General features: G+C 34.8%; 14 protein-coding genes and 2 long non-coding RNA genes across 23 annotated transcripts; 10 read left to right on the plus strand and 6 right to left on the minus strand.

Annotated features, from left to right (window-relative positions):
* The first annotated feature begins 6,724 nt into the window (after positions 1 to 6,724).
* On the plus strand, positions 6,725 to 10,527 carry LOC109180572. Its single transcript, XM_019330215.1, has 5 exons — positions 6,725 to 7,022; positions 7,115 to 7,188; positions 8,193 to 8,325; positions 8,445 to 8,759; positions 10,047 to 10,527. Exons 1-5 carry the CDS (start codon positions 6,885 to 6,887, stop codon positions 10,314 to 10,316), a joined length of 930 nt encoding a protein of 309 aa, XP_019185760.1. The 5' UTR covers positions 6,725 to 6,884; the 3' UTR covers positions 10,317 to 10,527.
* A 313-nt stretch (positions 10,528 to 10,840) lies between these two features.
* Positions 10,841 to 14,132, minus strand: LOC109180571 (annexin D7-like). Its single transcript, XM_019330213.1, has 5 exons — positions 13,989 to 14,132; positions 13,275 to 13,420; positions 12,919 to 13,137; positions 12,435 to 12,650; positions 10,841 to 11,277 (listed from the first exon to the last, which is right to left on the minus strand). The coding sequence occupies exons 1-5, from the start codon at positions 14,062 to 14,064 to the stop codon at positions 10,987 to 10,989; spliced, it is 948 nt and encodes a 315-aa protein (XP_019185758.1). The 5' UTR covers positions 14,065 to 14,132; the 3' UTR covers positions 10,841 to 10,986.
* Positions 14,133 to 25,028: 10,896 nt separating this feature from the next.
* Positions 25,029 to 29,093, plus strand: LOC109180591 (CMP-sialic acid transporter 5-like). The gene is made up of 7 exons (XM_019330255.1): positions 25,029 to 25,392; positions 26,328 to 26,376; positions 26,486 to 26,712; positions 27,562 to 27,766; positions 27,859 to 28,002; positions 28,311 to 28,385; positions 28,718 to 29,093. The coding sequence occupies exons 1-7, from the start codon at positions 25,262 to 25,264 to the stop codon at positions 28,877 to 28,879; spliced, it is 993 nt and encodes a 330-aa protein (XP_019185800.1). The 5' UTR covers positions 25,029 to 25,261; the 3' UTR covers positions 28,880 to 29,093.
* Positions 29,094 to 29,850: 757 nt separating this feature from the next.
* LOC109180592 lies at positions 29,851 to 30,916 on the plus strand. The gene is made up of 2 exons (XM_019330256.1): positions 29,851 to 30,102; positions 30,255 to 30,916. The coding sequence occupies exons 1-2, from the start codon at positions 29,980 to 29,982 to the stop codon at positions 30,672 to 30,674; spliced, it is 543 nt and encodes a 180-aa protein (XP_019185801.1). The 5' UTR covers positions 29,851 to 29,979; the 3' UTR covers positions 30,675 to 30,916.
* Positions 30,917 to 34,771: 3,855 nt separating this feature from the next.
* On the plus strand, positions 34,772 to 38,763 carry LOC109180601 (ras-related protein RABH1e-like). Of its 2 annotated transcripts, XM_019330272.1 has the most exons (6): positions 34,772 to 35,184; positions 36,557 to 36,627; positions 37,030 to 37,118; positions 37,323 to 37,434; positions 38,007 to 38,097; positions 38,313 to 38,763. In XM_019330272.1, exons 1-6 carry the CDS (start codon positions 35,068 to 35,070, stop codon positions 38,454 to 38,456), a joined length of 624 nt encoding a protein of 207 aa, XP_019185817.1. In that variant the 5' UTR covers positions 34,772 to 35,067; the 3' UTR covers positions 38,457 to 38,763. The 2 variants fall into 2 exon arrangements, with proteins under 2 accessions (XP_019185817.1, XP_019185818.1); XM_019330273.1 differs by lacking the exon at positions 37,030 to 37,118 and having other exon boundaries at positions 35,078 to 35,437.
* Positions 38,764 to 39,943: 1,180 nt separating this feature from the next.
* On the plus strand, positions 39,944 to 41,502 carry LOC109180246. Its single transcript, XM_019329733.1, has 2 exons — positions 39,944 to 40,781; positions 40,924 to 41,502. Exons 1-2 carry the CDS (start codon positions 40,092 to 40,094, stop codon positions 41,500 to 41,502), a joined length of 1,269 nt encoding a protein of 422 aa, XP_019185278.1. The 5' UTR covers positions 39,944 to 40,091.
* Positions 41,503 to 41,714: 212 nt separating this feature from the next.
* LOC109180602 lies at positions 41,715 to 44,703 on the minus strand. 6 transcript variants are annotated; one of them, XR_002054090.1, is made up of 5 exons: positions 43,514 to 43,534; positions 42,799 to 43,071; positions 42,619 to 42,715; positions 42,295 to 42,403; positions 41,715 to 41,993 (listed from the first exon to the last, which is right to left on the minus strand). XR_002054090.1 is itself a non-coding variant. In XM_019330275.1 (5 exons), the coding sequence occupies exons 1-5, from the start codon at positions 44,563 to 44,565 to the stop codon at positions 41,918 to 41,920; spliced, it is 597 nt and encodes a 198-aa protein (XP_019185820.1). In that variant the 5' UTR covers positions 44,566 to 44,703; the 3' UTR covers positions 41,715 to 41,917. The 6 variants fall into 6 exon arrangements, 5 of the variants coding, with proteins under 5 accessions (XP_019185820.1, XP_019185819.1, XP_019185822.1 ...); XM_019330275.1 differs by lacking the exon at positions 43,514 to 43,534 and adding an exon at positions 44,512 to 44,703 and having other exon boundaries at positions 42,619 to 42,703; XM_019330274.1 differs by lacking the exon at positions 43,514 to 43,534 and adding an exon at positions 44,512 to 44,701.
* On the plus strand, positions 42,683 to 50,363 carry LOC109180604. Its single transcript, XR_002054091.1, has 3 exons — positions 42,683 to 42,769; positions 47,541 to 47,545; positions 50,353 to 50,363. It is a non-coding gene; the product is annotated as an uncharacterized LOC109180604 (long non-coding RNA).
* Positions 50,364 to 53,302: 2,939 nt separating this feature from the next.
* Positions 53,303 to 56,581, minus strand: LOC109180174 (RNA-binding protein 48-like). Of its 2 annotated transcripts, none has more exons than XM_019329659.1 (9): positions 56,475 to 56,581; positions 56,306 to 56,389; positions 55,901 to 55,981; positions 54,611 to 54,750; positions 54,416 to 54,524; positions 54,264 to 54,333; positions 54,055 to 54,117; positions 53,859 to 53,972; positions 53,303 to 53,465 (listed from the first exon to the last, which is right to left on the minus strand). In XM_019329659.1, exons 1-8 carry the CDS (start codon positions 56,534 to 56,536, stop codon positions 53,898 to 53,900), a joined length of 684 nt encoding a protein of 227 aa, XP_019185204.1. In that variant the 5' UTR covers positions 56,537 to 56,581; the 3' UTR covers positions 53,303 to 53,465; positions 53,859 to 53,897. The 2 variants fall into 2 exon arrangements, with proteins under 2 accessions (XP_019185204.1, XP_019185203.1); XM_019329658.1 differs by having other exon boundaries at positions 53,303 to 53,539.
* A 709-nt stretch (positions 56,582 to 57,290) lies between these two features.
* LOC109180247 (zinc finger BED domain-containing protein RICESLEEPER 2-like) lies at positions 57,291 to 60,187 on the minus strand. The gene is made up of 4 exons (XM_019329735.1): positions 58,093 to 60,187; positions 57,966 to 58,016; positions 57,755 to 57,878; positions 57,291 to 57,405 (listed from the first exon to the last, which is right to left on the minus strand). The coding sequence occupies exons 1-4, from the start codon at positions 60,185 to 60,187 to the stop codon at positions 57,291 to 57,293; spliced, it is 2,385 nt and encodes a 794-aa protein (XP_019185280.1).
* Positions 60,188 to 64,873: 4,686 nt separating this feature from the next.
* Positions 64,874 to 68,638, plus strand: LOC109180560 (probable mitochondrial adenine nucleotide transporter BTL3). The gene is made up of 4 exons (XM_019330200.1): positions 64,874 to 65,641; positions 66,307 to 66,610; positions 67,492 to 67,959; positions 68,112 to 68,638. Exons 1-4 carry the CDS (start codon positions 65,148 to 65,150, stop codon positions 68,178 to 68,180), a joined length of 1,335 nt encoding a protein of 444 aa, XP_019185745.1. The 5' UTR covers positions 64,874 to 65,147; the 3' UTR covers positions 68,181 to 68,638.
* Positions 68,639 to 69,075: 437 nt separating this feature from the next.
* Positions 69,076 to 74,662, minus strand: LOC109180561 (ubiquitin carboxyl-terminal hydrolase 4). Its single transcript, XM_019330201.1, has 6 exons — positions 74,313 to 74,662; positions 72,688 to 72,804; positions 71,645 to 71,743; positions 70,494 to 70,682; positions 69,844 to 70,025; positions 69,076 to 69,697 (listed from the first exon to the last, which is right to left on the minus strand). Exons 1-6 carry the CDS (start codon positions 74,427 to 74,429, stop codon positions 69,292 to 69,294), a joined length of 1,110 nt encoding a protein of 369 aa, XP_019185746.1. The 5' UTR covers positions 74,430 to 74,662; the 3' UTR covers positions 69,076 to 69,291.
* A 19,047-nt stretch (positions 74,663 to 93,709) lies between these two features.
* On the minus strand, positions 93,710 to 106,021 carry LOC109180273. The gene is made up of 2 exons (XR_002054047.1): positions 105,983 to 106,021; positions 93,710 to 93,763 (listed from the first exon to the last, which is right to left on the minus strand). It is a non-coding gene; the product is annotated as an uncharacterized LOC109180273 (long non-coding RNA).
* On the plus strand, positions 94,629 to 96,398 carry LOC109180272 (transcription factor MYB39). Its single transcript, XM_019329763.1, has 3 exons — positions 94,629 to 94,950; positions 95,051 to 95,180; positions 95,273 to 96,398. Exons 1-3 carry the CDS (start codon positions 94,815 to 94,817, stop codon positions 96,102 to 96,104), a joined length of 1,098 nt encoding a protein of 365 aa, XP_019185308.1. The 5' UTR covers positions 94,629 to 94,814; the 3' UTR covers positions 96,105 to 96,398.
* A 3,613-nt stretch (positions 106,022 to 109,634) lies between the features above and the next one.
* On the plus strand, positions 109,635 to 110,989 carry LOC109180138 (protein SENSITIVE TO PROTON RHIZOTOXICITY 1-like). The gene has a single exon (XM_019329606.1). The coding sequence runs from the start codon at positions 109,794 to 109,796 to the stop codon at positions 110,898 to 110,900; it is 1,107 nt and encodes a 368-aa protein (XP_019185151.1). The 5' UTR covers positions 109,635 to 109,793; the 3' UTR covers positions 110,901 to 110,989.
* Positions 110,990 to 122,914: 11,925 nt separating this feature from the next.
* On the plus strand, positions 122,915 to 123,343 carry LOC109180248. The gene has a single exon (XM_019329736.1). It carries the CDS (start codon positions 122,915 to 122,917, stop codon positions 123,341 to 123,343), a length of 429 nt encoding a protein of 142 aa, XP_019185281.1.
* The last annotated feature ends 20,337 nt before the right edge of the window (positions 123,344 to 143,680 follow it).

Consider the following 143,680-nt stretch of genomic DNA (forward strand, 5'->3'; position numbering starts at 1 on the left):
CGGTACTCCCGGTTAGAGAAGGTCGTCTACGCCTTATACATTGCCGCGAAGAAGTTGGCTCCCTACTTCCAGGGTCGAGCAATTCGCGTGTTGACCGATCGGGCCAGTCCTCCGAACTGCTTCATCGTCCGGTCGCCTAGTCAAGTGGGCGTTGATGCTGACCCAGTACGCGATCGAATACCGACCGAGACCAGCTATCAAAGGTCAAGCCTTGGCTGATTTCTTGGTCGAGTGCACCGCCCGGGATACCCGACCCCCCGAGGTTGCGGATCCTGAGGCTGAGTGGTGGTCGTTGGCTACTGACGGGTCGAGTAGCAAGAAAGGAGCAGGAGGAGGAGTGGTGATTACGAGCCCGGAAGGATTCAAAGTCTATTTTGCTCTCATGTATCAGTTCCATCCGACCAATAATGAAGCCGATTACGAAGCCTTTGTTAATGGCTTACAGTGCGCTCGGGACTTGGGGGCTGAATACATTCGGGCTCAAACAGATTCCGCGCTCGTGGTCGGGCAGGTTCTAGGAGATTATGAAGTCAATGGAGAGCGTCTGCAGTTATACCGAGACCTAGCCATGGAGAAGCTTGCTCAGTTCCGGGGGTATACCGTCCGGCACATACCCCGATTGGATAATGTCGACGCGGACATCTTGTCAAAGTTGGCTCAAAACGCCCCGGAACATATGTCGAAGATAGCACGAATTTTGGTGATCCCGAGACATAGCATCCATCGCCTACCGGTCAATCCGATCCAACCGGTAGAAGACAATTGGATCACCGATTTAAAGGAGTTCCTCGAGCACGGTCGACTCCCAGACGACCCACTGCGTGCTCGAAAGGCTAAGCTTAGAGCCCCAAGGTTCCAAGTCTTGGACGGTCGTCTCTACAGGCGATCGTACGGAGGACCTCTTATGCGTTGCTTGACCGCATTTGAGGCCGATCTGGTCATGAAGGAATTGCATTCAGGAATTTGTTCTTCACATCAAGGAGGCCGATCGTTAGCCCGTCGTATCATGCTGATCGGATACTATTGGCCGTCCCTCCAGCTAGACTGTGAAAAGTTAGCTCGGGAATGTGAGACGTGCCAACTGTTTGCCCGAATGCCTGGATGACCGGCAACCTTCTATCAGCCGGTCACGACTGCAGTTCCCTTCGCTAGGTGGGGGGTAGACATCTTGGGCCCTTTCCCTCAGCTCTCCGGTCGGAGAAAGTTCGTGATTGTCGCCATCGATTACTTTTCCAAGTGGATAGAAGCCGAGCCCTTAGCCACGATCACATCTCAGCAGTGTGCTCGGTTCCTTTGGAGCAATGTGATTTCCCGCTTTGGTGTGCCCGTGCATCTCATCAGCGACAACGGCCGCCAATTCGTAAGCCAGTATTTCCAGAACTTCTTGGCCACGATCGGGACGACCCACGTCCGGTCGTCGGTGGCTTACCCACAGGGAAACGGACAAGTGGAGAACGTTAACCAGACGATTTTGGAAGGTCTAAAAAAGAAGCTACACTCGGCTGGTCGTAGTTGGGCCGATGAGTTGCCATATGTGTTGTGGACTTATCGGACGACCCCGAGGGAAGCTACTTTGGAGACCCCTTTCGCCCTGGTTTATGGAGCAGAAGCCCGACTCCCGATCGAGGCTTGGATCCCGACCGATCGAGAGAGAACCTACAATGCGGAGGAGAACGAACATGCGATGGTCGTGGATCTCGACGGGGTCGAGGAAAAAAGAGAGCTAGCCGCTCGGCGTATGGCCGAGTATCAGAAGCGGGTCAAGAGTTCGAAGGATGTTTGGGTCAACCCTCGTTATTTCCAGGTGGGAGATTATGTTCTACGACGAAGGGAGGCCAGTCAACCTTTGGAAGGCGGAAAGCTAGCTCAAAACTGGGAAGGGCCGTACATCATCAGCGCTATCATACGGCCGGGTACATATCGACTGGAGACGACAACCGGTCGGATAATCGAGGGGACTTGGAATTCCGAGCACCTCGTTATGTTTAGGCACTAGCCTATTTTTTGTAATCTTTGGACGAAGTGGGGGCTCGACCTGCGAGTCGGTCCCGGTCGTCATTTGTAATTAAATTTATTATTGTAAATACTTGTTAACCGCCTGCGAGCGGGGAGGTTTAATGTATATACGATCGGTGATTGCTCGACCGCTTGCATGCGGCGGCCTGGTCGGTTATTTTCTATACCTATTAGTACATGCAGATCAAGTTACATCGACCGAGCGAGTTTAGCGACCGGTCAAATACGCTCCTCTTCGGCGGACATTCGGGTCACGCCATTTGATCGGGGAAGCCAGGAGCATTCAGCATAATTCCCCGATCTATTCAACTTCTTTACACAATCGCACTCACTCGTGCCTCGAGAGCACAATAGTGTGGGGGCTGGGATAAGGAAGTGTCTGTAGGCCCGTCGCTCGGGAAAGACCCGACCGCGGGGGCTTACTTATTTTCAAAATTTCGTCAAGGCCAGGAGATCGGGTAAACCTGATCAGGTTGGCCAGTATGACGTTACATAGGTCCGTCGTTTGGAGATATCCCGAACGTGGAGGCCTACCTATTCTCACTCGGTCGGTTAGGCCAATGTGACGTCGAAATCTTGGATGCACGACTAGGCCATAAGGCCACAAGGTCGGATATATTGAGTGAGCGGAGTAGTGTGCGACCGGGCTAAACGGCCGTGAGGTCGAGCATTTACGATCGGTATACGCGCTTTGAAAACAAAAACGTAAAGCAAAAACGAACGGAACAAGTTAAATAACCGATAAGTTTATTGATTGTCGGGAAGAGTGCCCGGTACAAATTCGGGACCGGGCTCCCGATTAAGTTCATTACAAAATAACCACTACTTCGCCTCCTTCGCTTCATCCTTCTTAGAAGTACCCGCCTTGCTCGGGGTGGTTCCCGTTGACGTGGTCGGGTTGGCAGTAGTCTCCTTTGAGGCAAAAGGGGAAGGATCGAGATCAGCCAAGTCGGGAGGGAGTGCAGACAGTACGAGTTGGAGGTCGTCTCCTTCGAGAGCTTGCCCCAATCGCTTTTGAGCTTTCTCCAGCATCTTCCTTTGGCCGGCCTTGAAGGCCCACCGACCAAAGGATAGAATTAGATCCTCCCCGACCTTCGTCCGTCGAGCGGCTGTGAGGAAGGCTGAGCCTACTTTGTCATCCTTGAAAGCTGATTGGGCCAGCTCGTTCGGATTATCCAATCGGGTTTTCAGGTCCTTGTTTTCCCCGATCGCCCGTTGGGCGACCTTCTCCGCCAGGACCCGGTCCTCCTCACTCTTCTTCAAGGCCTTTTCGACCTTCTCCAGCTCGGCCTGGATGTCCTTAACCTCCTGAAGACGTCAAGCAGCTATCTTCTTGTGACGGTCGGCTTCCTCGGCTAGCATGGCCCGACCTTGTAGAACTTGAGCCGCTCGGGAGATCTGCAATGGAAAAATATTTAGTTAGCTTGATCAGAAGCACTTGCATAAAGTTTAGAAGAAGAAGGTGCTTACCTCGGCCAGGTCGTGGCCAATCCGTTCAGCCACTTGAGTGGGGGTCATCTTCCCCAAGTCTACTTTAACTGGCCCGGCGTTGCTGATACGGGCCAGTATGGACGACTCGTCCTTGTTTCGCCCGGTCGACGGGCTCGGGCTATGCTGTTCTCGGCGGCGTTTGATACCGCCCACCTCAGTTACGCCCCGCTCCGGCGCTTTTTCTTTGCCCCGGGCGACTTCCACCCGGGTGATCAGTACGTCGCTCGGCTCGACCACAAAGCCCTAGGCCGTTGTAATGGGCGAGGTCCCCAGGGGTCGGGCCACCGGGACTTCCTTTTGCCCGGTTGGCTTCGCCTTCGCTTTCTTCTTACCGCCAAGGGAAATCTTGGCGGGTGGGGGAAGGGAAGTGTCGTCATCTCCGAATTCGGCCATTTCTGCAAAATAGAAAATAAACAGTTAGGTCGGGAAGATAAAGAGCAGTCAGAATATAAAGGGTCGGGGAAAGTAGTTAGCCTCGAACCTTTACCCTTCCTTTTGCCCCGAGCGGGCATCCTTGCAATTGTTACACCCGCCGGCTCGGGTTTGTATTTTTCGGCCAGGTCGTAAACCGGGTCGGGGAGCTGGGCCGCTTCGTAGCACTCGGGCGATTTGAAGATGCGATACTCGTAAATCTCGCTCGAGATCTTGGTCACAGCATCTATGAGGGCCTGAGTCTCGACTGGGATGACTTGCCTTCGAAAATGTTGGCTCCAGACCCTCTCGACCGGGAGGATCCACGGATCATATTTTACTGAAAAGATCTGGTTCTTCTACCCCCGGTTGTTCCCGGGCAGCCCCTCAATCGAGCATTTATCCGCTCGGGACTGGGTCATCAAAAATCCACCCCCGTACGCGGCCGCCAGCACCTTCACTTGGTAGATGAAGTTGAAGAGCTCCATGGTGCAGGCTAAGTTGTGCCGACTGCAGATCTGGGGGAAACACGCGATCATACGGTGCGCGTTCGGGCAAATCTGCCCGGGCATAACCTGGTAGTAGCCCAGGAATGCGGTGAGGAGGCTGGAGAATGGGAACGTGATCGGGGCCATTAACGAATCGTAATGCATCCCGATCCACCTCCCCTGATGCCGCTCGATGATATTCCCGAGCTGCCTGCTGGTGTCGAATTCGACCCGACCAGCGAGAGTTGCCGCGATTCTGCTTGCTTCTCCTTTCGTTAGCAAGCTCATCTGGCCTTCGACGCTCTCGCTGTTGAGGAACTCAAATCCGTCCCCGCTTGGCGTCGCCGGCCCGGCCAGGTCCTCCTCGACCGCTTCCGTTTCGTTTGCCCGGTGTCCCACCTCGGGCTCAGCTTGAGGGTAATCCCCTATTACCCTCGTAGGCGTTTCCCTAACGCCTGCATCCGGGGAATTTCGTCCGCTCCTGGACGTCTCATCGCTCCCCGACCCGCTAGAGCTCGACCCGGATGTCCCCGACGAGCTCGATGACCCTTCTGGCCCGGGGGCTCGGTCGGGTATGTGCTGTGGTCGTTGCTCGACCTCTGGAGAGTAGGACATGATGTCCACCTCCTCGCTGCTCTGCTCGATCGTGTTGTCGTAGTCTGCGACTGAAGCGTTCTGGCTATCCGAGTCCGACATATTTTTCTACCTAAAGGTCGGTCGGGGTTAGTACAGAGTTCGGGAAGTTAGTTCGAAGTTAGTTCTACCCTACTCCTACGCAAAGTTAAGAACGGAGGAAAATATAAGGGATTGAGAGCTTACCGGTTGATGATACTTTGGAAGAAAACTTGAAGCTTGGTTTGCTCGACTGGTTCGCTGAACTGCTGCTCGGGACTCTCTGAGGGTACCGATTGCTTCAGTGGATTGATGAAAGTTCAAATGAAGGCCTCAAGGGCCTATTTATAGGAGAGCGTTTAGGCGGGAAAACGAGTCCACTTGCGTGACACGACCCGCATTGATTCCGAGGCGACCGTTGCAGTCGCCGAGGCCGGCAGTAGCCGACACGTGGCGAGGGAAGGAATGACAGCTGGCCGGTCGGTTTGATGGCCGACGTTTGGGCTTCTTCATCCCGTCCCGTTTTTTTCCGGACGGTCAAAAAGGCCCGGGCTGGGGGGCTTTTGGTAGGGAATATCCCGACCGCCATAGCTCTACCACGACCGAGGTGCCTTTGTCTTTGTCTTTTTGTCTTTGCAGGTAGCAGGTCGGGCTCTTTATGAAGAACCTGGTCGGGAAGCGACCGGGAATTGCCCGAGCGGTAATGTCAACCACCGAGCGGTAGCCCTTTGGCGAGGGAGCTGATAAAGGACACGTGGCGGCTCTCTATGGCGACAGATAGGGCACCCGGGAGGATGACACGTGGTGGCTACGTGGAGAGCATGCCGAACGACCGGATTTGTGTCTCCGGCGCAGCGGCTATAAATACCCACAGTAGCTACAGTGTAGAGGACTTTTGGACGATCGATAGGTTGTAACTAGAGAATCCCGACCGCAGTCAGTCGGCACTCAGGGCAACCAAGTAGATTGTACTTAGGGCCTTTACCGTGATCAATAAAGATTTTTACTTGCTTTAATTGGTTTCGGGTTTATTTTATATTACTTACGTAGAATTAGCAGTATCAATATTCATTGCAAATTCACTATACGAACACCCCTAATATTAAGCTAGTTACTCAGTTCCAGTGAAGGGACCAAATTAACATTTTAAAGATGGAAGGACCACGTTTATTCAAAAATAAAAATAATTAAAATATAAAATATAACTTTTTCATTAAAATTAGTTAAAAAAAACTCTACTATAATGTTTTTAACATCACGAAATTTTAAAAAAAAAAAAAAAAAAAAAACTCATAATGTTGCATTGGACAAAGTATATGTCTCTTACAATGACTACATATTATGTGGGTCAAAAACTTACCAAATATTTTTATTCACCTAATGACCTTATAATTGAAAAATAAAATCAATATAAACATGTTTTATTAAACAAATAGTGAATAGTTTGCTTATCCTACAAACTAAAAAGCATTTGGTTGTACACTTGTACTTGAGATTTTTTAAAAAAGAAATGAAAGAGGAGTAAACAGTAGATCCTCACATGGGTTGTTATTGCACGTGGCTGAACCACATCATTTCCAATGGGTCCCGCGCACCTTAAAAATTTTAAAAAGAAAATATCTAAAAGATTCAGTGCGACAACTTCTCCTGTACGCCACTGCATGTGAATTGCTGAGTCTCTGTCTAAGTTTTTTTTTCAAATTTCCACTTTATCCCATAAAAATAAAGAGAGAGAGAGAAAGAGAAGAGAGAGCAAAGTAGCGTTTCAATTTTCAAATAAAAGCATACTCACAGGCAGAAGCAGACTAAATCTATCTTTCACCGCTCTTATCTACACACTATACTATTAGCTCAAGCATCAAAGCAATGGCGGAGAGAGCGACGCCTGTTCGGAAGCCGCACACTTCCACCGCCGATCTACTCACCTGGTCCGAGACGCCGGCATCCGACTCCTCCCTCGCCGCCGGCAACGCTTCTCGCTCCGCCTCCCGTACTTCTCATCAGGTAGTTATTTACTTCGTTTCGCGGCTACTTATGCCTTTTTGTTCCTCCCTCAGCTGACTGACTTGATCTCTGTGTTTCTATTTTTCTTATAGCCTTCTGACGGAGTCGGCAAGGTGCTCTTTGGAGGTCAGATTACTGATGAGGAAGCTCAGAGCCTGAACAAACGGTAAAATATTCAGATTTAAACGAAAATGGACAAATGTCCGTTTTAATAATACAGTAATTTCTTCGCTTTTTTTGGTTGTGTATTTGTTTAACATTGTCCCTGCGGCGCATGTGAACTTTTTGTTCATAAAGTTCGGATCCTTGCTTATGTATTCATGTTTTGCTTTTTTCCACTTGATTAGTGTTTGGATATTCTCATTATCTCATAGATCTGTTTGTAAATCTTTGATTATTGTTTTTCTTTTGCGAAATTTGATTTCCTTTACTCTTGTTTAGTACTTTAGCTAATGTTCTTCTCTAGATTCTTGACTACACGCGAAATCATTAGTAACTGGTTATTACTTATAAGCTCATGCATGTAAGGAAGATGGAGAAAGATCTTTGCCTACTCCAATGCAATTAGTAACTTAAAAGTATAAATTTGGCTTTAATAATTTTCCCTGTAATGGCTGAAGGCTTTTGCTGATATTCTGTAGTTCTTCATTAGATTTGAACTTGGAGGTCCTCCTGTATCAATTTTTGTTTTTTTTTTTTATTCAAATTTATTGGATTCAATGGCAAAAAGTTAATACTTGAGGTGAAATTGACAGTTCAAATAATAATATTAAATTTAAAAAGTCATTATGTTTCTATTACAATCACTATCACCATAAGTAGTTTTCTCCTTTGAGATCATTGTCATTTTTATTGGAGAGGTTATGTTGTTACATGCATAAGCAACTACTTTGCAGTGGATGATCTCTCTGCCAAAATATAGCATTTTAAAGAACAGAAAGCATTAGATTTAGGAAGTTGCCTGATCTGAATCTTGTTGGTAACTGAACTTCATGATATTATTACCTCACTATGAAGTTCCAACTTGCACTTTGTAATAGCATTGAATTTTTAAAAAATTTTGAAAGAAAAATGAAGGGGCTTTGACAACAGGGCTAAAAAGGCAAGCGTTTACAAATTTGAACTCCTTTCATTTCTCAATCAATGCTTGTTTGTATTATGGTATTTCAGGAAACCTTGTTCAGGGTATAAATTGAAGGAGATGAATGGCAGCAATATATTTTCTGCTGACAGTGAGAATGATGCCTCAGAATCTGGAACTAATGGCAATTTGAGTAATAGAACATCAGTGCGTATAGTTCAGGTACTTCTTCCTCTTTACCTGTAAAATACATGTACATATATCTCAGTGGATGTAAATTCCAGCATGTTAAATAAAGAGAATCCAAAGATTTTTGCTGAATTATCATATTCCATTTCTAGCAAACTGCGAATGGAATAAGCCAGATTTCATTCAGTACTGAAGAAAAAATTTCCCCGAAAAAGCCTACCACTATACCTGAGGTGGCAAAACAGCGTGAATTGAGTGGAACTCTTGAAAGTGAATCAGATCTCAAAAACAAGAAGCAGCTGTCAGATGCAAAGTGCAAGGAACTTAGTGGAAACGACATATTTGGTCCTCCTTCTGAAGCTCCTCCTAGATCATTGACTGTTGCGCGCTCAATGGAATCAAAAGAAAGCAATTTTATGGGTGAGCCTGCTCCTCGTAATGTCCGCACGTCTGTCAAGGTTTCTAATGTGAGTTGTCTTTGGTTCTCATTTATACTTTTGCCTTCCCTTACTCAATTACACTTTTTTCCTGCTATCTTCAGAGCATGGACACCAAATTTGAGGAAATGTGCCTCTGTTGGGCACTCCCTGCACATACAGACATGTAGAACACTATACATTTCATCTTGCAATTTTTTAATCTTATGTTCTATAGGATAGAAGTGTCCTCTTATCTTGACACAATTTTGATACAAATTTTTAATTTTCAATCAAGTTTGAGATCAAACTTAAAAATTAATTGAACTAAGTTGTGATGACCATAAATTACCATTTCTTTGAAATGCCATACTCATGGTATAATTTCTTTTCTATTTTTTGGGAAAAGCCCCAAATAAGCCTTTGAACTATTTAGGAAAAGTTCAATTGCACCCTTGAACTAGAAGTCTAGAACAAACTTCATATAAATACCTGGACTTGAAAAGAGGAGTAATTAGCCCCTTTTTACTCGTAGCATTTTAGGTGACCTATTGTAGCAGGTTATCGTTGACATGGCTTTTATGTGTAACATTCTCTGTTTATATGGATGCCACATGTATCATTTTTTTTCCCTTTGACCGAAGTTATAAAAATTGGAATGCACCGGAGAAGGATAGTCATGTTTGTCAATTTGGATGGCCCATGGCTGTCTCTTCAAGGTCTCAGATGGCCATGGCAGTTGATCTAGCTGTCCAGATCTGGACAACCAAATTGACATCCATGACTGTCCTCTGATGTGTTCTAGTTAGTTTGTTTTTGTTTTTATTTTTTAAAACTTTGGTCAAAAGAAAAAAAAAAATATAAAAATGATATATCTAGCATCCATGTAGTCAAAGAATGTTACACACGAAAGCCATGTCAACCATAAGTTCCATAACCTACTATAGCAAGTCACTTACTAAAGTGGCTAATTGTTCTTTTTTGTTAAGTTTAGGTTTTTTTTTTGCTAATTCCAAGTGTGCAATTGAAGTTTCCCAAATGGTTTTGAGAGCTTATTTGGCCCTTTTCCCTGTTTTGTTATATTGTTCCATTGTGTTGCTACTTCATATATACACATTAACACACTAATAAACTATACCAATAATAAACATATAACATATGTTTGACCCCCCCTGAGATTTCATCCAGGGACATGGATAACTATAAAACTTGAATGCCTTTGAAATAGAATCAGTGATCCTTTTATCAATATTTTTGTTCCTTGCAATTTGTAGTACACCCTTCTTTGAACATTTTAACTATAGCTATTTTGGACTAACATTTTGTCTTCTTTTACAGCCTGCTGGAGGCCAAAGCAATATCATGTTTGGTGACGAACCTGTTGTGAAAACAACAAAGAAAATACACGACCAGAAGTTTGCAGAGTTGACTGGCAACGACATTTTCAAGGGAGATGTCCCAGGGTCTGCTGAGAAGCATCTTAGCAGGGCAAAGCTGAAAGAAATGAGTGGCAATGACATATTTGCTGACGGAAAAGTTCAATCCAGGGATTACTTTGGTGGTGTCCGCAAACCACCAGGTGGTGAGAGCAGCATTTCACTTGTTTAACTTTTAACTCTCATCAAACTGGTTTTAAGTTTTATAGTAAATTATGATCCTTCTAAGGCTGCTGGTTTTAACTAATGAAGTACACTTAACGGTTCATGAGAATGACAAGTGAGGCTGGTAGATTCGAGATGCATGAGCCATGGTGTAAGAACAATTCTAAAGACTTGAATATTTCTTGGTAATGTATGAATTAGTGCTAATTTAGTTCCCATTGGCCATTGCTAGTACCTAGTAGCTTATCACTGACATTTTATGTTTCCCTTTCTGATTTTGTTACATCCCATGCACTATTGCTAATACTACCTGGATTACTACTAAAGATTCCTGTTAATTAAGCAGAATATTTTAGAACTTATGATCATTGTGGGTTTCGGATTTTATGCTTGTCCTTCTCAACTCAGCAAACAATTTATGTCCCAAAAATGTATAGTATTGAAAATTTTCATTTTCATGTTTACTGGGGGAGGAAAATATGCTGCTAAGTATTTCTTAGTTTTCAAAGCTGACTGGTTAACCCCAACAAATGTATGTTGAAATGGTGATCAAGTTTTATTGCAAATCAAACTTGAGTCCAATACAGAATTATTCTGACAAAGTAATGAAAGGATCAGGAAACGAGCACAGCACAAACTCCAGGCAGAGAGCTAGGTTCCATCCAGGATAAGGAATACTATTCATGGCCGATCAAAGCTAAAAGGATCCTTTCATAGTCTCCAGAGGTGTCTCCAGCAATATCACGTTCCAGAGTAACGCTGTTCCTCTTCTGATACTCAATTTTAATACGCTCCATGTCAACCTCAGCTCTGGTTGTCACTACTCTTGTAAGGGCCCATTCGTCTGTTCCCAGCTTCTTGATCGCCATTCGAAGAGCCTTCTCAAAGTACTTCTCAGGGCATGTCAAGCAGTTGATTGCTGCTCTTAGTAAGGTGAGGTACTCATCTTTAGAGTCTTCCTTCAGATCCTGCACGCATGTCAAATGAAATTACCCAGCAACCTATAACTACTTAGTAACTATTAAGTTGAGGTAGTTTGGACAACCAATTCAGAACTCACAAGGTTGTGGGATGGGTCAAAATGGATTCTAGAAAAAAAAAATTGAAGACATTTCAATCCGCTCAAATTAACTATGGACTATTTTGGATGGGTCTAAACTGATTTGGAGTATAGGTTATTTGAGCGACTTATCCATTCTGACCTGTTATAAAATTTTGACTTTGTGTTAACAATTGTTTTTAAAAAAGTGAATTTCAAATAGCATATGCTATTTCAAATACAAAACGGTTATGGTAGATGAGTTAAATTTCATTAACCCATTATTGACTCAATCCATCACTCCCATTCCTTCTTTTAGTGGCTCTAAAAACAAATTTCAACCAGTTGGGATTATTATCCCAACTTATCAAGACATGATTGTCTTAATGATTCGAGTGATTTACCGGTCCATGAAAATTGGCCCCAAAAAATGGATTCCACTCAAACCTCATTTGAAACCTAAGAAGAGCAACTTCCCTATTTAACCCTTCTAGCTTTCACTTTTAAAATGGAGTAAAGACCGCCGCTCTAATCATTCTTGCCAACTTACCCAAAATTTCCCTCACTCTTGCCAAGAATAACCTCATTCAACCCCTTAGTCTTTACTACACCTTATTTATAGATAAAAAGCTCCATTAATGGCTTCCAATCAAAGTCTAGTCATAATTATACATATACTATTGCATCAAATAGTGGAATCCTTGGCTTGAGGTCCAAAAAGACATGTGATTTTTCTTTTTTGGGTTTCCATGTTAAAATTTTGTCTCAATCTATTTCTTTACATGGGAGTGCTTGAGGGAAGGTCATAGGATCGAACCCCGGTGATGGGATATTGACTCTTTGAGTTGCAATAGATAGAGAAAGTATAGAACATATACTACCTTGTAATAGAGTCAATAGTACTCAAAAAATATTCTATTTCTTTACATTATTAATGCTCAACCTAGAGGTTATGTTGTGCCCCTAGGTTTAATTAACACCAACATTGACCAAATTGAATTGTAGTATAAAGTGTATGGTTTGGCCGAGTTAAAATGTAAACCATTCAAAGAACTATGTACTTGTGAATAAGAGATTGAGTTTTACCTTGTTGATTAAAGTCCCAAATTGATCCTTATACTGATTCAGGGTTGCATTCAGCTGTGCTTTACTCCTAGTAGTGATGATCCTGATGATCTCATCATCATTATAAGCCTTTTTGTCACAGATCTTCTCATGAAGTATCTTAGCCTCGTTTCTTGCCAATGTCAAGTTGACCTCAACTCCCTCATACCTGAATGCAGTCACAAGAGGAACCAAAAGCTGTTTGGATATTAGTTAGGGTAATAATTAACCTGCCTATGCATCAGTTTCACTTTCATGAAGGAGGACAAACAAAATGTACATAATTTCCAAATTCTTCACAATTTCTTATGTCAGGGCGATAGTTATTTATCCATCTTTACTCTAGGAAGAAAAAGATCAGGCAACATTGAGACCCCAAATATAGATACTCAATAACTTTTCATTGAGACACCAAATTTAAATAATGAAAATTACAAGATCCAGAGTACACAAAAATGCAAAATACCTTCCGGATGTCCCCAGATGTGTGATATGCAACATCTTCTTCAAGGGATTTCTTGTAACGATCATGGTACATCTGCCTGACCTTAAAGAGATCATAGGAAGACCTACTGCAAGCAACTTCCATTATAACCCAGTTGCTAGCCGTTAGCCGTTTTGTGGCTTCATTAATCAGGAATGCATCTCGCTCTGCTGGTACCAATGTCCATATCAGCACTGCACGCTGTTATGTCACGCAAATAATAGCATATATACACGCTAATTAGATTTTGGAACTCTAGCCAATTTAAAGGAGGATGAAACAATGACCAGAAAACTAAGTCAACAAAGTATATCAGAGTAGAAGCACTCAAAATAAACCTGGAAGTGACTTGAAAGTTCGGCATCCAAGTCCTTGAGAAGATCCTCCTTATAAGTCGCAGCATAAGCTTCACGAATCAACTTGCGCTGTGCTGCATTCCTGTGAGCCAATATCTGAATAATGAGTGCCTCATTTGTTCCCCATCCTGCAAATTTTAAAATCAAAATTACATATATTATCAGTTCATTCCAACTGTAAATAAGATATGCATATTAACATCTTGTGATTCCACTGTATTTAAACATTTTGTACAGGAAATCACAAGCCTCATCGAAATCGTAATTAAGCTCTTTCACGTGACATAATTGCTTGGAAAAAAAAAAAAAAAAAAAAAACAATACAGATTGACAAGATTTCTGAAAACCTTGTACAAAGTCAAACTTCTCTAAGATAAATCGAGTGTGAAGAAGGAAAAACAAAACAACACCGCAGGACCTCATTTCCACATCCTTGTTCGGTGGATGTATACATAATCGATTTAAAAGCAAAAGGTATCTAACAATCAGAAACAGTGATCAAGGATTACAGATCAAAATAATTCCATAATGCAAATATTAAGGGAGATCGACGTTGATGAACACATGCGTCTCAAGGATAATTAACGATGAGAGAATGAGAGATGCAAAAGGTCAGAATCGGACGTTACTAACGCATAAACACACACATTTCATCATTACAGCAAAGATCTGAATGTAATTGTATGATCAGCCAACCTGCGAAAGCCTTCCGGAGTTGCTCGGCGTCCTCGGTCGGAGAAGGAACAGATGCTGGAACTTTCAGACTCGCCATTCCTCTTCTTCTTATTCTGACTCTCTGAGTGCTGGTACGATCTATGAGTGTATATGAATGTGAATTCGCTACTCGGTATGGTTTGTAACTTTGTATAAGCTGCTAGCGCATTTGGTGTGTGCGTAAAATGGGGCCCGCGCTTTTAATTGCATTGGTAATTTGGTGTCCACATTTTTTTATTGCTGATTTTTTGCAAAATAAGAATAATTGTTTTCCAAAAAAAATAATAATAATAATAATTGTGTCCAAATTTGGTGAATAAAGTTATTTTTCATTCTTAAATTTATTTCGTTGAATTAAATTTTTTGTTTTAACACTATTGACTCTATTACAAAGTAATATATCTATTCTATAATTCACTGCGAATTATTAGTTAAAACTTAAATTAATCAATAAAAGAGTTAATACCCGTTTTGATCTCTCGATTATTATAATTTCACCACTTTGGTCATTAATTTTCAAGCATGTTCAATTTCATTCTTAATTATGTAATTGTTAACTAAAATGGCCATAATCATAACTATTTTGGTTTGGACAAAAGATTATTTTAGATAAAAATTGCATAATTTGAGATGAAATTAAACAAATTTAGACATCGAGCACCAAAATGACGAAATCCTAATAATCGAGCATCAAATTAGATATTAACTCCCAATAAAATTATAAAAATTTACAAAATAAATGACAGTTTTGCCTTCAATTATATTTGAACTCTTAACCTTCTATAAAATGTATTATCATTATCATTCTATTTTACTCCATTTTACTATGTATTCACTTTGGTATTATTCTACAAAATGTAATAAAAGAGCATCTTATGATAAGAGCGGTAGAGATTTTTTTTTTTTTTTTTTTAAACAGCGGTAAAGAAATTTATTTATATATTTTTTAAAAAGTTCCATACACATTACAATACATTTAAATTTAATTTTTAAAAAATTTATATTGACAGAAAAAAAATTATAAAAATGATTAAAATTTTAAATTTCAAACTATTAGCACATGTAAAATATTGTTTTAAAAAAAACATATATGTGTTTTGAATATTTTTTTAAGTTAATTTTTTTAATAAACCGAGTGACACGTATTTTAAAACAAAATTTAAATATGTTAATTGTTAAAATATTATAGGTAAGAATAAATTGAACATTTTTAAACTTTTATTTTTATTTTTCTATCAATATAAATGTTTAAAATTTAAATTTATGTTTATATATATATATATATATATATATATATTAATTAATAATAATAAAATTCTCCACAACTCACATCCTAAAATAGACTTCAATTAATTTTCTCAAAAGCAACACCAAAGTGGTTGTATAGTAAGGTGGAGTGGAGTAACAATAGTTCTAAAAGAGATTAAGAATTTAAGTTGAAGTTGTTACGAGACAAGCGGATCAATTTAATTATTAGATCTAAATGGTTCCTGTTAGAGTTGTTGCCAATTATTTCAATAGATAATAGTCCAACTTTGGCTAAGAAATTGAAGTCCCCTGCTCCGGTTGATGATGAAAATTTCTATGGGATCTTAGGGTAGTGTTCAAATTATAGAGGAAAATCTAGGAGATTGACCATGGTCTTTTTGTTAAATTATATTAAAACATAAGAAATGAGAGGATGTAATTTAAACAAAAAATAAAAATAAAAATGCACACTCTCTCCTCTCTCCTCCAATGATAAGGAAAAAGCTTTAAAAAAACTCTAAACAAATAAATAATTAAAATTCATTGTTGACATTGCCCTTAGCCACTAAGCACCCACACCATCATATGCTTTGACATTTATCATAAATTTTCATTTATAGAGAATTGTAAACTAGCATAAATATTTGGGTTAAAGTATCTACGAGGTCCCTATACTATAGCGTTTTGTTCAATTTAGTCCTTATACTTTTATTTTGTTCAATTTAGTCCCTGTACTTTCAAAAGTAGTGCAATTAAGGACAATAGTTAACGATGTTAATATTATCGTTAACTTAGGTTACGTGGCACTGATGATATTTATATTCCTACTCATATATTACTTTATAAATATTTAAAATCTATCATTTTTACTACCAATATATTAAATTAGTATGTCTAAAATAAATAATTACGACCATGTTCATAATGAGATTTAGACAATTGTCCTTAATTTTACCATTTTTTAAAGTAGAGGGACTAAATTGAACAGAATAAAGATACAAGGACTAAATTGAACAAAACACTATAGTACAGGGACTTCATTGGTACTTTGACCTAAATATTTGTTTGCTTATTTCCTCAACTAGAGATGTTTTTCTTCCGATGTTTAATAATATTTATTATTTTATTTGAATAGCAAATATTAATTTCTCCATTTATTGAATTTATAATCATGAAATGCTACTTTCCTGAGTATACCAATAGTGTAATACTAAGTACCAAAAAATTCATTCCACAATTTCTTTTAATAATAAGAATATACATGGCGGCTTTAGTGCGTAAAAAATATACGCCAAAATACATTATTCAAATAAAATAATAAACTTTATTATTAAGCATTTCAATAAAACATCTCCAAGTAAGGGAATAAGGGGAAAAAAAACATTTTAACACAACACTAGTTTGCAATTCTATATAAATTGAAAATTTTGTTATAATAAAGTCAAATCATATGGTGATGTAGATGTTTAACTATCAATTAATAGTCCATCTCAATAAATTTGGGTCAAGTCATCCTAATAGTGGTTGGGGCAAATTATTGATGTTTAAAAAATCCTTGTTCCGAGCGCGTATTAGAATAAATAACATTTTGAGATAAAGTAATGTATATGAGTTAGAATAATATACTTTATGTGTTAGAATAATGTACTTTATGTATTAAAATACTCCGTAATATACTTTATATGTGTAAGAATAATTAAAATTTTGAGGTAAGATAATGTATTATATGAGTTAGAATAATGTACTTTATGTGTTGGAATAATGTATTTTATGAGTTGGAATAATGTATAATGTACTTTTGTTAAAATAAGGTATTCTATGAAATAAAATAATTTATTTTTTGTGTTTTTTTATCGTGCAAGTGTGGACCATTGAAATAATATATGATTGGTGGTGTAGATTTTTAATTATCAATTAATATTCCCTCTCAATCCGTAGCATACCGTGCAATACAAATGTACCAAAAAATTCATTCCACAATTTCTTTAAAAAATATACACACGGCGTGGATCAAACCATTGTTGGGCCATGAAGTCATAACATAGCGACTTATCCATTGCCCATAGAGTTATTTCTACTAGTTAGGATTAGGAAGTAACAAAACATAATATACACTGATAGGAAGTAACAAAACATAATATACACTGATAAAGAAAATTAATTTAGTTGACTTCACTAGGGATCAAACCCTGAAATCCAGAATCTCTGGTTTTGCCTTATCCATTGGGCCATAAAGTCATTTTTGTTTAAAAAGAAGTAACAAATACTAATAAAAGAACTAGTGCTTTACATCATATTTTGTTAGGATAAACTAGTGGTGTAATCAAATTATGTCGAGTCCAAATAGTTAAAGTATAAAATTCAGCTTGATTCAAAAACTAAAGTTCAAACTTGACTTGAATATGCTTAATATAAACTTTTTTTTTTTTACTCAAAACTAGTATGTCACTCGTGCGATGCATGAAATCATAAATATAAATAATAAATTTCAAAAATAGATTTAAAAAAAAAAAAAAACAAAGAAGTGTATGAATGCATAGTATTAATTTTAAGTTTGTGCATTATATCTAATATTTTTTAATACAAAATATTCCTTTTGATGAATTAGAATGCCTTCTAGTTATCACATTTTGTATGCATGTTTGCAATTATTAGCAATCTTTTGCTAGAAAATTGTATGTTTTAAAGTTGCCATTGATTGGTCATATTGTAGCCTACAAAACTTTCAATTTCAAAGTTTCAATAGCCAATAGTTTTTTTATTGGTCATATTATTAGCAATCTTTTGCTAGAAAATTACAAAATTTACCCTTCAATCATTAGCAATCGACGTAAACTGCAGAAGAAGATGATGAAGATGATTGCTAATAATTGCAAACATGCATACAAAATGTGATAACTAGAAGGCATTCTAAATTTACCCTTCAAGTTTGACATAAAAATAGACCGATGACCATTTCAGGTAAAAAATACATAATTGAGGACTAAATTGAGAAACATTGGTAGTAGATGACAAAATTTGTGAAATCCTAATAGTCAAGAGACCAAATCGATAATAAACTATTATTATATGTTATTATAATGGTCTACAAAATACTATTTAAATATATAAATTTAGCTTGTAAAAATGTTCTCATATATATATATATATATATATATATATATATATATATATATATATTATTGAAACATATAAAATTTTTTTTGAAACAAACTCAATTAGACGTGCAAGCTACTCGAATTAATATTAAAATACTTGTATTAATCTTAATTCATTACACAAGTTGATTTTAACTTGACATTAGCTAAATTAAGTTAAAACGTTGATCATATCGAGTTCAAGTAGTTTGACTTGCTTACTCTCTTATGAGTGCCACCTTATTTTATTTATTTATTTTTGTTGTATTTTATATTGCAATATTAATGTCTCGCTCATTTCTATTTACCTTTTCATAATAAATTAATCTATCTTACGAAAAATTTAAATACATAAAAATTATAAACTTTTGAACAATTAAATTTAATTGATATAACATTATATATATATATATATATATATATATATATATATATATATATATATATATATAGGTATGGCAATGGGTCGGGTGTGGGTCGGGGAAGGCTACATCCATCACCCGACCAACTTTATATTTTCTCCACCCATCCCTACCTCCAACCCGCATCGGGTGGACTTTTTCAGAACCCACCCCCACCCCCACCGGGTACGGGTGCCCACTACGGGTACCCACCACTTATCATCTTATTATGTTTTTCAAAAAATAATATTTAAATTATTTACACATAATAAAAAAATAAAATCCATTAGTGATATTAAAACATATATATATATATATATATATATATATATATATATATATATATATATATATATATATATATACACACACACACACACACATGGTGGGTCGGGTGGGGTTCTAGGCGGGTCTTGTACATAGAACCCGAATCCAACCCGACCCACCGCGGGTTTGCTTTTTTAAGACCTACTCCCGACCCACCACCCACCATCACCCGAAAAAAAAACCCGATCCATGCGGGGTGGATATCCACGGGTCGGATTGAAATTGTCATCCCTATATATATATATATATATATATATATATATATATATTCATATTTAAAATGTATGTTCTCTATATGTATTGTGACTTCCACTAATTAAAGTGTTAAAAAAAAAAAAATGGGAGATAGATCATAGATGGGACTTGGGAGTGGACAGGCCACTTTAAAAAGTTACGGCCTCCCTCCGCTTTAAGCCTCAAATGCTCAATTATTATTTTTGTGGAAATTTGTAAATGGAATATAGTTTTTCCGAAGGTAGGATTATGTAATAACTGGTAATCACAAGTTTTTTTTTTTTTTTTTTGTTAGTACTACTAACTCTGTTATAATGTATTTTTTGTTCATAATTACTTTTTCATAATCACAAGTTTTTTTTTTATATATATTTTCTTTATTTTTTTTTTTAATTTTTTGTTCATATTTTTGAAATTACAATGTAGATTAATTTATTTTTAAAAAATCCCTTATTTATTTGGATCACAGTAAAAAACTTTAAAAATATAATATCATTAATTGTCCTAATCATTAATAAAATGTCACGTTAAGATGACGTTTGGTACTTTTCCATCAATTAAATTTCTAGAATAACTAAAATTAATTAGAATATTTAGTGTTACCTCAAAAACATAACAATTAAATAACCTGAAAAATTAATTAACACGTTTGGTTCTTTTAAACTTTTCCAGAAAAATTGTTAAAGTCTCTAATATATCATTGCTACATAAGAGATTTTTAACAATGCAATATGACACAAAAAAAATGTAATTGAATAACATTGACAGTTTTTCAATAGGCTAGGAAAAAAAAATCTCACCCCCTTAAATAAGATTTACTTTCCTTGATATCATGAAATATGATTTCTATTCATCTAAACTTTCCTAAGTTAAAGATTACACCAAATATCGGAATAATTTTTCTACCTTTTAAATTATCAAGAGGCAATAAAGTTCAAATTTCTCTAGCTACTAAACACCCTATAACTGTGTTTAAATGTTTAATCCAAATAATCACTTTTACTATTTTTTGAAGAGGAAGAATTAATTCATTAAATCATTGGCTGAATCACTTACAATGAAAGTAGGGGATTCCCCGCAACCTGACTCAGAAAAGGCCTCCTTCGCTAGACTATGGACAATACGATTCGCAAATCGCTTAATAAAACGGAAAACAATACCACCAAGTGTGACTGCTAATTCCCATCAATAATAAGTCCAAAACTCGAAGTAAACGAAAAAGAATTCAAAGCATTAAACACCAATTGGGAATCCATTTCAACTTCAACATTACCCATCCCAATATCCATGAGCCAACTGAGTGTTTCCCTAAGGCTTATTAGGACTCTATATATCTGAGTCTGTTTAGAACTTCTTATCCTTGTCACACTGTGACTCTCTACTTCTTATCATTATCACACTGTGACTCTCTATTGTATATATTCACATCATCCGATCTCATTGTAATCAAGTTCAGAAAATATAATACAATCAGTTCTCATATAGTATCAGAGCTAGGGTTTTGTGATTCATAAAATCAAGAAGATGCAACGCTGCGGTGGCAACCTTAATTACCGTGGAGGTCAGCAACGTGGCTTTGATGATCCGTGTCAAATCTGTAAAGGTTTCGGCCACACAGGAATCAATTGTTTTTTGCGCTATAATGATCCGTGTCAAATTTGTAAAAGTTTCGGTCACACGGGAGTCAACTGTTTTCGGCGATATTCAGGGGCTCCGGGTTCTCAGGCTAATTTGGTGTTTCAGAATGATTTAGTTGCTAAAACTTCGTCAAATTCTCATACTTGGGTTCCGGACACTGGAGCCACAAATCATGCAACTCCAAACATCGCTGCCCTGTCTACATCGGAGAAGTACACTGGTAATGACACTTTACGTGTCGGTGACGGTATGGGTTTATCTATTAGTCATGTTGGCCATGCCTCTTTTAATACCCCTTCTAGATCATTTACATTGTCTGATATACTTCACGTTCCACGTTTGTCTACTTCTTTATTATCTGTTCAGAAGTTTGCATCCGATAATAAAGTCTTTTTTGAGTTTCACCCCTCCTTTTTTGTTGTGAAGGATACCAATACCAAGGAAATACTTCTTCGGGGAAATAGTTCGGGGGGACTATACACACTTTCATTACCTAGTTCGTCTCCGTCAGCGTTCTTTCCGCTCGTGCCTCGGCTTCCACTTGGCACAATCGTCTGGGTCATCCTCATAACCGTGTTCTTAGCCACATACTTCGTTCTTTTTTGGTTAGTGGGTCTCGTGATAATATTCGTTGTCATAATTCTTTATGCAATGCGTGTCAATTAGGCAAATTTGCCCGTTTTTCCCTCCCCCGTGTTGCTTCCTCTAGTTCTCAAGTCCTAGATCTTATTTACACAGACATTTGGGGTCATGCGCCCACTTTATCTACTTCTGGCTTCCGTTATTTTGTGATCCTTGTGGATGACTATTCCCGTTATACATGGTTTTTCCCTATGAAATTAAAGTTTGATCTTTATGTCATCTTTGATAAATTTCGTACTCTTGTTGAATGGTCCTTTAATTGCAAAATAAAGGCCATTCAGTCTGATTTAGGTGCTGAGTACAAAAAGTTGCATTCTTCGTTTGTTCAATTAGGAATTCAACATAGACAATCCTGTGCCTATACACATGAACAGAATGGTCGTGTTGAACGGAAACATCGTCACATTGTTGAAACTGGTCTGGCTTTTCTAGCTCATGCCTATGTTCCTTTGAAATTTTGAGATTTTGCCTTTAAGACTGCTGTCTATTTAATTAACAGAATGTCATCTTCTGTATTAAATAACTCCAGTCCTCATCTCTTGTTACATAAATCTCCTCATTCCTATCTTTTTCTCCGTGTCTTTGGGTGTTTATGCTATCCCCTCATCTTTAACCATATAATCGTCATAAGATGTCATACTGGTCTTCTCCATGTGTCTTCCTAGGTTATCCTGAGTCCTTTAGGGGGTACAGATGCATGGACTTACATACTAATAAGATTTACACATGCAGACATGTCAGATTTGATGAAGAAGTTTTCCCCTTTGCTACTAAAACTTCTTTGCAGGATCTATCTACTCTGTTTTCTGGACCTTAGGTGGAATCTGTTCTCAGTCATAGCACACCTATTCCTGCCGTGTCCAATGATGAGCCGCCAGATCTGCCGCTACCAGTTTCATTCGAACCAGCCGTGGATCCCGGACAGGCTGCCTCGTCGGGTGATCCGGTGGAGCCCGTTGCTCGCCAGCGAGGCCGTCCACGTGGGCGGTCCACCAGGCCCAATGTCCGTACTCACTCTATGGCCACTCGCAGCAACGCAGATGCTCATCTTTTTGCTCTAGCAGCTCAGGTGCATCCCACGGAACCCACATGTCACTCTCAAGCTATCAAATATCCTGAGTGGCGTGAAGCCATGGACCAAGAATTTAATGCTCTCCTGCATAACCACACATGGTCTCTAGTTCCACCCACTGCAGGTATGAATATTATTGGCTGTAAATGGGTGTTTCGTACGAAGAGAAAGGCTGATGGTACTATTGAAAGGCATAAAGCCAGACTGGTTGCGAAAGGTTTTAATCAGGTTCCAGGCCAGGACTTCTTTGACACATTTAGTCCAGTGGTAAAGCCTACGACTGTAAGACTCCTTCTATCTCTAGCTTTATCATCTGGGTGGTCTATCAAACAGCTAGATGTTCATAATGTTTTTCTGAATGGTAATCTGGCTGAAACAGTTCATATGAAGCAACCCACTGGTTATATTGATGCTAACTTTCCGAATCATGTTTGTTTGTTAAAAAGATCTCTGTATGGGTTAAAACAAGCTCCCAGAGCCTGGTTTAATCGACTACATACTATCAGTTGGCTTTCAAGCATCCAAGACAGATGTCTCTCTGTTCTATTACTCTAAAGACTCTGCTTTGGTTTATCTATTAGTGTACGTGGATGACATTCTTGTAATGGGAAGTGATCAGCGTATTATGTCTCAGCTCTTGTCCAAACTGTCGGCTACATTCAAAATCAGAGATCTTGGTAAACCAAATTTCTTTCTGGGTATTGAAACAGTTAAGAATGACAATGGGATTATTTTATCTCAACAACGGTATATGAATGATATTTTAAAACGGGCTGGAATGTCTGAATGCAAACCCCTTTCTACACCTATCTCTATCTCGAAAACTGTCCCCTTTAATTCAGATCTATATGATGATCCCACATAGTACAGGAGTCTAGCTGGAGCACTGCAATATCTCACTGTCACACGACCTGACCTATCCTTTGCAGTTAATCAGTTATGCCAACATATGCATGCTCCCACCATGTCACACTGGAGCAGCTAAAACGGGTACTCAGGTATGTTAAGGGAACAGTTGATCATGGTTTGCGCATACGACGATGCTCATCTAGAGACATTCATGCCTTCTCTGATTCTGATTGGGCTGGTTGTCCTGAGGATCGAAAATCCACGAGTGGTTTTGCTGTTTTCTTGGGGAGTAATATTATATCCTGGGTTTGCAAGAAACAGAGAACTGTTGCTAGGTCATCCACTGAGGCTGAATACAAAGCTCTTGCAGATGTTTGTGCTGAAGTTCTATGGATTATGTCATTATTGCGTGAGATACAGATTCCAGGTATTTCCATTCCAAAATTACGGTGTGATAATCTAGGAGCTACATATATGAGTGCCAACCCAATCTTTCATGCGCGCACCAAGCATGTGGAGATTGATTATCATTTTGTTCGTGATCAAGTAACTTCAGACGATATTCAAGTCAACTTCATCTCCACAAAGGATCAACTTGCTGATATCTTCACCAAAGCTCTGCCTGGACCTAGATTTTCTTCTCTAAGGGACAAGCTACCGGTTACTAGTATACACTAGGGGTGTTCATTAGGTTGAACGGTTAACCGAACCGAATTAACCGATTTTTTTTTTTTAACTTTAACCGTTAACCGAACCGAAATTTACTCTACCGAATTGACCGAATCGAACTTTTTTTCGGTTAATCGGTCGGTTAACCGATTAACCGAAATTTTTAACCCTAAAATTTAAAATCCATAAAATAATTCCTAAAATAATAATTCCAATTAAAATAAAATACATATCATAATAAATTCATATTATTATTTATTCTATTTGACATTTTGACTATTTATGATTTTAGTAATTATATATTTAATATTTAATATATTATATATTATATATATATTCCAAAATTCGGTTAACCGTTCGGTTAATTCGGTTAACCGACACTTTCGAACCGAATTAACCGTTAACAAAATTTTAGGAAAACCTTTAATCATTAACCGAACCGAAATATTTCGGTTCGAAAACGATTAACCGAATTTCGTCGGTTCGGTCGGTTAACTGAAATTTCTCCGAAATTTGCACACCCCTAGTATACACTATGCTTGAGGGGAGTATTAGGACTCTATGTATCTGAGTCTGTTTAGAACTTTTTATTCTTGTCATACTGTGACTCTCTACTTCTTATCATTATCACACTGTGACTCTCTATTGTATATATATTCACATCATCTGATCTCATTGTAATCAAGTTCAGAAAATATAATACAATCAGTTCTCATCAGACTCAACGCTTCAGAGCCTCTGGAAAGTGACCGTGGACTCTTGTCATCAATAAAGATTTGGAGTTCAAATACCCAATCTTATCTCTCCTTTTTTTCCGTTAGTCAATTCCTCACGTTCAGCCAAAGTAATATTCAACGCCGAGTCTCATTACCTTATCGTCTACCTTTTCCTTTTCTATCGACTGAACTGAAAATCAAAATTCTCAAAGCTCGTTTAATACTTTCATCCCGCTGAGATCATAGCTTTTCTGCTTCATCGCGACCTGATCACCGGGCAAGGCAACCCGACCTCGTTTTCCCTCGATCGGGTCGCCCGGCAATGTCGGCGACCAAACCCAAAGCTTCAGTAACGAATCCGAATGCGAACACAAGCCCAAAGATCTGGCTTTTTTCGCTACTGCTCACCCTCCAGTATGGCTTTCAGCCACTCATCTCCAAACGCTTTGTCAGGTTCTAATTTTGCTTATCACTATTCCCTGATCTTCTTAATTGTGCGTGGATGTTATGCTTTTCACTTTATCAATTATTCCGTGTATATATTTGATTGCATGTACTTGTATCCAGAGAGTGCATTTTTTGTTATTTTGATTTATAGTATTATCATTTGTGTTAATGTCTGCAAGGATTAAGCATGCCTGCTGGATTAACAGTAGGATTAATCACTTGTGGGAACTGGGAAGCATCATAATCTTAAATATCTGAAAAGAAAGAAAAAGGGATTAATCACTTGTGGGAACTGGGAAGCATCATAATCTTAAATATCTGAAAAGAAAGAAAAAGTTAGATTAAGCGTTAATGCGTTATTCAACACTAGTAGTATGACAAGCACTTATTGTTCAGGAAAGATAATAGTTTGATCCTTCAACCATTGGAAAATAAAACTTTTTATCTTTTACTGCACATGCAGCATATGAAGTAATGCCAAAAGAAACCATCTGAAACTGCATAACATCAGAAGTTCAGAACTATCTGATCTTAATGAGATTCTGTATGCTCACTGGTGATCTTTGTCTCCACTTGAATGCCCTAAGGCATATTAGGTAACTAAACTGACATGAAGTGAAGCAATTTGTATTTAAAATTGGTTTTTATCCGAGAAAAATTTACGTGATTCCTGATCATTGGAAACATTTAAGTTTTATAACCTAAAATACCTACTGTTAAATAGATAAAGGAAAAGAATTAGTTTTTTGTTTTCTTCTTTTTTCCTTAAAAGCAAGAAACTGTTTTCAAAGTTATTGGTGTGGATTTCCACTTTATAGAATTATTATAGTTGCATCCATAATCATATATGCTGTTGGAAGTACTTGTTTTTAATCTTTCTGTTGTGTCACCCCATGATAAGCATGTTCCCTCCTGAAGTTCCTATCATATCTTTCCTGCAGCCGAGAGGTGATTGTAACTTCATCTGTTTTAGCATGTGAATTAGTCAAGGTAATTTTTTCCTTCTTCGCTTCTCCCACCTGCCCCTCCCTTCCCCAATCTATGAGTTGATCTTCAATTCATTGTTTGTGTACTCAGTGGCATTGACATTGAATTGCAGGTTAGTTGTGCTCTTATTCTAATAGCAAAAGAAGGTAATCTGAAGAAACTATTCAAGAATTGGACTTTGGTTGGCTCGTTGACTGCCTCAGGGCTACCTGCTGCTATATATGCACTCCAGAATAGCTTGTTGCAGATTTCATACAAGAATCTTGATTCTCTCACTTTTTCAATTTTGAACCAAACAAAGCTGTTTTTCACTGCTTTGTTTACCTTTATAATATTGAGGTATGCCTGTGCTCATCAAATACTTTCCTTTTCAGATCAACTTTAGGATTGTTACTAACATCACATGGTTTCTGTGGGACTCATCAATTTCTTTTGTATTAAGTCAAAAGTGTCTTTGATATATATTTTTCATTGAGGCACAAGCCTTTATAATATTGGTTCTAGAAGGCACAAGCCCCCTGTTTGGTAAAATAGTTAGCCTATAGGCTAATTTTGGCTTATTTGACCACTATTAGTTGTTTGACTTGGTTTAAAAATCAATATAAGTGTTTGGTTAATTAGCTTTTTGTACTCTAAAATGCTAAAATTCAAAAAGCTACTCAAACCAACTTTTTCAATTAGCTTTTTGAGAAAAGAAATTATACCAAACAGCTATCAGCTATCAGCTAACAACTAATTTACCAAACACATTTCTACAATCAGTTAATGTTATCAACTAGTTATACCTTTTAATTAACCCAATCAGCTAACAGCTATCAGCTAATGGCCATTTACCAAACAAGGCCTATTCTTTAACAGATTTCTGACTTATAGTTGCCAGCTAAATGATATATTAAATTAGTTACCCATTGAGGGTATGCATAAAGGTTTAATGAAGCTACCCTGGCTGTAAAAGTAAGTTTACCTAATGTTACTCAAATTTTGTGTTGACCAATTTTTTCCGTGACTGGTTTTGTCCATGGATTAGTGGAATGCCCTTCATTCTAATTGCATTTTATCCAGATCCTGGATCTCTTTTTGTTTCTTCAGATCAAGTTTTGCGTTGCTTATATGACATTGTAGTGCTGACTGTAAACTTCACTTGCCAGCATCTCAGAAATCACTTTCTTTTTCTGTTTTATTCCGTAGGCAGAAGCAAACAATTCAACAAATTGGGGCTCTTTTCTTGTTGATTATTGCGGCTGTCCTTCTTAGTATTGGTGAAGGCTCCAGCAAAGCATCTGCTAGTAATAATAATAATCCTGATGAAATCTTATTCTATGGGATTGCTCCAGTCTTGGTAGCTTCTGTACTCTCTGGCTTGGCTTCTGCATTGTGTCAGTGGGCCTCTCAGGCAAGCAGATCTCCATCATTTTTTCTCTTTACTCTGCTGACAATTTTGTTATTGTTTATTTACTCACATTTATACTTCTCTATATGCTTCAGGTCAAGAAACACAGTTCTTACATGATGACCATTGAAATGTCCATAATTGGGAGTCTCTGCTTGATAGCTAGTGCTTTCAAGTCTCCAGATGGAGAAGCCATCAGACTGCATGGATTGTTCTATGGTTGGACTGCACTGACAATGGTATAAGATCTTTATAATATAGAGAAAATGCTTTTAGATTTTATAAATTTGTGAAGTGGTCTGTTTCTATTTCTTGGGAGTTGCCTTTAAACCCATTTGTATTCCTATTTCTATCTAATGTAGCTTGTGAATTTCTTTATCCTCTAGCTTGTGCTCATCTTCTCGGGATTCTCACTGTTTTTGCAGGGTTTCTATTCAGTTAATCTCTTTTTAAAAACTAGAAATTTTCCAAACAGATGAAAATTTCTAAAAGTTTTGTTTCTGAAGATGGAGAAAAATAGCTAATATTATAAATTATTTTGTTTCAGATCCCTGTTACACTAAATGCCGTTGGTGGAATTCTTGTTGGTCTTGTGACCTCCTATGCTGGTGGTGTACGAAAGGCAAGTACCACAGAAAGAACCCTCTCTTTCTTTCTCTCGCTCTCTCTCACACTCACACATAAATCGCAATTGCATATGTAAATGTAGCCATCTCGATATCTCGGATAACCATAGACACATCTTCGACATACTAAGTGCATCAAAACATGACACTTCTCTTCATTTTCTCCCATATGGATCGAATTATTTCCTGTTTGTAACACGTACAACCTTCCAATAAGTATATAGAGATTTGTCGTACGTGTAGCTCAAACTTGCTTTTGCTTGCAACTGATACTTTTTCTCTTACCTCGATTCATTTATGGACATTCCTGATATTATCACATATGCAGGGATTTGTCATTGTCTCTGCGCTCCTTGTTACCGCTCTTCTGCAGTTCATCTTTGATGGCAAACCTCCTTCGATATACTGCCTCATGGCACTTCCACTGGTCATTACTAGCATCTCTATTTACCAAAAATACCCATACCGTATTAAGAAGAAGGAATCATGAAGATGCAGCATTTTGAGTGGAAGTTTACTTGGCCATACACCAAAACTAGTTTTGAATTTACTGACAGATATAGGGAAGAGTTGCTGTAATGCTGTATTATTGTTATTGTTTACAGAAGTTGACTGCCTCAGGTTAATATGTTGAGAAAGGATTGGCATTCTTATAGAATGATAGTGTTCTAAAGAAATATGCACACAATTAAATTTTACAGAGTGATTTTCCTGTGAGACCGTCTCACGGATTAATATTAAAAATGAAATATTAATTATGAATAAAGTATTTGTTGCTTGTAAAGGAAAATATAATATTTTTGTGAAAAAATGTAATACTTTAAATTAAAATGTAAAAATATTACATTTTTTTTTTAAAACATACACTTCTTAAAATTCTTATAACTAACAAACACTTTATTCATGATTAATATTACATTTTTTTGTATAAGTATTACATTTTCATCTTAACCCGACTTCTCACAAAAAATTATCAATTAGACAGTCTCACACAAGTTTTTGTCAATTTTACAACATTAATTTATGTTTCAGAGACAACTCAACTTGAAATTAATCAAATTCAATAAAAGTATACAACTATAAGATATCGAAAGTATGAATATTAGTCATATTTAGTAACACAGTTATCAGTCAATTTTAACTTATTTGATCATTATTAACTGTTTAATTTAGTTAAAATATTTGATTAATTAACTTTTTGTAATAATTTATTGTTTTAAACGCTAAAATGTTAAAAAAATTGTTCAAAATAATTTTTTCGATTAATTTTATAAAATGATTTTGTGTGTAATCAGTTAACAGCTAATTTACCAAATATCTTTAAAGTATTAACCCAATCGGCTAATAGTTACAGAGTATTTACCAAACATCCCCATTAATTAAATTCAATAGAATTACAGGATTCTGGATTGGGCCTGGTTATCAGATACTCATATCCGCTTCTTGCAAGACCATCACGAAACGAGTTTGTGACATTGTGCATAGCTCACGCAAACCCTCACTAGGCATCAGTTTACCAGTACTGTACCATTTCGTAAACGCAAACCCCAGCGCCAGCGGCCATTGATAGGGAACTCACCATAGTTTGCAATGGGGAGCAGATTGGGAAGAAGAGTAGTACACTTTGCTAACTTACCCATCAAACTCCTTATGCCGTCCTCGTTCGAAAATATTACCGAGATTGCTCTCAAAACCATCCCTTCCGCTTCCAAGGTACGTGTATCTGTCGTTTGGTGTTCGTAGATGCATAAGGATAGATGCGCGTCGTTTGGTGTTCGTAGATGCATAAGGATAGATGCGCGCATGTGTATATTTGATTCCTCGGTTGAGATTGGATAGGTATAAATTGCTTTGTCGAATTGCAGATTGAGATAAAGAGGGTTTTGGAGTCACTCTACGGATTCGAAGTGGAGAAGGTCCAAACCCTGAACATGGATGGGAAGAAGAAGAAGCGAGGCGGGTTGTTGATCGCCAAGCCTGACTACAAAAAGGCGTATGTTACCCTGAAGAACCCTTTGTCCATCTCACCGGAGTTTTACCCGATCAGATTAATCGAACAGATGAAGCAGGAAACAAGCAAGCAATCGAAATCCAGCATAGTTGAGGATGGTGAACCAAAGAAGGCACATTGGCTTGATGATAGGAAAGACGGGAAATCGAGGCCCCAGGGGGGGAGATACGGTCGTGGCCATGGTGTAAATCGAACCAGGAATGCTGGTAGTGGTGGTGATGCTGCAACCGCCAAGTTTCCGTGGAGCAGCATGAAGTCGTTTGCTGGTAGGTAGGATTTAAATTCTTTATGAAAAAGAATTCTATTGCATTCATAGAAATGGTGCCCTGAAACTGCTTTCATTAGTTGCTTTGCTAATAATTGAATATATCAGCTTACTGAAAAAGTAGTTTAGACTTGTATACTTGGTTCTTTTTTGCCGTGTTTCTGTGATTTGAACTGCTATTTACTATTTACTTGAGATATGTTTATGTTTGAAGTTTGATATTTCCAATCAAATGCGATTTGTTTGTCTCATGTACATTGTCATTATGGAGTTGGTGATGGTGCAATAGGATCTTTTCCTACCTATGCATTTTTTCAACTGACTTATAAGAATGCAGTCCATGGTTATGAAACAAAATACCATTCTATTTCCCAAAAATTAATTCTCCATTTTCTTCCCAGAAGATGTCTTTGAAAACTTTATTTTTGGTTATGGATTTTCCTTGACGGATTACTACCTGTAGCCTGGGTTTGGTCGATTTTTCCTGTCACCTGCTTCTTTCCCATCCATTTTCCCAGGGAAAAAAGTGCATTAGACTGTGTTACACTATTTATTTACTTATTTATGTTCTTGATGTAGCTCTGAAATCTCTGTAACTTGGCTTCAATTCTTTTAGTTATCTAAGGACTTGAAACTTGAAAGGTAAAGAACATTTTAGGGGGCATTTGGTTAAGGTTATATCACATAATCTCTGTAGGTATATAGACCTTTGGAATCTTATATACCCTTGTTTGGTTTGCAGTTTGTTGGAATGTTTAACTTCCATAGGTAAAGGGATACTTCGGGAGATGGATTCTTGTTCATTTTTTTTTGTCACATTCTTAAAATTTTCATTCCCTCCAAAATTTTGGATTTATTTGAGATCTTGGGAATATTACTGTACCTAAAAAAAATTCTTTGAACCAAACATCCCTTAGAAATTAACAGGAATTCTTGAGGCAAATATCTCTTGCTCTCTAGAACATCATCAGAATTCTACTCCTATGCAAAAATTCATCTCTTGCCAAATCCTTGAAATTTGTTAATGAAGAGACTAGGATCTCCTTACACAACTTCATAGAAGTGTACAAATTTGGTAGTGTTTAATGCTTGGATTTGTTCTTGATGCTGCTTTCTTGCCCCAAGATCTGAAGTTAGAGCTGGTGATACTGAATAAACCAAACATTAGTAGTAGGATGTTGCAAGTTGCAAGAAACTGCTTATCTGGATTGAGTTTTACATTGAAGATGACAAAAGATTACAAAACAAGAATTTAATTCACACTGCTACTGTTCATTTACCTTGTATTTTGGTAGTCCTAACATAAACTAGTATAAAATATCATATATAGTTGATGTTGTAAAACTGGCCTAGGTGGCTGCCTAGGGCACCGCTAGGCTGAGACGTATTAGGTGATAGTCGCCTATTTAATTGGCTGGTTGACTAGTTGGTAGAGTTAGCCACTTAGCCATCTAGTTGTCCAGGCACCTGCTTGGGCATGTTATTTTTATTTTATTTTTTTATTTAGATTTGTTCTACTAGTAGTATTTGAATAGAGAATGAAGTAGCTTGAATCACTCTAGGGGATTTAGGTACTTCAATGTATTAACTATATTGACGATATTAATATGTTTTATACCTTTTTCTATTGCAAATAAGGGAATTCATACATAGTTAGAAAATTTTGCAATTATTGCTAAGTTAAACACAAACTAAACATGTGATTATGTGAATATGATATTTAATGGAGTAATGGATGGCTATGGCCTTGGAGCGGAAGCCAATGGGGAGTTATAATAAAATGAGTTGGGATGGGTGATAATATTCTATTTTGTCTTTTAGTTATATCAAATTTGGAGATGATTTATTGATTCTATTCTATGGAGTGAATAACTTGTAGACTGGCATGGGGATGCAAGTGATTTAATGAGCTTGAATGATTTGATATACTAAAGTTGAATTGGATCAAGTTCAATGAGCCATGGATAATGATTCCATTTTGTTCTTGGCAAATTATATACTGGACTCCGGTCTGCTTACAAGGTTATCTTGATATAAGTTTATTTTTAGTAAATTTATTATATTTTGATACATATTTATTTTTAGAGTACTCAATGTTCATTTTAACTGTACTGCAAATTTAAATAAATATATATTACACTAAAAATTTACTCTGTAGTATATTAAAAATAAACATATATTAGAAGTCTATCTTACTATTTGAACCTTGATTCATGTAAGCATCTTTGTTCTTTGATGGTTATTACTAATACGGATTACGGCGTATGTAGAGGAACGTTATGTTGTGGAATCGTGCTCACCTTGCAAGGTGGGCACGGTTCCATATTCATAATTTTTATATTGTAGATTCATAATTTCTATATTGTAAATTCATAAAATTTATACTTTAGATTCATAATTTCAAAATCGTAGATTCATAATTTAAATATTGTAGATTCATAATTTCTATATTGTAGATTCATAATATCTGTACTATAGATTCATAATTTCTAAACTGTATAGTTATCAAATTATGAACATATAGTTCTGTGATTTGTGAAAAAAGAGTTCAACAATTCGGAATATAAACATCGAAAATTATGAACATATAGCTCTATAATTATGAATCTATAGTATAGAAATTATGGATATAGAACCCACCTTGTAAGGTGGGTACGTTTTCAGCATAATTTGTTGTATGTAGAGGGTAATTTATATCATGGACTAGGATTCACATAGCATTATGGACCTTGGATCAAAATGATGAGGTACATAATTCATACTTGTAAGGTACATAATTTCATAACACAAAACGCAAAAAATCACAATAGAAGATTAATACACAAAAGATTCACTAACATAAGACATATACATGTACCAAAGATTCATAGTGTCATTGAATCATGGTCCATGGTATAAGGATTGTATGTAGAGCCCAAGTACAATAATTAGTTCGAAAATGGGGTCTTGATTCTAGCCCTCTTTGTACTGATGAGGTTTGGTCCAGCAGGACGAGTTGGACCAACGACATTACAGGATCTGGTCCAGTATTGTTGTTGACTTTAAAGCCATATATCATTTCACATTACAGGTTTATGACTGTCTGTCGAGTATTACAAACAATAAAAGTAGTTGATATAATTTCATAAAGAGTGTTATTGCATGTATTTTCAAATTCTATTATCTCATTTTTACTCTCCGATTTAACAAACAATGACAAATTATTGTCATCACATGGGTCTCAAGAGAAATGTCTACATCAAGAATAAAATTTAGAAGTGGAACTTTAGTGTCCACATAGTAATTTCCCTTCACAAAATATATACTACTGTTTCAAATAACAATATAGAAATTCCCTCTAAACATATGCCCACTGAATACTTCCAAGTTCCAACGAATATTGATGCTTGCTTAGGGACCAAGAAGCGAAACTACAGACGGAGTCTTCCAAAATATAAATCGTAACACAAAAAGTGGGGATCAAGCAAAGTGACTTTTGATTTAAAGTCCACATGGTTCCGATTTCAACATTTATGTATGGTTAAGTAATAAATAAATTATAAAATTTTTATGATCTCTATATGTGGTAGAGTGCAAAATCAGTCTCTTATTCAAATACGGTGTCCCTATCATTTTCTCCACGCATTCGAGATCCCCCAATAGCTACTAATGAATCACTTTCAAGCTCCACATGCATATATCGTCTATTACAACACAACAAAACATAATATTAGCCCAAAGCTCAGTCGCGAAGCTAACCCCAACACCTGATCGAAATTGGAACCCACAAAGCTATATGTACTTAATAGTCGCACACAACACCTCTTACCGTATTTTTTTCCCAACTTTCCTCTTATGATTTTAAATAAAAGGTCTTCATTTAATACTAATTTTTAAATGTTATAAAAATATTCACTTCACAACTTTTTATATGTATTGCCAACTTATAAGTTGATGTGCTTTATAACAAATTAAGCTCATGCATGAATATAAAATTAATTTACGTGCATATAGTATATTAGTTAAAAAGTTTAGTCCTCACTACTCCGTAAGTCCGTAACTAACTAGTCTGTAGCAATTAGATAGTACCAAAATTATCCCCCTTCTCTCAGTTCTCTGATCATGATAAAGCAACGATCCAAGGAACGAAAAAGGGCATGCTAGTCATTGTAATGTGACGACGGAAAGTAATTCCAAAAATGAGAAAATTTGGATTTTGCCGTGTTTGGGCGTGGTTGGCGGTTTCATCTTAGAGACGTATATAAAACGATAATTCAAAGGCAGCCTTCGCATTTCTTTGTCCGTTCTTCGCTCCCTTCGTAGTGCTTCTCTCTCGTATTCCACCGATCCAGATCTGATCGCCCTCCAAACGCTGAGAAGAAAAGTTAGAAAAAAGCAGAGATTTTAACCGAAACACAACGTAATGGCGGTGGTATCGCCTCTGGCCAAGTACAAGCTGGTGTTTCTCGGTGATCAATCGGTCGGAAAAACCAGCATTATCACTCGCTTCATGTACGACAAATTCGATACTACCTATCAGGTATGATCTAGATTTCTTTCAATGCTCGCATTACTCCATTAGAATGCTTTCTTCTCAAATTCGCGTTAAAAACAATTCTCCGGCTTGTCGTGGGATGAAGGTAGGTCATGTGTATGTACATATTTTCATTTTCATATTCTTTTTTTGTTTCTAACGTAAATGTAGGTGGATCTTATTTTCTCCTATGCTCCGTGTTTAATTTTGAAGTATTTAGATATTTTGATGAAGCGGATCAAGGAGTTCCTGTTCAGCTGTATGTTCTCATATATGGTTAAGAAAGAATTCGAGTGTTTGAAATTCAATTACTGTTTGTACAACCATAGAAGGATAGATTGCCAATTGCCAATTGCCAAATCAATACATTATATATAGGATTATTTTGAAATGTTTGAATTTAAACATGTAACTAGGTAATTTTGGTGTAGGCCAATGGTCTTGTGGTCTAGTGACACGAAGTGACTCTCCAAATGGGAGGTCATGGGATCGTGTTCTAGTGGAGACAGTATTGACTCTTTGTACTTCAATAGGTTAAGAAAGTAGATATGAACATATACTACATTGTAACAAGAGTCAATAGTACTAAAAAAAAAAAAAGTAATTGTGGTGTACTTGCATATGACTTGCGGAGTATGAGATTAGTTTCTCAACAAATGATGCCTATTTAATTCCTAAAAAACAGTTATTGTTAATTTTGGTCCATGGACTATAATCTTCTTCCCACATTTTATCCAGAACTATTAATCTTATCACATTTGGTAGACAAGTATGATTTTCTTGTCACGTTTGGTCTTATCGACCAAATAATTTTCAACCATTGACCGGAAAAGTTAATTTTATTCTTGTTTGGAAAAGCTTCAAGGACAAAGTTGTCCCTTCAAATCTAAATATACACTATTATTACTAAAACTTCCAAAATTGCCCGAAATGTGAAGCTTCTTGTGATTTTTGGGTGTAGAGTGGCAGAAGAAAAGGGTTAAGTTCTCTACATTTCCTTCAATTTTGGGGTTTTCTTTATAAAAAAAAAAAAATAGTGACAGTAGTGTGTATTTAGATTTGGAAGGATGACGTGCCTTTGAAGTTGTCCGGTAAGAGAAAAATTAACATTTATAGCTGGTGGTTGCCAAACATTGGTTTGCAAGACCAAATGTGGCAAGAAAAGCGCACCAAATGTGGAAAAGATTAATAGTTGGGATCAAATGTGAGAAGAAGATAAAAGCTAAGGGCCAAAAGTGGCAATAACTCCTAAAAGAAGTATTAAGATGGTGGGCTGTGTTATCTTAAACACATGAAGACTCACTGCAAAATCACGCAGTCAAACTTACATTTGTCACGATTTTGAAGCTCTTCCTTACATTTTTGTTACAACATGCAGGCTACGATTGGAATTGATTTTTTATCAAAGACAATGTACCTTGAAGATCGAACAGTTCGCTTGCAACTCTGGTAGGGTTATCATTTATTCTTAACAGGCAACATATCTGAGTCAGTGCATATGTTGATTTCACAGGACACATTTTAAAAGCTAAATAAAATATCAACAGACACGCAAGTATTTAGTAGTGTACATACTCTTTGTGTGGGGGTGTCCGTGTGGTTTTAGTTCTGTTTTTATTTTTTGGGTTCCTGCCAAGCCTTTTAGCATGGTCAAGATTTACAATTTCACCTTATATTCTGCTTTCCTGCTGAACATAGTCATACATTTATATTGAATGGACTGAAGAGAACATATAAATGAAAGTTCATACTGATTGATCATTAAGAGATTGGTGGTGTACCCTGTGTTCATAAATATAATTAAATATTACTCCATAGTCTTCTTAACATTTCATTTCCAACTTCATACAGGGATACTGCTGGCCAGGAGAGGTTTAGAAGTCTTATCCCAAGTTATATAAGAGATTCTTCTGTTGCAGTGATAGTATATGATGTTGCAAGTGAGTTACTAATTGAAGTGACCATGCTAAAGATTTCTTTATATTTCTCTGTTTTTGACCTACTCAAAATTTTTTTGAGGACAAAATCTAAAAAATTTTAATTAATGCAATGTTTTCTTTTGATTAACATATCTATCTCTTTGTACAATTTTACCCATCAAATGTGACAAACCATAGTTAATAGACAAACCATCACGTTTGCAGACCGTCAATCATTTTTGAACACTTCAAAATGGATTGAGGAAGTACGCACTGAAAGAGGCAGTGATGTCATTATTGTTCTTGTTGGGAACAAAACTGATCTTGTTGATAAAAGGTCAGTGGTTTCTCTTTTTATTCCATCTTTCACAAGTGTATTGCTAAATGATGAAATAGATTTGTGCTTCATTTGTATTTTCATTGAAGTTGATGTACCGTTTGTACGTCAGTCAATTGTGGGTTCTTTGATTTTCATCAACTTTGTTCTCTTCTTCGAATTCTGCCATGATTTCCTAGCTGAAAGTTGCATATATCAAATTATTTATATGATTGGTGCCCATTGTTTACTGCTTTTGAAAATTTTCTTGCAATTTATAACTGTCTAAACATTGAAGAGCACAATGCACCTTGCAGATTAACTGTAAATCTGTGGAAATATGACATTCTTTTGCCGATATCAGCTTCAATTTTCTGTAACCTCTTTTTTCTGTTCTCATGCTTTCTCCCTTTTATTGATATTTGATAGCATGCTATTGCTTGCTTCCATTAGAAAAATTGATCTAAAAGAACAAAGAAATTGTATTGAAAGAAAAGATACAGATTGATCACATTGTTTTTAATTCTGTCTCTTAACATATACTCCATATCATTTCTCAGAAATCTTCTATGATGATTCTGCTATTTAAACAGGCAGGTTTCAATAGAAGAAGGCGATGCCAAGGCTCGGGAGTTCGGTGTCATGTTTATAGAAACCAGTGCTAAGGCTGGATTCAATATCAAGGTAAAGTTACCTTAACTTATGACCTCAAATACTGACCTTTGGTAATGTTTGCCTTTTGGTGGCATAAAATGTGAATTGCAAACTCCTCTCTCTCTCTCTCTGTGGCTTGGGTCATACATGAACATTTGAAGTCCTTAGTTTCTTTAGGTAGATAAATGTTGACACAAAAAAGTGCATGAATACACAAAATCTCAGTTTGGAGTTCCATTATGCAGCCTTTGTTCCGTAAGATTGCGGCTGCCTTGCCAGGGATGGAGACCCTTTCGTCCACAAAACAGGAAGATATGGTTGATGTGAATTTGAAGCCCACCACAAATACTAATTCTGCAGAGCAACAAGGGGGAGGTTGCGCATGCTAGAGTTTGTACTTTACATGGAAGAAAAAACAAACTAAAGAAAAAGAAGTTCGAAATACTAAAAACTTAGGGCGTTCAATTAGATACACTATTATTATTACTATTATTGTTATTCAAGATGTGTTTTGGAACAGGTTTGAATGGTCTTCTAGGTAGCTGGCAGTCTGCTATAGGATACCAAGTTGGAGGCGTCCTTAATGTGGTTGTTACTATGAAACATGATTCACAATTTTTGTTTATTGTCCGGATGAAACCAGTTGTCCTGGTTTGCTTTTGATGGTAAGATGAGCAAGTTTTAGTTTGGCGCAAATATTCAATATCCCTGTTAGTTTTATGACTACGAGGGTAATTAGTTGGCGAGCCAACATAACAGAAAAACCGATTGGAATGCTGCCAAAAAAAATATTTTATTGCCTTGTGTGTGATCAAAGGGCTTAACCCTTGTTCAGGGCACTAGCAACGTATTTATACATGAAGATTGAGCCTTTGGAAGGCAAGAAACTGATCTAAACTAGGTAAGCAAATTAGTAATAAATGCATACAATTTCTTTCCTAATTGTTATGGGATCTTCTCCGATCTTCTACAAGATCCGCCCAAGATCGTTTTTATATTTGGTAGTTTTCTTTCACGTTGGAAGATGAACAAATCCTTTATGAATAACAGGTCCACTGTCGCGCCGACCTAGTCTCCAACTGAACAACTTCTCTCATCCATTTGCTTGATTATCTCACCCGGTTATCCGCCTAATTCCTCCATCTGATCCTTCGTTTGACTCCTCTACTTGTCCGTTTTTTCGTCCGACTACCATACTCATCCTTCCATCCGCATGGCTGGCCTACTTGTCCATCCATTTGCCCGACTGCCCTATTCGTCCATCTGGCCACCTAACTCCCCCACTCATCCATCAAGATGCCTGACTCCACTACTCATCCGTGCATCTGCACGACTCTCCTACTCATCTCTTTAGCCGCCTAACACCTCCACTCGTCTATCAAGCTACTTGACTCCCCTTCTCATCCGCCCATCAACCCGACTCCAACATTTGCCCCGCTGCTCGATTCCTCTTAATTTCCCCCGTCCTCCACCCATGCGCACCTCGATTCATTCCTTCCGCCTTTATCCAGGCTTCCTCCTTGGCTAGCCAGGCTATCACACCTGACTGGGTATATATCCTTATCCATCATCTAGTCTCTCACTTTGTCGAGATTCGACTAGTAGATGGCTCGGGAAAGTACCTCTAATCCTCTCAAGGTCCAGCCCTCAAACCTGAAATTCCAGAATTTAGAATTTCTTTTTCAAGGAGGAGCGATTGATTGAGCGCCGACACATTTTTCAGGTCTCCAATCGACCTTCAAACTTCAAATTGTCTAAACGCCCGGCCGAGTCATCCGATGCCTCCACCTCCAAGAAGATCAAGCTTGGCTTGGAGGTCGAGTCCGAGGATGCCATCGTCAAGGGGAAGTTCCTAGTCTTTGATTGGGTGGAGAATGTACTCTTCCCCTAGGACCAGGCGCTATGGAGGAGGCTCCCACCAACAAGCCATTGGAGTCCATCTCCTACTACAATACCTTTTTCTTAAGGATATTCATCTTCCGTCTTAGTCTTCTAATCTTGATTTCTTTTCGTTGCAGTTCCTCATGTTCCAAATTGCGCGCAGCACTCAGATCTTCCAACTAGAATCTACTTTGGAGGCGGAGCGGAAGAATGTCAAGCGGCTGATGTTGGAGGTGGAAACTTCCCGCCGAGAGGCCTTGGACGAGTACAAGGAGTCGACCGTTTTTCGGGAGGATGTTATGGTAGAGGCTCGCCAACATCTGCAGGAGTTAGCCATGGAGTGGTTGGGCACGCCTGATGGGAAACAGTACCTGATTGACTCTGGAGATAAGGACTACCACTCAGGTGCACAAGATATGCAGAAGAAAATTTATGCAGTGCTTCTAGCCCGAGATCTTACTTTTGTGCCCGAGGAGCAAGGCTTTCCCGAATGGCTGGCTGACTATGAGCCCCGAGTCACCATTCATACTACCCCCACTAATCACCAAGGGGGCGAGGACACTGAAAAAGTCACCTCGGAAGGCGCAGGCGACAATTCAAAGATCCCGGTGGATCCTGCATATTTGGACTTGGCTGTTAACCTTACAGCTTCGGCAGCGATAGATCACGCTCTGGTCCCCCAGGTACTTGACACTGAACGCCAGACTATTACCAACTTGGAGGAAGAAGAGGATCAATCAAGCGCCTTGCAACTTAACCGTACCCAAGGCGAGGCAACCGACTTTGTTTCACTTACTAAGCCATCGGAGATTGGAGCAACTGAAGCCCCTCAGGTAATCTTCCCTTGGGACCAACGCGCCATAGAAGAGGCTCCTGCCGACACGTTGTTGTAGTCCATTTCCTACCATAGTACCTTTTCTCAAGGCTATTCCTCTTCTGTCTTAGTCTTTTAATCTTGATTTCTTTTCGTTGCAGTCCCTCATGGCCCAGGCTGAGCCCTGCCAAAAACTCAAGCCTCTCTTGGCCAACGCTGAAGCCATCCAGTGGGACCCCGCTTACCGTGCCAAGCAAATTGACAACTTGAACCTTCAGATCGACCAATTGATATCTACCTTGGAGGCGGAGCGAAAGAATACTGAGCGACTGATGCTGGAGGTGGCTACATCTCGACAAGCGGCCTTGGACGAGTATAAGGGGTTGGCCGTTTTCCGAGAGGATGTTATGGCAGAAGCTCGCCGACATTTGCAGGAGTTAGCCATGGAGTGGCTGAGCACGCCAACTGGGAAACAATACTTGGTTGACTCTAGAGAGAAGGACTACCACTCGGGTGCAAAGAATATGCAAAAGGAAATTTATGCGGTGCTTCTAGACCAAGATCCTACTTTTGTGCCCGAGGAGGAAGGCTTTCCCGAATGGCTGGCTGACTTTGAGCCATTGGTAGTCACCGTTCCTGCTACCCTCGCTAATCACCAAGGGGTCGAGGACACTGAAAGAGTCACCTGTGCAAGCGACAATTTAGAGATCCCGATAGACGTATCTGGACTCGGCTGCTAACCTTACAACCTTGGCAAGGATAGATCACGCTCCAATTCCCCAGGTACCCATTACGGACTTGGAGGAAGAAGATGATCAGTTAAGCGCCTCGCAACTTAACCGCAATTGCCGCAGGGCAACTGACTTCATTCCACCTACTGGACCATCAAAGAGTGGAGTGACCGGAGTCCCTCAGTCTAGAGCTTGACTATATCCCATCAATAATCAATAATATAATAATAATAAATAGGAGGCACATCCGATAGCTTATGAGCTTATCTACAAGGGAACACCGAAAAGTGTAATACATGAATTTCAAATTCGAATTATATATATTATATATATACAATAAAAGAAAAACCTACCTTGAAAAAGAAAAAAAGTGAAATGGGGAAAAGAAAAATTCCTAACAAGCCTCTTTTACTACAAAGTTCAATCACACGTTACCACTTTCAGCGATCTGTTTAACTCTCAACGTCAGATATATTAGTACGAGTGTTCCCATGCTCGACCTAAAATGAAAAGGTACCAGAGTTCATAAGGCAGAAAAAGAGAAAAAATTACTGATGACATGCCTATTCTAAATTATCATAAGATTCTTAGAACCTTAAAATGCGCAGCAGAATTTGCAATTTATGAAACTTTAGAGCCCGTTTACTAACTCAAAATTTTCTCCAATTGTCTGGAGAATTGGAGAACAAAAACAGACATTTTGCTAGCCTAATACCATTTCTGGTACAATCAAAAGAAAAAACAGAAAAATAAGCATTCAAAAAATGGAAAGAATTAATAAGTAAAATCGCCTGCACTTACAGAATTGAGAATAGGAGAACCACTCTTCTTGAATTGAAAGAGGCTGAGCGCTTGTATTTCCTCAATCTATTGGTAGACATATCATAGGATTTCTCGTTCACGCATTTATCTGGTATAGCAAGCAACTAAAACTTGTAAGCTCATCCAAATATGCCAGAAAACTCAGGTAGATGAAGTATCTCACTCATAGATAATGCGTAGAAATGAACATAATGCGTAGAAACGAACGGCTTTATATACATAGTGATGCAAAAGAATAACAAAATGCCTAGAGGTTAAAATTGGTAGTAACGAAGATTATAAATTGTGAGAAATTGCATCTACCTCTAGAAATTAACTTGGGTAACTCAAGGCTGTTATTCATTAACAGTTGCATGAACTTTCCTCCCAGTTGTGACGCAATTTCTCTCTGCAGTATTCTCTGAAACACAATTAGTTCATAAAAAATCTAACACTCCAAAGCAAGAGCAATTTCGTCGGCAGTAAAACCACAAGAAGACTTACTACTAAAGAATCTTCCATCTTTAAACTACCAGCAGTTTCTTCGGCACATTTAGCTTTAGGAACCTCCAACTTCCCTTTCTCAATATCCACATCCACATATGTCGCATAATTTTCCGTATTGTTCATCTTCTGTTTGATGTGGCTTCGGCAACTTGATTGGGTATCAACGGGCACTGTATTTTTTGCTAGATTTGGATCTAAAAGCGGCTCAAATTGTTGGTCGATGGTTCCTCCATCAGGAAACACAGTAACAATTGGGGCCTCTTGGCTATACTGTAATGAAAAAAGAGTCTTTTTAGTTTCCCACTTTTTCACCCCTTTAAGCACACTATTTGAAGTGATGTGAGGAAATATATGAAGATACAGGGCATAACTACAGGGAAAGAGTGCAAGAAAATTAAGATAATAGTAATCACAATAACTACAGAGAAAGGATAACAAAAGCAATGTTACTGTCCGGGAACTCGGGAAGAAGCACATAGAGGATAAAACTGTAGCATAACTGAGAATCTAAAGTAATCAAATTGGGGGCTTAAATTTTCACATACAGCAACGATAACTCTCAAATTGGCCATCAGTTTTAACTTTTAAGAGTACATAAGAACACAGAATGGCCATATAGGTATAAAAAATAATATGCATAAAAAACCTGTAAATAATAATCAAATATCTGCTTTTGATGGTCCCAAACTGTTGTAAAGACAAGAAATCACACTCTCTTGCATGGTTGCAGAATTGCATCGAGATTGATCTAACTTCAGACCAACTTCTAACGTTATACAGACAAAACCAACGGCTACTATAATACAAAAGTATTGAAAGTTGAAACCCAGTGACAAAGAAGTATGATTCTATCTTGACTAGACAGGTACAAGTGGTGATAACAAAAATCCGGATTAAAAAAAAAATTATAAATTTCAAACAATAGTCCAAAAAACACTCGATGCTGAAAATGACTTGAGAATTTTGTTTTGGCATTGTTCATTCCATCAAATATGGTTTAGAAATGGTAAGAATTTGTCCAGTTTTGTATACATACATAAATATACACATACATATTAAATACATTATTCTACTTGCAGTAAGAATTTATTTAACTACCTAAGCTTTTTCATTGCAGTAAAAACAATGAATTTGGGAAAGCATCATACACCGAATCATCCATTGCCTACATGTTTGGTAAAACATGGGACTGTACAACCTAAAATTTAGCTTATTTAGTAAGAACATTCAAGTAGCTTGGTGTCAATTATTGATTAATAACAATTCATAATCATAACTCATTAACCATAATAAACTTTACAAAATTAACCATTCCTCATTTACTTCAACTACAATTTAAAATTTTGAAAAAAAAAAAAACAGAAAGCATAACAAAACAAGAAGAATCTAATCAAATTATAAAGCAAGTAATCTAGGGCAGTGAATTAGCTGTTCAGTAATTGTTCCATCCACTGGAACCTCTATCTCTTCCTTATTTCCACTTGGGAGAGAAGAAGGAGAGATCAAAGTTGAGTACAGGCGTATAGCACACACGCCAGAAAAATTCGTATGTTGATCATTGATATACAGATACACAGACACGCAGCAACATATATTCCGATACAAACGGAAAAAAAAATGATCGAAAAGCAGCAAACAAACAGCAAAAAGGTAGGTGAAATAACATAAGAAATCCCCCAAGGTAACAGCTGAAATCCGTTCAGAAAATACCAAATCGCAGTCCAGAAGGAACCTCACCTCCTCTGCGCTTGAATCCACCGCCATTGAGGGGAGAGAGACTGAGATTAGAACTGAAAAGAGAAAGTTCTATAGGCTGAACCGCATTGCAGCTTCTCTGCGTTTGTGTGTACGTGTATCTGAATGCATATGAGCTCCAATGTATATGTAAATATAGAGAGCGGGGGGGTGGGGGTGGGGATTGGGGTCAAGTAGGCAAGAACGTTAGAGAGGGGAGGGGGCCATAAAAGCAAGCTCCCCATTACGACAAACATTTCAGCATCTTTTACTCTTCCGGACGATTATGCTTTTCTGACTTGCTTTCTTTATATCAATTCTCTTCTTCTTCTACTACTTTTTTTTTTTTTTTTTTTTAAATATGTATATTGCACGGTTCACCCTTGTCCCCTCTCCAGATACGACGGCCGGTTCATATATAGTAATATAGTAGTAATATAGTATATACTCCCATCTTTTTTGACAATAGATGATTAATGTATTTTGTTTTAACTAAAATTATTTTAAATTAAGTATATAGGTACTTTGATAGGCATCATGGAGGTAAGTAATGAATTTTTCTGTAAACGTCTCATGTCACATGAAAATTAAAATTATTATTATTTTTTTAAATTATTTAATAAATATAATATAATATTAAATTTTTATTATTTATTTTTAAAAAAAAAAACTCTTATAGAGGAAGCAAATTGCATCCTCCATTTTTAATGTTATATGATTTAATTGTACAAAATTATTTGTTTGATAGTCCAATTGTATGAATGTAAGCAAAAATTTGGTCGCATATTTGACACTTTTTTATTTTTGTTTTAAACATGAAATAAAAATGATTAAAAATTTTTAAGTCTACAAAGTTGAGTATATTAGAAGTACTTTGCGCATTATAATTGATTGATTATTTAATTAAAATATTTACTCAATTAATCTTTTTTCTTTTTTTTTTGAATGTTACTGGCCCTATTACATTGTAGTATATGTTATGTGTACTATTTTTTGTCAAACTAACTATTTCTTGTTTTTTAATTTAATTTTTGTATATAATAATATTTTTGATGTAGTTTCTAAATATATAAATTTTATATACTAAATTATTAATATTAAACTTAACATTATGAAAAAATTGATTAAAATTAACTTCAGTTAAGTCTCCTTAATCGAATCATGCAAACACCTAAAATGAGACGGAATGAATATTATTTTATCATCAATTGGTCATAATTTATCCAAATGGAATGTCACACGTTTGACATTCCAATCGGATGTTTTTTGAATACAGTGAAAGGGTGAAACCACGGGGAACCAAACAAAACTAGTCACCGCGGACAAAAGGAACTCCTAGACTATCCTTGCGGACATACCTCGCGAGCTCGTCATTGGGGCAAAAATACAAAATGGCCAACTTGTTGTCCGGAGCACAATTCTTCGCAAGTCAATCCGCCTCTTGATTTTGTTCCCGCAAAATGTGATAGCATTTGACATTCTAGTTCTTCATGATCCAAGCCTTACACTCGGTAATAACATTACACAGGGTTCCACCACCTTTGGCGTCAAAAAGAGGGTCATTAATATACTTGACCACGTTGACAGAATCACACTGGATCACGACATTAGAGGGTCATTAATATACTTGCCCAATCAAGGATGTTGGTATATCATATTGTTAAGCATATACTAAAGTAACTTGTATGCATTTACGAAAGGGTCTCACGATAACAAATAGATAAACTTGAACATTAGCATGTATATATATCAGTGGCGGAGTCAGGATTTACGTTGAGTGGAGGCGAAAAAGCAAAGGTAAAATGAATTAAAAAATGTTCAAATACAAAATACAAAATATCAAATACCAATAAAATTGTTAAACAACTATATGCTAACTAACATTAACTAATTATTCTAAATAAACAACTATGCCAACTAACATTAATGAATTTTCAGCAAATGTATTCGTCCAAATGCATAAGTAGTGAAAAACAAATGACCATAAAACAACTACATCAGTACAAATGGAATGCATAAGAAGTGAAAAACAAATGACAACTAAATGGAATGCATAAGCAGTGAAAAACAAATGGCAACTAAACACAGTTACAGCAACAATTTTCGAACTGTTGACCTTTCATTCATATATTAGGAAGTAAAGCAATGGCCTTACCATCCAAGTCAACCCAAACTTGTTTAAGTCTTGGTATATTTAGTATATATACAATTTATATGGGGTAGGGCAGTGGGGCAGCTGCCCCCACTGCCCCCATTGTGGCTCCGACACTTTTATATATATATATATATATATATATATATATATATATATATATATATATATATATATAAGTTCAAATATGGTTGGTGTGCACAGGTGCGATTGTGCGGTTAAATCTGAACCATTGATCTTGCTTAAATCAACGTCCAAAATTACCAAAAAAAAGTTCAAAAAAAAAACGTGGTGACAATTTGATAATTTTTGCATCTAGGCCAAATTTAAGGTGCGTGTGGGTTTTGTGCTTAAAACCTCCGCACGAGAAGCCATCCCTGCACGCGCGCGCACACACACACACACACACACACACACACACACACACACACACACACACACACACACACACACACACACATATATATATATATATATATATATATATATATATAAAATGCCGGTGAAGTAACTTCTTTTTTTTTTGAACACTACTGACTCTATTACAATGTAGTATCTATTCGTAATTAAGTTTAAACTCACAATCTCCCCTATAAGGGAGTAACTTGGTGACATTGGACCACAAGATACTTGATGAAGTAACTTTATTTAGTAAACTTTAATATTAAAAAAAAAAAAAACAAAAAGAATCATTTCGTGGTTGAAATATGAAAAGTAACAACAGGTAATCAACGAGGTTAAGGATAATTTTATATTTCAAAGATACAATTATACATATGTGTATGTGTTTAAATATTTTAAATACAATTGATTTGGTTAGTAAAGGGATGAGATGACAGTCATTAGAGGAAAGAAAAAGTGAACGTTGGTGGGGACAGTGTTTATATTATAGACCGCGGTGCATAATCGATTATGCACCGCGGCCCATATACGGCGCCGTTTCTTTAAGTAAAGAAAAGGCGCCGCCGTTAGAGTTAACGGAGTCCATTTGTTTGGTGTATTAAATACCAACTAACACTACAGTATATCCAAATCGGCACTGCAGTTATATCAAAATGATACTGTAGTTATAGTGAAATGAAACTGCAGTATATATAAACTGAAACTGAATAACATTTCACATATTTGAGTGTATATTGTACAATGAAGCTGTAATTATATCAAAATAATCATGTAGTTGTGTTTTAATAAAACTATAGTGTATATAAAATAAAATTAAATAACATTTTCACATATTTGAGTCTATAAATATCGAATGAAACTATAGTTATATCGAAATGAAACTATAGTTGTGTTCAACTGAAACTGCAGTGTATACAAAATGACACGGAATAACAAGTTACTTTTTGTAAAAGGGTGCGAAACGGCGGAAATAAACACTGTTAATTTTCATTTAAAAAAAAAGACGCGCGGTGCATAATCGATTATGCACCGCGGTGCATAATATAATTTGCCTGGTGGGGAGGGGTAGGCTTGCGTTAGGGGCTTGTCCAGTTGTGGCATAGCAACATGCACGTGAAGTTTGATGGGCGTGCACTGTGCACTATATTGGAGTCACGGGTTTGCCAAACTGTTACCTTGCCACTCTAATTTCCAATCCCTACATTGCTCTTCCGCCGTTGATTCTTCTTAACAACTTCAAACCCTGGAATGGCCATGGCCCCCTTCCTTTTCACATTTCACATCTCAAACAATACCATATTGGGGTAATTTAGCCAAGATAGTTACGGATATAAATGATCACGAATTTGAATCTCAGTCATTTTTATTTGAGTCGAGTAACAATGAACAATATATGTTAATTTATCTCTTTGTGGTCTTAACCGACTCAGATCACATGCGAAATTTATCCAGTACACATCTTTAGTGACTGCGGATTTCTTTAGTCACATTAATTTAGCAATAGAGCCTAGGTTTTAAACAAATATATAATCCATGAATTTTCATTTCGTAATTGTCGTCTCGTGCTTATTAAAAAAATTTACTGCCGTTTGAATTTCGTCTCTGCATCTCATGGTCTGCACTATTCTCTGTTCACGTCAGATCTGTTCAGACTGATCATACCCAACAATTTTTTATTTTATTTTATTTTATTTTTTTGTTGAAATTTCTGCCGGCACTTTCGCGATTGTTAATCCCGTGCTATGATTGTGTTACAGTAACTAAAAAAGAGAAAAAGATGAAAAGCTTTTTTTTTTTTTTTAAAGATCCAAAAAAAAAAAAAAAGAAAAAAAAAGGTACAAGACGTGAATACTTCTTGAGGAGGAGAATGAGAATTCATGTGAGTGTAAGTTATGAAGAGTTTTTCAAGAACTATCCTCTCTCTCTCTCTCAAAAAAAAAAAAAAAAAAAAAAAAAAAAAGAAAGAGTTTTTCAAGAACTATGAGATCTTAATTTTTGGGATAGTTGTTAGTTGTTACCTACTTTAAGATTTTCAAGATTTGTGAATAGTTATTTGTAGAAGCACCATGTGGCCATGTGGGTTCTTGAAATAAGGTTCTCAATTGGCCTTTTAGGCCTTACAATGATGTTATAAGGTGTCTTTGGCATAAATATTGGAATCAAAATAGTAATAGAAATCAAATACTTGATAATAGTAATGTGTTTAAACAGAATGAGTCTCTCACAGACACACACACACACATACACACACACACACACACACACACACACACATATATATATATATATATATATATATATATATATATTTCATATTTAATGCATGAATAATGACTTTTTTTTTTAATTTTTTTCTCCATATATATACTCTGTAATTAAAAAAAAAAATTAAATACAATAGTTGAGTAACAAAAGTAGACTAATAAACACGACAATGTGTATCAGAACCTATAATAGTGTATAAAAGTTCACAATCAAAAACACACAAAGTTTTATCTTACTAACTTCTATTTAGAGTATATTGTATTATATGTCTTTTATTTTTTATGGAACGATCAATAATTAATAATAATAAATTAAAAAATTTCTGGTCCTTTTTTTTTAAAAATAATAATAAATACGAGAATATATTCTACCTAACAAATCCTTCAGCATTTTCCTTAGTTGGACGAAAGTGCACCTACTAATTTCAAATAATTAATATTTCAAAAAAAATCAAATAATTAAAGAGAATTTTGGCTTGCTCCACCAAGTCTAAGATTTGGTACAAAACAGAGATCCAACCTGAGTAACCCAGCTTATGTCATTGTGAGAGACCCAGCTTATGTCATTGTGCCTGTCAAGTTTTCTGTATAAATAACCCTCTGGCTCTCTCTCAAACTTGACAGTGTAAGCTAACCAAGTTTTTCAAGAACTTGCCTGTCAAGTTTTCTGTATAAATAACCCTTTTTAATTAATTAAATAAAATTTCCCCTTCTGTTGGCATATGTATTTTATATAAATAACCCTTTTTACTATAAATAACCCTTTTTAATTAATTGGAGATTGGAGATTAATACTATATTAACCAATAATATACTATATCTCTTCCCCTCCCCATTCCCCAACCCCCGGCAAAATTTAAATAATACTCAATATTATAGTGTGTGGAGAAAAGACTTTACGGATGAAATTATGAAATGTGCATTTTATGTTCATGCATTCATATTTTTACGTTTATTTACAAATATGATGGTCAGTCATAGTTCAGTAAAGATTTTAAGTGGGTTTACTTGGACATACTGTGCTATGTATGAATGATCTTTTATATTTCATAGGAGATCTTGAGCCTTTGTTTATAGTTCTCGCATTAACCTGTTTTAAATTAGGTGGAGTTGCATCACAATCTCATGTTTCTATGATCACTCAGTATTTACTTGAATGATGCTACAAATCTCCATCAAAGTGCTATTTTTTTTTTAATAATTGAAAGGGGCGAGAGTACAGAGCTTTAATCATATATAAATACTAGTTTTTTTACGCGCTTTGTGCGAATGGGATAATGCCCAATAATTATTTTTAAATAAGTATTCCAAAGTATATCAATGCAATATTATATATGAGATATTCATGCATAGGTAAATAAATGTTGAATTTGTTTATTTAAACTGGTATTTTAAAGTATATAAATTCAATATAATATATGAGAGATTGATTATAATTGTCACTATAATAAATGTTTGCAACTTTGTAATAACGCTAGTCTAAACACTTAGTCTTAAAGCGATAGTCTAAATAAATACTACTTTTGGTTTAAATTTTTCTAATTCTTCTTAATTCTTTTTTGGGTAGCATTGTTATTGTTTTCATCTTCAGTACATGTTTTTTTTTTTTTTTTTAATTGATAGTGTGTCATGTGCAATTAGGTTACTGGTAGCAGCATAGAGGGATTTATCATGTAATGAGATTATGGTGTATGAAGTTTTAGATTTGCCTTGCTGTGTATATGATTGAGATTTTAGTTGTAATATGAACTCTTTAGTGTATAAACACCTATTGATATTTAGTAGTGGTAGTTTTTTTACATGTTTCCATGTGTTGTGAGATGTGTGTCGTAGTTTATCATGTGAAAGGATTGAACAAAATATTAATATTTATTATATTTGTATAAAATACTTGGTAAATAAATAAATAAATAAATAAATATATATATATATATATATATATATATATATATATATATAAAACATGTTTTGTATTATAACTTTGATATTTAATTACAAGATAATGTAAAAAAGAAGACAATGAACAATGTAGTGAATATAATAAATTAATAAATTTGAAGGTAAGGAATCTTTGAATTGTAGAAAATAAAGATAATATAACCAATGAAATTATATTTCTTTTAAATTTTTTTATAATGAATATTGTTTTTTAAATAAAGCATAATAGACATCTAATTTTAAATTAATTAAATGCATATGTATTATTTTTTGTTGTAGCTACTAATTTATTTAATTAATAAGAATAATAAAATTTCGTACATACTTTTCTTCAAAAATAATGAAATCAATGATTTTTTTTTTTTAATTTCTATTCCTTGTTGAGACAAATTGTTTTGAGAGTTTGTCCATAACAATTGCTACAATTTCTGTCAATAGAGGATGATAATAAATAATTCAAAATATATGGTTACAATAGATATTAATATAATGATATAGTAAAAATTAACTTACAAATTTCTTTAGAAGTTTTCATGCATTGATAAAATTTTGATGTGTAAACTTGTTCAATTGAAGCTAGTAGGACGTTAACATTTTCAATTATTTGGAAAATGATCCTACCGTTTTAGAGTCAATGTGTAATTGTATTTATGATCAACAACTTTGTAGTTAGGCCGCACAGGTCTGACAATGATGTAAGAACAATTTTGTCCGATAAAAAAAAATAACAGTATAATATTAGTAAAGTAATGTACAATTGTACCATTATAAAAAAAATACAAAAAATATTAATACCATAATAGCCTAAATCATTCCAATAATGCAAAAGCATAATTAAAATATAAAGTTTTGTTCTAAATAATCAGAAGAAGATTAATTAAACAAAAAAAAAAACTTAACCTAAATTTGTTTTTTTTTTTAATAAAAAATTCAAGAAAATCAAATGATTTTAATTATTTGACCAAAGTTTATGTTAAATTTTATATTATATATTTTTTAATACATTTTAACATATTCATAATATATGTTTAACAATTATGCCAACTATACTTGGGATGAGGTTCGAACCTAAGACCTTATATAAATTAAGAGTATGTTAAGAATAATAAATAGTTAACGGAATATTCCGTTACTAAAGTTTAAACTAACGGAATTTAGGGTTATTTAAGGGAAGAAAATAATATAATAGAGGGTAAATAAGGAAAATCATTAAAAGATACTAAAATCAAAATAATATGAACCATTCATTTTAAGAAACAATTAGTACCGACATTTTTTTTGTTCCAGTTAAAGGCCTAACATTATTCGCTCTTATTAGATTTGTATTTGTATGTATATGTATTGTATATATATATATATATATATATATATAGAGAGAGAGAGAGAGAGAGAGAGAGAGAGAGATTTTTCGCCCCTATAGAAAAGATCATTAGAGAATCCATAACACCAATTGTTATGGAAATACCATTTAGTTGGCCTATGTCTGTTTGAACAACTTTAGTTAATCCTATTTTTCTTTGATAAATAAATAATCTGATCTTTATAAGCCTTCTCAACCGAATAGTCCGATTAGTAAAATATGCACTTTTATTTGTTAAAAAAATTAAGAAATTGCTATTGCATAAATTTGGACAGTTTAACCCCTTAGTTTGGATTGGATCAGATGATTCATGTTATTTCATATATGGAAGACCAAAAATTTTCATTACAATTTTGACTTATTTGATCATTATTAACTATTTGACTTGATTAAACAATCAATATAAATATCTGATTAATTAGCTTTTTGTTAAAAAAAACTGGTCAAAATAACTACTCTTTCAATCAATTTTTTAAGAAAATCATCTTGTATGTAATCAGCTATCAGCAAACAACCAATTTATCAAACATCTTTCTACAATCAACTAATGCTATCAATTAGTCAAACTCACTAACTCAATCAGCTAACAACTATTTACCAATCACCTCTATTATCTATTTGCCCCTTTGGGACTTGGACAGAGACTAAATATAAGCTGATATTTTGACACCTATATTCTTCCATAATAAACTGAAAAATGCCTGATTGATTGTACATATATTTCATTTACAAGAGATGGATAAGAATTAACAAGCTAAGTGTGCATTCAAAATTTCCATTGCCCTCTCCTCTCCCTCCTTGAGCAAATAAATACCTTTCATGGCAACAACAGTATTAGATGACCAAAGTCCTTCAATGATTTGTTGGAACAAGTTAAGTTATACCATGCTGCAGTAAAATCAGTATAAACATGTAAGAATTTTTGTTTGTTGACTGTCATGCCAATGTCAACAAGATGGAGTGCTACCTAAGTCAATTAACCTAGCAAAGCAATTTCAATATGAGTTCTACTACACGTACTCCCAAATCTTACTCCCTCAAATTTACTCCTGATGTGGCGGGCACTAATAGGCTATTTTTCTCATGTGGGCCCCTGTAAATGTGTCTACATCAAAAATTTAAGTGTGGGAGTAAAAGTTGAGAATATAGAATGTGAATACATATAGTATTTTCCTTTCGATATAGAAATAGATGGAAGGCATGAAACCTTGAATAAAGCAAGAGCAACTTCTTTTCTCATCAGTCCTCAAATTCTCCTCCTATTGTCTACTCGCACTTTCTTGGAAGCTCCGGCTTCTGAATGTTCTGCACTGGATTGTATCTAAGGAAAATGGACAAATTAATTTGCCACAATGAAGTCCATTTGAACCTCTAAATCAAGTAACAGTAAAATTCTCATTTACCTTGTTTAGTTTTTCCCTAACCAACCGAACAGTTTGATTCATAGATTCTGATGCAAAATATTCCTGTGATTGAAAAAAAAAAAAAAAAAAAAAAAACCTATTGTCAGTCAAGAAGAGGAAAACGCTTCAAAAACATAAATTTCTCTTGCAAATGTCACCGAAAACAATTTGCAAGGAATTTCATTTCATGATATTCATTTATAGCTAACCTTGTTAGAAGATATTACAATCATAGACGAATCTCTATTCTTAGCAGTCTCCTGTGGCTTCATGAACGGACTAAAGAAAACAAATCAATTTTATGTCTTAGTACATAGATCATATGAAAAAACTATCCACATCATCTTGCAAATAAAATTACCTTTTATTAATTTCTAGTGGTTTAGAGGCTATATGTGAAGAGGTTGAAGTGATTATAGATTCGCTGACAGCATCAGGCCCATGGATTGCACAACTTTTGGATCTTTGAGCTGAAACATCATAACATCAGGCCTCAGGAGTCAGGACAGAAGGGAAAGAACAAGCAACCGATACAAAGTACAAGTCAATGGCGTACAGTTTACTCGTGTCAGAACTTCCCTTCTCCTCCCCTCTAACTTATCCTTTGTATCAGACAGGCTCTCATATTGAGGTGCATAAGAGACCCGGAGCCTGTTCCCTAGGAATACAAACTCATCCAATTTCCTCTTGGCAAACCTATATCAGAAAACATTTAGGATGTGTTTGGTTCGCACATGGGAATTGGAATCGGAATGGGTATCAAATACTTGGTAATGGGTTTTGGTGAAAGTATTTTGCATGTTTGATAGTAGGGTGAAATGAGAATGATTAGGCTAAGAATAAATAATGGGATGAAACCCTTATAAAATAAGGGAATGGGGTATTTCAAACCCATAGTAGTGTTTTAAAAACCAGTCAACCAAACAATAACAATCACTTTCATACCCATACTTGAGTGCTAAACCTGCCAACCAAACACACCCTTATATTTCTCATGCTGCACCCCGTATACATGCCAAGATGGTATACTGCTATAACACTATTTAGATGCTACATGTGAAATCACCGAGAATAACCAATCACTTAGAAGATACAGTTATACAGTACTGAAGTGTGTATTTGTGCCCTTATTAAGGTAATGCTATATTCTTGTTCATATAAATGGTATCTATTCTGATTTCTCATAAACTACACGTCTAATTATGCGTTGAACTCTTACTTGTACCTTATACAAATGGTGAGATATGAATGAAAAGACCCAAATAAAAACAGAGTAACCAGTGATTTATGATTTTTAAAGTTAAATTATACTCAATAGTTTACTACCAATATCATGAGGCCTCACAAATTAAGAAAGAGTATTTCTAGCGTCAAAGGTCATGAAGAAATCAAAGAAACTCAAAAATCAATAAATGCATAACAGTCCGTTGTCTTCAAGAAATTGATAGTTTCTTGTGCAACGACCACGAATGACTACTTTGTATCCCATGCTTTCTATACCATACAATGAATACTGCGCATTAGGATACCATAGGCTAGGATGACCTCATTTAATATTTTTTTTCTTTAGCCATTTCTCAAAGAACAATCCTCCACTTCTATAAGAGATGCAATGGCTCTAAGTGGTCAGATCTCCTTGAACAGCAAGTCTAAATATAATATAAGAAATATTTACTGTCATTTTCTAAACTAACAGAGTCATATAACAGATTCCATTAATACATGAAGTACAAATCCAAGGCACTTTTCACCATTTTATTCATTTTGAATGTTCCTTTGGTTCTTCATAAATCAGTTCTAAAACACTCAAAACCTAGGTAGTAAAAATATAGAAAGCTAATGTCACCTGGCATTGTCTATCCTTTGGAACTTGATCCAGTAGACATCAGTAAATGGTTCGCAGTCTTCCGCATCCATGGGTTTACATCTGAGCAAAACAATAGAAAAACCAAAAAAAAAAAAAAAAAAAAAAAAAAAAAAAAAGAATGTTCTTCTCAGTACAAAAGGAATACGAAAAGATTAACATTATAAATAGTGTTTGAAAGATAAGAATTCCAATTAGAGTTTCACAATCAGGAATTCCCTCAGACTAATATTGAAGCAAAAAAAAAAAAAAAAGGGGGAATAAAATGAAAAGGATTTGAGAGAAACCCAAGATTTAAGAAGTCTAAGATTGCATTTTAGGCTACTTGAATAGAGCCTTAAAAAATGAAAAGAAAAAAGACTGACTATTGAAGCAAGAATACAGTACTCTTCAACTTCTCCATAAGTGGTGAACAATTTTGCGAGATCATCACCACAACCCAGGGCTGGAACATTCCTCACAATCAAAAATCTGCAACAGATACCAACAAATTCAATTAAAATAAGAAAACGGCCTAAAATGGTTAATCAAACAAAATTTTGTAGAGAGAACGCACTTTGATTCATCGCAAACAGTGTAAACACGCACTGCAGGAGTCTCGTCTCTGTATCGAGGCATTCCTTGGCTGGTTCACATAGGGGGCGGACTACGGAGAAGGCTTGATAATTGATAATAATATTGTAAATTCATTAAAATGTATTATTAATGACAATTGATTATTATAATATTGTAAATTCATTTTTAGGCCTGTGCAGTCGGACGGATCGGATTGCGGAATGAGACCTCCGGTCGGATTTCGGATTTTCATTTTGACCACCCTAACCGTTTATTTTTGTTGACTAATCCGATCGGTTATTTTTATTTTCGGATCGGTCAGATATCCGTGTTGTAATTCGGATTTATCAGAATGAAAAAAACTTAAAATCAAATATTCTATTCATGGATTTAAATGGAACACCTAAGTGGCTAAGTACCTAACTAATGAACTACTTAAGTACTAAAAGCCACTAACTAGTAATTACTAACTACTTAACAGCAAAAATAAGTAAATAACATAAGTAAACTTATACAAATTAGCTTACATATAATCAGCAGATTAGCTTACAAGTTACAAGTTACAAAATTAAAACTTGTAATGAGAATTTTAATTGTTCATAGCAAGCAGGCAAGTTCCAACAGCATCACTGCATCAGTCTCCAACTCTCCAATTAATCAGCACATCATCATTCAAGTTAGGATTGGGGGCACACTACTCAATGAGTATGGCATAAACACCACACTTCAAAGGCAACATACCAAACCCAATTCTATATATTCAGAGAACATGGTGGAAGCATCATCATAGCACAATAATGAACATTTATACAGGCATTCAGCTTTCATGTTTCAGGCATTGAGCAAAAGAAAGCCAGATATCCAAAACTCCAAAAGCAATATATGAATATATGATTAATATAATATAGAGTACTCTATGTCTATTCTTCTTCCTGATAAGTGAACACATAAAAACACAATAAGTTCAAAACATTTGTAGTTAGTTAGAATTGACACAAATAACACAATCACACAAACTGAAACTGTAAAAGACTAAAAGAGTGCTCAGATAGCTATTTTTTCCATATCAAGTTAGGATTGGGGGCACACTACTCAATGAGTATGGCATAAACACCACACTTCAAAGGCAACATACCAAACCCAATTCTATATATTCAGAGTACATGGTGGAAGCATCATCATAGCACAATAATGAACATTTATACAGGTATAACTTATAAGTATAGTGAGTCAGAAGTCAGAAGTCACATTTAGACATTTAGTCAGTACTTATACTGATACCTGAGCTCAATGGCAGCAACATTTAAAATGTTACCTAGCCATGAACACTTTCCAGTTTTCAGTTCCAACTTCCCAGCCTCACGAGGGACATTGATTTGAATCATTGATACACATACATGATACACTGATACAGAGGCAATGAGGCATAAATTTATCATGAAATCAAATAAGTAAATAAGTAATCACAAATCAAATAAGTAAATAAGTAAACATACAACAATTGTAGGCATTCCAGTTCCAGTGCTGGATGTGCAGCACAACTCTGCAGTACAAAAACAAAATGGAAATTAAAACTTAAACAATTAAACAGATCATTGCTGGAAGTTAGAAGTATATACCTTTCTCAATCCTTTCAACATCTTCAATATTTTCTTCAATTGAGATTGGTTGGTTGCTTAACCTTAGCCAATCCTGTGCACACACCAATGCCTCAACAATTCTAGGAGTTAGGGAACTCCTAAAGGCATCAAGTACCCTTCCACTTGTACTGAATGCTGATTCAGAAGCAACAGTTGATATTGGAACAGCTAGAATATCCCTTGCCATTTTAGATAAGACAGGGAACCTTTCAGATTGTTGCTTCCACCATCTTAGAAGGTCAAATGAATCATCCTCATCCACAATAACCTCAGAGAGATACACTTCCAACTCAGTTTTTTTCCTAGACAAATCCCCACTCACCAATTTTTGCTTCTTAATCTGAGATTTCAGTAATGATTGAGGTCTCCCAACAGAAACTGAATCAGATATTGTTATTGAGGGAGAAAATTTTTCAAATTGTTCAACACACTGGACAGGGAAGCATGCAACATAATCTTCAAACAACTCCTTAAGGCCAACAATCACCTTATCAAACATTGTTTTACCCTTGTCCTCACCATATAACTGGTTAAACTGAATGGGCATATACTCAATTTTGTCCCTGGGGTCTAAGATATTTGCATAGAATATCAAAAAATTCATTTTTTCAGGCTCACCCCAATACTTATCAAATTTTGCCCTCATATTTTTACCCATTAGTTTAACACTATCTTCTGTAGCTTCCCCCATATTTTTCAACAAGCAAGACAAATCAGAAATCTCAGAGAAGAAGGTATTAGAAGTCACATACAATGATCCAGAAATCCTAACAGTCATTTCATAAAAAGATTTTAGAATCATAACCAAAGATTGAATTGATTCCCAATCTAAGAAATCAGGTACACTTCCACCCAAATCAGATTTAAATGAACTGTCATGATCATCATAGGCTTCAAATACCTTCTGAAACAGTAATGTAGTATTAAGCATCATATATGTGGAATTCCACCTTGTAGGGACATCTAGACACAGAGAATTCTTAGCTTCCACCCCAATTAGATCAGCTAGTGATTTAAACTTCTGCAATCTAGCAGGTGAGCTCCTCACATACCTAACAGCATCCTTGACTTTCTTAACAGAACTGTCACATTCTTTCAACCCATCCTGTACCACCAAGTTAAGAATGTGAGCAATGCACCTCATGTGCAAATACTTACACCTAACAGCAGTACAACCCCAAGAGCCCAACTTCTTCTTCAAGAATCCTAGGGCAGTATCATTGCTGGAAGCATTATCTACTGTCACACTAAACACTGATTTTAGACCCCAGTCCAAAAGGCAACTCTCTAAAGCCTTTGCAATACTTTCCCCCTTGTGGGAATATATAGGAACAAATGAAATAATCTTCTTTTGCAGCTTCCACTCACTATCAATGAAATGTGCAGTTATGCACATGTAGTTTATTCTCTGGACTGAGGTCCAAGTATCAGTTGTGATACTTACCCTCTGACTGCTAGTCCTAAAAAACTTCTTCAAGTTGACCCTCTCATCAGAAAATATCTTGAAAATGTCCCTACTGATAGTCCATCTTGAAGGGATTTTAAACCTAGGACAGCAAACTAAAACAAACTTTTTAAAACCCTGTCCTTCAACAATCCTAAAAGGAAGTTCATCTAAAATAATCATCTCAGCTAAGGCTCTCCTTATTAAGTCTTGATCAAACACCCAAGTACCCAACACCCCTTCAGTTCCTTCACTACTTTGAGTTCCAGCAGAAGAAGGTGCAGGTTGGAATGTGAGTAGGGACTGCCTTGTTTCCTTAGAGTGAGGATTTTTAAGGCAGTTTACCACATGAAGTCTGAGAGAAGAAGTCTCATGTTTCTTGCTCTCACAGCAATACACTTTTGCACAATATATACATTTTCCTTTGATGACAATGCCCTCACTGTCTTTGATCTTTTCAAAGTGATCCCAACATGGAGCCCTGGATTCAACCTCTTTCCTTTTCTTTGGAACAGGTGGAGGCAAAGGCTGCTGAAACTGAGGAGTAACAGTCTCTACAGCAGGTGCTTCCAACTCAGGTTGTGTTCCAGATACACCAGTAACAGTCTCTACACCACTAACACTTTCCATCTAAAAAGGGGAAAGTATCAGTGACACAGAATGGGAAATCACTCATTCAAAATCATCAACAGAGAATGGCCTTTGTCACATACACACATGTATCAATTAAAGTGTTAAACAGGCAGAATTCAGTGAATTGAACATTTCATCATGTATGCAGAATTGCACATAAATGACTTAAGGGTCACATATCCATAAACTTACAATTTCACATTTTCACAGTTACAACTTACAACTAAGTAACTAACAACTTACAAATTACAATTTACAATGAAATCCATAATCAGGCATTCAAGCTAAGTAGGTGTATGCTACTTTATATGCTCATCATTTATATGGATTTCAGTCACACACTCCCACATTTATATGGATTTCAGTCACACATGAGTACAAGACAGTGGACACACTCCCACATTTATATATGGCTTCCACACAAATACCATCATGCTTAACATTTATATGGATTTCAGTATTTAACACACAGTGGCAACTGGCAAGGGGCTAGGGTAGTATGGCTTCCACCACAGATTAGGTTACAAATTAGAAACCCTAATCAAACAATTCACAAATTCATACTCAAAGAACTACTGACATGCAATCCGGAACTTCTCAACGGATTTACAAGTATCATAGTCCAGTGAGTCCACAGATTAGGTTACAAATTAGAAACCCTAATCAAACTCACAAATTCACACTCAAAGAACTACTGACATGCAATCCGGAACTTCTCAACGGATTTACAAGTATCATAGTCCAGTGAGTCCACATATTTACGTTACAAATTAGAAACCCTAATCACACAATTCACAAATTCAAACTCAAAGGACTAGTGACATGCAATCCGGAACTTCTCAACGGATTTACAAGTATCACAGTCCACATAATCATAAAAATTAGAAACCCTAATCAAGAAGACAAATACACAATAATCTATAACGGAAATGTAAATAGGGTTTAGTAATTACTTCGTTTCTCAGATTTAATCCCTCGAGAACAAAGGGCTTCGAAAATCGAATCCACTATTCCACCGTTCCACAGTTCCACCAGACTCCGGTGACCGGACTAGGGTCTAGGGCTTCCACCGTTCCACCACTCCGCCAGTCGCTACTCTGAGTCTCCGAATAGGGCTTCCACCAGAGTCCAGACTAACAAACAGAGACTAAGACTCTCAGAGTCTTAGAGAGTAAGACACTAAGAGTCTAAGACTCAAAGTCTCAAAGACCAGAGCGAAAGAGAGAACGAGAGTCGAGAGATGAGAGATTGAGAGAAGTTTAGAAGAGTCAAGAGTGAACTGAGAGCTCGGCTGCGCTCAATGAAATGAGTGATATATATACATACACCAAACGACATCGTATTATATAGCGGAAAAAAACCCTAGGGTTTAGTCGGGTAATTGGACGGGTTCGGGTGGCGTTTAATGCCTCCCACCCGAACCCCTTGCATCCGTCTAATAGCGTAGCCTCGGTTCGGGTTGGGTGTTCGGATACGGTTCGCGGCACGGATGCACCCATCGAGTTTCGGGTCGGTTGGGTGGGTCGGAATTTTCGGGTTTTGCACACCCCTATTCATTTTGCATCATAAATTCATAGTTTGAGCTCGAGTTTCACCTATTTAATTTCTAGTACAATTAATAATATATAGATTGTTGTATCTATACATAAATAATAAAAACTTATAAAATTTAGAGTGCAAAATAAATATAAAATTTATGTTCGAACCAAGATTGTTATGCCGTAGAACTGTGTCTACCTTGCAAGATGGACACGGTTCTATGTTCATAATTATTAAACTCTATATTCATAATTATAAAATTTTATGTTCATAATTTTTGAATTTTATATTCACAATTATTGAACTCTATATTCACAATTATAGAACTCTATGTTCATAATTATAAAACTCTATATTCATAATTATTGAACTTCATATTCACAATTATTGAACTCTATATTCACAATTACAAAATTCTATTTTCATAATTATAGAACTCTATATCACAATTATGAACAATTTATGAATTCTGTCCACCTTGCAAGGTAGACACGGTTCCACAGCATAATTTGCCGTTCGAACCATAAAAACTTGAGAAATTATTGAACAGACTATCAATCACTATTTTATGGATCATATTCTACACAATTGTGTGAATCATAAATTCATAAATAAAAAATACATTTTCAATATACTAAAGATACATCATATGTTAAGTGAATGTATATTATTTTATATACTATCAAATAATATATATTCGGTATATAAATAATGTCCTTTTAATATATTAAAATTACAAATTTTATTCATATTCATATTCCACGGAAAAAGTTGTCACAAACTGTTATGCTAACACGCATATTGTAGGCATATTACATTCTTTTATTCTACACTTACACAAGTTCTCCAACAATGAAATAATGAATGATAAATAAAGGATTGAACTTAGATGATAAGCACAAGAAGGCAACTTCTTGCCCTTGATAATGGAGAGCATTGGGAATTTTTTGGGTATCGGATGAATTGACAGCCTCCAACTTATTTCTGCCACCTTAAATAAAATAAATTCATTATGAATAGATGAATAGTAATTAAAGACGAAATGTCATTGTGACTCACTTTATTAATATTTTCTTTTAATGGAATGAAAATTAAAGTAAAGATATTATATTGAATTTATATAGTTACACTATATTATATTATAATACAAAATATTTTTTATTTGATAATTCTTTTGTATAAAAAAGAGTTATACTACTTCTCTTATTTTATTCATTAATGTGTTTGATTAATCTTAGTATTTTTCCCGGATGATACACGGGTAAGAATATATATTTAGCAAATTATTTATACAATTTATATAGTGCAAAATAAATTAATAAATATCAAAATATTATATGATAACAATATCTTATTATATAGTCATTGATTGGAGTATCGTCTGAACCTTAATGACTTGTTATTGTAGGCCAGTAACCAGTTATTGAGTCTAAATGCACCAAAGTAACAAGTTGAAGTGTTTAAGTGCACCTTTCAAAAGTTCAATGATATATCTAATTGCAATTTTGTGCACATTTGGATGGTCTATTTGACCATTTTCCCCTTTTTAAAGTATCAAAACCATCCATTTGAACTTTTTTTTTTTAAATATTTAATGAAAAGTTGAATATAAATATGTGTGGTAGTCTTCAATAGTATTTATATCTTGCTTTTAAGTTTTAATGGATATCCTTTAAAAAAAAGTTTTAATAGATATTGTTGTGGTTTGATGGCATTACTGCTACTTTTCATAAGAAAGACTCCAGGTTTAAGTCCCATAATTTAGGAGACGTTAAGTTGGAGGATGGAAGATTGGGTCTTAGGAAGGCAAGGGACTTCAACCTACATTGCTTGGGGAAACTAGCATGGCAGGTTCTCATGAATCCTGATAACTTACTAACAATTGAGATATTCCCAAATTGCATGAAGTTTTCCCATGAGAGATGATTTACTGGATAGTGGATACGCACCGGAGGCCCATGGTAAACTTAGCTGGCCATCCTCAAGTATAGGTTCTTTCACCATCAAGTCAGCTTAAAACTCGATTTTAGGGGGTCTATAGGACGAGGATGATGGCATTGCATTTGAGTGGGTCAGGATGTTCTTATGGTTGGTTATGAAGAATATCCCCCCCGACAGGGGGAGACCCTCGCTCATCTCTTCCAGAGTTCTAGGATTACCCATTTGCAAAGGAGTGCTGGAGGTGGTGCGCCTGTATTGATTTCTTCAAGCTTGCTACTCACATGTCGTTGGGTCGCTGGTTTAAAGGGAACAATGTCAACAAGGAAGCATAGGCTGACAGGGTGGTGTGGAATACCAAGTTTGATAACACACTTTGGGAGATTTGGAAAGTGCGTAGTGAGTGGGGTTTTAAGGAAATCGAGAGGACGCTAGGGGAGATGGTTCGGAGAGCTACGAAGTTGGCACACAAGGCGGGGAGGTTGCTCTTCAGGAGGAGACTTTATGAGGGAGGCAACATTAGATGGGTGGCCTAGATTCCTCCTAAAAGAGGATGACGGAAGTTCAACACATATGGGGCCATAAGAACAACTCCAGATTGGCTAATGTTAGCTGAAGGGCTTGCTAGAGACCATATTGGGCACGGGATATTGGGGTTCGCAATGAAAGTTAGGCAGACAAATAACTTAATAGCAGAGCTTTGGAGACTTCGAGTGGAACTTCACTTGGTCAAATACTGGGGGTGAGACAAAATGATGTTGAAACTGGACTCGAAGGCAGTAATCATGGCTATTCTCAAAGACCCAAAGAGAGACCTAGGGCTCCCAACTCTCATCATGAACTTTAAGAAACTTATTTCTCACACACTTTGAGGGAGGGGAATAAATGTACCAACTTGGGTTAAGCGGGAGACTCAGGACTGGAAGTTAAGTGGCACCACCAAACAACTAGGAGGAAATGCTTCAAGCCGATGCATAGAGAGTGACAAGACAAAGAGTGAATTGATCCAAATTTTATTACATTTTTTGCACCAAAATAAAAATTGTTAAAATATTTGAATTCAATAATATAATAGTAAAAATAGACAAATAATAATGAGTATTAAATCCTATGATACAAAAGTCAAAAACCAAATGAAACCTTATACGTAGTACAATTTTACTGTCTCAAAAACTATGCGGGTGAAATTTGGAAATCACGGCAAAGGTTGCTTTCTCGGCGAGGAGAGAAGAAAAACCCGGCGACGCAAACAAAGCAGTGGAATTACGCAAATGCCATCGGTTGTCACCTAACTCCGTCACTCTCATTCTTACGTTATTTATTTATAGTCTCCTCCCTCGCTGGCTCGCTCCCGAACTCCCGAAGAAAACTGCAATATACATACGTATTCGTATACCATATGCGATTTACATACATTTATACTTACTATATATAGTAATATATATTGATCAGCATTTCCGCTGGTTTTTTTAAAATCGAAATGCTTAATTCGGAGATTTGGTTTCGAAATCTGACTGCACTAGATTCCGGGGAAGTTGTATTCTCCAGTAACGATTCTTCGAATTCGATTGGACTGTTTAATGGAGGAGGGTTGTTTCTGGAGGATTCGGTTCCGGCATCGTTCGTATCGTCTATCACTAATCGGAGATATTCCGCGTCATCCTTGAGTACTGTTTCGTGTGCTGCTCGGAGTGATCGATGCAGATGGATCGGAGTGGAGGCTTCCCGGCGGGGCGGTGGAGGAATGTTCTTGTCTGTGACCCTGTCGGTTGGGGGAGGGAACGGAGGGATCGGTGAGGACTCGAACGAGATTTTGGAGCGGAGTGGGGAGAATGACGTGGCAAGTGAAGCGGAGTTGTTGCCGGAGATTGAGAATGAGAAGGTAGAGAAGCCGGGGGTTCGCAGTGGAAGTCAGCAGGCTTTGAACGTTACGAAGCATCTTTGGGCTGGAGCTGTTGCTGCCATGGTTTCAAGGTAATCATTTTCAAAAAGAATAGAAACAAAAGTATAAATAATTTTATTTATGATTTTACGGCTAAGTGATCGCACTAGGCCGCTACTATTGCAAATTCATATGCATTGGAAATTAACAATAATTGACGTTAAGATTTTTTGACATGAATCCTCTTCCATCACTTAAAAGAGATGCGTGAAATCTCACTTACTATTATAGATAAGGCCGCTTATTTTTCTGTTGTGATGATTTCAAGATTTAATCTGTTATCTCTCTTAATCAACTTATTGTTGATGTACCTCAAACTGCAAATTGTATAATGTATTCTGAGAAATGCAAATCAGTCTGAGTGCATCGGACTTTAATTTTCTCTGTGAATAAGGCTCACTTGATTGTTCAGAGTGGAATGTTATGAAGCAAGTTGGAAAAATTCTTCATCTCCAAGAATTTAATTAACTCGAGTAATTCTAACAAATTTTATTATATCCCTCTTTTCATCTGTTTGACTTTATTAAAGACTTGCTATGCTTAATGTTGACTTTGGACATTCCTTAAGCACTAACTCTGCTATGCTAACAAGTATACTGTATTTTGTAATGACTTTTTTGCCTATTCTTTGCATATAGTTCATAGAGCATATTATCTGGACAATTCTAAAGGACTTCATATTCTTGTGTTGGTTCAGAACATTTGTTGCACCACTGGAGAGACTGAAGTTGGAGTACATGGTTCGTGGTGAACAGAAGAACCTTTTGGAGCTTGTCAGGAAAATTGCAACCACGCAAGGGATCAAGGGATTTTGGAAAGGGAATTTTGTCAATATTTTGCGTACCGCTCCTTTTAAGGCTATAAACTTCTATGCTTACGAAAAATATAGAGATCAGTTGCTCAAAATATCTGGCAACGAAGAGGCAACTAACTTTGAGAGGTTTGTTGCTGGTGCAGCAGCTGGAATAACAGCTACTGTCCTCTGCATACCAATGGACACTGTGAGTAATATCTTAAGATTTAGTATGAATGATATTTCTGATTTTTTCTAGAGTAAAGGTTTCTAGTTACTCCGTAATTTTTAACACAATAAAAATTAGGATAATTTTTACCCTTCTCCAACAAGGGGGTAAAAATGACTAGGTTGGCTCAGATCCTTAGGCTTCCATAACCATTATGTAATACTTTCTGTGGGCAAAATAACTTTTATAACTGCAGACTTAGTTATTATTCATTGCCTAAATTCTTTCAAAGTACATTGAAAGTTTCTTTCCAGGGCACATCCTATAGAAAATTAATAAATCTGGTACATTTCTGTTGCATGCTGGTGCTTGTCATGATTGAAATATGGGGCTATCTTTTTGTCATATACTCATATGTTATCCTGTGGTGGAACCTCACTTTAGTTTCAATTGTTACTTTATTGTTATTTAGTTCAAAATTTGTCTCTGAGCTATGCATAATACTGTCCATTACACTTTGCTAGCCACCAGCCTGGGAAAAGTTGAGCAGCCATCTATAATGTTCTACTCAGCTAGTTTGGTACCATTTACTAGGACTTGATGTCATCATTTGATATCTTGTAGTGGAGCGGTTTTTGAAAACTACCAAGTATGCTTTAGAGTTTAGATCATCTTTTACTTCGCAAAGTGGGATTTTATTTTTCAAAGGACATAATAAAGTCTCTGGAATTTCAGCTGGAGACCAAGATCATGGCCTATTCGGTGTTTAAATATTTCTGATTTGGCTTATTGCTTAACTAATAGCACTTCATGCAAATGATAATCTATCATGAAGTAGTTCACCACTATAAAACATCTAATACTTTCAGATTCTTCCTTATACTGGTTTCTCCTTTCACTCTATCTTTTATTCAATTCAGATCAGGACAGTAATGGTAGCACCTGGAGGGGAAGCCTTAGGTGGCCTAACTGGTGCTTTCCGCCATATGATCCAGACTGAAGGGTTCTTCTCTCTTTACAAAGGGCTAGTTCCTTCTATCATAAGCATGGCACCCTCAGGTGCAGTTTTTTATGGTGTTTATGATATTTTGAAATCAGCTTATTTGCATTCACCAGAAGGGAGGAAGCGACTTCAAAATTTGAAGAAACAAGGTCAGGAACTAAATGCCTTGGAACAACTAGAGCTGGGTCCAATTAGAACATTGATCTATGGGGCCATTGCCGGTTGTTGTTCTGAAGCTGCAACATATCCCTTTGAAGTTGTAAGAAGACAACTTCAGATGCAGGTCCGGGCTACAAAGATGAGTGCACTGGCAACTTGTGCGAAGGTTGTTGAGCAAGGTGGCATTCCTGCACTTTATTCGGGACTGACTCCGAGCTTGTTGCAGGTAATCCATGACCTATATTACCAACTAATGCTTAACAAAATGTTGAAGCATTCAATTCCCATTTCACTAAGATCATTCTTTATTATTATTGATTTTTTGGAAGGATGAGCCATCATGTTGACTAATACTCTCACTGCCTTGTTATCCTTCAGGTTTTGCCATCAGCTGCTATAAGCTATCTTGTGTACGAGTTCATGAAGATAGTTCTCGAAGTGCAATAAGTTAAGAAAATTAAAAAAAAAAAAAAAGTTTCATCTTCCTAGGTTGGTGGGCATTTACTAACAAGTGGAGTTTAATGAAGGTTGTTTGCACTTGGTTATTGGAATCATACATCTGATTTTAGAGGCTTAAGAGATACTTACTGCAAGTTTTAACTGGGATTACGGAGACCCCTTTGCACCAAAGGGCTGAATTTATGTCCCTGATGATGTTCGAGTTGAGTTGTTTTGGTTTGGTTAGTGATATCTGATTTAGTTTTTTAACCCCACATAGATTGATAATGATCAGCCACATAGAAGGCTTTCAACAGCTGGGGCTTAGATATAATTTGTTTTCTTTGAGGTTCGTGTTATTTGCGAGATAACGGCATTGTAATATATAATTGCTGGGGTTACACTAGGAGCAAGAGAACTGAAAAACTTGTTAGTTGGGAATGAATAAAATGAGTTATTGTGGAATTTGAGTTCACTTTACCTATAATAATTCAATTGTTATACTATGGGCGAGAGTTTATATTTCATTGTGAACCCTGATACAAATTTTCTTTACCTTTCATTAACACATTCTGTACCTACCGTTAACAATTTTTGTATATTTAAACAAATAACATGATAACTATAGGTACAGAAATCATTAATTGCATGTACAGAATGTGTCAACTCCAAACACAGAATCTGACTTATAATTGCTAACACATAATATGATAGCTACAGGTACATACAAAATGTGAGGTTATTTTTGGACCAAGGTTTACAATGCAAGGTAGACCCTGATCCATGGTATAATTTGCCATAATAATCTGTGCATTAGCATTTAGCAGGAGTTAATTTCCAGTGATCTGCAGAAAATATGGAAAGAAAAATTGTGAAACAATCACAGCCCACAATAGCAGTGTAAGGAACTGCATAAAACAATGCATCTTTTTCCCCTTTTATTGTTGGAAAAGTAAAGTACGGTGGTCTTCCACCTCTGTACACGAAAACAACCTCGATGTATTCATCTCATCCCAGTACATAAATTAGAATAAATCACAGAGGGAGAATCAAAGGTATTATTATTAGACCATCCACATGAGAGGAATTGTGCACAAAATTGGAAGTCTGCTTATCTTTGTTAGCTTGTGGCGCCATTGCTGACTCTTTCATAAAACAGGATGTAACCGTGATCTGTGTTGCTGGAGTACTCCTGGGCTGATCCAAAGAAAGTCTGTACAGCAGATTCATCGATCATCTCCACATTCTCGTCGTCAAAGAACAACCAATGGTTGTGACTTTTGACGAGGCTGACGTAGTGTCCATGGTTAGGTCCACTACCAATATGGACTACCACTGCAAATAAAGAGTATTCAGTGTCTGCATCCTCAACTGTATTATTCAACTTCAGCTCCAGGGGGAAGACAACACGGTAAGATAACTTCTTATACCGCCCTAGTTGCTCTATATACTTGAATCGCTTCAAATGGATTACTAGGATATGAGGAGGCTTTTTAATCTTCATTCTCTTTTGGGCCTCTTGCAAACTGCAGTGTCAAAGGAGTATTAATTAGCCAATGCATTGGATCAGTTCAAAGTGGCATATGTTTCTGGAAAGAAACATAAATTACAGTTGTGTGTAATTTAAATATTCATGGTGACTTCATCAATGCAATTAAACTGACAAAATTACCTGCAACACTTGTCACAAAAGAACTTGTCTTCGGCATTCAGAGTCTCAGTAGAACTGAAATTCTTCAGGCAGCTTGTTATTGAACTGTTTTGTTCAATATCAATGCTCAAGTCAAAAAATGTTTCGTCCCTTGCTGTTACAGTCTCACAGCGAAGGCACCTTGTTTCATTCGTCAATATACCCTGATAATATGAGATTTGGTAAAGTTGTAGAAAAGAAATTGACTATTACTTATTCTAGTAGAAGCAAATCCATCATTGAATATCTCGTATTGCAGCTATTCCTTTCTTTGTCCTTTTCATTATCTGTGCTTGTGTGTGTGCCGTGTGGTCTTTCCATCTTTCTCTAGAAAAAGGTAAGAGTATGGGGGTTTTTACTTAGTGTGTCCCTTACTCCTTACCTCTACTTTCGAGATTCAAATGATGCTTTTCTTTGTGAAAGAAATAATATACACACAACAACATGCCCAGCAGCACAAAGAATACCAAAAAAAAAAAAAAAAAAAAAAAAAAACTACTCAATAAACATTCACTGCCTGAGGCTTAATCGAGAATTTCCAGCAATCGGGTAATGCAATCACAGTAAAATAAGTTTTCAAATGCCAAAAATATGAATACAAAAGAAACTGATAACAGGCCAAGTAACTCTACCTGGAAGTTTTTGTGAACCCAGGTGACAAGTGGCTTCTTTTGAGCACCATTGACAAGGACTGTCTTTGGTCCATTTGCAATCTTTTCGGTTGGCGATGAACTTTCTTGATCACCTTTCACAGCATTTGACTCTTTCTCCAGTATGTCAACAAGTTCATTCAGCAAATAGTTCAGGAATTCATGAGCATCCTACAAAAATAGATTTATAGACATGAGTGCAGTAATCTAGGATTGCTGGTTAAATTTGCATCACGCATGAGCCTCTATAGAGCACTAGAGCAGTGGGGTTGAGTACTTGAGTGTCACAAATGCCTTAAACTTACAAGGCAGAGAACCCAAGAATACCAACAAAGGATCAAGAGAATCTTGAAAACAAACTTCTTAGACTCCATTATATCTAAACAAATACAGAGTATATTGTAAATTCTAATAAGGCATGTATGTGAGTATGTCACCCCATCAGCAAAGAAAACTAGAATAAATAAACAAGCTAAACTAGTAGTTGAACCTCAAGGATTCAATACCCATTGCATCCAATATCAATAGGCACCTGTTGCTCTCCAACAGGTGCTCTAGAACAACTTTGCCCCTCACTCAATCCACTCTTAGCACTTCTGGCCCCATCCATATTCAATTTCAAGTTGCCTTCATTGAGTGGGAGTGTGGGACCCATGGAACCCACCTTGGTGCCAATTCTTTAACCACGTCTGTTTTAACTGTCTAACCAATCACCCAATTTTCAATCCCACTCGTTCTTTTAGTTATGTGCCTATATGTATGGAAGTTCAGTTACCTGGACTAAGACATACTGGCAAGAATTAATGTAGTGGAACCTCAGGAATCCCTTGTAAATGTTCATGCAATCACCGTGAAGCTCATAAATGATTCAATATAAGAGGGAAATATCACAATACTAGTCAACCAATTATGAGTCTAGACTTTGGGGCTAAATGATAATACACATTTGTTGAGGTAGTCAAATTAAATAGTTGGACAAGCGGTATACAAATTGTGAAACTCTTTAAATGGGAATAGGGGAGAGTTGATTAGGGGGTACTGCTTTATGTGTAACTGTTCTATATTAAATCACAGAAGACAATATAGATTTTGCATGCAAACCATAATCTTAAATCACAGAGCTCACATAACACCTGGTGCATATAACTGCGGAAAATTTCATTCTGCTTCTTCAGCTTCTGTACAAAGCGTTTTGGACCAACAACACCTGTTTTTTTCTTTTGCGAGCTAATCTGAAAAGAGAAGTAAAAAAGTTAACTGTTATACACCATGATACAAGTATTTATGTATTATAAGTAGGTTTACTTATATATTCAACAAATGCAAAATAATATAACTATTACAGAGTATCATACTTTTAAACTATAACTACCAACATGAACTAAAATTTATTTATTTTTTGATAAATTTGAATTAAAGTTATTTATTAACAGTCTGTAACACATCCTTTGTGGATCTAAAACTTGTGTTACAGTTAGCACGGTTCGGAGAGCACTTTTAGACTGCGCTGTACAGAATGATTTAAATCGAGAAGCAAATTTTCAGATCATTATGGTATGGGCACATATTTATGGAACTGCAGTCAATATGTCATCAGTACTCTCTTATGGTATGGGAACATATTTATGGAACTGAATGATAAACCAAATTTCTTGATCATATACAGAACATGGCACACACCCTGTCCTTGCCTCCTTGGATTCTTCTCTGGAATGTTATAACTTTTTCTTTACTGCTGTTCTAAAAATTAAAAAAAATAGAAACATTTCTAGTTTTAGTCCCCAAACTATAGTGGTATTTCACTTCAATATTCAACTATTTTAAATCAGACAGAATGGTCCTCAGTTAGGTTCCATAATCAGACTGAACTTTTGGGAGGGGTGTGGGGATGTGTGTAGGGGTTTTTTTTTTTTGGGGGGGGGGCGTGTTGGGAGGATATATCTAACTTTCAACACTTGGCTATCAGAAATTGGACAAAGTGGTCCCATCATCGTGGTCAATGATAGAGCCATAGCAGAGGAACTTTGTTGTCAACTTTTGGTAGTTAGGAAACCATACTTATCCAAATTGATAGTTGGATCCTACAAGTGAAATACTACTATAGTTTGGGAACAAAAACAGGATATATATATATATATATATATATATATATAATTCTGACAGACATCTTAAGTACCTGCATAAATAGGTCCGCCAAGCATGTCAAAAGATTTTCGTCAGCATCAGCAGGGGTTTTGTTATTAGAATAGTATTCCAAAAGCTGCTCCCTAAATGGAACACAGAAATAGAGAGCCTGCATGAAGAAATGGGCAATCATTTTTCAGTGGAGTATGGTGAAATGAAGCAGGATCATAGTTGACACATGCGTACACACACACACACACAATGGAAATCACTCAAACAAAGAGTAGTCAACAAGGAATTGTTTATAAGGCATCAGAAAAGTTAGATTATCCCCCTCCCCTTCCAACTGCCACCAATTCCTCTCCCTCTTCAAAAGCTATAATTAACATTTACCACTAGAAAGGCACATCCATCATAATGGACTACTATCAGTCTATCACATAGACATGTCAAGATTTCCTAATGGGTTATAGAAGGAAAACTTAAGCATGATTAAGTAAAAGAATAGAACTACAATAGCTCATGGTTGTATTTTAAAACCATCCTACACATTAACCCCTCATTTCACCATGTGGTCAACAAGTTCTATAACTTCATTCATGTGACACTTCCCTGGATCCCAAGCTCTTTCAGAGATATTTTTGAAGTAACCGTTAGATAAACATGCTCCACTGGAAATTAGAAGATACTACTCACAGCATCCCCCCTCAGACCCACCCGCCAACCAGAAAAACAAAATAAATAAATAAATAACCACATACTACTCAATAGAATATATGTTTTATGTTTATCTTCATGCCATATAGAATTGGGTTGGACTTTACACATGCTCTTCAGATATGATCTCCTCCTGCTAATTCTAAAATATAAAGGCAAAGCTCACGCCTCACATTGCGATCTCTTTCTCCCAACCAATAATATGATACAAGGAACCAACCAAGTTCAAGGTAATCAGTCGACAAGACTAGTAGCATCATTAAACATCTTAATCTCTCACTTCCAAATTAAAAATCCTATTTTCATTTTAACCTACCAATCTTCTTACCTAGCCTGAGCCCGACTGCCTGACAACCACTAGCATCTTATCACTCAACAAAGGCACCCATAGGCAAAAGGTCTACATTAAATGTACATGTCCAAGCCATCTAAATCTTTCATCTCTTAATATATCTTCAATATATGCAACTTCTACATTACATAGAAGTCATTTCTAATATGATCTTTCCATATGTTCCACAAATTCATCTTACCTACACTAAGACCAAATAAAGCAAGCTAGGGAATAAAGAAATGATAGAGTCTTTGTAAAACAGCATACTTTACTATATCAACAACCACTACTATACTTGATTACAAGAATTGACTAACTTGTAAGTGTCTTTGTTGGAGTTAGGGTTCACAACTCACAAGAATAGAGAAATTTGAGCTTTCTATCAAATAAAAAGGATCCATCCGTAGCTATACATTGTGATTATGATCTGCCAGTCATTTTTCTAAAATCTACATAAAAACACGTTCATTTACTTTTGATTCAGTTAATGTACAGAAAAAAGGTGCCAAATTCACATAAATAACGAGCAGTATCCATGGATGCAACCAATAAAAACGGCATCACTATCCATTGACGCAAAATCAAAATCAGTGTACTTCTGAAACTTTATTGAAGGAAAATCGAACCTGTAGCACGCTGTTGCAGTAGCAAGTATTCCCGAAATTCTCCAGACCGAAATATCTCTCGCCTTCTGGGAACTGGTCTCCAAGCGCCTTTTCGAGTTTCGAGCCGGCCGCCCCCATCTCAATTCATCCACGCCTCAATATCGCTATATATATGTTCGCGCGCGCGTATAGTATGTATCGGCTAGCGATTTTGCAGTGCTTAGAGGATTCCTATACCAGGAAGTTCATAGATACTGAGAAGTGAATCGAAAAGGTGAAACGAGGCTTCATCGACGGAGAAGAAGACTGAGAATACGGAAAAGAAAAAGAAAAACAATTTTTTTTGGTCCGAAAGACTTTGGTATCAATTTTTTTTTTTTTTTCTAATTCTAAAAGTATAACATAATCACGTTCATGACGTCTTCAGACTTCAATACATAATTCTCCCGATTTAACAAAGACCGACCTTACTAAAACGGATCAACTTTATTTCACTTTATATATATATATATATATATATATAACAACTTAAATAAGAATTTTGTATTTATACAATAATATATACAATGATAATTGTATTCGGAGTTATTGGTAACGATTTATAATGAATTTTGGACAATCAACGACAAGTCAACGTTATAGAAATATATATGAAGAATATAAGAACTTTGTATGGATGAATATTGCCAGTTCCCCTTTTCCTATGGAGGGAGTCTATTTATACATATTTTGGGCTTAGACCCTATAAAAAATAAGAGTTCTAGACGGCTTCATATCGGAAGTCTTAGTTACATAATGAGACCTAATTCTATTATACTAGAGATAATGAATCTAACTTCTAATTATATTGGAAATAATAATAGGCTCAATACTTGACAAACTCTTGGGTTGCTCTGTACGTCATTCTTGGGTTTCAACGATCCAGTTGTTCTTTTTGGGCCGGCCTATATGGCCTAGGCATAGTATATTCGCAAATTATGCCGTGCAACCTTGTGCACCATGTATGATGCACACGGTTGCAAAACGACGTCGTTTTGATTAAAAATTACGCGCCTAACTAAAAAAAAAAATTATTGTTGGTTGTCGTTAACGGCGTTATGCCGTGCATAATTTGAATTATATATCCAGAATTAGTGAACTATATATACAGAATGAATGAACTATATATACAGAATGAATGAACTATATATACAGAAGGAATGAACTATATATCCATAATGAATGAACTATATATCCAGAAAGAATGAACTATATATCCAGAATTAAAGAACTATATATACAGAATGAATTAACTATATATCCATAATGAATTAACTATATATCCCGAATGAATTAACTATATATCCAGAATGAATGAACTATATATTCAGAATCGATAAGGTCAGTTATGGATGTGTAATTATTAATTTCTGAATGTACTGTTGTCAAATTATGAATATATAGTTATGTAATTCTAGATATATAGTTATGTAATTCGGGATATATAGTTATGAAGTTATGGATATATCATATTGTTTGAATACGAAAGGAAACCGCCTAACGTCGTTAACGGCAATCCGAACGGATTTCTTTAAAAAAAAAAAAAAAAATGAAACGGCGTCGTTTTGCAACCGTGTGCCATGCATGGTGCACACGGTTGCACAGCATAACGATTGTAGTATATTATCCATCATCCAGTCCTCCACTTTCTTGAGATTTCGCGATTTCGATATCTCAATAAAGTATTTTGAATTATTCTCTAGTTTGCTAACAACAACAACAATAATAATAATAAACATGTAATAATTTCTCAACAATCTGAAAATGACGATAAGTAAACTCGTGATGGATCATGAATCGGAAATAATTCGAAGTATCAATAATCTTTTCTTTTTATTTCTAATATATATATATTGAGTTGATGGAGAGTGACCAGTGGACTCTTGCCGCCAGTGTTGTGCGATCGATCTATGTTGATTGCGGTTGGCCGACCGATCGGTCAGAGCCTCCAACCTAACCTCTTCTCTCTTTAGGCCATTTGGTGGTACTGCTACTTTTTTGCTTGGCATCTCTTAGTTAGTCTCTTTCAAGCTAACTATTTATTTGTTGCTTTTTCCAGGTACACGCTATGCTCAGGGTACTCTATTCGCCTGTCTAGGTCACAGTCTATTTCTGACACTTCTTTCTCCAGGTTCCGAACTGTCGCAGTGCTTGAGTGAAAGGTGAACTATGAATATCTGGATTCAACCATCAACCTCCCGATGCTGGCTAATCTTTGCTAGTGCCGATGTGTTTTTGGGTGGTCGGATAGTATAGGTCCATGGGCTAATGACTTTGGTTGCTAGGATGTGGCCGAGCAAGGGGATGCTTTCAATTGCGGTCTTGTTTTCTAGATGACATGTATCTTTTTTTTTTTTGTTTTGTTTTTTGGCTTGTATGTTTTGGATTATCGACGGTTGAGGACTTCGACATTCTACTTTTTCATCTTTATGCTATGTGCATGTTTTGTTTTGTGTACGTTGATTCCAGCTTTATCCCGTTTCATCCCTCTAGTATGTCCATCTGCCAAATACTTTTGAGAACGTCTTCTGTTCCTAGTCAGTGTGCTTATCAACCGCAATTTTTTTAAATAACATTTCCTGTTCTCAGCCAGTACGCCAATTCGCTAAAGATTTTTGAGAACGTCGTCCGTTTTCAGCCAGTATGCCCATCCACCAAATATTTTCGAGAACGTCGCTCGTTCTCAGCCAGTATGTCCATCTGCCAAATATTTTTCAGAACATCGCCCGTTCTCAGCCAGTATACCCATTCGCCAAATATTTTTTGAGAACGTTTTCCGTTCTCAGTCAGTATGCATCATCCGCCAATGGCTTTTGAGAACATCACCCGTTCTCTGGCAGTATACCCATTCACAAATGATTTTTGAGAACGTCGCTCGTTCTCAGCCAGTATATCCATTCGCCAAATATTTTTTGAAAATGTCTCCCGTTCTAAGTCAGTATGCCCATTCGCCAATGGCTTTTGAGAACATCACCCGTTCTTTGACAGTATACCCATTCACAAATGATTTTTGAGAACGTCGCCCGTTCTCAGTTAGTATACCCATCCGCCAAATATTTTTTGAGAACGTCTCCCGTTCTCAGTCAGTATGCCTATCTGAGGCTATCTATCTAGTACGATTGATAAAGTCATTTGGTAAAATGGTGTAAGTCATGATTTAGGTAGGATCTGGCCTCACATATTAGGAGGTGTTCTATCTCCAACTACAATATCAAATTCTTATGTGTCTTTGTTTATTGTTTTATTTCTGATGGGAAAACCCTTGAACTGTACCCCACTCTATGTGCTCAGTATTCCCACATGGGTCTAGAAGTCTCGTTTTCTAACCTGGACTGACCCCTAACGGATCAGAACCGACTCGAATAAACGTCAAAAACAGTTGCAAGGACTTCTTAGTTATTTATCGCGCGCTCGGAACTCAAGAACCTACCTCATACATTCGGATGGATTACCCCGAGCCCATAGCCTTCACGATTCAAAGAATTAACCTAAACCAACCACCTCGCCCGATCACATCCCAATAATACAGTGGTCAGGATCTTAACACACATGAACAAATTGAGACTGCTCCATTCGAGGCCGGTGCATGCAGGACGCGTGGCCAACATGACGAGTTATTGGCATCTGTCCCCTTCAACCCTCTATATAAGGCGCATTTAATGCCTTGAGGATGGACTTTTGGATTTTCTCACTGACAATACATCTTAGCTCGAGAATGTCCGACCCACTGTCTAAGTTACTCGAGCTCATGCACATACTTCGTAGACTATACGTAGGCGTATTTAGAAACCCCAGTGTATTTGTCACATCAATATCATATTGAACTCCTAAATTAATGTCTCTCCTAAGTGTTCGATTTACGGGTTATTAGTTCTTGCATTATAAACTCTCATATGTACTACAAAACATGTTCTATTATATAGGTTAACTCTTTAAACTTGTATAATCCCTGTGTTATTTAGATGGATGCTAGTGTGTTAGATGTTGCCACATGCCAACTTCTATAGTTGCAGTCAAAAGAAAGAAAAAAAAAATGATCCAAGGTTGACTTTCAGGCATCATGTTGCTAAAATGTTGATCTGATCTGGTCTAGCAGAAGATTAAGTCAAAAGATTCTGTTGACAGATGGAGGATTCATGAGTATGTGGGGGAGGGAAAATCTGATTTATGTGTTTGATTGGTGCTGTAGTTTGGTCTGGCAAAATTGTCAAAAGTTTGGGCTGTCAATGAGAAACTATTCTGCTTCTACACCAACCTAAACATCTGACCTGTTTATGTGGGATTTGGTACCCAAGAAATAGTCTACTAACTCTCTGGCACACAGCAGATATTTAACCAGCAAAACAGCTGTGATTCATGTGGTGTGTTTGACTTCATCTTTTGAGACATCTTTTATACTTACATAAGTGTTTCTTTTAATGGATGATAACTGAATCCTCTGCATTTGTTCTTCTGGCATTATACAAGGATGCCTGAAATTCGATGAATTTACAAAAGGTATGTTTTTCCATTCCATTCCATTCTCATCTTTCCTTCAATTCAATAAGTTGGTGTTTTGCAGTGAACACTGAAGAATTGAGTGTATGCAATCAATGCCTTTGATTGCCTGCATTTTCCTTGCTTCAATAGGTTGAATCTTCAACCTCAAAAGCTCACCACACTCTAACCTGATAAAATATTTAGGAGAGTATAAATCACGGTAATTCGATAGCTCAGTAAATTAAACTGGGCCAAATTACTGGTGCACACAAGAATATGTTCACTTTGGACATAATTCTCATTCTGCCTAAGTGGTAGGAAAGTTGCTGACATCATTCTATGTTTCACTAAGAGCATCCACTAGAGATTTTGGTGTGATTTTTGAGGGGTTTTTTACTGAAGTGGAGGAGAGAGAGGGTTTTGAGTTCTCCTCCAAGCACTTGGTTTTTCATTGGTGCAGTGGGTTCCCCTAAATATGAAAAAGAAACTTTATTGTTCGCGTGAGGCACACAACAGGCGCGCAAAACCTTTTTTTTGCCTGACAATTGTTTTGTTTTTTTTTTTTTTTTGCTTTTGTTTTCTTTTTCATTTTTCCGACAAAAACTCCTCAAAATCTATGCGTACTAAGGATGCTCTAAAAACCATTTCAAATTTCCAACCACAAACTTTTCACTGTGAGCTACTGTTTATGGCAGCACATGGATCATACTTCAAATTGCAATTATATGTTGGGATGATCCAAGGAAGAAAGGCACAATTCAAAAACCTTTTCACTTGAGCTAAAACTTTTAATGAAGATGAATCTTTTGAATCACATTGTTATGCCAGGTAAGTGTTTCAAAACCCTTCTTAGTTTAACTTCACCATAGCTTGTTTACTGCTGCTAAAACGGTATTTAAAATTGAAAAAGACTCAAAGCAAACTATTTCTAAGAAGCTTCATGATTGAAACTTTTAGAATGGATAATAATGCTACTTGTTTTAAATCTTGTCTAAATGGCATTGCTTTGTCCGATTACCTTGTGACCATAGTCCATTGACATACATATTCATTTTTAAAATATTAAAAATTTATCCTTAATATATTAATGTTTATATTTTAAAAGTGCATTTTAAATATTACCCAAAAGTAAACTTTTGCATATTAAAATGAACTTTTGGTATACTAAAAAATGAACATTTAGCAGTGATATACAATAATTTGCCTCTTGTGATGAAATATACCAATTCAATAATTCATATTGAATATGAGTAACTATAACACTTGGCAAATTATTCCGTGGACCTGGGTCCACCTTGTAAGATGGACCCGGGTCCAAATGTTAACAATTTACCTTTTAAAAATTCATAATTTGTATACTACGAGCACACAATGTTAACATATATATAATTGATTATCTTGTTTTCTATTCAAAAGTTCCTTTTAAATGCTACGGTTGCACAATATTAACATATTATAATTTAATAATCATGTATTATATTCACAAATTCCTAAAGCTGTTATGCATTTGATACTTTAGAAATTCATAATTCCAATACCAAAATACATAATTTATATGCCATTTAAGACCAGAGTCCACCTGGTCCATGGTATAACAGCGCATAACACTTATTGCAAGTCATATTATTTTGATCAAATGTAGATTTGACTGGGCCTCAAGTATTCCTATATGGCTTGTTAATAAACTTAGTGGTCAACTAAACAGTTTATTCATTATAACCATATAGCAACATATTTTAGAAACGTATTAACTTGACAAGCCTATTCTTGTAGGCCCATGTAGGTCACCAATAAAGAGCCCAAGCCCAATAATTAAGGGCCCAATCTCCACTGGTATCACCCAAATACGAACCAGTTTTAATAAAACCGCTCAATCCCCAATTCCATTTTTTTTTTAAAGGCCCAATTCCAAATTTGATTGTCATGATTAGGATTGAGATATGAGGTTTTGGTTTGATTTGAAGATTAAATTAAAACCAAACCCAAATTTTTAATTTGAATGTTAATTTTCAAATAATACTACAAATAAACCAGTACTACACTAGAAATGAATCTTAAAAATTAAACATTTAGTACATTGAAAATGAACATTAAGTATATTGAAAATGAACATGTATATTAATGGTCCACCTTCTAGTGTGGATTATGACTCACGGTATAATGACCGTATCTGATTTGATAATTATTAGTTGTTTGACTTGTTTAAACAATCAATATGAGTATTTGATTAATTGTAACAACTTATTGATCTAAAATGTTAAAATTCAAAAAGCTACTCAAAGTAATTTTTTTTTTTTCAATCAGCTTTTTTGAGAAAGTTATTTTGCATGTAATCAACTATCAACTAATAATTAATTTACCAAACACTTTTCAACAAACAGCTAATGCTATAAATTAGTCAAACCTACTAACTCAATCAACTAACAGCTATTTACCAAACACACCCTAATGTATTTATTTACATAGATACATTTAATTTCGAGAAAAATTAAGAAGCTTAATTAAAAGTATATATTTTCTTATTTTGTCCTTAGAAAGAATTGAATATGTAGTAATTATTTATAGTACTTGTTTTAAGAGAGTAGAATTTTTTTTATAATCATAGATATTTTTTAACATGTAAAAAGTACGGATTATCAATTTGTGGCAATTTTTTTTTTTTTTTTATAAATATAATGGAAGTTGTAAAGTTACTTGTATTCTAATTGTTTCCATTTCGGTTTTTAGAACAAAACTAGAAATCAAAGATATGATTATATTTAGTATTATGTATTTACTACACGCATATCTTTATACAACGTTAAACTACTCCGCGATTAACTGCCAAAGTCGACATATTTAATATCAATGTCACTTAGCTGTCATTGTGATGTATTGCCTGTGGTTTTAACTTTTAATGAAGAAATGGAGCCTTTGAAGATTCCATAATATCCTCCATTGACTTGGTCTAAGCAACATTTTAGAAACTATTGTATTTAATTTGACTAAATTTTCTTTTCTTAAAATACATGCATGTCCCCCACAACCTAATTTTTTAATGCAATGAATTAATTAGGAAAAATATAGTCCCTACTTAGTGTTCAATGGGTTAACCAATCTAATTTAACCGAAGTTTTTAAACCTTTAATCGTTAATTGAGCCGAAATTTGTGTTACCGAATTAACCGAATCGGAAATTTTGTCGGTTAATCGGTCGGTTAACCAATTAACTGAACTTTTTTTAAGTTAAAATTTAAAATCTTAAAAATAACACCTAAAATAATAAATTCAGTTAAAATAATACATATCATAATAAATTCATAACAAAATATACAAAAATAATACCGTAACAACACTATAAACATATTACATTTAAATATTTAATATATATATATATATATATATATATATATATATATATATATATATAAAAGTTCGGCTAACCGTTCGGTTAATTCGATTAACCGACACTTTCGAACTGAATTAACCCGTTAACCGAACTTTGGAAAAACCTTTAACCATTAACCGAATCAAAAAAGTTCGGTTAAAAAACGGTTAACCAAACTTTGTCAATTCGGTCGGTTAATCGAAAATTATCCGAAGTTTGCACACCCCTAGTCCCAAGACACAGTTCCATGTAGAGAATTCATATTCTTTAAAGGTACAAAATTTCATAATACAAGACACAAAAACTCACAACACAAAGGCACATACACATTATATATTTACTTATTTTCAAATCCGATTTAGGTAAAAAATTTATGTTCTATAGCCACAAAATTTCACAACAAGGCATAAATTCATAACCCATAAGACACAATATGTTGTGTGTTACACAACTACTAATCTATTCTAGGTACATAATTTATACTCTTAAAGTACAGAATTTAATAACACAAGACACAAAAAGTCACAACACAAGACATTTAAACAGATACTACAATGTAATAGAGTCAGTAGCATTCAAAAAAAAAAATATCGTTAAATACAAGGACATTTCAATCTTCAATTATGATTTTTTTCAAAAAAAAAAAAAAACATAAAAAATATAGCGGATCAACCTACTTTGTATAAAAAAGATCGAAATATCTTTTTATTTAAAGAAATTTCAACGATTTTGTTGACATAGAACTAAAAATAGTCATAACACAATAATGCAATGACTAAATGAGAATGTTCTAATAAATAACGGATTAAAGATGGATTATCACCTATAAATCTAGAACTAAAAATGATATTAACTCTACGGGTAACAAGTGAAAAGTAAGAATAGCAACTGTAGATAGAGTTCAACTTTAATTAAGTTTTTATGATAAATAAGCCAATAAATTAAATGACAACGTAGTGGCTGATGGCTGACCATTGATCTAATAGAGTTGATTTGTTGATTAACATTTGTTTAACACATTCAACTCTATATATAGAATACAAATTCTAGAAATGTACTAATTCAATATTTTTTTTTATTTAAAAAAACTTTATATTATAAAAAAATTAAAACAATTAAGGGTTAGTATTAATTCCTTTTCCTGCATCGTTGGGCATAACGGTTGAGAAAATGAGATTTCATGGCAATATTCTATTGGAAGTGTCACAAAGAAGACATGAAAGCGTTGCATGTCATGTTTCAATGACATTTGATTATTATTTTTTATTGTCCATAAGTCTATTTCGTAAATAACATTATTGTTTTAAATAAGACTATAGTCTTGGTTCCATTGTACAAGAAATCTATAACTAAAAGAGGATGTCTTGTTTAAGAAACAAAGGATGAGGTCATTTGGAAAGAGTTGCCAATTTTTCCTCTGCTGGGTTCTGATCCTCTGATCTGAGAGATCTCTATCTCAATTAACTTGTAGTAATATTAAATGTGGAGCATAAAATATATAAAATATACATATGTAGTTTAACTATCGTATTAAACTTTTAGTTGAAATGCAATACATCATATTTTTCAAACATAAAATATGTAGTAAATCGGCAAATTAGTCCGTGGACTCGGGTCCACCTTGCAAGGTGGACTTGGGTCCAGAGATACACAATTTACAAACGAAATGTTCACAATTTACCTTTTAAAAAGTCAAATACAATTTGTAATGACTCTGTATTGTATTCACAAATTCTCAAAACTTAGAAACACAATTTATATTCTAGATATTTACAATTCAAATACAGAAAATACACAATTTAGGACCAGGGTCCACCTTGCAATGTGGACCCTGGTCCATGGTACGTATAACAACGGACATAAATCATATCGGGCCTAGATGTGCATGGAGGCTCCTGGGGTGAGAGATTTCGTCTTTTGTAGACAAATATATAGTCCAAATATCAGTTTAGACTTTTAGTTAAGATGAAATGCATCATATTCTTCAATTTAGTATTAGAGGGTTCAAATCTCCATAGTGTCCTACAAAACCCATGTGAGAAACGTGTTGAGCATATAATATATAAAACAAACATGCATAGTTCAACTATTACTTTAAACTTTTAGTTGATGCAGAATATTACATATATTAATTCTCACTTTTTATTTTATATTGACGAAATGTGTACTAATATTGATTCTTTAAAAAAAATAAAAATAGAATATATACTGAAAGTCGTTTTTCTTTTTCTTTCAATTTTTTTTTTTTTTTTTTTTTTTTTGAAAAAGAGTCGTTTTACTTTCTGTGAATACAATTATCAATTTTCGTAATGAAATGATTAAATGATATAGATATGGTGATGAAACGAGCATAGATTTTCTTGGCCCCACTTATTATTATTATCATTATTATTATTTTATGGCTTTCAAACCAGAGTTGTTGGGCTATTTACATCTTAAAAATACATACATTCAATTGGTATTATTGTTCAAAAAGTATACACTTCACAATTCACATGCATTGGGATGAAGCAGTAGCAATTAGTACTTGAAACATGCATTAACGTTGTTTTGCATTCTTTAATGATATTCCACTTGTTTATTCGATCTACGTACTGCTAAACGACGGCTTAGGTTAGTAGGTTGTAAGTGTCACTTTCAGGCACACACTATATACAAGAGAGAGTATTTTTATTTGATACATCATATCATACATTGTTTAATGATGCCCTCCATCTAATTGATATTGAGAGGAAGATGACTCAAGTGATGAGTTGTTTGATTTGAATCATATTAATAAAATAAGATCAAGACTTTAGAGGGATCGATGATATTTGTATTGATCATATAATTATAAACATAAATATACAATTTAATTATCAATTTAAATTTTTAGTTGAATTAAGACAAAACGCATTATTTAATAATTTGGTATCAAAGAAAACTTCATGCCAAAGGTAATGCATGGGTTCGAATGGTAAAATTTTCCCGTTATATAGTCTAAAAATCTAATAAGTGCGAATGAATGTTGGTACCCTTCATTTATGTCTGTTTTACTGTTATCTTTTTTGATACATTAAGCTATAAATGTTGTACTATATAATTTTTTGGACAACAATACCCATACCGTTATAACTTCCGTTATCTATTTCCATTACCATGCACTTGCATGCATCCACTATATATTTTCTTACATTCTTTAATTGTAATAATATATGTAGATATTATATTAGAATATGTAATAAATAAATTACATATTTATTTATTACATATTGTGTGTGTGCGTGTGCGCGCGCCTTAAAAATTAAGGTGTGCAAGTTAATTGATTAAGCTTACTAAGTAGTTTGATTAGTTGGACTGAATAACTAGGAGTTAGTCAACCAGACTTTGTGTGTAATATAAAACTGGATTGATGGGTACATGATATTCATTATATAGCACATACAGTTTACGGTAATCATGTTGTTTAATAGATACCAATACACCATCTGTGGTTGTGAGCCAAGTATGCGACAAAAATGGCTAAGAGTCTACCAGATGCAACACAACAAGACGACATCAACTATGGCTGGAGATCAATATTGCTTTCGCTTATGCTACTACGAGGTTAGATATCTCGTAGATTCTCTTCAATAACATTAGATTATATTTAGATTTAATACAAATCTCTATGCCACCCAATAAAAAGATATTACGGCCCACGTATAACCAATCTAAGACATTAGTGGGATGTGTATTGGACATATAATATATAAACACAAATATGTAGTCCAACTATCCATTTTTAATTAACACAAAACACATCCTTTAATTCTTGAAAATAGTATGATAACAGTTTGATTTCAAATTAATTAAAATCTAATGTCGTGTCATATGATATCTGATCAATATGTACGATATAGATACATTATTATATATACACAGTCACACAAGGCCATGACCACTCCCCCCCCACCAAAAAAAAAAAAAAAAAAAAAAAATCTCGTATATGGAATATGGAGTAATTAATGATATATATGTGCAATAATTATATGCATGTGTCATTTCAAACAGGTAATTAGGTCTGAAGACATTAGCTCTTAGTTAGTAGACTGGTTTAACAACCAACCTAGCTGGCTAGCCATAGCCCATTAGGATATATGGTAGTGTTACTCGGATCAATCCCGGCCCTATCAACTTTTTAAGCATGATTGTTACTTTAATTTCACTAGCACAATTAAGACTTTGGGGTTATTTGGTAAGTAGCTTTTAAGTGATTGAATTGATGAGTTGATTAGTTGATAATATTAGCTGATTGTAGAAAGATGTTTGGTAAATTAACTGTTAGTCGATAGTTAGATTATATGCAAAATGACTTTCTTAAAAAGTTGATCGAAAAATTAAAACTGTTTTGAGCAGCTTTTTTGAATTTTAGTTTTTTTTGAACAATAAGTTGTTACAAAAAAACTAATTAATCAAACACTTATATTAATTATTTAACCAAGTCAAACAACTAATAATGGTCAAATAAGTCAAATTGGCTAATAAGCTAACTATGTTACAAATTGATTATTTATATATTACACGGTCTCCTGCTAGAAATTAACATTAACTATATATAATATATAAGAAATTTTTTGATACTTCCTACTCCATTGTCTTTTTAAATTGAAAAAAATTATGACATTTTGACCATATTAAGTGACTAAAACAAGCCAAACACCTTATATTCAAATGACACTTCTGTGGCTCCCCTTGAAAAAAGGTCACAAAAGGTATAAAACAGATACTACCTTGTAATAGAATCAATTGTATTAAAAAAAAATGACTAGAACGAAGGATAAAAAGTAATTTCTTTCAAAATTATTTTTATTTTTTTAAAAATATGTGATAATACCCAGATAAGAAGTCCGGAATTGAAGTCTTTACTTTATAGTTTATACACAACGATACATGTATACTACTAAGGTATAGTGTACATACAGGTTTGAACATTAAGAATACACGAGGAATGGAAGTAGCCAGAAACGTACACAAAGTAGTGATGTATGCTAGGCTTTGAATAAATAAGGTTATATCAATATTGTTATTTTATGCATGAATATTTGACTATCAATTTTGATTCAATATTATATTTGATATGTTGTCCGCAATGAACCCACTTCGATCCGGTCCAATTAATTATATTAAAAATAATAAAGAAAAAACATGTACGCACGTAGACTCTGTGCATGGACATGATGAACGTATTATACGTGGCATTATGAGAGGAACACAAAAAGAAGTGAAAACCCAGTAGAACAAGCAAATCAAATCTTGATTTTTTTTTTCCCCCCATTTTTTGATGGATTCAATACAATTAATGATTATATTGTAGTTGAAGATTGCTTCCATCAGGTGACATCACCTGCCCTTTTAAACTAATCCCTGTTCTTTTTTATTATTATTTTTAAAAAAATAATTTAAGTTTTTTAAAAAAGGGTATCAGCTAGTAAGGTGGTCCACCACTCTACTCCGACAAGGAACCTTAGTTGAAGAAGCAATCGCATGATCTATGTCTGGAAATGAAAATCTATAATTTGATCTTGTCTTTGGTTTCTGGGTAAAGAGCTTAACTAACTTTCGTGAAGAAGGTGTTAACGAGTGAGCTGAGGGTAAAAATGTAAGGTAGGTATGTATTTGGAAGATTTCGTTTTCTTTAATGTTGGGAGTACTACGTAAAACTCGTGCCGACAGCGTATGAAGAAACTCAAAGGAATTGCGTTTCTACAAATACTCGTCGTTAGTAGTTTGACTCTTAGTGGCCATTGATGTGATACTTATAATTTTATTAGTTTAGGTTTGAAAGCTGCCATTAGTGAAGTAAGATAATAGACTTTCTTTAATTTTTTGCAAGCTGGAATATATCTATCTGTATGTATATATTAGAGAGAGAGAGAGAGAGAGAGAGAGAGTATGTGGGGGTGGGGTGAGGAGTATGAGATTAATATATTAATGGATGTACTTATGTACATGCCATGTATGCATGGCTAACTACGCATGCATGCTGCCTCATAAATTTCTTTTCGATATTTTTAATTTACTTTTTATTTTTTATGCTTTTAAATTATCGGATGCCAAGGATCTTGTGGTCTAGTGAGACCAAGTTACTCTTCCATACGAGAGGTTGTGAGTTCGAGCCTCGGTGAATGCGGTATTGACTCTTTGCGCTTTAGTAGGCTGAGAAAGTAATTATAGAAACATAACCTTACTCACAAAAGGTGAAATTCTCTCCTCGATCTCCACGGCCCTCATATCTGGCTCAACAAGAAAATCATGGTGACTTAATAACTCATTAAGTGGAATGACCGGTGTTTGGTGCCCACCATACTGAGTGTAATTCCCAAGTGGAAGGACCGGTGTTTGGTGTCCACCATACTAAGTATAATTCCCACGTAATTGTTACTTTAGGATTCGATCTGATGTCCTTGCCCACAATTGAGCTGCCTATGGAGGCCGATAGAAACATATATATAACCAGAGAGCTATGGTTCATTGGTTCGTTGCTCAAAAAATTTCAGGCAATTATGCATGACTTCTTCTTCTTCTTTTTTTTTTTTTTTTTTTTTTTTTAGAAAAAAAATTTAGTGATCGATTTTTTTAAATGAATTTTATTGATAGTTAATAAAGAAAGCATTTTTCAAATCCTTAAATGGTTGAAAATATCATTTTTATCGAAAACTATAGATTTTTTATCACCAAAATTATGTGGTCTAATGGTACCCGAGTTAGACTTTCATTTGGAAGGTTGTAAGTCCAAGCCTCATTGGAGGTGTTATTGGTATTTCGTGTTTTAGTCGGTTGAGACAGTATATGAACAATACTACATTGTAATAGAGCCAGTAGCATTAAAAAAAAATAGATTTTTTTAAATAAATTCTAACTATTGCCATAATTTTAATTAGAATCGAGTTGTTATTGAAACCCAATTGCTCGAATAACATTCTCAATACTTGTTATTCAATGATAAAATTGAAACTTTAAACTTTGTTTAAAAAGAACCAAATTCATAGTCACTAATGAATTTGGACATAAACAATAAAATATTAATTAGTCTATGAAAAAAGTTAATTTTCCCTTTATGTAAACGTCTTAAATTTCATGATTAATTCATTCCTATCCTACAAATTAATTATTATCTGCCCCGGACTTAGCGTAGTTCGGTAGTTGGTTTGTCGCCTGGCTTAAATGTCATGACTCATGACGGAGGTGGTGGTGTGCTGGAAGGTCAATCTGGATTGGGTCCTTTATGCTTACTTAGCTTGAAGACTAGGATTCGAGGATCTGACCGGTGGCTGATTGAGTGACTCGCGATTTACCTCTCTAGTGACAATAAGGCAGGGTCTTATGGGCTTAGGATTAGTCGGGTCTGGATCACCCAAGTGTTTTTAAAAAACTTAATTATTATCTTCTTTAAATTCATGTCTGCTAGACGTACTGCTATTTAAATTAAATATAAACTATCGGCATGATTTCTTCCTGGGATTTCTGTTGTTCCTTCATTATTCCTTGCATGTAAGGCACGGGCATTATATTGTTGGCTTCAATCATTTACTTAAATTTGACAAAAATAAAAAAAAATAATAATAAAACTTACGTACATTACAATTCTGTTACCCTGTGTGATACAGGACAAAGAGCAAGGGGACACACAAAAGACAGGAACAAATAGAAAAAAGACATTAATTGAAGCTAAGGAAGCTTAAGGTAAACGAAAGGTGTGTGTTTGTGGGAATGGATTCAAAGCAGGTGAAAAATGAAAGGGTTTGCTGCACCAACTTCCCCTCTAACCAGCACACACTCATCAATGGTCAACACACACAACATTCAGGTCCCCATCGTTTCCGGTCTCCATCTTAACTGTAAGTTCCATCCAGAAGAAAAAAAAGGTTTCTTTCCTTCTTGTTATTAACGGCGACATCCACGTACGAAACTAAAATTCATGAAAATTCACACATGTTTTCCTCTACCTAGTTTTGGCCCTGATTGTTTAGCCATTGAGTCATCTTGATTTATATCATTCCAAATGCTCTGTCGGGCTGGGATGTAGGGGTATTGGGGTTGGGAATTTAACCCTTTTAGAAGAAATTTTGGATAATAATGAGGCAGTAAATTAAGGGTGTGTTTGGTTGACAGGTTTAACTCTAAGGAATGAGTATCAAAGTGATTGGTATTGTTTGATTGATAGGTTTTAAGAACACTACTATAGGTTTCAAATACCCCTTAATTGAAAAACTCATACCCAAATAAGGGTATCATCCCCTTTCATTCCTTTATTCATTCTCATCCCCTTTGATTAATGCTTTTAGATTTTTGTTCATATATATTGGTGTTTTGGATGTCTTTATATTAGAATCAATTGTCTTGATTTTGTGTTCTTGTATTTTTAAAATCTTTATTTCCATTATTGGATCATAACAAATTCAAACAACATTATTGATAATCATTCACATTCCACCATACCCCAAACATGCAAAATACTTTCACACAAACTCATTACAATTATCAAGTATTTAATACCCATTCCGATTTCGATTCCCATGTGTGAACCATTCACACCTTAAGTTTTATCAACCCTCATCTGCATAAATATCTGATTTCTCATGATATATGTGTGAGAGAGAGAGATTAGATCCAACCTGGAAACCCTTTCTAGTTTCTTCTCCAAAATATTCAAAATATTTTAATTTGTGGGGGTGAGTGAATCGGGTTAGAGGGTGATCTTGATCATACGATATTAGGGTTCACAAATATTTGTTTTTATGGTACGTAACAGTGTTGTATTTTTTTTTTAAAAAAAAAATTATAGCATATGTTTATTTAATAATATACCTTCAAAAAAAAAACTAATAATAAAAAAGAAAAAATTGCAAGTTCATTAAGCATAAAATATAACCACGATGTCAACTATTATGTATTGTGATGATACATTTGTTGTCAATTACTATGCTAAAATGTTTGATTATTAATGTATATATTGTATTGAATTAATAGGATACTTAGAGTATTAAATTAATTTCATTTTTATGAAATTTGAAGGTTAGAAGGTAAATTATACGGTACAGTCAGATTGCACTGTAGTATTGAAAAGCGCTTAATTTGATGATATTGAAACCCTGCGACCTCCCATGGCGGCCGGGTCGGCGAGCGCCGCCGCCTCTTTTTAGGGTCGGCTGCTAGCGGTCGTTGGTGAATGGTGATTCTCCGGCAGCTGATAATATTTGTTGTTGTCTCATGTGAGTGTACGTGGGGGACGGAGAGGAAGAGGAGGTAGGGTAGGGATGGATGGGGTGGGGGTAGTAGCTAGCATATATATATATATATATATATATATATATATATATATATATATATATATATATATTATGCTTATATAATATATACAGTCACTCACATGACATAATAGAGAGGAAATTGGGCAGTGCATTGGCGGACCCATAGTCCTCATGAATAGACATGGACGTAAGATTAATAAATAATTAATTTGTTTAGAAAAAGGTTTTCCATGCAAATAAAATAATAAAAAAATTAATTAAATGAAGAGTGATGAAAGAATGGTTGGTGTTGCGTGCATGGAGGAGTTTCTCCTGCCAGAGGGCAGTCGCCACCTGTTCTCGACAATGACTCGCTTCTTCTTCTTCTTTAGGTGTCTTCCCCATATATATATATATATATATATATATATATATATATATATATATATATATATACACACAAAATAAACTTACAATCACTATAGGATAGTATATACTAGATTGTCCATAATTGACAGACTTTATCAAGAAAGTCAATATAACGCTCCCATTCAAAGTCAAATTTGTAACTTTGTGGTTATTAAGTTAACAGCTTAATCAATTTGGCTGTCATAATTTTTATTTTATAATGAAAAATACTTGGTGTACTCCCATTTTATACTTCCAACTTTTACTAAATCTCACAAATTTTGATATAAATACTTTTCTGTAAATTCAAATAATGAAAATTACCAATCTTTATTTATCACTTTATAAAGTAAAATTAAAAGATTAGAATTGGGAGTACGTAGGGTAGAAGTCATTCATAATAGGTGCTACTCTCATACGATTTACAACTGCTTGATGCTGCACGTTGGAAATTACAAAAATGCCCTCCTTTCTGTATTATTATAATATAGAATATAAAATTTGTAACTATTCCGGTGTTGTTATCAAGCCATAACATCCATACTTTATGGAGTTTTGTTACCTATTTTATATACCATTTCTTTTAACTATGTTCATGCAATACTTTAAAATGAGAAAATTGATTTTTACACTAAATTATTTTTTTCCATTTTTTTTAATAAAAAAATTCACAACAAAATAAAAAGTATAGTTGTAAAAATATAGTTATTTTTTAAAAGTATAATATCACTAAAATCTAAATTTTTTATATTGCGCATTTAAGTTTATTATTCTTTCAAAAGGTTGAACCACAACCCTAACCACAGAGGCTAGACCAGTGCTCACTGCGCACAAGGAGCCCCCCTCACTTTGAGAAATTGCTCCCTCACTACCACGGGTAGTTATGCTGTACATCCGTATGCACCATGCATGGTGCATACGGATGCCAAAACGACGTCGTTTTATTAAAAAACGCGCGTCTCCCCTTTAAAAAAAATGCAGGTTCGATTCCTAGCAACAACATTATATTGTTCATTCATTCTGGAATTTTAGTTCATAGATTATGGAATTATAGTTCATTGATTATGGAATTATAGTTCATCGATTATGGAATTGTAGTTCATCGATTCTGAAATTTTAGTTTATAGATTATGGAATTTTAGTTCATTCATTCTGGAATTTTTAGTTCATAGATTAGATTATGGAATTATAGTTCATCGATTATGGAATTTTAGTTCATATGTTGTTGCTGGGAATCGAACTTGATTTTTTTTTTTTTAAAGGGGAGATGCGCGTTTTATTAAAACGACGTCGTTTTTGCATCCGTATGCACCATATAAAACTCGATCCCTGATCATTTTTCCAAAGTTTCACCTCTATGACCAGTTGAGCTACCCATGCTGGCGCATTTAAGTTTATTATGAATTGATAGAAAAACAATCTGTTTAATTATATAAATTGAGATTATTTCCCGTTATAGTACTCCGTATTGGAGATGGTGGTACCTTTCTTGCAGATACCCTCAACCCCAAGTTATCTTGGATTTTAAATAGAGTAATGTTACACATGTTTTCACATTATACTCAATTTTTACTACAAAATGTGACAAATTTTGATTAATATAGAAAAAAATGGGCCACAATCTTTATCCTCTTTTTTTTTTTTTTTTTCACCCAATAAAAATTAAACTTTGATAGGAATTATATTAAGTACATCTATCATTACCCTTCCATATATTAAGGGGCTATAATATATAGTACGTCTACATGGGATGGTATTGTATATCATTTCCCTTCAACATATTTAGGGGCCAAGTACATCTATCATTTCCCTTCTATATATGTTAGCGGATTGGGTTAGCGGGTTTGATTAGTTGATAACATTAGCTGGTTGTAGAAAGATGTTTGACAAATTGGCTTTTAGTTGATAACTGATTACATTCAAAATGACCTTTAAGGATATGCTTTATTTTATCGAGAAGCTGATAGAAAAAACCGCTTTGAGTAGCTTTTTGAATTTTAGTGTTTTGGAGCAATAAGCTGGTACAAAAATATGCTTAACCAAACACTCATATTGGCTATTTAATCAAGCCAAACGCCTAATAGTGGTCAAATAAATCAAAATTGACTGATAAGCTAATTATGTTACTAAAGAGGACCATGGTATGTTGACTATTAAATTTATCCTCATTGATTTGTATTTCATATAAATGATATATATAAAAATAAATAAATTTAGTAAAAAGCTAATTAAGGTGGGTTATATACATGTTTTTTTTAATGTACCTGAATCAACCTTGTGACCTCTTATGAAAAGTTTCAAACATATAATCTGAACTATATATATAGTTTTTAATGGCTACTTGTAAGATATTTCAATTTTTCTCTAGTGTCTCTATATGTGTTCTATATTAAATTATTAATGTGATTACAATTTACAACTCTACTAACTAACATCTAGATTAGCAAATATAAATATACTTAATAGTGAATAATAAATAATTCTAATTCTAATAAATAATCACAAAGTCAAGTATATACTTACCTTTTCTCAAGTTCTTTTACCCATATGTACTCATGTAATTTGAATCAATTAGCTTGGAAAAAAAATGGATTACACAATGCTTTTCTTGTATATAAACACGCAATAAACAAAGAAAATAATAAGTGTACTCTTACAAGTTGTCCCTTGTTGTAATTTTTTGTCGGTTAAAATTACAAAACATATTTCATCCAAAATACACATTCTAATAGTGGTGACCGATTTTCCCTAAGTTAAAAAAAATGCTGAATAAACAAATTAAATAGGAGGAAGGTGTCCACGTAAGCGGAGTTTCATTGGTAGACTAGAAGAGGATAGAGGGAAGGGGGAGAGAGAAAGTGTGTGTATATATAATCGAGGTTGAGAGTTATTAGGTGGGATTTGGGGAGGCAACCAAATCATAAGGAAACATATTATTATTATTAGTATTATTTGGATAGCTATCCTAGCTAGCAAGAATATGGGAAGGTCTCCTTGCTGTGATGAAAATACTGGCCTGAAGAAAGGCCCCTGGACTCCTGAAGAAGATCAGAAACTTATCAACTATATCAACAAAAACGGCCATGGCAGCTGGAGAGCTCTCCCTAAACATGCAGGTTCAATTCTATACATACAATTTCATCATATCATATATATAAGAAATGTGATTTTTTTGTGTTTTAATTTGTTTTTAATTACTTGTATTATCTTTTTCAGGTCTTAATAGGTGTGGAAAGAGTTGCAGGCTGCGCTGGACAAATTATCTCAGACCTGATATTAAGAGAGGAAAGTTTTCTCAAGAAGAAGAACAAACCATTCTCAATCTCCATGCTATCCTTGGCAACAAGTAAGTAAATATCTGTTCTACACAACTTTTAATTAAGAGTTCGATCTATCGCTAGCGAAAATTAATGATTGTTTTTGTTTTTTTTTTTTAAGGTGGTCTGCAATTGCAACTCATCTACCGGGGCGAACTGATAACGAGATCAAGAATTTCTGGAACACGCATCTGAAGAAGAAACTGATCCAGATGGGGTATGACCCGATGACCCATCGCCCGAGAACCGATATATTCTCGAGCTTGCCGCATCTCATAGCGCTGGCGAATTTGAAAGAGCTGGTGGATCAGCACCAATCTTCATGGGAAGAACAAGCCGCCATGGCTAGGCTGCAATCGGAGATGGCTAAGTTTCAGTACTTACAGTATCTCCTTCAGACTTCTCCGGCTCCGGCGCCGCCGCCGCCGCCGCCGGGGCCCGGTTTCTCGCCCAACAACCTCAATAACACCGCAACTGCTAACAACAATAATAATAGTAATAATAATGTTTCGGATATGGAAGCGTACAGTCATCTGTTGAGTACAGTTCTGGGGTCCTCATCGGCGACGACCCAAATGGATAGTTCCGTTTTGACCTTGAGTAACCTCGGACAAGCTATCCAGGATTCTTCTATCCCGTTCTCTCATCTCCCTGATCTTCAACCTCCTTGCGCCGCCATCTTCCAGCAATCCTCCAAGGATAATAATAATAATAATAATAATATGGTTCAAGCTCAAGGGATTTCCGGCTTTACTGTGCTTAGCGACGGGGAAAACTCGCCCACCTCTCCCTGGCTTCCGTCCTCTCTTTCACCGTCTCCTCCTCCGCCGCCGGTCGTCCCTGAGCCGCCCACGGTGGACGGTAGTGGCGCTTCCAGCTACGGCGGAGCTCCGCCTTCCTCGGTTTGGCCTGATCTCCTTCTTGACGACGACCCTTTATTTCCTGACTTGTAAGATATATGTATTATCAACCTTTTGATTAAACCATTTTCAAAATTACCCTTTTGTTTATTTCTGTCTTTTTTTTGGCCTTTTAGATTTTCTACTTTTTGGGGTTTTTTTTTTTTTTTTTAATCACTTTTATGATGATAGTGTAACACTAATTACTGTTTTTTAGGTCTGTATGTGTATATATATCCATCCACACTATATATAATTATGCTTTCTTTTTTTCCCTTAATTGGGTGTACATGGGGATTTGTTATATATGCATGGGATTTGGATGAATGAATATACACATTTTCCTAATCTTTTTATTTATTTATTTTGACTACTACTTACTCTCTTACCACGCAAATCTGTTCATAACTACTTTCTCAACCTATTGAAGTATAAAGAGTACGTTAATACCGCTCTTATTTGGGAGAGTCACTTACTCTCTAATTTTGTTTTTATTTATCTATCAGAACCAGTCAATTTTAATTTATTGCATTTTTATTCTACAGTGCTTTTTTAACTACTACCACAACTACATGTATCGATGTGCCATGGGATATGAATGATTGCTAATAATTATGAAAAAAGCTGCTGAGTGCTGACACCAACCCGTAAACTTAGCTCAATTAATTATGGGTTAATTAATTAATTACGAAAACTAAAGTACCAAGTTACATGGTTTTTAGCTGTCTGCCTGTCTGTTGTTTGGTCTCTTCCTTGTTGGCATCTTCTGGAAATCAGATTCAATCCAGTGTTCTTTGCATGAAATTGAAGTTTCATGCATATACGATTGCATGCATGGCCTACATGCCCCTAAAAGCAATCGCAAATAACAATATGTCTTGCGTAAATTTCTGTGTCTCACGCGCCGCTGGATTATCATTACCTCCTGTCATCAAAGATTTTCACAATCAACAATTATTCTCACTCAAAATTAATCAAATTTTAATATTATTAACTATGGGCCACCTAAGCTGATTTATTTTATTGTGGTCCTTTATCGGCTAAGGTCACAATGTTGAGTTTACATTGCGCACACTTTCGGGCAGTAGTTGCGAGTTTTTTTTTTTGTTGCCCAACAAAAAAATATAATCAAGTGACAAATGAGCTTCTTTGTGGGGACAATTCTAGGGATAACTAACCCAGGTTCGATCCTCACAAGTGACAATTCTCCTTGGGCCAGCTCCTGTGCCTCCCGGAGCGAACGGGGATTAGTCGGGTGGACTCAGATCGTAAGACAGACGAAGAAAGATCCGGAACATCTCGGTAAGTGTTTGTTTTTGACAATTTGGACGTGTAGAATTGTGCGTAGACATATGTATAGTCATTCGTAAATATACTACTGTGCATGTGTATGTATATATGTGTAGTTGTACTGCTTATAATTTTGTGTGGTATGCGTTGATAAGGTTGCAATCAGTTCGTTGACGTACCGCGAGATTTATAGTATATATATATACATGGAGTAGTAGCTGAAGAAAATAATATCCAAATGTTTCTTGCTAAAGTTTATTTGGAAAGGAGCTTTCATGTGAGTGAGAGGTGTGGGGGTGGGTGGGTTGACCTTGGGATAAAGTCAAGAAGGTGACGTAAAAGGATTCACAATCATAAAATGGGACCCAAGTAGTTAGGAAACACCATGTTTAAGAATTGATTCTCATATTAGCAAGTAATAATTATTGATAGGTGCAATATCCTACGTGTAACCTATACTATCTCTATTATCCTTGAACTTAATTATTCCAACTAGAACAATAATATTTAGTTTCTAATATTATTATTTATTTATGGAAAAATAAAAAATAAACCATTGAATTATTTTAGGGATATTAGTTAAGTCACCGAATTCGAAGTTCCAAATTCATCCATGAACTTGGAAAAAAGAACAATTAGCATTTTTAACAGGTTAACAATAAGTTTGTGCTGATTGGAATGTCATGTGAACTTTTTATTTTTCATTTTATTTTTATTATTATACTAAGCATTTGACAAAAGAACTAGGCCATAAATTAAGATATTAAGATTTTGATTAATAAAGCATAGATTGTGTCATTTTTGTAAATTAATAAAGATTAAAAAAAAAAGAGTTAAAAAGTCAGTAACATATTTTGAAACGCTACCCATTTTAAAATAAGCTATTATTTTAAGCTTCCATGTTTTACCAAACAGAACTTATAACTTATTTATAGTTTAAAATAAGATATAAGTTTTAAAATAAACTTTACTAAAGAGAGTTAGTGTTACATATCATCAAATGTACTTTCTAAAGTCACGGATTTTAAGTGCACATCTACGTATCATCGGATGCACTTATTAGTTGTGCTAGTATATTTTAATTTAGAGTTTAAAATATTTATCAAAATATTACCTTACATGTATATATAATTAATATTTTTTTTAAGTGCCGATCTATATTAATGTGTTTTATACCAATTACAATTAATTGTATATTTAATTGTATTGAATACTATGAAGACAAGTGTGTTGATAGTATCTAATACAATTCAAATAGCATATATACTTATATATTGTAGAAAAAGTATTGATGCCGTACAACACTGTAAAAATTTCTATAAAATAATATAATGTTTTTTTTTTTAAAAAAAATCAAATGGAATAAACTTTTCGCATTCACATACATATATACATACACACGTTACACGTACACATTTATGATATGATTTCATTGAAAATAAAGTACTTTTGCTCTATAAATGGAAACATGGCTTAAAATCTTCAATTGCAAGTTAATTTCTTTCCTTTATTATTTTATTTTTATATTTGAAGAGAAATTAAATGCTATTATTATTATTATTATTATTATTATTATTATTATTATTATTATTATTATTATTATTATTATTATTATTATTATTATTATTAAGTCCAGAACTGTTTGAATGTGTTAAAAATCAAGGGGTAGGTGATGAGGTGTACGGGGAAGGTGACCATTGTGAAGTTAGGTTGGTAAATTAGTTGGAAATCAACATTTTCTTTTAACTTAGCTTGCTTCTACCGTATGACTCTATAAATTCTTTAGTGAAGTGCATGTTTTCCATTGTACATTTTTTTTACCCTTATAATAATGAGTATACTTTTATATTATACTATAGAACAATATAATGAAGTTTAGTACTCTTTTCGACACATAGTAATTGACTCATTGTTAAGTCAAGTATCGTTAGGGCAGTTAATTTGTTCATATAATTAAAATGAAGAGGTTATTATCATGTTTGATTATTATATAAGAATGTATTTATATATATTCGACAAATGATATAAAATGGTGTTATATTGCAAGAGGGAGTTTAGAATTAGAATATGGTAGGCAAGAGAAATATTGCTATTTGTATTTACATTACACAAATGATATAAAATGCATTTAATATGCAATAGGGAAATTAGAATTAGCTCCCTAGCTAGCATAATAGACCAAAGAAAAAAAAATTACTATTTTTTATCTAATATCGTACTAAATGATGTAATTGAATCGTGACAAATATATTAAAATTCTTTATATTATTAACTTTTTTATAACATTTTTTATATATTCAAGAAAATTGAAAATTGAACCTGCAATATTATATACGGAGTACTACTTAAGGACATCCCAAATAGGGATTTTTATATTGATTTCTGCAAAGCTAAAATCTGGTTGTATGTTTTTTCACTTATGTTAGCATTGATATTTTTTTTTTCTCTTGCAAAAATCTTAGAAGAAGAAAGAAAAACGTAAAAAAAAAAAAAAAAAAAAAAAAAAAAAAAAAAAAAGAGAGAGGCTAGGGAGCGCACTGTGCGCTCGTTGGGACGCTTCAGAGTGGCCGCCAGCTGGCAGTCACTTTGAAATTTAGACCGTTGCATGTCCCTTTTTTATTAATTGTCAGAATTTTTTTTTTTCATTTTCCTTTTCTCTCTCTCCTACTTGACTTCTTAAAAACTAATAAAAAAATCTTGACAATTGGAGATGTCCTAAGAGTTATAAGTTGATACTATTTTGATTTATGGATAAATCGGTAGCTCTACTTAAATATTTGTTATGACTTATGAGTAAAGTCCGCCTTGTAACCAACAAAGGACCAAAAGTAGGTAAACTATCTTAAGTTTTTATAGCTGACCACCTCAAACCAAAAAAGTCAATAGACAGATCACACGAAAAGTCAAACGATAAAATCATTGGTGCGCGTACTTATCAAATATTATTTGATAATTAACTGACTGATCATATTATAAGTTAATCTAACAAATTTTTCTTAAATAATACTCCGTATAAAATTTATGCAAATAATACTGCAGTAAAATAATTAATAAAAAATAAAATAGGAAAAAGTTGAAAGCAGCCTATGATGCCGGCCAGGCGACTATTTCCTTGGTGAGTAGGTGGACTTTCGTTCCTTTTCAAACAAGAGATTGACTATTAGCAATGATTTGAATAAAGTATGATTAATATCAACTAATTACTCTTTAATTAAAGTACTTTAACCTGTATATATGAAGCCTTGGCTGCTCAGCTTTGATAGTATACATACAAATACAAGCATTGAAGTGTGCCTATCATCTGTTTACTTAGGTTCCATCTTACAGGTAACTAAAGTCAATCAAGATGAGGAGGATACGAGGCTGTCTTGTTAAAATAAATTGTAAAATCTTACTTTGTCATAGATAAACTGTACTCCTGCTCAATATTCTTCATCGATCATTAAAAAAAAAAAAAAAAAAAGATTCCATGCCCATAAACTATCCTGAGAGCCTAGACTTATTTAAATGGATTATTTAGTGATGATATTAATAATATAATTAACTAAACTTTACTAAAATGTCAACAGATATAATAATTACCTGTTTACTCTTTAGTGATGATTAGAATCAACTTGTATTTATATAATTTGATTTTGTTGTTAATGATTATATTTCTTAACTTAATAATCAAAGAGAAGTTATTGAGGGTGGTGTTTGTGGGGATTTGGTTGGGGGGGGAGTTGTTATCAATCATTATTGTATGGACCATGATTTACACAACAGTGTGGATTATATTATCAAATAATATACATTAGTACACAAATAATGTATATTTAATGTATTAAAAATATGCATTGTATTCGCGGAAGGTACATTATTTGAGTACTGAAAGTATATTATTTTGTATAATGTATATAAAGGGTCAAATAAGCCCTCGAACTTTAGCTTAAAAGTCAATTAGGGTCCTAAACTTTTTAAAGGTGCAATTACACCCATCAATAATTCATTTAAGTGCTATGAAACCCAAAAATAAATTAATGACCTGCTATCACAGGTCATTAGGGTTCAGGCCACCTTCCGGCGAATTTTCCGGCAAAAAAAAAAAAAAAAAAAAAAAAAAAAAGTGATCGGCGAAATTTTCGACAAAAGAAGTGCCGGCGAAATTTTTGACAAATCTGGGTCGGTTGCTGGTCACATTTTTTTTTTATCAGAAAATTCGCCGGAAGGTGGTCTGAACACTAATGACCTGTGATAGCAGGTCATTAACTTGTTTTTGGGCTTCATTGAACCTAAATGAATTGTTGATGGGTGTAATTGCACATTTAAAAAGTTTAGGGGCCTAATTGACTTTTAAGCTAAAGTTCGAGGGCCTATTTGACCATTTTCCCTTCAATAAATAAATATTTTATATAATGTATATTCAATAAACGAAAAATGTACTTTTAGTATATTAAAAATGTACTTTTTGTTATGATCCTGTGTGGACCAATTTGCCGGGGATTATAGTAAAGACAAGGTTTGGATGATCCAGGTCATTAACTTGGAAAGCAATCGTTATGCCTTGGACCCGTGTCCAGCATGCTTGCTGGACACGGGTAACAGTGCCGTTAGGCACTGTTATCTCTTTTTTTTTTTTTTTTTTTTTTTTTTTTAATTTCAGATCACTTTGTTATAGAAGTATATGTTCATAATTTTATTACTATATGTTAATAACTATACATTCATAACTCCATAACTGTACGTTCATAACTCTATAACTGTACATTCATAACTCTATAACTGTACATTCATAACTTCATAACTGTACATTCATAACTCCATAATTGTACATTCATAATTTTCGAAGCTCTATGTTCACAATTTTAGAGCTCTATGTTCATAATTTTATCACTATATGTTCATAATTGTAAGTTCATAATGTTAGAGCTCTTTGTTCATAATTCGATCAATAACTGTACATTCATAATTCCATAACTGTAGATTCATAATCTCATAACTGTAGATTCATAACTCTATAACTGTACATTCATAATCTTCGAAGCTCTATATTCACAATTTTAAAGCTCCATGGTCATAATTTTATCACTATATATGTTCATAATTGTAAGTTCATAATGTTAGAGCTCTGTGTTCATAATTTCATAATTGCATAACTGTACATTCATAACGGTATAACTGTACATTCATAATAAAATAAAAAAAAATAACGCCGTTAACGCCGTTAACGGCAAAACACGCGCGAATTTTTTTTTTTTAACTAAATGACACGTTTTTTTTTTTTAAAAACGACATCGTTTTGGGCCCGTGTCCACAATTCAATATGGACACGGGTCCAGAGCATAATTTGCCCAAGGTGGTAGTTAATTGGGCCAAATTTCTCAACAGTGAAAGCTTTGGGATAGCCCAGTACACTTAGTTGGGCCAAACTTTAATAGATGATTAATTTTGACACATTTTTTAATAATATTCTATGAAAATTTTTATCTCAACTATTTCATGTATAATTAATGAGTTAAGGTGAAACTATGGTGTAGGAACATGGTATACGAAAGTTAGTCTATTTCATAATCTTTGGTTCACTGAATAGATTCATAATGTAATAGTATTCCTTGTAATAGGTCTATTTTTATTGTTTGATAAGTAATTTTATTATTATTGAAAATGAGATAAATAGCTATTTTGATGAGGGTATGATATTTTGTTATTCTCAAATTCTCATAAATAACTTATTTTTGGCAATGCATAATTTATTCTTAAATATTTTTGTTACTACTTACTACTACTACTAAATTGTCTTAATTATTTAATATATAATTAATGAGTTAAGGTGACACTAAGGTGTAGAAACATGGTATATGAAAGTTAGTCTATTGTTCCCAAAAGGTTGAATCTCCAATCCTAAGGTCCCACACCTGACCTAAAAAGTTAGTCTATTATAACATGTTCAGTTTTCCGAAATAGATCAAGAGTATAATAGCATTTTTTGTAATAAGCATATTCAGTTATTTGGTAAATAATTTTATTATCAGAAAAAAGGAGAAATGGGGAATAATTATTCCAAGAGGGTATAATATTATGTTATTCTCGAATCCTCGGGATTAACTTATTTTTGGTAGTACTTAATTTATCCTTAATAATAATAATAATAATAATAATAATAATAATAATTATTATTATTATTATTATTATTATTATTATTATATAGTAGTTATTTATTTAGGGTTTATTTTGTTAAATGCCTAATTTTCTTTTGCTTAGTTATTTTTTGGTGACCAGAAACACTCAAGGTCAATATCTGAGAGTGTGCACTAAGTAATTAATAGCTTATTTTTGTATGTATTGTAATGTGTAGTAGTAAACATACTTGTAGTAGTAATAGTAGTGTGTGCCGTGGAGAGTAATTTTATTGTTTAAATGCTTATTACATTTTTACAATTTTTTAATTCAATCAAATACTAGAATTTAATTTCTGAAATTAATTTCTTTTAGGAACCAAATAATACAATGTAATTTCCATTATATTCTTTATTTATTCGAATTTTATATTTCATATGAATATATGATTCATATTCTCTTAAAATTTATTACTCGATCAAAATGTACTGTTACTGGTTTCCAGATTCCAAAGTAATCAAAATAGCAATGGCTGTCAAAACTCTGTAAATAATTTCTTACTCAAAATCTAGTTTATTACAATCCCTACCTGTACGCAAATTATGCTGTGCAACCGAATGCACCATGCGCATGGTGCATTCAGTCCAAAACGATGTCGTTTTAATTAAAAAAACGCGCGTCTCACTTAAAAAAAAAATCAGGTTTGATTCCTAGCAATATCATTTTTATATATCCATAAATTCATAATTATATATCCACAAATTCATAACTATATATCCACAGTGAATGAATGAAGTAAAAATCCACAACTATATATCCATAGTGAATGAATGAAGTAAAAATTCACAATGAATGAACTAAATATCCACAATGATTAAACTAAATATCTACAATGAATGAACTAAATATCCATAAATTCATAACTAAATATCCATAAATTCATAACTATATATCCAGAAATTCATAACTATATATCCACAGTGAATGAATGAAGTAAATATCTACAATGAATGAAGTAAATATTCACAATGAATGAACTAAATATCAATAAATTCATAACTATATATCCACAATAATACTATTGCCGAGAATTGAACCTGAATTTTTTTTTAAATGAGACGCGCGTTTTTAGTCAAAACGACGTCGTTTTGGACCGTATGCACCATGGGCATGGTGCATTCGGTTGCACCTCATAACTATTGCTACCTGTAGCCTTGGGCATTGGACGCTACAAATAATATTAGAGCCCAGTACAAGTTTGACCCACAAATAAGGAGAAAGAAAATTTTATAATTTTTATTTTTATTCTCATGTTTTATTTTAAAAGTTAAAAGTGTGAAAATAGGTTATGTCAATGAATTAAACCTTTGTTTTATTTTTCTTTAAATTAATTATACTTATTCTATCTTTTTACTCATGTAATGACAATAACGTGCATATATAAACTGTCAAAATGACCCATCAATCTAGCTATCCAGTTCTGTCGTAAGTAGGAATTGATTCAGCAATATTACAATACGTCAAGAGATGGGCTGTTTAGCCCGCCTCGCCTCGGCCCAATAGTTATGCCGTGCAACGGAATGTACCATGCGCATGGTGCATACGATGCAAAACGATGTCGTTTTGACTAAAAACGCGCGTCTCACTTAAAAAAAAAAAAAATTCAGGTTTGATTCTCGTCAATAGTATTATTGTGGATATATAGTTATGAATTTCTGAATATATAGTTATAAATTTGTGGATATATAATTATGAATTTATGGATATTTAGTTCATTCATTGTGGATATTTAGTTCATTCATGGTAGATATTTACTTCATTCATTCACTGTGGATATATAGTTGTGAATTTATGGATATATAGTTATGAATTTATGGATATATAGTTATGAATTTATGGATATTTAGTTCATTCATTGTGGATATTTAGTTCAATCATTGTGGATATTTAGTTCATTCATTGTGGATTTTTACTTCATTCATTCATTCATTGTGGATTTTTACTTCATTCATTCATTCATTGTGAATTTTTATTTCATTCATTCACTGTGGATATATAGTTATGAATTTCTGGATATATAGTTATGAATTTCTGGATATATAAAAATGCTATTGCCGGGAATCGAACCTGATTTCATCTTTAAGTGGGAAGCGCGTTTTTTTAACCAAAACGGCGCCGTTTTGCAACCGTATTGTGGATATTTAGTTCATTCATTGTGGATTTTTACTTCATTCATTCATTCATTCATTGTGGATTTTTACTTCATTCATTCATTCATTGTGAATTTTTACTTCATTCATTCACTGTGGATATATAGTTATGAATTTCTGGATATATAGTTATGAATTTCTGGATATATAAAAATGCTATTGCCGGGAATCGAACCTGATTTCATCTTTAAGTGGGAAGCGCGTTTTTTTAACCAAAACGGCGCCGTTTTGCAACCGTATGCACCTTGCAAGGTGCATTCGGTTGCACAGCATAATTTGCGGCCTCGGCCATGAGCCTAGATGAGGCGGGACGTGGGTTTGGCCCGCAACCTGTACGTTTTTAAAAAAAAATATAGGGAAAATTGTAAAAAATGCCCCTCTATAATATGTCAATTATCAATGTCACCCCTGAATTATGAGTGGTGTAAATGTTGCCCCTCAATTATCAAAATGGTGCACATATAGCCCCTCCCGTAACGGACATGTGGTTCTCCGTTAGTGTACGACACTGTTAATTTGGAGTAAATATGTAATTTAGTTGTTTTTTTCCTCCCTCGATTCAAAGTACAGCGATGGACAGCGGTGGGGAACCACGAGTCCGTTACGGCAGGGGCTATATGTGCGTCATTTTGATAATTGAAGGGCAACATTTACACCACTCATAATTCAGGGGTGACATTGATAATTGACATATTATAGAGGGGCATTTTTTACAATTTTCCAAAAAATATATATAATTTGTTTAGTTTTCTTATGAAATCGACTAGTCCTTTTAGGCCTTATGCTTTCACCAACTTCCCAAATCAGACCTCCATCAGTTCATCTTCAACATTGGAAACTAATACGGATCAACTTACGGATCCATTACGAGTGTCAATTGGGCCCAAAATAAGGTCCAAGTCTAATTAGTTAAGATAACTCTTTATTGAACATGTGCAAAGATTGTAAAATTTAAATAGAAGTCCAAGCTCAAATGAAGACCAAGAGTTTAAAGATTATTTTAATTGTACTTGTGTTGATTTTGAGTAATTATCTTTTGAGAAAGGAAGGGATCTTCAATTTCGTTCCCTAAACTAATTACCTTTCTTGCTTTTCAAATTATTTAGAAGTAGATTAGGAAATTACATATCTTGCCTTCAAGTAAATGTGTATGACCAAACCCTAACCCTATTCCTATAAGTGTTGGGTTTGGCTACCCCTTTATTCTTCAGTCTTGATTTAATGAAATACATTTGAATTATTTTCAAGCATCACCTTTACACTCAAAGTGTATGTTTTAATCCTTGATTAACTTCTTGCTTCTTCAACCTTCTAGAATTATTATTTGGAGTTCAATTTCATAATCTTCCTAGGGGGCATAACTAGACATGCTATATTGAAGATTGCTCGTGAATTCTTGAAGCTACCATATATTACAATGGAAACCCGATTGGACTCGGAACTAAAGAGATATTTCGTGCAACTACATGTAATTTACTCAGTAGCATTGAATTGAGAACGTTCTTGGATAATCTTATTTGTTCCATGATCTATACTACTTGGGTCATATCAGAAGCCCTAAATTTATAATTGGCTAATCGTCCCAAAGGCCAAAGGCCACAATCATAGTGATGGATTTAATTACCCGGGGTGGACCCGAATCACTAAACTCGATAAGAACGTATATAAGAAATAAATAAATAGGCAAAACGATGTCGTAAAGTCGCGGAAAGCGTATCTTGTATTAAATGATGGTAAACACGTTATTACAACGGTTGATTAGGACAATAGTGATGAAGATGTCTTGTTAAGACAATATGAAGGGTATTGATATGATACACGCTATGCCCCTTAACCACCCCCTAAAATGGCGGGGTTGGTTAGATCCGAGTTGACCGTGTCCGGCGCCCGAGCCCCGGATCTTCCGTTTGACCAGCCGACCACTTCTCGGCCGAGCATGTTTAGCCCGACCTCAGCGGCAGCGGCAGTGTGGGAGCAACCTCCCAAAGTGAGGGGGGCTCCTTGTGCGCAGTGAGCACCGGTCTAGCCTCTATGGTTCATGTTCAGTTGAGTCACCATGATTTACATCCTCCCAAAATGCTCTGTCGGGGCGGGGTGTGGGGGGCCCTTAGGGTTGGGGTTCAGCCTTTTGGAATAATGTTTAGCCAGACCCCTAATCCGGCTGAGGCCTCATGGGTTGAGGCCCCATGGGCTTGCTCCGCTTCCCGGATCAATTTGCTTCACTCATAATATATCCATTACATAGCATATTCACAGGCCGCTGCATGTTCGTCATCGCTCGTCTAAACAGTTCAATGACTCTTTTAAAAATAAAAAATAAAAACCTCATCTCTACAAATTCATTGTTTTTCTCACACCTACCACTTCTCCCTTTCACCTCACCACAAAACTCACTCAAAATAACTATTGGAAATGCTCTAATAAGAAAGGTATGTATGTGACATGAGCAATACACTTTAAAACTACATTTGATGTTTTCTAAATGTTCTTATTTGTCAAAAAAAGTATTGTAGCCTATCTTTGAATTTCATTTTATGCATTATTCTTATTATTATATTTCTGGCGAGTTGTATGATTCATGAACACAGCTACACAAGTAAACTAATTGGTCCCGTAACGCGCTTGGGAGAAACCTAGGCATTGACCTTAATATAATATGCAATTATCACAAGTGGTCGTGCAGTGATTGGAGTAATAAATATTAGATCAATTGGAAAGAGTCCTCCCATTTGATGATGCTAAATAGTAAATATTATTCTTCTTTCATATTTTTGAGTTTAATTATTATAGTACTACTAGTTGTGATTTAGCGGATTAGATATTCTTAAATAATTTAAATTTATGCCTTAGCGCAAATTACTATATAGTGCGATAATACCTTTATTAGATTATTATCATTTCAAATTGCTAGTCACATGATCAAACTACACTAGTGGCCTAGTGGATACATTGATTCTTTGAGCATGAAAGAATTATGGTTAGTAGTGTTTTCAAAAAAAAATGTTAAGTTTAATAAATAATGTAATTAGACATTTTAATCACCGGCAACAAAAATAGTCTTCAGTTGTTGACAATGATATGCGTTTTTTTTTTTTTTAAAAAAATTATAAATTTAAAAATTAAAAATACACATAGGATCCATGTAAGCATCGAGAAGCCATATGTTAGTCTAGCTAACACCACAACAATAATAATATATTGAATAGGTAATATTAAAATCTAATTACACTATTTTATTGGTTAAGGGGACTGCATTCGAGTTATATTAACTTTTTTTTTCCTAATTAGGGGAACTAATATAATTGTACTACTCGTTATAACTAATAAGCCAATTTGACACTTTTTTGAAATTATTGTGACGCATTATTATTTATGTTAAATAAATAGTCTTACCTTTTTTCTTAAAGAATAGAAGAAAAAGAGATTTTAGTCGGAGAAAGAAAAATAGTTTTAACGTAAAATCGCTAGGAGTTCTTGCGTGCCTGGCCGGTGGACAAATAATGGTCGGACAATTGGACGGTTCAAGTTGTTGATTTTGTCAAAGCACGCTCAAGGATAAGAATATTCAAATTTTCTCTTTAAACGTAGAATATAGAAAAAGTGATTGATGCTAAGAGTCTAATTAATTTTTTTAAGATAGAAATTGAATTACACTTACCTCAAAAAGGCTGAATCCCCAACTCTAAGAGCTCCCCCACACTCCGACCCGACATATCAGAACATGTGGGAAGATGTAAATCACGGTGACTCAATGAGATAGTAGACAAGGCCAAATGCCGGTGCGCACAAGAAATCTGTCCACTTTGAACATAATTCTCACACTGCCGCTGCCGGAAATTAAATTACACTATCACTATTATTTGATAGTATTTTTTTTTTCTTTTTTTCACAATAGTATGTCAAAAAAGACATTTATCCAACAATGCCGAAATCCAATGTTATCCAATCCTATTTCGATTAACATCGGACCCTATTTGAGCGTGTTAAAATTGTTTATTCACTATTACACGTGCCAACATATTAGTTCTCGGTGCTCCACTATACGCCTCTCGCGAAGTCAATCCTGACGACGCCCAAATATAAAAATCTCTTTCTTTACTTTCATTTCGATTGGTTTCCATCGCCGGCAATCTTCTAGCCGCTAAAAATGTCATTTTTCGGCGACTTACGTCATACACCTCCCCCCACCAAGCCACCTGGGGCCGCCGCGGTCGGCGGCGCTGACCCTCTGCTGAACCTTGCTAACGTCCAAGCAAGAATGGACTCCCTCCACAAGTTCCTCTCCACCTCCGTCACCAGCAACATTCTCCTCGGAGAAGAACAGATGGGCATGGTGTCCACTGAGATCTCCGCCGCCATACACCAGATTATAGTCAACGGCGCCGCCCTCCTCGCTTCCACCCAAGCCGCCGCGGATGAAGTTAGCCCCGGCGTGTCCGCCCAAGTTATTGACCATAAATCGACGAATAAACGTCTGTTTTCCGAGATCGTTGACCAGATCGCGGTCGCGGCGGAGGACGGCGGATCCGGCGGCGAGGACTGGGAAATCATCGAGCTGGACGCGGTGGAGCTGCTGGCGGAGCACATCCACTTCTGCGAGATATGCGGGAAGGGGTTCAAGCGAGACGCGAATCTCCGGATGCATATGCGAGCTCACGGGAACCAGTTCAAGACGGCGGAGGCGTTAGCGAAGCCCGGGAAATGCGGCGGAGAATCCGGGCCGGTCCGGAAAACCCGGTTCTCGTGCCCGTTCGTCGGGTGCTCGAGGAACAAAACGCACAAGAAATTCCGGCCTCTCAAATCCGCAATCTGCGTCAAGAATCACTTCCGGCGGAGCCATTGCCCCAAGCTCTACTCCTGCAACCGCTGCAACAAGAAGAGCTTCTCCGTGCCGGCGGATTTGAAGAGCCACGCTAAACACTGCGGGGAGACCAAGTGGAAATGCTCGTGCGGGACCAGCTTCTCCCGCAAGGATAAGCTCTTCGGCCATATGGCGCTGTTCGAGGGCCATATGCCGGCAGTGGAGGATGAAAAAGCGGCGGCGGCGGTTCCCATGGCGGAGGACGATGAAGAAGAAGAGGATACCACGGCGAAGAAAGATACAAATTCAGGCGGGTCGGATAACGCCTTCTTGGACCGACTTCTTAAGGACGACTGTGACTCTATTGACAATTATTGCTTCCAAGAAATCCTGGGCTGGCCTTCTCCTAATGCCGCAAATGGTTTAGGGCTCGAAACTTTCTTCGGTCTTTGATATGAACTTTAGTATGAAGTTGTTGTTCATAGTCTTATTATGTTTTGTTCTATATGAATAAAATGAATGGTTTTCTATTTTGTGATTCATTTAGTAGCTTCTCATTATTATCATATTGTTATGCATTACCCCTTTTTAGAGTAAGACTTTCAGGGTGACTTTAAATTATTATTGAGCTAACTCTTACTGGACAAAATTTAAGGATGTTTGATATGATTTCATATCTCTTCATGAGAGATTGTAAAGTTAAGGACCCTGTTTGGTAAAATGCCTGTTTGCTGTTAGCTGATTATGTTAATTAGAGGGTATAAATAGTTGATAACATTAACTAATTGTAAAAAATGTTTGGTAAATTAGCTGTTAGCTGATAGCTGTTTGGTATAATTTCTTTTCTCAAAAAGTTAATTGAAAAAGCTGCTAGGAGTAGCTTTTTAAATTTTAGCCTTTTGGAGTTGCAAAAAACTAATTAACCAAACATTTATATTAATATTTTAACTAAATCAAACAATTAATAGTGGTCAAATAAGTCAAAATTGGCCTATAAATTAATTTTTTACCAAACAGGGCCAAAGTCTGGATTTGAGTACTGTATCATTTGATGTTTAAGATGAGAGATATTTGTGATCATTCCAATGCATTATGGTGGTAGCTGCAGGGTTGATTTCATTATTTTCATTCTCAGCAATAATTTTGGTTTGGGAAAGGGGTGGAAGATAAACTTGAGTGGGATAAAAACTGATTTTTATAAACTAGATAGAATTGAAGTGGGGGTTGAAAAGAATGCTACTTAGTGCCCACTACAAACAGTGAAAGTGATCTATGTTCTGATACAGAAAGGTTTGTAGCAGGATCTGGGAATTTGATCAGAGAGGTGCAAATACATCAGCCGACAGCATATTGTGCACTTAACATTTGTTTAATTTTTTTTTTTGAATGCACTTAACATTTGTTTATAGTTTTAAGGTTATTTTAAACAAATGTAGAATCAAGATCCTACATTTTTGGCATGTTTCAATTTGGGTCGAAGGAAGTGCCCGTTAAAGTTAGCTATCTTCTCGATACGGGATGCATCTTGTTTTCTTAGACCTACAAAGTGTCCTAAGACTTAACTATAGGAGCTATCTTTAAACTCGTATCATAGTGCACGATTATTTACGTCAGCAAAGATATAGTTATATTCTATTCCGTTCTTAACTGTTTCTATTAGTTTTATGACAAAACTTTAGTGGACATTTGGTTCGTAGTGTTGAGCATATAGCTATTAATGTGCAATTCAACTATCAGCATAGGTTTTTAATTGAGATGGAGTACATGCTCTCCCTATAGACATGTTTAATAGTAATCTCGCAATCCTTCACCTTCCATCTCTTGCATGTGTCAATGATATTGCCCCAATGTACTCCTTATTACCTCATCCTAGCTTGTTTATTCTCTCCACAATATATCCTAGGAGTTACTAAGAATTTTGGCCTTTCCCCCTTCGACTATGAACTAGTGGAATTGGGCCGAGTACAACCATCCCAAAATTTTAAAATTTTAATCACTCCAAAGCTAGAACCAATCCAACTACTAAACATCGGCAAATTATTGTGCACAATGAATATCAGGTATATTTTTAATATATTAAAAGTACATTATTTTTGTACTGAAAATACATTATATAAAATAATATAGTCTTAGTATATTAAAAATGTATTTTACGTACGTAAATAATATATCCTTAATATATTAAAAATGTACTTTTTATTTATGGTCCACAGAATTGTGTGTCATGGTCCATGTAATAATAATTGCTAAACATTTTCTATCCAATGGAAGACTAGGGGTCGTTTACTAACTTGGAAAAATAGAGAATTTTCCAAAAAAAATAGAGAAAATGAGAGTGGAAAAAATAAAAATTGGAGAAGTTGTTTACTAAGTTTCTTATTCCAAATGCTTTCTCCTTCTCCATTTTCCAACCTCATGTACAATTTTGGAGAAAGAAGATTTGGACTTCTCCAAATGGAGGAGTGGAAAAATTTTGAATGAACAGTACATAATCAGCGAGGTCTATTGTTTGAATCCTGCTGTGCACATTTTAGAAGTCTTTTTCATTTTCTTTGTTATTCTCCTTTACGCTCTTATTATTATTATTATTATTATTATTATTATTTGTTTTTCTTTTTTCTTTTTTCCTCCTCCCTACAGATTTGTTTTATTATTATTATTATTATTATTATTATTATTATTTTAATTGTTGTTGTTATTATTATTATTATTATTATTATTATTATTATTATTATTATTATTATTATTATTATTATTATTATTATAGAAATGTACAAATGATATATGACATTGTATTTAATGAAATCAGAAAATTAGAGAAATGAAAAACGGGAGGAATATGGAATGAAAATTAGAAAATTGGAGAAATGGAGATGAAAAACTGGAAAAATGGAGAAATAAAAAACTGGAGATAGAAAAACAGAGAAATGAAGTAAACGACCCTAAACATCTCCCAAAATTTCCAAAGTTTTTCATTACTCGTACTTATTTGGTTAAGATAAAAATGGAAATGTGGGCTATGTTTCCATGGGCCTATCTAAGCCCAACCCAATCACAACCTTGTACAAATTACTTATAACTTTTTGGAATAAGTTTCAAATTAGCTACTGAACGTAACCTGAAAATGCAATTATGCAATTAAATGAACAAAAAGTGTAATTAAGTCACTAAACACTCCAAAAACGTACAATTAGACCACTGAACTCTCCAAATATATGCAATTTCACCTGAAAGCAAGTTACCATCAATTTTAGCAGATTACCTGCTTACGTGGCAGCTGAGTTGGCATTTTTAATAATAATTTTTTTAAAAAATAAATAACAATAATTTAAAAAAAAAAATTAAATAAAAATAAAATAAAACGACAAGGTGAAAAACGTGATAACTGTGATATAATTAATAACCAACTTAAGATCGAACATAATGCACTCAACCTAAAAGTCCCAACAAAGTCGTCACAGGCTTACTGTGTTAACCGTGTACTATGCCCTCGCTCCGATCCAATATAATCTGCCTTGACAAAAACGTGATTTGTGAGGGGAAATAGGTTGGACCACTTTCCTAAAACTTTTGGTATAAATAAAGGCTTGCATGTTTGACAATCGTATCAAAGGAAAAACACAGTAGTTTTGAGGTGGTTTTTACAACAATATATAGAAGCAGATTATATATATATACATCAACCCAACATTCACGGGCTTGTTGTGTTATAATATGCGTTAACTATTTGCCCCTTCAGCAGGGAATTGAAGAACGTGATTTTTGAGGGAAGGATTGAAATTTTCCCAATATTTTTTGGTATAAATATGGCCTGATCTTCTGCAGGTTTGATCAACATCATCAAAGGAAAAAACACATCTTTATAGCCGATAGTATTTTGATTACATTGGAAATTAAACCATGTCAGTATCAATTGAAGCTTTGGCAATGGCTGGGGCAGATTATCTTGAATGCAATGTGGATTTGGAAACAATGGAAAGCCCTCTAACTCCACCCCATCTGCTAGATGACGAGGGTGAAGAGTTCTGGTGGAATAAAGGGCAGTTCATAAAACCTAGTACAAGTATTCCTGCGACGAGTTACCAGCAGTCCAAGAATGTCCCGTATCAATCCGAGAGCAATCGTGCTGATACCGTGTTAAATGAAGACAACCTGATCACGACAATGAATCTTTGTTGCATAAAAGATGAAGTTGTTAGTAAGTTGCTCCTTAAATTGATCAGTTTCACAGCATCTTTGAAGAAGGAAAAATTTTGGTGCCTGTCAGGAGAAAGGAGAAATTTTGGTGATGAGAAGATGATGGTATTAACAGTACTTAGATTCATTCAAGGACAAGAAGATACCACATCCTGTTTCTGATCCAGCTCCCTATTGAAAAAGTGTAGTGCAATAATAATTAAATGACACATTTTTCTCTTTTCATTAGTATATTGAATCTTATATATACGAAATACTCCGTAACAAGTTTAGTTACTCAGTTATTGACATGTATTATTGACCTTACAATTTTTCATAAAGTGTTTGCTTTAATTTTCTTCTATATTTGGATTTGGATACTAGTAACGACTAACGTGTAGATTAATTGAAATTATATAATACTAGCTATAGAAGTTCCTATACAATAGGCGAAAGAGTAGCTCAACTAATCTAAGTCATACAATAATATTGATGAGATTGGAAAAGTATTCATTAATTCAATTAACTAAAACCTGATACTTGTTCAAAAAAAACTAAAACCTGATACAATAATACTAGCTATAGAAGTCCCTATACAATAGGCTAAAGACTAGCTCAACTAATCTAAGTCATACAACTATAGGAATTGAAATATTTAATTACAGTAATACTACGCACGTAAAACTTGATAGTTTTTTTTTTTTTTTTCGTTTTTCTCCTATTTTATTTTTCCTTTTGCATTTCCTCTTCTACTCTCTTCCCTTATTGGCACTTAAAATAATTTTTTTTTTTTTAAAAAAAAACCTTAAATTAATGAGAATGCTCTTATAACATATGCTTTCACTTATAAATTATAACAACTTTCGTCTGTGGTTTTTATGATGGCGCTATCTTGCTGATATCCTCGATGACATATTATATTAGCTTTTTAAAGTTAGCTAGTCAAAAGAGATGGATCACGTTTCCCAGATGAAGTGTATGAATTGTAGATATATTTCACTCTCTACATGCACAGCAGATGATGCCTGTGACCTGACATTCAACATTAGTATATGGCACACACACTCTAGGATAGTGTAAACTGCAGACATTACCACTGTGTTGGGCGGAGCACAAAAAAAAGTAAAGTCCAGCACTAGGTAATTGGCAAATTATACTGAGAATCATGGTTCACAAAGCATTTTGGATTATGGTCCAAAAACAATACCGTTCCTTTTAATGAAAAGAAAAACATCTATTCCGCATAAAGTATCTATGTTTGTACGACATATTCAGTTTCATTTTATATACACTGCAGTTTCATTTCGATCAACACATACAACTACAGTTTCATTTTGATATAACTACAGTTTCATTCGACATTATACACTCAAATATGTAAAACTGTTATTCAGTTTCATTTTATATACATTATATATAGTTTCATTACAATACAACTATAGTATCATTTCGATATAACTACAATTTCATTGAACAATATACATTCAAATATGTAAAACTGTTATTCAGTCTATTATATAATTTTGTACATTCGAAACATGAAAATTTTCAGTTATAAAATTATGTGTTTTTAAGTATAAAATTCTGTGTATTCTATTATACAATTCTGTACATTCGAAATATGAATTTTTTTTTAAGGAGTTAACAGCAGACACGCAAAAAGATACAAAACGACGTCGTTTTGGACCAGGGCGCACAATGCATTGTGCGCCCTGGTGCATGGTGTAATTTGCCAAGCACAACCTTGTACAAATTACTTATAACTTTTTCTTTTCTTTTCTTTTTTTTTTTTTGTGTGTGTTTATAAGGATTCAAAAATCAAAATGCACACAAAATTATTAATTCACCCATTCATAAATTTATATGTAAATATCTAACAAATCTAAAAAGGTCATGATCATACATAGCCTCGAGATCAAAGACTCAAATTAGTCCTTCGTTCTCATATAGGAGGGTTCTCAGCTCATTTGATTGTAAACACACACACACACTGATTGCAGACTGATTGCCAAGTGTGACCATGTGAACAACTCTAATGCATTCGGAAATATTTGACATGGTGAAACTTTTGTAATTTTTATGATACATTTAGAAATGCTTGATGGTATATATTAAAAGTTGAAAACCAATGAAAAGGGTGATAACTGAAGGTGCATTTGAGGAAAACTGAAAGTGCATTTAGAAATTTTTTTGGAGACACTAGAGAGAAAAGTGATAAGAATCAAGATAGCTCTTGTACATTTAGAAATGTTTAATGGTGCATTTAGAATCACTTAATGGTCTAGTGGCACCTGAAAACCTCCGCTTCTGAACCTAAAGTATGTGATTATGTGAACCGTATGGTACATACTGATCCTGCGGATAATACGTTCTGAATTTTGTCGAATATATAGCCACCTATTTTTCCTATATATATATATATATATATATATATATATATATATGGAAGGGATCAGGTGCATTTGTTGCTTCCCGTGCGATTGTGCGGTGGATTAATGTGCGTGAGTGTTATGCTCAATATGCTTGAGATTTGTACTTAATGTGCGTCATGTTAATATGCGTGAGTTTTGTACTTAATGTGCCAGAGTATTGTGCTTAATATGCGTGAGATTTGTGCTTAATGTGCGTGAGTAATAAGAGAATTTTCAACAATATGGAATTGAAGCAAACAACAGAAGTTCTAGATTCTCGCAGCAAGATCGGTCTGCATAGTCCTTTGATAAGGATAGAATTTGTGTATCTTAAGCTTTTATTTCATTGTAAACATCAGTAAATCAGAGCAACACACTATTATATGCCGTTATTGAAACTTGAAGATTCAAATCTTTCATCTTGGATAGAACAAAAAGAGCATCATCAATCATCTCAGATGTTGAATAAGCACAGGCCAGCATATTCCATACCACATTATGAGCAACCCAATAATCGAAGTTATTCTGAAGCAACTCACAGAGTGCAGGTACTGGGGATAGGGAAGAAGCTGATATCCATATTTTCTGCTGCATTTTACACATTCACGCACATGAAGTACAAATCTTAGGCACATTAGACACAACACTCTCGCACATTAAGTACAAATCTCACGCACATTATTAATAACCGCACAACCGCACGGGAAGCATTCAACCGCATGGGAACCTTTCACTCTATATATATATATATATATATATATATCACTACACGTTGTTGATCGATGACATATCTGATATATAGAGTAAATTTCAATTTTGGTCTTGTAATTATACGGGTCCTGTTAATTACCGTCTACGACTTCTAAAAGTGTTAATTTAGTATTTTGATTATGTAATTTTTATTAATTTTGGTCACTCTAGCCAAATTGTCGGTCAAATTTTGTCGAAAAAACTTAATTCATAAATTAGTGTTTAATCTGAGGGGCAAATTCGTCTTTTGAATTGTAGTCCGAATTAAGCAAAATCAATTTCTAACTCGATTTTTTGGTGAAATTTGACAGGTTATTTGGTCGGAGTGACCAGAATTGATAAACATTGCATAGTCAAAGTACTAAATTGATGCTTTTAAAAATCGTGAACTGCAATTAACAAGATCCCTATAGTCACAGAACCAAAATTAAAATTTACTATGATATATGACAGACGAAAAGTTTTGAGCAAGTGGGGGCTAGCAGTGGATCACATGACATTTCCTAGCTAGATGATGAAGTCCAGGTATATTTCACTCTCACCATGCGTATGTACTATGTAGCATGCACGCAGATGATGCCTGTGACCTTGAATATGTCCGTGTCTACGACACATGCATATATAGACATGCATGCGTATAATCTCATTTAGATACCAAATGTTATATCTAAATATAATTTAATGATAGATAATATAGGCACTCGTACGTAGCCCGTTTATACTAAGAAACATAGGCTATAAAGTCTTGACTTGTTAGATCAAGTGCTTATCATTTCTCACAACTAAGCCAAGGCCCAATTATATTTCCTTATATATCGCCACTATATTTTAGAGTGTTTCATCAACCTCCTCCCAACAATCCTCTAACCAACAAGTGTTAGACTCAGGGACGGAGTTAGGAATTTTGTTGAGAGGGGATGAAGAAGCAGGGACGGATCCATCAATTTTTTCGAGTGAAGGCGAAACATTAAAACAAAAGAGATAATTTTTTAAAAAAATTACCCAAAAAATATAGGTATAAATATTGTTAGATATGGACGAAAAATAAAACACATCAAAATTTTATTAAAAATATTCATAACAAAATATGAAACATAATTAATTTGATAAAATAATTTGAATAGAGAACAGATTATAAATTACACATCTCATTTTTAATATAAAAAAATGTTATATATATGTGTGTATTTTATTAAATATTAAAAAAGCTATTAACAATGTGATTGTGTTGAAGTCAAGAGAAAACTATAAAATTATGTTAATGTCAACCAAAAAATATTCAAACTCTGGACCTTCACCATAACTAAATATATGCTCTGTCAACTAATTTATCTCACTTCTTGTTAATATTTATTTATTTTTTGGTGATGGGGTGTGGGCTGCCCCCTCCTTCCTTCGGCTCCGTTCATGGTTGGACTTGAACCTTTATGGCCTCTGCCCAACCTACACGTAGTCCATCATATCAGATCAGTCTTGGATAGTTTATAGTGTAGACTGTAGAGTATTATTAATTCCTTTAAGCCTGAGATTAGGATTCCAATTTGCCTTTTACCGTTGAGAATTATTGCAACTTGCAAGTGATATAATTAATGACCAACGAACATAATGCCCTCAACCTAAAAGTCCCAATAAAGTCACAGGCTTACTGTGTTAACTGTGTACTATGCCCTCGCTCGCTCCAATCTGCCTGAGAAAAACGTGATTTCTGAGGGGAATTGAAATAGGTTCAATTTGACCACTTTTCTAAAACTTTTGGTATAAATAAAGGCTTGCGTGCGAATGTTTGACATCAAAAAAGGAAAAAACACAGTAGTTTTGAGTTGGTTTTTACAACTAACATAACAATAGTAGCAGATTATTAATTATTTGCATTCCTTTCAAAAAAAAAATTATTTGCATTATTTTTAATTAATTAATATGGAGCTAGCTAGCATGACGTTAGTATCAATTGAAGCTTTGGCAATGGCGAGTGCAGATTATCAGGTCATTTAACCTTTTGTATGTCGTCAGTGATAAAATTGCAAATTTGACATCTATAGAGAGCAAAATTAAGCAGCGGACTCTTTGGCAAAAATGTTCTTAATGCAGGACGGAGTTATGTATGCATGTGTGTGACAATTCTCCTCGTACGTGCAATCCAAAAAACGCTTACTGATGATAAAATGAGTATTTCAATAAGAGCAAGAAGGGTGGTTCTGAACGAGTATCAACACAACTAGCTTCATTTGGGGTGTCCCCTTTTTCATTTTTCCAAAAATAATTGTTCTAAAGTGGTGATCGATTTCCCTCCTATAAGTTATCGTCTCTATTTTGAGTTTTTGTCTGGATCATCAGGAACTTAATGAGAAGAGTGTTGTATGTAGTTATTATAGGCTCTCTTATACTCAACATGAGAGCTATTGTACTTATTAGTATAAATACTAGACCAATGTGACATGTAGGGGGGAGGGGGGCAAGATTCACCAAATCCGCTCCCATCCATTCACATCCATTTAAAGTGGATGGGATGCGGATTCATTTAATGGATATTTGCCACTAGTAGATTGAATGGAAATGTGACTTCTCAAAATTTCGTATTCTTTGAGACTCAAGTTCCTCTATGAGACCAAAATTTTTAATAGCAGGATGGAGAGGTTCGACTCTCACCAACATTTGACTTGGAGGCTGTTTGAGGAAAATGTAATATTTTCTCGTATAATATATATTATATATTATAGGCTTTAAATCAAGAGATCAAGTTGACTAATATACCCTTATTAGCACGAGAGAATATCAATTATGGCAGGAAATCAACATTAATTCTGCTTCTGCTATTACAAGATCAGGTTCCACATCATATTTAGAATTATTCGCTCAATCCTTAAACTACAGATATATCTAACATAACTTATACTATTTACCTCGTCAAATCGGCCACGTTTTATAGATGATAAAGTGTATAAATTGTAGATATATTTCACTCTCTACAATCTACATGCACGTACAGCATGCAGATGATGCCTGTGACCTTGAACATGAGTAAATGTCAGCCACACGCACACTCTCTAGGATAGTACAGTGTAAACTGTAGACATTAGGATTGTGCATTGTTCTGTGTTTTATCAGAAAGACAGTTGAAAAAGCTCAGTATAGTTAATTGCAACTGATATATCATACAACCAGTCAACCAATGAAGCCCTTAAGAAAATGACATCAACCCAACAGTCACGGGCTTGTTGTGTTAATATGCGTTAACTGTTTATTTTGCCCCTTCAGCAGGGAATTGAAGAACGTGATTTTTGAGGGAAGGATTGAAATTTTCCCAATATTTTTTTGGTATAAATAGTCTGATATTCTGCAGGTTTGATCAACATCATCAAAGGAAAAACACATCTTTATAGCAGATAGTATTTTGATTACATTGGAAATTAAACCATGTCAGTATCAATTGAAGCTTTGGCAATGGCTGGGGCAGATTATCTTGAATGCGAAGTGGATTTGGAAAGCCCTTTTCCTCCACCCCATCTGCTAGCCGATGACGAGGGCGAAGAATTCTGGTGGAAAAAAACGCAGTTCATAAAACCTAGTACAAGTATTCCTGCGACGAGTTACCAGCAGTCCAAGAATGTCTCGTATCAATCTGATACCGTGTTAAATGAAGACAACCTGATCGCGACAATGAATCTTTGTTGCAGAAAAGATGAAGTTGTTAGTAAGTTGCTCCTTAAATTGATCAGTTTCACAGCATCTTTCAAGAAGAAGGAGAAATTTTGGTGCCTGTCAGGAGAAAGGAGAAATTTTGGTGATGAGAAGATGATGGTGTTAACAGTACTTGGATTCATTCAAGGACAAGAAGATACCACATCCTGTTTCTGATCCAGCTTCCTATTGAAAAAAAAGTGTAGTGCAATAATAATTAAATGACATATTTTTCTCTTTTCATTAGTATATTGTATCTATATATACGAAATACGTACTCCATAACAAGTTTAGTTACTCAATGTGTTATTGACCTTACAGTTTTTCACAAAGTGTTGCTTTTCTATATTTGGATTTGGATACTAGTAACATGTAGATTAATCAAAATTATAATTATAAAGTTAGAATTATTAATTATAGAAAAGTGAATAAAATAATATATAATGCGTAGAAGTGAGAAAGAGTATAATCACAAAAAAAGAGAGAAAAGGAAAGAAGGATGGGAGAAAAAACAAGAGGGGAGATTGACCCACAAAATGAAGATTAGAGATAAGGGGATAATCATTATGGATGTCCTAAGAGTGAGAGAGTATTTGAGAAAATTTTGGTCACACGAGTATTAGCAAAATGACAGTTTTAGGTCACATGTTTAATTTCTACCAATTTTCATTCACAACTATTGTTTTAGTACCAATTTTCATCCATATGACTATTATTTTAGTATTAAAATTCATCACGATGGTCACACCTTTGTTTAAGGCATGCTGAAATCTAAAAGTTTCAAGGATATTTTCGTTATTTTCAACTTAAGATCCCAACATGAATAGAGAGATTTAAACCCCTAAGATCGATCCCAATTCGCAGTTCTCATCCTCATCCTACCTTAGTTTGAGGAAGAGAACTGTGAATTGGGATTGATCTTAAGGCCTAAATCCCTTTATTCATACTGAAAGTGAGATTTTAATTGAAAATGACCAAAATATTCTTAATAATTTCATATTTCGGCATGTCTTAAACGAATGGGTGACTAACGTAATGAATTTTGACACAAACAATAGTCGTGGATAAAAATTGATACTAAAACAATAATCGTGGATGAAAATTAGTATGAATTAAACATGTGGATCAAAATTGTCATTTTGCTAATACTCGTGAGACCAAAATTGGTATTTGCTCATTTGAGAAATAAAAAGTCTTTTTTGAAAGCTTAAATAAAGATAGTCTTTAACGAGAAAAATCTAAGTCTTAACCAGAAGGTCTACTGGATACATCGACAATGCAAAGAAATAAATGAAGCATTTAACAAGGCCAAGTCAATGGGTCCAAGGGCATCAATGCGGAGTTGGAAGCTAATTAGTTGGGCCAAGCCCCCACAAGGTTGGACAAAGATAAATACTGATGCATGCGTCAACTCAACCTCAAATAAGGCCGGCTGTGGTGGGGTGGCCAGGAATGAGGAAGGCAAATGGATCAAGGGACAAGGGCTACTCTTATTCAATAGGGGCATGCTCAATCGATGCAGCCGAAGCTTGGGCACTCCTTAAGGGAATCCAGTTAGCAGCTTCTTTAAGGTTGGAAAGGGTCTGTTTTGAAACCGACTCCTTGAACATAGTTAAGGCAATCAATCAGAACGGGACTGTCGACAATGTTACAAGGAACATACTACATGCATGCAGCCGAGAGCTTAACAAAATTGCCATGTGGACAATCTCCTTTGCTCCGAGAGAACAGAACCGTGCCGCAGACTGCCTAGCCAAAGAATTTAATCATTCAAACGGCCTGAAGATTTTCGACACAACGCCGGAGGTCATTAGCCAAATCCTAGAGGAAGACAGAGTTGGGCTACCAGTTTGGAGACAGCTAGATAGTCCCTTATTGTAATTACCGGGTTTCCCCTTCCTTACTTTCCAAAAAAAATAAAGATAGTCTTAGGGTGTGTTTGGTTCGCACATAGGAATCGGAATCGGAATCAGAATCAGAATGGGTATCAAATACTTGGTAATAGTAATGGATTTTGGTGGAAGTATTTAACATGTTTGGTATTAGGGTGGAATGGGATTAATGGTTACTAATACTAGTGCTTGAGAATGAATAAGGGAATGAAACCCTTATTTTATTGGGTATGAATTTTTCAATTGATGGGGTATTCAAAACTCATAGTCGTGTGATAAAAACGGCAACTTATATCGTGCACCAGGGCGCGCATTGCATTGTGCGCCCTGATGCAAAACGACGTCGTTTTACATAATTGTATAAAAAATACACATAATTGTACAAACAAATACACATAATTGTATAAACAAACACACATAACTGTATAAAAAAATACACATAATTGTATGAACAAATACACATAATGATATAAACAAATACACATAATCATTGTGTCAAAAAAAAAAAAAAATACACATAATCACGTCGACTCCCTTCCGCGCCTCCCAAAACGACGTCGTTTTGGGAGGCGCGGGGCGCACAGTGCTGCGGGCGTCATGGTGCAGGGTATAATAATTGGATAAAAACCTATCAACCAAACAACAACAATCACTTTCATACTCATTTCTATGGACAAAACCCACCAACCAAACACACCCTTAGTTTCGGTCTTTCGGAGTGTTTGCAAGGGTGTTCCACACATTGTGCAGGTCTGGCAGAAACTTCATTATGCTACATACTGGCATACTATTGCAATTTGCAACCTAATTTTTCCGACTTTTGTCCAATAGCCATTATTTTTTTTCTACTCACTTGTTGGTTAAAGCATTCATATCTATGGTTTTTTGGAGTTTTTGGAGTTTTTGCAGCTTTTTGCACGTGAAAGAGAGAAAAGGAGAGAGAATGGAAAAAAATGTAATGCAAATGAAGATTTTTTGTAGGACTCACTGTCCCGTCCCACAAAAAGTCAATTTATATGTTTCGCTTCGGATGCGCATGCAGAGCACACAACAGTTGCGCCCTAAAACTTCATAGTTTTAGTTTTTTCGTTTTTCTCCTATTTTATTTTCCCTTTTTCCTTTTTTCTTCTACTCTTTCTTTGATGTCACTTAAAAGAAAAAATTAAAATTCATGATGATGCTCTTAGAACATAGCCTTTCACTTATAAAAACTTTCGTCTTTGAATTGGTTTTTATGATGGCGCTATCTTGCTGACATCCTCGATGACATATTATATTAGCTTTTTAAAGTTGGCTAGTCAAAAGAGATGGATCGCGTTTCCTAGATGGAGTGTATGAATTGTAGATATATTTCACTCTCTACATGCACAGCAGATGATGCCTGTGACCTGACCTTCAACACTAGTATATGGCACACACACTCTAGGATAGTGTAAACTGCAGATCAGACGTCACGACTATATGTTGGGTGGAGACCGGTAAAAGGTTAAGTCCGGCACCAGGTGATTAGGGAGATTGTTAGACGGATGCTGGTATGAGAAAATAAAATTGTTCCTTCGCTACTAGTTATAACTTTTGGTATAACAAACGTTTGATCCTAACAAATGGTATCAGAATCAAGTCACGAGGGTTTCTTAACAGAGTGTAACGTGTGATGTGTCTTTTATCAAAAAAAAAAAAAAAAAAAGGATGAAATTCAGTATAATTCCAACTGATATAATCATATAATTAATGAACCGTATTCCTTAAGAAAAATGACATCAACTCAAAAGTCACGGACTTATTGTGTTAATAGGCGTTAACTGTTTGCCCCTTCAGCAGGGAAGAACGTGAGGATGGAGTTAACAGTAGTACTTCTCTGTAACGTTTTCCTATAATATTAGGATAAGTTATTATAATATTAAGTATCTGATATGACACATCTACATGCATTCTCTAAATCGTCTCGATTAGGGCAATTTCAAAAGCTTCATTACCACTAGAAAGTAGAAATGTTGCTTGCATTGTAGAGTATGTAATTGTTGCATTTGAATTTTAAAATGAGGTCATATATATATCAATACTATAGTAGATGAGTGAAGGAAAACATAAAACAAACATAGATGCTGGCTTTCCATGCTTAGTGTATGGCTTTGCCAGAAGTTTTAATTAATATTTCATTGCTTACTAATAGATTGCGCAATTTAAATTAAAATTATTTTTCTAATAACTAGTAAAACTCACAGCAACTATTTGATGGTAAGATTATAGAAGGCACTAGGTGCTTTATCAAAGATAAATAGCTGCCTAGCACCCTAGCGGAGCACTTAAGTTCCTTAATAAAATCTTTTTTTATTACATTTGATAACAATAAATGAAGTATAACCCAGAGCATAAAATTTAGCTCAAACCAATTACTAAAAGTCGAAGCCTAACAAAGACATTGGCGATGCAAAAATAATAATAATAATCAAGTTTCGACAATACAAAAAAATAAAAAAAATAAAAAAAATCAATTAATTAATTAATTTAAACTTGACCAACTAGTCAGTTAACTCCGCCAAGACGCCAACTACCTAAATAAGCGCCTAAATTAAAATACATATCAACATTTGACCTAAGGGCATCTAAAGCCTATAGGACGCATAAGTTACTAATTTTCGCCTACTAAAAATATATGGGTAACATGAGACCATCTAAAGTCTATAGAACGTCGCCCACTTGTGTAAGAATGTTTCACGAGTTTTAATCTGTATGAGATAGGTCAAATATTTGATTAATGAGTCGAACATATAACATTTGTGTAAGAACGTTTCACGAGTCTCAATCTGGGTGAGATGGGTCAAATATTCGATTGAGACTATAAGACAATCGCACACAAATTTTTATCAAAATTATATAACTATATAAGCAAGTAAACCTCATTTGACAAGAAGAAAATGTATAAGTAAACCTCACGGCTGCTAGCACAAAAAAGCTAGGCCACCCCCGCTTATAATGTAAACAAAATATTTTACTTCATTTGTTGCAGGTAGAACAATGCATCCAGTGAAAGTGGAATCAAATTTTGATGTCATAACAATTTCCAAAAATAAAAACATTCATTTACTCAAAAAAAAAAATTAATTAATTATACTATATTATTAATATACAAGCAAAACCCTTAACTGAATAACTAGCAATCCGGAGAGTTACTGAGGCCCAATCTCTTGTAACAGCCCAAACTTTGATAATAAAATTGGTCAGGGGCCGCGCGAACGCAGGCCCCCTCTACCACAAATTATGACGTAGGCTCCACCTATAAGGTAGACCTTAGGTTAACACCCTTCCAAAGTGCAATGGAAGTCATCAACCTAGGCCATGGGCCTTGTTGATCGCCCATTGACCCCGTCCAGGTAAGTATGTTTTTAATTCACACCCGGCCCAATTTTATAAGCCTTTGCTCAGCTCCACCTTTTGTTTTCCACCGATGTGGGAATCTCTTCAATATGCACAGTGCATTATATTGCTCCTTCTTCTTACGCAGTTTCGCTCTTTTCTTCTTGTATTTTGTTCTTTCCTTTTTCATTGTGAAAGATGGCTCTGCTAGCAATAGTTATGTGAACTAAACATCAGATCAGAAGCCTCATCATGTAAATCAGAAATGTATTATTTCAAACGGAATGAAGAGAATATGCAATGTGGTTTCTTGCCTCTCATCACTATGAGCAGATGGGGTGGAGGTAGAGCGCTTTGGGACTGCAGATTGCATTCAACATAATCTGCCCCCGCCATTGCCAAAGCTTCAATTGATACTGATAATGATGACATTATTAAATTCCTATATATCTATCTGCTACAAGCTGGCTGGTGTGTTTTTCCTTTGATGCATATATGTCGATCAAACCTGAATGGACAAGACTTTATTTATACCAAAAACAAACTGGGAAAGTTCAATTCATCTTAGCTTCTCTCAAATTAAATATCTTGGTTTTCCCTGCCCAAGGGGCAAACTCAGAAACCAGATGGCCGGAATTGGAGATCGAGCCCGCAGTATATATATATATATATATATATAGCTCACAGTAAACGCAAATTAAATGAACACAATATATATATAAGCCCGGCCCGTGAATTGGAGAGCAGTATAGCACACGCACAGTAAAGCAAATTAACATGCCCGTGATGACTGTTGTGTTGGGTTGGATGTCATTTTCTTATATGATTATATCATCAATTGGAAGTACACTAGCTGAATATCAACTTCCTTTCTCATAAAAAGACACACCATAATCCTAATGTCTACACTCATTACTAATACTATCTAGAGGGTTATGGACGATTATCGTCTAAACTCTATGGCCATGTTTGGTAAAATAGTTAAGTTATCAGCCAATTTTGGTTTATTTCATCATAGTAACTGTTTAATTTGGTCCCAAAAAAAAAATTAATATATCTTTTTGTAACTCCAAAATGTTAAAATTCAAAAAGTTGTTTAAAAAACAAAATTTTCAATTAGTTTTTTGAGAAAAGAAATTACACTAAACAGTTATCGGCTAACAGCTAATTTACCAAACATCTTTCTACAATCAACAAATGTTATCAACTAGCCATCCTCTAACCCAATCAGCTAACAGTCATTTATCAAACAGGGCCTATATGTGTGATCGTAGTTAGAATTATAATTGAGTGAAGGCAATATTAAAGCAACTCAAAACATAGTCATTTTAATTATTTATGATAAAATATGAAACACTTTTAATTAGATAAAATAGAACAAATACAAAATACATTATAAATCAAAATACAATGTTCATAACAAATGTAAATAAATCTTTTTTTTTTTTCTTTTGGGGTTCTATTGATAACATTAGTTGATTGTAAAAAGATGTTTGATAAATTAGTTATTAGCTTATAGCTGCTTGGTATAATTTCTTTAATTTTTTCAAAAAGTTAATTGAAAAAATTGTTTTGTGCAACTATTTAAATTTTAACATTTTGAAGTTACAAAAAGCCGAATAACCAAAACTTATATTGATTTTTAAACTAAATTAAACAGTTAATAGTAATCAAATAAATCAAAATTAGTTGATAAGCTAATATTTTACCAGGGTCATAGATTTTAGACGACAATCGTCCATAACCCTCTAGATAGTACTCCGTAATTAGTAATGAGTGTAGACATTAGGCCATCCACACTTGTGGATATTGTGGGGAGAATTCAGAATTAAATCTTCCCTTCATGAGATAATAGCTAGTGTGGACATGAGATAATTGAAAAATAATCTCCCTGCAAATGTAGGGAGATTGTCAGAAAAAAAAAAAAAAAAAAAAAAAAAAAAAAAAAAGAGAAAGAAGAAGAAGCAAGGCTGTGCGCGTTCGCGCACAGCCTTGGGCAAAAGCCGGGCGCGTGCACTGCACGCGCCCGGAGGCGCGTCAGGCGCGCCAGTCGGCGCGCCTGACGCGTCTGACTACTTTCTTTTTTTTTTAATTTTTTTTTTTGTTTTGTTTTTTCTTTTTTTTTTTTTTCTTCTCTCCTCTCCCACACTCTCTTTCCTAATCACTCTTACATTATTTCCCCATTCTTCCCAACCAATGTGGATGCGGATTATGGTGTCTTTTTATGAGAAAGGAAGTTGATATTCACTATTCAGTGTACTTCCAATTGATGATATAATCATACAAGAAAATGACATCCAACCCAACAGTCACGGGCATGTTAATTTGCTTTACTGTGTGCTATACTGCTCTCCAATTCACGGGCCGGGCCTATATATATTGACCCTGTTTGGTAAAATGGCTATTAGCTTATAGCTGTTAGCTGATTCTGTTAATTAGAGTGTATAAATAGTTGATAATATTAGCTGATTGTAGAAAAGTGGGGACGTTATGCCATGGAACCGTGTTCACCATTCATGGTGAACACGGTTCCAACGGTGTTAGTACACCGTTATCTTTTTTTTTTTTTTTCCTTAATTAATTGCGTGACTTTTCTTCTTTATTTTCATATTTTGCGGTTTCACTTTAATTTGAGGTGAACAAAGATTTCGGACATTCATAAATTATGAATTCATGCCTGCACATTCACTTTGAAACCATGCCTACATATTTCCATCCGAAATCACGGACATTCATAAATTATGAATCTATGCCTGCACATTCACTTTGGAACCATGCCTACACATTCACTTTGGAACCATGAGATTATGAATTTTCTGTTATAAGATTATGAATTTTCTGTTATGAGATTATGAATTTTCAGTTGTGAGATTATGAATTTTCTGTTATGCGATTATGAATTTTCATAAAATTCATAATCTCATAACAGAAAATTCATAATTTGATCAAACGCGCGCTGTTAACTCTACATCCGCGAATTTTATTTTATTTTTTTTGCCTAAAAACGACATCGTTTTGCCTTGTGTTCACCATTCTCGGTGAACACGATTCCATGGCATAATTTGCGAGAAAAGTGTTTGGTAAATTAGCTGTTAGCTGATAGCTGTTTGGTGTAATTTTTTTTCTCAAAAAGCTAATTGAAAAAGTTGATTGGAGTAGCCTTTTGAATTTTAGCCTTTTGGAGTTGCAAAAAGCTAATTAACTAAACATTTATATTGATATTTTAACTAAATCAAACAATTAATAGTAGTCGAATAAGCCAAAACTAGCCTATAGGCCAATTTTTTACCAAACAGGGCCATTGTGTTCATTTGCGTTTACTGTGTGCTATACATATATATACTGCGGGCTCTCCAATTCCGGCCATCTGGTTTCTGAGTTTGCCGCTTGGGCAGGGAAAACCAAGATATTTAATTTGAGAGAAGATGAATTGAACTTTCCCAGTTTGTTTTTGGTATAAATGAAGTCTTGTCCATTCAGGTTTGATAATCGACATCAGAGGAAAAAACACATACAACAGCTTGTAGTAGCAGATTGAAATTAAACCATAATATAATGTCATCATCATCAGTATCAATTGAAGCTTTGGCAATGGCGGGGGCAGATTATGTTGAATGTAATCTGGAGTTGGAAAGCACTCTACCTCCACCCCATCTGCTAGCCGATGACGACAAAGAAGATTCAAATGGCGAAGAGTTCTGGTGGAAAGTTCTGATCATAAAACGCAGTATTCCTCCTATGATGAAGAACAATCGTGCTGATCACGTGTTAAATGAATAATTCGATTCGATCATGATGAGGATGAAGATTGATCTTAACAGTACTTGGATTATATTTCTTCCAGTTTCTGAGCTCCCTTTTAATACAAATGTGTAGTGCATATCATGCAATAATTAAATTACATATTTTAATTTCTCTTTTAATACAAGCTTATTATGTATGTCAGTGCATGTCAAAACTGCTTAAATTAACTCGCAAATTTTTGATACCCAAATTTTACAGAAACTATGTTAGTTTTTTCCATCCTCTTGTTTTACACTTTAATTTGAATTGTGATGTGTTCAATAGTCATCGTAATGCATGATATTTTGAACTTATAAAATGTATGGTAGGCCGGAAAAAAATTAGAATACTCCATTTTAATTTTCTAAAATGCCATTTTGAAATTGTAGTGTAATTCATATTTTAGATTCTTGTAATGGTGTTATAAGATCAATTTAAATTCAATTGATACTCGTGATTTTAGATAATTTAACATTTTAATTTATTGTAAAAAATCTTGCAATAAGTTAACTAAAATGGAAAAACAAAAACTAAATGCAATCAACAATATATATATATATATATATATATATGCTACTCAACTATGTCAAGAAAGAGTAATGGTCTAGGTCGGTGAGCTGATTGCGCGATTCGTTATTTGTCTCCATAGAAGCTTTAAATTAAAGACAGGATCTTGTGAATTTATGATTAGTCGGGCAATTTGGAAGAATGACCAGGGATCGAGTCTCACAGCGGCAGTGTGGAAGCAACCTCTCAAAGTGAGGGGGGCTCCTTGGGCAAATTATGCTATGCGCACGTGCGCACCTTGCAAGGTGCGCACGACGCTAAAACGGCGTCGTTTTTCGTGAAAACGACGCTGTTTTAACTATAAAAAAAATTGTTCGAAACGCCGTTAACGGCATATTCGTTATGAAATTATGAATATACAGTTATGACATTATGAATGTACAGTTATAGAATTATGAATGTATAGTTATGGAATTATGAACTTACAATTATGAACATAGAGCTTCGAAAATTATGAATGTTCGGTATGGAATTATGAATATACAGTATGGAATTATGAATGTACAGTTATGGAATTATGAATGTACAGTTATGGAATTATGAATGTACAGTTATGGAATTATGAACATAGAACTCTGACATTATGAACTTACAATTATGAACATAGAGCTTCGAAAATTATGAATTTACAGTTATTGAATTATGAATGTACAGTTACGGAATTATGAATGTACATTTATGGAATTATGAATGTACAGTTATGAAATTATGAACACAAAGCTGTGAATATATGCTCCTATAACGAGGCGGTCTGAAATTAAATTAAAAAAAAAAAAAAAAAAAAAAAAAAAAGGGAAGATAACGGTGCCTGACGGCACCGTTACCGTGCCCATGATGCACGCTGGGCACGAGCCCACAGCATAACTACCTTGTGCGCAGTGAGCACCGATCTAGCCTCTGTGATTAATGTTCAGTTGAGTCACCATGATTTACAACTTCCCACTGCTCTGTCGGGGCGGGGTGTGGGGGGCCTTTAGGGTTGGGGTTCAGCCTTTTGGAAGAATGATTAGTCGGGCAAAATTAAGATAACTTAAATTTTAAAGAAAAATAATAATTTAATTAAGAGCTGCTTTCAAACGAATTGAAGAGATTCTCAATCAGTCAATCCAGTCCATGGTAATTTCAATTTAAAAATTTCCAATATTTGGGATGCATGCATGTATGGCTGCGGGTATATGCTGCGCACATGCCGCCGTTTTGTCTGTGCTGAAAATACAATGCATCGGATCGGAGGTCAATAAGACAATAACGTTATTCTTTTTTGAAGAAATTAAGGAAACCACAACAGGTTACGTTGCTAATAGCTTCTTAATTGTTTGAGTTGTGTGTTAAAAATGTAATGATACTTTTAAAAAGAAAGAGGAGATAAGCCATGCATGTGCCCCTCCTGTACTTTCAATTATTGTTCTTTTCGGTTTCCTAGCTTAGCTTATTCCAGTAGAAATATGGTTAAATTGTTAGATGAAAATATATAGTATATTTATTAATAAATATTGTAAGTTGTAATTTTTGAGACTTTACTAAGATTATTACTAACAAAGTTTATCCAATGTTAACATGTGTCTTATTGTCATTAATTAACCAGTTCAATAAATGTTTTAATTAGTCTGCATTAGTGTTGTAAACCACGCCTTAGTTTACAATTTTTCTAAAACACACTGAAGTTCAAACCTAAGATAGATCTCTCATTTGAAAAATCGTTTGACCACAAAACCTTTGACTTTTTACATAAAATTTAATTTCACAAGAAATTGCTAAGTCAAGTATGTGTGTGTGTGTGTGTGTGTGTGTGTGTGTGTGTGTGTGTGTATATATATATATATATATATATATATATATATATATATATATATTGATATTGTTTTAGTGCTATGATGCACAAAAATTCAAGGATTAATATTTTTGCATTTTGAAAATGTTTCTTCCCATAAATGTACATAAAACTTTATAATTCTCTAATTTGAAAATGTTTAAAATGTATTTTCTAAATAGAAACTTATTTTGAAAAAAAAAAATATTTAGAGTTAATTATAGGAATGATCCGATCCCTTGATGAGTATTGTCATTTATCAAATTTTATTCTTCGACTTTCAATTGGACCATAAATGGTCAATTGAGTCATCATATATATATATATATATATATATATATATATATATATATATATATATATGGTTCAATTGAAAGTTTTAAAGAATAAAAATTTGTAATAAATGTTAATAGTCAAGGGAACTCAAATATTTACAATTATACATTTATATTTTTTTTACATTTGTACATTTTTCTTGTATCTGTTTCGTATTTTATATTTTCCTAATTCTTTTTTTTTTTTTTTTTTGGTTCATTTCAGTGTCATAACTTTAAGATTTTTTATTTTTTTTTTAAAGTAAAATCTTGAGATCATGTTATATATATTCATCTTTTTTTTTTTTTTTTTGGAATTTTGACACACTTTCGAGTTGTAACGACGGGTTACTTTCGTCACTCAAAATTTTGAATTTTAGTGACTTAATACTTTAACTGTTTAACATGGTGTTTGGTTGACCAAGAGAAGAAAATTATGAGAGAAAAGAATTGTAATTCAATAGAAATTAAAAAAAAAAAATTCAAATTACATCGTTTGGTAGAGATGAATAGAAGTATTGGGTATTAGGCAGTTAGGATATACTGCTAGTTACCGTTTAACGAGGATGTGTTCCCGTTTCAGACCACTGCTGATTCTTATGATACTTCTTCTACTAGTGCAGTTCTGTTACCTTGGGCAAGTGCTCAAATTGTCCAATCTGCTACCACCTAAGCTGGTCTGCCACCACCAGTTGCACCAACAGCAAGTGGCGTTGTTCCTGCACGATCCGGCCGCACTGTGTCTGTAGCCGAAGAAGTTTCCTCATCCTATCAGCCATCCACCTCGTCGACTGCCACAACGAGGTCCAGGAGGAAACAGTCTCCGACACGGAAACACGACATGCAGCTACGGACTACCACTCACCAGCAGCGCTGACCACCGCGAGCGTTAATCGCCTCCGTCGATGACAATGAGCCGACTTGCCACTCCCAGGCTGTCAAGTGTCCGAACTGGTGGAGTGCTATGGATGCTGAGTTCAATGCACTCCTGCAAAACCAAACTTGGTCATTAGTTCCTTTTAAAAATTCAATGAATGTAATAGGTAGTAAATGGGTGTATCGCATTAAAAGAAAGTCAGATGGCACGATTGATCGATACAAACCCCGTCTGGTTGCCAAAGGGTTCAACCAAATCCCGGGTATCGACTACCTCGAGACATACAGCCCGGTAGTCAAACCAGCTACAATCCGGCTCTTGTTAGCCTTTGCAATATCTAATGAGTGGACAATGCGGCAGCTGGATGTCCATAATGCATTCCTAAATGGACACATTTCTGAGGACATCTACATGCGCCAACCCCCGGGATATATCAATCCTATCCACCCTGATCATGTCTGCAAGCTTCAACGGTCTTTATATGGCCTTAAGCAGGCTCTTCGGGCATGGTTCACGAGGCTTCAGAATTGTTTGGTTCAAGTTGGGTTTCGTCCGTCTAAAACGGACGTGTCGCTATTTATTTTTAATTCTGGACAGGTCCGCATCTACATTCTGGTGTACGTAGATGACATTCTCGTACTCGGGAATGATGTCACACAGGTGGATTCTGTGTTCGCTCAACTTGCTTCTACGTTCAAGATTCGTGACCTTGGTCAACCACGCTTCTTTCTCGGAGTTGAAGCCGTCTACACCAAGGGTGCAGTCATTTTTGTCTCAACAACGCTACATGACTGAACTACTTCACAAAGCAGGGATGGACTCGTGTAAACCTCTAGCCACCCCAATGACAACCGCCACGCCAAACTACTCTAGAGAATCGCCCCCTCTGGATGATCACACGGCTTACCGTCAACTGGTTGGCTCACTAATGTACTTGCTCATAACTCGCTCGGACCTGTCATTTGCGGTCAATCGGTTGTGTCAGTTTATGCACAATCCGACACATGACAATTGGGCTGCTCTAAAACGCGTCTTGAGATACGTAGGGGGCACACTGCATCTGGGTCTTCGCCTAGCATCTTCGTCATCACCGGTGGTACATGCCTTCTCCGACTCCGATTGGGTCGGCTGCTCTCTTGATCGAAAGTCTACTGCGGGCTATGCAGTGTTTCTCAGCCCCAATTTAATCTCGTGGTCCTCCAGAAAGCAACGAACCGTGTCACGGTCCTCAACTGAAGCTGAGTACAAAGCTCTAGCAGATGTGTCTGCTAAAGTAGTCTGGATCCAATCACTGCTTCGTGACCTCGGTCTACAGTGTCCTACCACTCCGGTTCTCTGGTGTGACAACCTCGGGGCCACCTATCTCAGCTCGAACCCGGTTTTTCATGCCCGGACTAAGCATGTCGAAGTCGACTATCATTTCGTCCGTGATCAGGTCTCCACCAGAGCTCTTAAAGTTAACTTCGTGTCCACGCACGATCAACTAGCAGATGTCTTCACCAAATCCCTCTCTGTCTCGAGATTCGAAGATCTCCGCTTCAAGCTTGGCGTTGTTCCTTGTCCACCGTCCGCTTGAGGGGGGTGTATTAGGCAGTTAGGATATACTGCTAGTTAGGTGCTATTCTTCAGCTGATCTTTAGGTAGTTACCTGGTAGTGTGCTAATAAATGTGTATAAATAACCTGTACCTTTCTCAGTGAAGTAATACGAAAATATACAGAGAATTGTTTTCATCAATCTTGGGAACGGGAAGAAAAGAAGTGATATAAATACTAAAGTATCATAGTACAACAACAACAACAATAATACTAAGGATAATTTTATCATTTTTACCCCTTTTTTTTTCCTTTCCAACTTGGGTAGAATTGCAATTCATTAGGAAATGTGTGTTGTGTGTGTGTGTGTGTGTGGGGGGGGGGGGGGGGGGGCAATTGTTATGCTGTGGAATGTATCCACCTTGTAAGGTGGACATGGTTCCAATGCGACGCCGTTTAACAATTTTGGAGTAACGGTGTCGTTAGTGGCACCGTTTTCCTCCACCAATCATAAATTTTATAATTATGAACATAGAGTTTTGTAATGGTGAATATATAGTTCAATAATTTTGAATATGAAGTTCAAAAATTATGAACATAGAGTTCTATAATTATGAACATATATAGAGTTCAGTAATTATGAATATAGACTTTTTGAAGACAAACACCGTTAACGGCGAAACAAAACAATTTTTTTAAATTGACATGGCATCGTTTTCCACCAAAATGACGCCGTTTTGAAACAATGTCCACCTTGCAAGGTGGACACAACTCCACAGCATAATTTGCCCTGGGGGAGGGGGGGAGGGGGTGCATATGAACTGCAATTCCACAAAATGAAGGTATTGTAATCCTCTACATTCAAATAATGTAGTTTTGATGGGTGTTGAATTCCACTATAAAAGAATTTCAATTATAGCCAACTAAACACCTTGTAATTGTATACGTACACAAACACTATACAACTTATTTATTGCAAGTTGGGTTACGTTCATGCATGCTCGGCACATCAATTGTCAAAGCCGATTACTTGTGAAATTGAGTTAGATGTAAAAACAATAAATATACATCTAATTTCAGCCATAGAAATGTGACAGCTCTGTTTGAAACAAATTATTAATATGACGACTTTCCTCACAAAATGTGCAATGACTGTTACATATGATTAATCTAAAAATTCATATTTAAAATATTGTGAAGTACAGTGATACATAATACTTTTCTTCAAAGAGTGAAAGAGGGAGATCGTAATAAGCACAATGTCTCAGCTGACTAAACCAAATATTGAATTATCTTCCTTCAACTATACCATCATTCTTAAAATTAGTTCTTGATTTTAAATTTGTCGAATTGTAATATTCAAACTTTTGTGGCAAGTCAATTTTAATATTTTTGATAGTCTTTGAGTTAAGTCCATTAAAACGTAAGACATATGTTAAACTCATTATTTTATTTTTAAATATTCACAATAATCTTAAAATTCAATTTAATTTATTTTTATTTAAATCAATAATAATAATAATAATAGAGTTAATACCCAAAATCGTCCTCGACTATAGTGGTTTTTCTCAATTTCGTCCTAAACGACTTTGGTGACCTAATATCGTCCCAGACTTTTGTGTTTCGCTCAATTTAGTGCTAGTGATTAGGAAAGAGAATATGGAAGAAAAAAAGAAAAAAAAAAAGAGAAAAAGAAATAAAACAAAACTGATTAAAAAAAATGTCAGCGAGCCTGACCCGCCCAGCAGGCGTCTGATACTCACGCGGCGCGACTGGGGGATTTCTTCCGTGGGTCCCATATTTCTGCAAATAACTCCATCCTTGCAGATGGATCCATTTCTTCTCTCTCTTACACTCTCTCTTCGCCAAATCACCAAACATGGTTCCAAAAACTTCATAAAATGCACTGATAATGGTGCTCGTAGAATTCCGAATTGTGTAGTGTTGTACTACACAATTGCAATTCATTCAAACGACTTTTTGAATGGAGTGGTGAACCTTCTCAACAACTACTTCAATCGTTCTTTCAAACACACTAAAGTTAAAAGATTAATTTACAAATACTACCCTTTTCATATAAAGGAATATGAATTAATTTCCTTTTTCTTTCACACACCGGGGAAAAAAAAAGAGTAAAGATCTCTCAACGGTGGGGTTTAGTTTGGTAATACATGCATGTCATCTCTTTTTAGATGGAAAATACTACGTGTACTCTCAACTTTTACTTATATACACAAAATCTTGATATAGACACTTATATTGGGACTCGTATGAAAAATAAAAATAAAAAAAAGTAACCTATCAGTATTCGAGAGTAAAATTTAGAAAGTATAATTTTAGAGTCTATGCAGTATAGCTCTTTTTAGATAGGGAACTTGTGTTTCAAGTGTGTCACCTCATTCCTTACATATATACAAAATAAAACAGACAAAATCTCCCATAAGGAATAAGGGAAAATTAATGGTTTTAGAAGAAAATAAAATATTTTTTTTTTTGTATATTCCATATGCTGAATAATAGTCGTTTTCAATTTATTTTGTTTAAAAAAAAAAAGGGAAAATGACACTTTTTCCCCCTGAGTTATATACTTATAGCATTTTTTCCCCCTCAATTATTTAGGTAAGCACATTAGCCCCCTCAATTATTCTAAAAGTGGTGCTTTTTCCCCCTGATATATTAAATTGACATTTCTATCCTTAAAGTAAACATTTTATTTATTTTACTTCTCCAACAAATCATTGCGTATACGTAGGGATGACCACGGTTCGGTTTGAACTGAACTGGACACTAAAGCAATCGAATTAAAAGTTTCCGGTTATGATTCAGATCTAAAAACCCAATATTTAGATGTCAATTTATTAAAATTATGTATAAAAAATTTGAATCTTGAACCGTAAACCGGCGGTTCCGGATCCGGTTCGCGATTTTGAACTGTCTTTATTTTAAAATTTTAGTTTTTATTTTAAAATAATCTAAATTCAACAATAAATGTATTTTATTTTTTTCAGTTCGAAACATGAACCGTTCGTTCCGGTTCACGATTTTAATAAACTCTAAATATCGAGTTTCGATTCTAAATTGTAATTGGAATATTTCGGTTTAATTGCTATAGTGTTTGTTTGGTTTGAACCAAATTATGGTCATAATTTGTTGGAGAAAAAAAATAAATGAAATATTTATTTTAAGGGTAAATATGTCAATTTAACATTTCAGGGGGGAAAATAGTCACTTCAATAATTCAGGAGAGAAAAATGCTATAGGTATATAACTCAGGGGGAAAAAGTGTCATTTTCCCAAAAAAAATTACAAACACATTCCTTTTGTTTTGGCTTACAATCGGCCGTGATTTGCGGAAGTTGATGTTGGCAGGCAGGGCAGGGCAGCGCAGGCAATGGTCGGTCAGCTTGGTGTTATCCTAAACTTTCAATTGAATTTTGCCCACTTTTTCCGTATAAAAACACTATTCCCAGAAATTAAATAAATTCAAATCGGCGGTCCTAAGAGCATCCACACTAAGGGGATAATGTGGAGTTATTTCAGAAGAAATCTCTTGAGTAGGGTTATTCACAAGTGTGGGATGGAGTTATTAGATGGGAAACGCGCACAGCAAGGCCATAACCTGGCGCGTGCACTGCACGCGCCAGGTGGCGCGTCAGGCGCGCCAGTCTGCGCGACTGGCGCGCCTGACTTATACTTTCTTTATTTTTTTTTTTAATTTTTTTTATTCTGTTTTGTTTTATTTTATTTATTTTTTCTCTCCCCTCCTACCTTCTCTTTCCTAATCACTCTTACATTATTCCCACATTCTTCCCAACTAATGTTGATGCTCTAAGTAATACCACTTCAACAACCTACCTAACTATGAACTGCAATAAATGCATTTCTATTAATTAACTTTTACTCGTTAATATGACAAAAGATAATAAGTTATCCCTATCTTGTAATTCACAGAAATTGTTAATATCAAAAATTTTGAGAAAGTAAAGTTGAGTGTAGAATTTGTGAATAAAAATAGTATTTTCTTTCTGCTAAAAGCAAATTAAAGTCTAACACATGAAATCTCATATTTAGAAAATTTTTACTGATTATCATTTAATCTGCATATTGATTTGTGAGAACACTTTATGCGATAAACTAAGACCAATCTCAAGTAACAAGCTAGCTAGTTGATTGCATTGATAATATGGAGATGGATGGGGTTTTGTCACCTTAGCCTTTTGTTTTACCTTTTCAATTGTAACATGTGACTTGCTCTTAATTGTCACACTTCTAAGCCTTGTTTAGTAATATAGTTAGTTTATTCATTAATTTTGACTTATATAATCATTATTAGCTATTTGACTTAGTTAAACCATCAATATGAGTGTCTGATTAATTAGTTTTTGTAACACTTTATTGCTTCAAAATACTAAAATTAAAAAAACTGCTCAAAATAGCTTTTTCGATTAGTTTTTTTAAAAAGTCGTTTTGAATGTAATTTTTGTTTTGAATGTAATTAATTATCAACTAACAGTTAATTTATTAAACACTTTTCTACAATCAGCTAATAATATCAACTAGTCAACCCACTAACCCAATCAGCTAATAACTATTTACCAAACATCCCATAACTCTTTCTATTAAACTTATCCAAAAAAATAAAAATTATGATATGTTTTTGAGTTACAAGTTATACTGACCGTGCAATAAAAGCCACGCAAGCACTCCCAGTTCCTATCTAAAAACATAATAAGTTTCAATTCAAGTTATATCTCTAGTTTATGTCTGTTTTTTCTGTTAATTTTTTTTGTACCTTATGCTATAAAAGTTATACTACATAATTTTTTGAACAAAAATATCACTGCCGTTATAACTTCTGTTATCTTTTTACATTATTATTACCATGTACATGAATACACAATATTTTCTCACCAGCAGGGTTCGATCCTGTATCTTTTTTCTGTACTGTTCCTATGAGCAATGAAGTCACCTTCATCTTTTTATTATTCTTTTCGTAGGAAAAAAAAAAACCTTTTATTTATGTTATAATTTCATGTATTTATTGTAAATTAAAATTTATGATATCATTGATTGCTTAGCTTTTGGATCTTACCTTAATCTTAAATCATTGATAACTTGATTTTGTGGATTGTAAGGTCGTGTACCACGTTAGAATGTGGGATTTGGACTTGCTTGATTTTATGGCCAAATGAAATTAATAAATGAAAACGAGCTTCATCAAACATTGAATCATGGAAGCGAAGACTCCCATACATATCGGACAACCTAATTTAATTTGAAAGGACGTAATTATTTTATTTAAATTGTTGAATAATAAGTATGGACGTAATTAGTTATAGCTCACTTTTTATTTTTGAATCAATTAAAACATTTTCATGTAAACAGATATTAAAGTAGCGAAAATTTGTCAAGCACCTTGTGCTCGGACACATGTAGTGACATTTTTCATGTGAGAGGTTATGATATTGAGCTTCAATGGAGGCGTTGTTAAATCTATGTGCTTCATTCAATTGAGAAAATTTGATACTACAATGTAATAAAGTCAATAATATAATTTCTATTTTTGTAATCGACTGTTGAGAAGCTTATATTTCATCATGTTTTATCTCCTATTTAATGCTTGTGCTTAAAATTTAGATATTATGTTTAAAATGATCCATATTTATTTCATTTAATCAATTAGGTACAAATAATATTGTTTAAGCAAAATGATCGATTTTGCATGTACTTTGGAAGAAAATCGAATCAAATGGGTCGTTGGAGGTCAAAAAGGAAGCCAAGGAGATATTCACAACACTTTTTTAGATACCATAAAAGTAGCTTTTCAATAGTCTTGATAATTTGGACAAATCAAGTCGTCAAAAGTGGAGTAAGGGCATCCTCAATAGTGGAAGTTTTGGTGTGATTTTTGATAAGTTTTTATAGGTGTAATTAGGAAAGAGAAAATGAGAAGATAGATAAAAAAAAATAAAAAGAAAAAAATAGAACTGACAATAGGAAACACGCGTCCGCTGGAGCGCAGAGTGCGCTGCAAACGCTGCTTTTACGTTTTTTTTTTTTAATTTTTAAATTCCTGCAAAATCCTAATGTGTTGCCGAAAAAAAAAAAAAACAAAAAACCTCATGAAAAGCTTTGTTTCCTATTTGTCTAAAAACTTCACCTTTGAATTTTACTATTCAAAAGTCTCCATAAAAGCCACAAATGGAGATGCTCCAAAAAACATGAAGTTACATTCATCACTCAACGTGATCATTATTTGATATATTCTTCCCAATTGTAAATTTTATATAATTGTATATAATCATACACACACGCAAACAATTATATATATAACATAATAATATTATAATTACAAAATACAAATATTACATATAAATTATATTAATCTTAATTACTCCGTATAAGTTAAATAAATTATACTTATATTACAAATTAAAATTAAAATCTAATGATATAAACATACATTATTTGTGTGTGTATAATTATATATAATTACATAGTCAAGGACCTTGTAGTCACACCAAATTGCTTCCTTATAAGGGAGGTTGTGGGATCGAGCTTCAATGAAGATCATATTGATTCTTTAATTTGTGCTTCAATAGATTGAGAAAGTAATTACGAACAGATACTGCATTGTAATAGAGTCAGAAGTATTCAAAAAAATATATAATTAATATGGAACTTTTTATAAAAGTTTTGATTGAAAAAACAAATATATTAATTGTTAATTTAGATGTTAGATGCTTAAATCTTGAATTATACAAAGCAGCATGCGTCCTTTATCCATTCTGTTAGTCCAACTTATCATTTATTTGTCAAATCAAATTTATTTTTAGTTTTTTTTAAAATATTTATTACTTATTTTTAAATTTCATTTGTTGTGTTTAATAGTATTTTTAGTGCAGTTTCTAAATATATAATTTTGCATACTAACACTAAATTTAATATTATGAAAAATTAAATTAAAAATGACTTCAGTCAAGTCTTATTAACTGAATCAGATACATAAAATGGAACGAACGGAGTAATATTTTACAACTTAAATATTCATTAATAATAATTGGGGTGACAAGTTAGCATGATTAGCCATCCAATCCACTATTGACGAGTTAAGTTACAAAAATGTTACACAACCAAAATCATTTTCTATTATTACCATATACATGCATCAACTATATATTTTCATCGATTATTTAATCAATTAGTGGTAATATATGTAAACATTATATTAAAATAATAAAATCAACAAAACATTATAAATAAAGATGGATAATTACAAGCTAAACTTTATTTACATTTTAATATGTAATGATTAGTTATTATTTCCTAAAAATAAATGTTAAAGTTATAAAATTGGTTTAAAGTATTATTATGGAAAAGTATAAGCTTTTTCAAATTTGATAATCAAAATCTATTACTTTAATAAATTGTAAAAGATTGTTATGACTAAAATTTTTAAATAATTTTACATGATTTTTTTTGAAAGGAATTTTACATGATTATTATTGCTTTAATATTGGACAAATTTTTTTTATTTATTTATCCCCTATATATACTATATATACACTAGTCCATAAATATGTAGCAAATTTAATAAATTAGGCATTTAAAAAAGAGTAAATACTCAAAATGGTCCCTCAACTATAGCTAAATTTACAAATTGGTCTCGATTTTCAATTTTAACCAATTAAGTCCTTAACTTTGCAATTTTAACATGATTTGGTTCTTCGAACACTTCTGCATTAACGCCAACGCCCACGCCGTCATCGACGATCTCCAGAAGAACCCGCAGCTCTCACCGGAGCACATGGAGGCCTCCAGGATGACGCTGCACCGGTTCGAAAACACGTTGTCTTCTTCAATCTGGTACGAACTCAACTACATTGAATCCAAATGGAGGATGAAGAAAGGCGACAGGATTTGGTAGATTGCTTTTGGCGATGGATTCAAATGTAACAGTGCGGTCTGAAAATGCAACCGGAACCTTAAAAAATCAATGATGAACCATGAAATTACATATATATCCTCAAAAATCACAGTCAACAAACAGTCAAATAGACGGAGGACTAAATCGTGTTAAAATT

Source organism: Ipomoea nil, unplaced genomic scaffold (genome assembly GCF_001879475.1).
Source record: "Ipomoea nil cultivar Tokyo-kokei standard unplaced genomic scaffold, Asagao_1.1 scaffold1026, whole genome shotgun sequence".
Lineage (NCBI taxonomy): Eukaryota > Viridiplantae > Streptophyta > Magnoliopsida > Solanales > Convolvulaceae > Ipomoea > Ipomoea nil.

Coding starts and splice junctions, on each gene's coding strand:
- LOC109180572 (XM_019330215.1), top strand. CDS start 6,885: ATGGCGGAGAGAGCGACGCCTGTTCGGAAGCCGCACACTTCCACCGCC. Junction 7,023..7,114: donor CCTCCCGTACTTCTCATCAG/GTAGTTATTTAC, acceptor TTTTTCTTATAG/CCTTCTGACGGAGTCGGCAA. Junction 8,760..10,046: donor CGTCTGTCAAGGTTTCTAAT/GTGAGTTGTCTT, acceptor CTTCTTTTACAG/CCTGCTGGAGGCCAAAGCAA.
- LOC109180571 (XM_019330213.1), bottom strand. CDS start 14,064: ATGGCGAGTCTGAAAGTTCCAGCATCTGTTCCTTCTCCGACCGAGGAC. Junction 13,421..13,988: donor ACTCCGGAAGGCTTTCGCAG/GTTGGCTGATCA, acceptor TAAAATTTGCAG/GATGGGGAACAAATGAGGCA. Junction 13,138..13,274: donor AACTTTCAAGTCACTTCCAG/GTTTATTTTGAG, acceptor GTGACATAACAG/CGTGCAGTGCTGATATGGAC.
- LOC109180591 (XM_019330255.1), top strand. CDS start 25,262: ATGTCGGCGACCAAACCCAAAGCTTCAGTAACGAATCCGAATGCGAAC. Junction 28,003..28,310: donor GTTGGACTGCACTGACAATG/GTATAAGATCTT, acceptor ATTTTGTTTCAG/ATCCCTGTTACACTAAATGC. Junction 28,386..28,717: donor ATGCTGGTGGTGTACGAAAG/GCAAGTACCACA, acceptor TCACATATGCAG/GGATTTGTCATTGTCTCTGC.
- LOC109180592 (XM_019330256.1), top strand. CDS start 29,980: ATGGGGAGCAGATTGGGAAGAAGAGTAGTACACTTTGCTAACTTACCC. Junction 30,103..30,254: donor CCATCCCTTCCGCTTCCAAG/GTACGTGTATCT, acceptor GTCGAATTGCAG/ATTGAGATAAAGAGGGTTTT.
- LOC109180601 (XM_019330272.1), top strand. CDS start 35,068: ATGGCGGTGGTATCGCCTCTGGCCAAGTACAAGCTGGTGTTTCTCGGT. Junction 35,185..36,556: donor AATTCGATACTACCTATCAG/GTATGATCTAGA, acceptor TACAACATGCAG/GCTACGATTGGAATTGATTT. Junction 38,098..38,312: donor AGGCTGGATTCAATATCAAG/GTAAAGTTACCT, acceptor TCCATTATGCAG/CCTTTGTTCCGTAAGATTGC.
- LOC109180246 (XM_019329733.1), top strand. CDS start 40,092: ATGTTCCAAATTGCGCGCAGCACTCAGATCTTCCAACTAGAATCTACT. Junction 40,782..40,923: donor GAGCAACTGAAGCCCCTCAG/GTAATCTTCCCT, acceptor TTTTCGTTGCAG/TCCCTCATGGCCCAGGCTGA.
- LOC109180602 (XM_019330274.1), bottom strand. CDS start 44,565: ATGGCGGTGGATTCAAGCGCAGAGGAGGTGAGGTTCCTTCTGGACTGC. Junction 42,716..42,798: donor AGATGGAAGATTCTTTAGTA/GTAAGTCTTCTT, acceptor ATTGTGTTTCAG/AGAATACTGCAGAGAGAAAT. Junction 42,404..42,618: donor ACCCAAGTTAATTTCTAGAG/GTAGATGCAATT, acceptor TTGCTATACCAG/ATAAATGCGTGAACGAGAAA.
- LOC109180174 (XM_019329659.1), bottom strand. CDS start 56,536: ATGCCTCGATACAGAGACGAGACTCCTGCAGTGCGTGTTTACACTGTT. Junction 55,982..56,305: donor ACTTATGGAGAAGTTGAAGA/GTACTGTATTCT, acceptor TGTTTTGCTCAG/ATGTAAACCCATGGATGCGG. Junction 54,751..55,900: donor CAAAGGATAGACAATGCCAG/GTGACATTAGCT, acceptor TTTCTGATATAG/GTTTGCCAAGAGGAAATTGG.
- LOC109180247 (XM_019329735.1), bottom strand. CDS start 60,187: ATGGAAAGTGTTAGTGGTGTAGAGACTGTTACTGGTGTATCTGGAACA. Junction 58,017..58,092: donor TGTTGAAAGGATTGAGAAAG/GTATATACTTCT, acceptor TTTGTACTGCAG/AGTTGTGCTGCACATCCAGC. Junction 57,879..57,965: donor AATGCCTACAATTGTTGTAT/GTTTACTTATTT, acceptor CCTCTGTATCAG/TGTATCATGTATGTGTATCA.
- LOC109180560 (XM_019330200.1), top strand. CDS start 65,148: ATGCTTAATTCGGAGATTTGGTTTCGAAATCTGACTGCACTAGATTCC. Junction 65,642..66,306: donor GTTGCTGCCATGGTTTCAAG/GTAATCATTTTC, acceptor GTGTTGGTTCAG/AACATTTGTTGCACCACTGG. Junction 66,611..67,491: donor TCTGCATACCAATGGACACT/GTGAGTAATATC, acceptor TATTCAATTCAG/ATCAGGACAGTAATGGTAGC.
- LOC109180561 (XM_019330201.1), bottom strand. CDS start 74,429: ATGGGGGCGGCCGGCTCGAAACTCGAAAAGGCGCTTGGAGACCAGTTC. Junction 71,744..72,687: donor TGGCGGACCTATTTATGCAG/GTACTTAAGATG, acceptor TTCTCTTTTCAG/ATTAGCTCGCAAAAGAAAAA. Junction 70,026..70,493: donor GGGTTCACAAAAACTTCCAG/GTAGAGTTACTT, acceptor TCATATTATCAG/GGTATATTGACGAATGAAAC.
- LOC109180272 (XM_019329763.1), top strand. CDS start 94,815: ATGGGAAGGTCTCCTTGCTGTGATGAAAATACTGGCCTGAAGAAAGGC. Junction 94,951..95,050: donor AGCTCTCCCTAAACATGCAG/GTTCAATTCTAT, acceptor TATCTTTTTCAG/GTCTTAATAGGTGTGGAAAG. Junction 95,181..95,272: donor CATGCTATCCTTGGCAACAA/GTAAGTAAATAT, acceptor TTTTTTTTTAAG/GTGGTCTGCAATTGCAACTC.
- LOC109180138 (XM_019329606.1), top strand. CDS start 109,794: ATGTCATTTTTCGGCGACTTACGTCATACACCTCCCCCCACCAAGCCA.
- LOC109180248 (XM_019329736.1), top strand. CDS start 122,915: ATGAGGAAGGCAAATGGATCAAGGGACAAGGGCTACTCTTATTCAATA.